This window comes from Carcharhinus amblyrhynchos, chromosome 22 (genome assembly GCF_965287045.1).
Source record: "Carcharhinus amblyrhynchos chromosome 22, sCarAmb.v2.hapA, whole genome shotgun sequence".
Taxonomy (NCBI): Eukaryota; Metazoa; Chordata; class Chondrichthyes; order Carcharhiniformes; family Carcharhinidae; genus Carcharhinus; species Carcharhinus amblyrhynchos.
Window position 1 is genome coordinate 36732557 of NC_137345.1, and position 144179 is coordinate 36876735.

Here is a 144179-nt window from a genome sequence, read left to right on the forward strand (position 1 = left end):
ATCCCCCTTCTACTGCATATGCAGCAAACAAACAGACTGTCAAAAGACAACAACGACCCTTTTTCAAACACTTAAATGGAGAGGGCACACCAAGGGGGTCCTGACACACCTCAAATCAAACTTCCTAAGATCAAAAGGAGAGGCAGCACAGATAAAGGAAGGGAAATCTGTCATACCTCTAATCATCACATTCATGCAAATACCATGGGAAGGAATTAGGAAACATAACACAACTGGGAAACTGTAATAAAGACAAGTCACATGCCAAGAGGGAATCACAGATGAACGGGTCACTAATTGCCAGGTCCCCTGAAGGCCAGACAAACAACCCCAAACTGACCCAAAGATGATTCAACCGTCCCCAAAAACAAACCTCCCCCCACCCTCATCCCAGAATTTCTCCTGAACAAAAGCCCATGACAGAGCAGGAGAAGGAGGATACAGAGGAACCACAGCAAGGAGAAGGTATGGAACAAGGAGGGGGTGCAGGAGATCAACCCCGAGGACTGAGGACAAGCAAGTAAGGGAGAACTACGATGGACAGCAGGAAATCCAGCATTGTGAGAAGACAGACATGTAAGCCATTCATCTATGGGCAGCATGGTGGCACAGGGGTTAGTACTGTTCCCTCACAGGGCCAGCGACGCAGACTGGGGTCCTGGCTTGAATTTCCACCTGTGTGAGTTTGCACATTCTCCTCATGCTTGCGTGGGTTTCCTCCGGGCGCTCTGGATTCCTCCCACACTCCAGAGATGTGCTAGTTAAGGGAATTGGCCAAATAAATTACCCCTTGGTGTACCGTTCCACAGTAACTTCATTACATTGCTAATGTAAGCCTACTGGGGACACGAATTAATTAATAAAGAAATAACCAGGTAAAATGTCAACGAAGCAATATTTGCACTGCCAATAAAAGACCTATCCTCATACCAAACCCATCAACCATCTGAATAAACAGGAATGTCCCTACACCAACTTGCTCTGCCAACTAGTGCCCCCACATCAATCTGATACATACTATCCGAATCCATATCACGACATCCTGCCCATCACAACATAAAACACCCACAAAGAGTAAATGTCACCCCCTCCCACCAGCTCAGGGAGCCCCCTTACCCCACCCACTTTAACAGGCACACATGGGAGATGAAAGTGCTGAGACAGGGGAGAACAACAATTCTTCAATCAACACCCTAACCAACAACATCACTATCAGGGAACCCCCAGGACCGTTTTTCCCACTGCCTGACCTCTTGCACCCTGCACCACCCCACCCCCCGCCCCAGCCCATCTACTACACCCTCAGTCACCCACCCACTATCAAAACCTCCCCCCCCACACAAAACATCCCCCCCTTGAAAAAACAGAATCTGACTGTGCGACAGACACAGAACCTCCCCAGCCAGGAAATACCCAAACACAACTCTCCAACACACACACACACACACTTGGACATCCATCCCAACCCCCGAAAACACATAAACACCTACCTAGCAGCCCTCTCCTCCTATAACACACCATCTCAACAACCACCTCTCCCCCTGCCAACCATCTAAAACACGACATGTCCTGTCTCTGTCTGACCCCAAAGATCTCTCTATATATATGACACCCCCAATCCCCTGCCAACAACGCACACCCAACAAAAAAGAAAAAAAAGGCCAAAATATGAAAAGGACATGGAGAAAGGATGGCAAAGACTAATGCACACATCCCTTCCCCCCCACTAAAAAAAGGCACCCCCAGACCAAAACGGCCCCCTTCATTTTCTTTCTTACCCTTCCCCCCTTGCTCACACACAATCAACACTGAACACAAAGACAATATTTATCACTCACCGTCAGCAAGGCCCCACAAAAAGAGAACAGAAAGAAAAAAAAGGGAAAGGAAAGAATCCAAAACATTACAGAAAATACCCCACCACCTGGGGAATAAACAGCCTCGTGGACAGAGACAAACCTCTCCATAGCCCATACAAACAAGGAGGAACCCCACCAAACCTGCCCAGGTGCCCCCTCCCCACAACCAACTCCTAATCTCCATAACCACTACAAAGCAAGAAGCCAATACATGCCCCAGAACCCAACACAATCAATCCAAATGGTACCAAATAAAATCCCCCCCACCTCAAGGGCCCTCCATAACACCACAGGAACTAAGCCTACCAAAAAGAGCCCCCGCCCCAAGAATGACACTCTCTACCCAAGACCCACTCCATCACCAAGCACCCCCCCTCACTCCAGCCTCTAATCCGACCCACCCTCAACACTCCCACTGAAACCAACCCCCCCCGCCTGAATCTATAAGAAATACCAGGAAATCCACACCCCTTTCCACAACATACACAAGAACATAAGGCACTCAGACCTGGAGACCTATCCACTATCAACACGCCCACTCCCCAAAAAGAAACCGAGAGCCCACCACAGCACAAAAGAACATAAGGGTAAAAAGAAGCATATCACACGGTAGCACAGTGGTTAGCACTGCTGCTTCACAGCTTCAGGGACCAGGGTTCAATTCCTGGTTTGGGTCACTGTCTGCGTGGAGTTTGCGCATTCTCCTCGTGTCTACATGGGTTTCCTCCAGGTGCTCCGGTTTCCTTCCACAGTCCAAAGATGTGCTGGTTATGTTGATTGGCCATGCTAAAAATTGCCCCTTGGTGCCCTGGGATGAGTAAGTTAGAGGGATTAGTAGGTAAATATGTAGTAATATGGGGGTAGGGCCTGGGTGGGATTGTGGCCTGTGCAGACTCGATGGGCCGAATGGCCTCTTTCTGCACTGTAGGGTTTCTATGATTCTATGATTTTCTATGAAGTATTCCTCCCACACAAACACCAGGTATGGAACACACAGAATTGACCCAATGCACAACATTGCCTCCCGGTCACTCAGGGATGGGAGGAGGTGAATCCCAAACTCACAGGGAACCAATGAGCTGTAACAGCTTCCTGCCACTCGAGGATAGGAACAGGCAGGATTTAAGCCTATATACAGGACAGGTATACAGCAGGAACTTCCTTTATCCATAGAGGTAGGCCCTCTTTCTCCCTCCTCCTGGACCATTCTCTCCCCCTCTCCCCTCCCCGGACCATTCTCTCCCTCTCTCCCCTCCCCGGACCATTCTCTCCCTCTCTCTCCATCCCCGGACCATTCTCTCCCTCTCTCCCTTCCCCGGACCATTCTCTCCCTCTCTCCCTCCCCGGACCATTCTCTCCCTCTCTCTCCCCTCCCCGGACCATTCTCTCCCCCTCTCTCCCTCCCCGGACCATTCTCTCCCTCTCTCCCCTCCCCAGACCATTCTCTCGCTCTCTCCATCCCCGGACCATTCTCTCCCTCTCTCCCTTCCCCGGACCATTCTCTCTCTCTCTCCCCTCCCCGGACCATTCTCTCCCCCTCTCTCCCTCCCCGGACCATTCTCTCCCCCTCTCTCCCTCCCCGGACCATTCTCTCCCTCTCTCTCCCCTCCCCGGACCATTCTCTCCCCCTCTCTCCCTCCCCGGACCATTCTCTCCCTCTCTCCCCTCCCCAGACCATTCTCTCGCTCTCTCCATCCCCGGACCATTCTCTCCCTCTCTCCCTTCCCCGGACCATTCTCTCTCTCTCTCCCCTCCCCGGACCATTCTCTCCCCCTCTCTCCCTCCCCGGACCATTCTCTCCCCCTCTCTCCCTCCCCGGACCATTCTCTCCCTCTCTCTCCCCTCCCCGGACCATTCTCTCCCCCTCTCTCCCTCCCCGGACCATTCTCTCCCTCTCTCCCCTCCCCAGACCATTCTCTCGCTCTCTCCATCCCCGGACCATTCTCTCCCTCTCTCCCTTCCCCGGACCATTCTCTCTCTCTCTCCCCTCCCCGGACCATTCTCTCCCCCTCTCTCCCTCCCCGGACCATTCTCTCCCCCTCTCTCCCTCCCCGGACCATTCTCTCCCTCTCTCTCCATCCCCGGACCATTCTCTCCCTCTCTCCCTTCCCCGGACCATTCTCTCCCTCTCTCCCCTCCCCGGACCATTCTCTCCCTCTCTCTCCCTCCCCGGACCATTCTCTCCCTCTCTCTCCCTCCCCGGACCATTCTCTCCCTCTCTCTCCCCTCCCCGGACCATTCTCTCCCCCTCTCTCCCTCCCCGGACCATTCTCTCCCCCTCTCTCCCTCCCCGGACCATTCTCTCCCTCTCTCCCCTCCCCGGACCATTCTCTCCCTCTCTCCCCTCCCCGGACCATTCTCTCCCTCTCTCCCCTCCCCAGCCCATTCTCTCCCTCTCTCTCCCTCCCCGGACCATTCTCTCCCTCTCTCTCCCTTCCCCGGACCATTCTCTCCCTCTCTCTCCCCTCCCCGGACCATTCTCTCCCTCTCTCTCCCCTCCCCGGACCATTCTCTCCCTCTCTCTCCCTTCCTCGGACCATTCTCTCCCTCTCTCCCCTCCCTGGACCATTCTGTCCCTCTCTCTCCCTCCTCCTGGACCACTCTCTCCCTCTCTCCCTCCTCGGACCAGGAGTAGAACAGACAACACTCACTCATCCTGAGGAGAGAGGATCCAAAAGGGGTAGAGAAAAGGATACAAAAAGCACAGACTGGCAAAATCAACTCTCTGTCCTTGATAAAGTGTGAGGAAGCACCGAAACCAGTTGGGGTGCCAGGCAAGAGGGCAAGACTAAGCCTCAGTTACGGTTCCACTGGAGAGAGATGGCGAGAATGGCCAAACACTGTCTGTACCCAGCCCCGGATGTGGAACAAACAGGAGCTAAATGAACCCCAGCCAGACCTGGACTCGACTTCAGAAACTTCAGAGTGCAAAAAATGTTTTTAAAATAAAACACACTCAAAAGATCCTCAGACATTGTCTTAGACATGGCCCCGGCATCGCTTTAGTTTCACTTTAATTAAAAGGGAGAATTGGACATGTATGGGAACATATTAGAATCTATTCTCCACACGGAGAAGTATAAACCCCATAAAAACAAAAATATAAATGTGTAACTCTGCATAGATCATAATCCGACCACATGGTGACTGGGAAGAATCCACAGGGAAATGCAAATTTTTAAGTATTTGACCATCAGGAACAGTGGGAGAAATGCAATGAGTTACAGATTGAGTCACTACAACTAACAAAAGGTGCTGCCTAGAAAATGCTAATTTCCAGACTCCCTGAACCACTTTAAACAATAGAAAGAACCCTGGACACAAGGTTATTAGTTTTTACAAAAAAGGAACAATCCCAAGAAAGGTGACTAATTTAAAGAATATAAGAGCCCCTCATCATAACTAGCACTCCAGGGTAACATACTATAACATGTGACCATTCTTTCTTTTCTCTTCCTTCAAAATGAAATCCAAAACATTCAACATTGAATTTAAACACCCCCCATAAACAAACTTAATTTTTCCACCTCCCCTCTGCTCAACACCACCCCCCTCACAACATGAAATACAAATATGTATGGCACATAACAAATACGGTACCCACCACATCGAACCATCGTCGAAAATAGACCTGGGGCAGCAATATGCACTAATGTTAGTCCAGGTCGCTCACACTGTCACTCAGTACCCCTCTCCCCCAGTACCCTATGTTACTGACTATATCTGTACTGATGTTAATCCAGCTCCCTCACATTGTCACCCAATAGCCCCTTTCCCTGTAGCACCCTGTGTTACTGACTGTATCTCTACTGATGTTAATCCAGCTCCCTCACACTGTCACTCAGTAACCTCTCTCCCCCAGCATCCTGTGTCACTGACTGTATCTGCACTAATGTTAATCCAGCTCCCTCATGCTGTCACTCTCTAATCCCTCTCTGCTCCAATAAGCTGTGTTACTTATCGTGTCTCTACTGGTGTTAATCGAGTTCACTCATACTGTCACTCAGTAACCCCTCTCCTCTCCAGCACCCTGTGTTACTGACTGTATCTGTACTGATGTTAAACCAGCTCCCCCACACTGTCACTCAGTAACCCCTCTCCCCCAGCCCCTATGTTGCTGACTCTATCTGTACTGATGTTAATCCATCCCCTCACACTGTCACTCAGTAACCCCTATCCTCCCACACCTAGTTCACTGAAGCTATCTGCACTGATGTTAATCCATTCCCTCACACTGTCACTCAGTAACCCCTCACTCCCAGCATCCTGTGTTACTGACTGTACCTCCACTGTTACCAGTGGGGAAAGACAGTCATAAACCTGAGCACTATCTTCCAGCTGACAGAAACACAGAAACCTCTCTCTGGATTCCAGAGAGAGGGTTTGGATTCTGGAGAGAGAGAGAGCGAGAGAGAGAGGGTTTGGGTTCTGGAGAGAGAGACAGCGAGACAGAGAGGGTTTGGATTCTGGGGAGAGAGAGAGCAAGAGAGAGAAGGTTTGGATTCTGGAGAGAGAAAGAGCGAGAGAGAGAGGGTTTGGGCTCTGGAGAGACAGAGAGCGAGAGAGAGAGGGTTTGGATTCTGGGGAGAGAGAGAGCGAGAGAGAGAGCGTTTGGATTCTGGAGAGAGAGAGAGCGAGAGAGAGAGGGTTTGGATTCTGGAGAGAGAGAGAGCGAGAGAGAGAGGGTTTGGGCTCTGGAGAGAGAGAGAGCGAGAGAGAGAGGGTTTGGATTCTGGGGAGAGAGGGAGCGAGAGAGAGAGGGTTTGGATTCTGGAGAGAGAGAGAGCGAGAGAGAGAGGGTTTGGATTCTGGAGAGAGAGAGAGCGAGAGAGAGAGGGTTTGGATTCTGGAGAGAGAGAGAGCGAGAGAGAGAGGGTTTGGATTCTGGAGAGAGAGAGAGCGAGAGAGAGAGGGTTTGGATTCTGGAGAGAGAGAGAGCGAGAGAGAGAGGGTTTGGATTCTGGAGAGAGAGAGAGCGAGAGAGAGAGGGTTTGGATTCTGGAGAGAGAGAGAGCGAGAGAGAGAGGGTTTGGATTCTGGGGAGAGAGAGAGCGAGAGAGAGAGGGTTTGGATTCTGGAGAGAGAGAGAGCGAGAGAGAGAGGGTTTGGATTCTGGAGAGAGAGAGGGTTTGGATTCTGGAGAGAGAGAGAGGGGGTTTGGATTCTGGAGAGAGAGAGAGAGAGAGAGGGTTTGGATTCTGGGGAGAGAGAGAGCGAGAGAGAGAGCGTTTGGATTCTGGAGAGAGAGAGAGCGAGAGAGAGAGGGTTTGGATTCTGGAGAGAGAGAGAGCGAGAGAGAGAGGGTTTGGGCTCTGGAGAGAGAGAGAGCGAGAGAGAGAGGGTTTGGATTCTGGGGAGAGAGGGAGCGAGAGAGAGAGCGTTTGGATTCTGGAGAGAGAGAGAGCGAGAGAGAGAGGGTTTGGATTCTGGAGAGAGAGAGAGCGAGAGAGAGAGGGTTTGGATTCTGGAGAGAGAGAGAGCGAGAGAGAGAGGGTTTGGATTCTGGAGAGAGAGAGAGCGAGAGAGAGAGGGTTTGGATTCTGGAGAGAGAGAGAGCGAGAGAGAGAGGGTTTGGATTCTGGGGAGAGAGAGAGCGAGAGAGAGAGGGTTTGGATTCTGGAGAGAGAGAGAGCGAGAGAGAGAGGGTTTGGATTCTGGAGAGAGAGAGGGTTTGGATTCTGGAGAGAGAGAGAGGGGGTTTGGATTCTGGAGAGAGAGAGAGAGAGAGAGAGGGTTTGGATTCTGGAGAGAGAGAGAGCGAGAGAGAGAGGGGGTTTGGATTCTGGAGAGAGAAAGGTTTGGATTCCAGATCTTGGGGCTGTGGAAATGGTCCCTAATGATGGAATGGTTAGTGTTGGGCATGCATAGCACCTAGCTTGACTAGTGCTAAGAAGACCCCTCCCTTTACTTGCCCGCAATCCCAGCCATTCCACACATTGCTCTCGAGATGATGATGGCGGGGCAGAGACCATTGCAAACCTTTCTCTGGAATGCATTTTGCAAAGGAACTGTGGAATGTGACGCAGTGGTTTGTGTTGAGATTCACCCTGAGCTGCTCTGTAACATGGGGCTTTGTGCTCTGTGGGCTGTTTGCAGGAATTCACACCAAGATAAACACTCAAGCTTGTGGTAGCCACCATGGACGCCCATTGGAGAATGGTTAATGTCTAAGGTTATAGTGCACTGAGGGCTAGTATCTGGGTAAGACCACCTCCCACCCCCACCCCGCCCCCACCTCTCTGGGCTGTATGTCTGATATGAATGTACATTCTAAATTGCAAGAGGCAACATTGTATTGAGGGAACTCAAAGAGGAACATGCAGAATAGAGGAAAGGGTGAACTCTATTGCACTTCCTGTAATATTCCATTTAATATTAATTAAACCATTATCGGAATCTGACCTCGGTGTCAAACATGAGACTGAAGCTGAAAAGTGTTTGATGCAGTCGCAGACAATTATCAGGGAGACGAGGGAGGTGATGTCCAGTGAATGGAGTTCAGAGCTCGGACTGGAGAGAATTACTGGCTGGAATTTTACCGCCTCACCTGTCCAGGGTGGGCAAGGCTTGCAGAACAGCATTCTCCGCTCGCCACGGGCAGGATCGTACAAGGCTCAGGTGGGTGAGGTGGTAAAATTCTGGCAAATAACTTCAGTCTTTCCAATGCTCAATTAGAGAGGGAATCTCTGCTTGTCCAGCTCTGGGTTTCGGACAGTCCAATACTGTGATTGGATGTTGAAAGCCAACATGTAGATGAGGAATAGACAGGAATAGGGTTAGGTCCTGTGAAATTCCAGAGTATTGGTTCAGGGCGGAAAAGAAGATTGTGTAGATAATGGAATGGAAGGAGGTGAGTGTAGTCCCATTAAATGGGCAATAGAAAAGGATATTGCAGTCAAATGTAGGGAGTGCTTGAGAGAGTATTACTCTGTAATATTTCCCAAGCTCTATCCTCCCCACCTGGAATCTCCTGTGTCTCAAGCACAAAGTGTTCTGTTCCCTGTCAGTCGCTTGGCTTCTTGAATGAACACCAAATTCACTGTCGTAGAGTGCAGGAGAGATAAGGAAACAACAGCATTGCAGTTAACTCAATCATACAAGAAAGAATAGGTGGAAGCATCTTACTGGAAAAAGAAGCAGATCAGGCTGGAATCTTCAGGAACGGTGTGGTAGATGCTGCTTGAAAACTGCCAAGGAGTAGGTTTCAAAGAGCTAACACAATGATGTGTGGGATGTTGCTGTGGCCTCATTGTGATTCACTTCACACATGGGCAGCATTGTGAGGTCAGCAGCTGGCACGGATGCCCTGCAATGTTTTCTGGGAGTTGTGCCTGTCAGCTGACCTCGGCAGCAGGAGGAGAGCACGTGTAGAAGGCTCTGCCCTCTCGAGCTCACAAAGGGATCAGGCCCTCGCCGTGTCCCCCAGCTCCCTGTACCTGCCATCCTCCTGCATCGCAGTGACTACCCTCACATACCATCATCCCTCCCCCAACAATAACATCACTCTCTGGATTCTTTCAGATGGTTTAAAAGGTTGATCCATTTATATTTTTTAGCACTTTCCAAAGTGCCAGAGTAAGGGAACTCTTAACATTGTCTACGTACAGAGAACAGCTCCGGAGGCATTTAGGTTAGGGATAGATATTTGTCGGGAATACTTGCAGTGTTCTAAACCAAATCTGTAACATAGAGACTGAGAAACTGGGTAAATACTAAAAAATGTGGCCCTGCCCAAATGGGCAGGGTTGTAGGACAGGATGATATTAGAAGCAGTTCCCCTTTAACTTCAGCCCATTGTCAAGGAGCAGAATAAATGGAGCTCCAAGGAAGTCCTTGTGGGAGCCTGAGGGGGCAGAAGATGGTAACCCCAGGACTGGCCCACTTTCTCTCATATTAGAATCTTCCAGAAGGCAGCTGGAGCAGCAGGTTATATTATTTACATGTTGTTTAAGATACAGGGAAAACTAATTCAGCCAGTGTCACGGTGCCTGTTATCAGGAATAATCACACCTGTATGGGAACCAGAAACAGCATAGCTTACTGGTCAGGGAAGAAGCAGGTAGCTCTTACCTCTGACCTCGGACAAAGCCCTTCCTCCCCTAAGGCAGCAGCTTAAACCGGGAGCCAGTGGGATATCCTGGTTACAGCAGCAGTGACACCACAAGCTGGAGGACAGCCAATCACCCACCTCAAACCAGGGGCTTAAAATCGTCTGGTCCTCCATTTTTAATTTCTATTCTCAGATCCTCTTTTGGGTTGCATGCTCTAACAGGGCATTGGAAACCATGGACACCCAATGAGTTGCTCCATGATTACACTTGGCCAAGTACTGGTATTACTGACCAGGAAACTCTGCTACTCTTCCTGCCTTCCACTGAGTGCATTGGAAGCATTTACAGGCCACCCATCTACCTCTTTGGCCACATTATGAACATATCTCCTGTGACCATCAAGTCCTGAAGTGGACTTAGAATAGAATCCCCTACAGTACAGGAAGGAGGCCAACTGGCCCATCAAGCTTGTGCCGACTCTCTGACAGACCCAAGCCCTATCCCTGCAATCCCATGTATTTAACCTGAAAACCCACCTAACCTACACCTTGAGACACTAAGGGTCAATTTAGCATGGCCAATGCACCTAACCCACACATCTTTGGACTGTGGGAAGAAACCGGAGCACCTGGAGGAAACCCATGAAGATACGGGGAGAATGTGCAAATTCCAACAGACAGTGAACCAAGCCAGGAATCGAACCTGAGTCACTGGCGATGTGAGTGCTAGCCACTGTGTCATGGTACTGTTCTGAGCGAGGTGTAGACCTTCCACAAATACTCAGCTTTCAAAATAACTGATAATTAATAAATTAATTAAAGATAAAGGTAAGCAAACTTTTTAAAGTCCACATTTTTAGAAGGATATGGATTATTCTCACTCTAGGGAAATTTAACATTCAGTAAATATAAAATGAGTGGCCTGGGCTGAGTGTAGGTATTTGGCGATAACTCTGAAGTTAGTGCCAACGAGGTGTAACCTTGTCAAAAGTTTTGATAAGTGCCTTGAAATATTTTACTTTGTTAAATGTGCTATATGAATGTAAGTTGTTGTGCTTGAGGCTAATGGTGTAAGTGTACATGTTCTTCTCAATTCAATGGATTTCCCATGTGCTGTAATCTGGGATTGGGGGAAATGGCAACCCTCCTGGAGAAGTCTGGAATCACTGACTGCACCTTTCACGGGTGGAATTCTCCCAAGAAAGTTCCAAGGGCAAAATTTTACTGGCACGTCCACCCGAGGTTGGTACGATCCTGTCCGAGGCCAATGGAGAACACCATTCCCCGAGCCTCACCCGCCCCCGGAATTGGAGCAGGCGTATTGTGAATCACTCTGTTTTTCTCAGTGGGAATTCACACTAGAATCGCCCACACTTTGTGCACTAAAGAGGCCACCAGTGCGAATGTCATTAAAGTTCAGGGGCAGGGCCTATTCCCGCTCTGGAGGCTGAAACCAGCCGTCCTCTGTGCACGCGCAGTGGCCCCAAACTGTCAACTTCCTATTTGTGGTCATCTCGATTGCTGGCCAGTCCAGGACCCCTGCAGTGCTGCCCACCCCCAAACCTTCCCATGGCCCGATTACGGCTCCCTCCCTGCCCCCCCCCCCCGACCATTCCTGGGCCAGCCTTGACCCCACCCCCCCTAATGGTCCGATAGTGGCACTCCCTGACCATCCCTGGGCCACCCTCAACCCCCCAATTGGCCCAATCACCGCCCCCTCCGACCATCCCCAGGCCAGGCTCGATCTCCCCCTCCCATGGCCCGATCACCGGCACCCCCCCCCCCACCACCACCCCGACCATTCCTGGGCCAACCTTGACCCCCTCCCTCCAATTGGCCCAATAACTCCCCCCCCGACCTTTCCCGGGGCCAGCCCTGGACCCCCCCTCCTCCATGGCCCTATCGTGGCCCCTCCCCAACCATTCTGGGCCAGCACCGACCTCCCCCCCACCCCCCGCCCCCCCCCCCACACACAGCCCAACCAAGGGCTGCCTCACACCCCGACCATTCCCAGCCCAGCCTCAACCATCCCTCACGGCCTGATTATAGCCCCCCCAACCATTCCCGGGCCAGCCTCGGCACCCCCTGTCCTGGACAGCCCTGAACTCCAGCATCCACCCCCCCCCCCAGCAGTGACAATTGCCCCCACCCTTCCCAGCAGATCCCACCCCACCCCCCTCCATCTCCAGCACCCGCAAAACAGATTCAAAGTAAAGATGTAAAGTACTTTCCTGGTATTTCCGCTGGCATGCCCGGATGCAAGGTTCTCCCACCACACTGAGCTAGCAAATTACCATAGCAGGGTGGCAGAATCACCCCCCCTATGTTTCAGCATGACCCTGCACATGGGCAGCCTCCCGGCAGCGCTGCCAACTTCAGCGATGGCCCGATTGCGCCCCCCACCCCCCCCCCAAAATCATTCCTGAGATTGCTGACAATTTTACCAATGTGACTACAGCAAAGTATAAACTATTGGCACCGGGGTAACCACCCCTTGTTGTGATGCTAACCATGCCGAGATGTGGTGACATCGGCTAATGCTTTCATTGAGGGGCTGGAGATGTTGGTTTGGACAATGATTTTGTACCCTTTGTGACACACACGCGTAGATATTGGAGATCGACACTTAGAATGCAAAATATAAGTCGCAAGAAAGCAGCTTAAGTATAATTTTATCCATCTTGCCCCTGAACCCATACCTCCCTTGGATGCCATTTGGCCTATGTACTTTCCAAGTTTAATTTTAGGGAGTAGTTTCAATCCTGGTTCTGTGTTCTAGATGTACAAACTCCAAACAGAGCAATAAACGTTGGCACAGTGACTCAATTCTATCTCATCTCCTGCAATTTCCCGATTTCATCTGAATAATTTGATGGATTCAGTTTCCAGCAGGCAGGCAGATCAGATTCCGAGACACTCCTGGATATCCATTACTAATCTGGATATAGCCCTGGAATCTCCTATTTCTGGGAGGGCCTGACACATCAAGGATCCCCTACCAATACCCTCCTGGCGTCCCCTTCTTCCTCAAGGTCCCTTCCCCAAAGCTCTGGGACAATAACATTGGAAGAAGACAGGCCAGTGTGTAAGGGTGATGGTGAGCCAGAATGTGGACAGACACCTTTAACCTGATCCATTCCAAATTCCAATTACTGAGCGCTCTCTCCTTTACTATTAGAAAGTAAAACACATTGAAAACACGGCCCTTTGCATTTCCTTTTTATTTTCCAATCTCATTTTTCTTTGTATGTGGGAGAGCCATGAAAGCATTGGTTTATTGACCCCCTCCTCACGTTCAAGGCCAGCAAGCCTTCTTCAGAGGATAATTCTTGAAGCAAACTTGTCGCTTGGTGCCATAGATCCAGAAGCGGCCGCTCAGTTCCTCCCAGGTGAAGAGGACCTTGTTGACGGGGAGAGCCTTGAGGGTGTGCTTCTGTTGGATGATCCGCGAATCGGGCCAGGCAAAGTGGGACTCCTCCACCAGGTGCTGAGATGCCAGGTTGACCTCTTCTTCACTACAGGTACTGATGGGCATGAGTAAGTCAGCGGTATGATCATGTACGATCAGCCCTTGGGCCTTGGGCACTGCCGAGACAGGGAAGTCCTGGTCAGCGATCAGCTTGTGACTGTTGTGGGTCAGGAATTCCACCTTCAGGTTGGTGAAGTACCAGACCTTACCTTTGCCGTGGCACCGGATACACGGAATGTGGCCAATGGCTGCACATTTCTCACAGTCGGCTGTGTTGTTGCCTGTGCATTCTGGGCACAGGTTCACCCTCCCACCTCTCTGAGGGGAAGAAACCTTCCGGTTGACAATTTCACCCAAACCCCAGCACCTTGCACAAAGGATGAGACCACGTCCGTAGCAGCTGATACACATCCCATTCTTGTCACTGTTGGGCATGCGAAAATACTTGGTTTCATCTTGAAAGTACTTGCCAGGTAAACACTGCACGTCCCAGGCTTTCAGCTTCCTGTTGGGTGGGAGCACAGCGCCAGTAACTGGGTTTGCCTGGTAGGAGAACTTCAAAGCCCTTTGCTCAATGAAGGTGTCCAGAACATAGTAAAATATTATTGATGGTACGATTTCTGTAATCTCCATCTTTCGAACCAAATCATTTTTATAGTTTAGCTTTCGTCTGACCCAGGCCGCCAAGGTTTTCCTCACCTCCTCCTCTGTCAGGATGTCTGGAGTTATAGTCTGCACAGGGTTCTGTAACTCGTAGTCATCAGGCTTCTTAACCGCTCTTGGTGCAGGAATATAGGTCCAATCATGAGGGTCTGCACACAGCAAATCATTGGACCCCTTCTGGAGATGGGAGTCCTCTGACCACCTGAATATCCTTTAGAAGAAAGTAGATTGCATTACACTGAGTCTACACAGCACAGAAACAAGCCAGTTAGCCTGACAACTCATTGCTAACATCCCTAATCTCCACAAGACATATCCCACTCCTTTTCATCACACCCTATCAGCATTTTCCTTCCACCTCCCTCGTAAGTTTAGTTAACTTCCCATTCAATGCCTCAATGCTAATTTGTCTCCTTGTGATACGTTCTTACCACATTTTCCCCAGTCATCAAGCACGTGCGAACATCTTGGAATGTTCTCTGGCATATCTTGGCCTGAAAAGAACTCAGAGCATCTCAGTATTGAGAGAGAAGATTGTGGGCCCCAGGTTGTGCAGGCTCAGCAGATTATGATGTCACACAGTTCTTCATCTACGACACACAAGGTGACATTATGTTGGCACTGTGATGATGCCCTCCACTCTGTTACTCTACATGTTAGCTTGCATCGGCAGCACATGTACTAAAATTGGAACGATGCAGAGAAGATTAGCCAGTAGCTGCCATTCCATATACCCAATCTGCCCGGCGATGGGTACCAGAGTCTGCCATCACGGCCTTCTCTCTCCTTGGACTCAGCAAGTCCATGAGTCAAGAGGCCATTGGGGACAAAGAGTGGGTGAGGCAGTCACAGCCATTCCCAGGAAGCCAGACATTCAATGAAATATTACAATGAACAATCACTGGCAGAATTCCAAATGGGAAATGGAGATGTCAGGGGTAAGTTTTTCACTCAGAGGGTGGTGAGTGAGTGGAATCGGCTGCCATCGGTGGTGGTAGAGGCGAACTCGCTGGGGTCTTTCAAAGGACTTCTGGATGAGTACATGGGATTTAATAGGATTGAGAGTTATAGATAGTTCTACGGCCTGGTAGGTATGGATATGATCGGCGCAACTTGTGGGCTGAAGGGTCTGTTTGTGCTGTAGTGTTCTATGTTCTAAATCCTGATGGTAAACACAGCAGGGCTGAAGATTAGGATCTAAACACACCAGACCTCATGGTCAGCAAGGGGTTGGGAGCGGGTGGGAAAGAAAAGTGAGGTGGGAGGGGTGAGAGGTTAATATACCTCACTGAAGATTATGGGAATATATGCACCAGTTCTGATCATTTGGTGGCAAATACACCAGTCCTGGGGATCTGTGGATAATCCAAGTCATTTGTCACCCTTGACCTCCCTGACCTCTGCCCCGGCAAAATTTTTCCCAACATTAACGCCCGGGGCTTTTCTCCCCCAACAATCTTTCTATCCCATGATTAGTCCCAGTATCTTCTCCCCATTGCCTCTCTCCACACAACCTATAACCTCTCTCCCCACTACCTCTCCTCTACGTGACCTCTCTTTCCTGATGTTTTGGTACTAAATACTATATCCCTCATGGATTAGGGATAATTACACCACCCTTTATAGTTTGAGGGTAAATGATGATTTTGGGGTAAATACACCATCTCTGATAGTTTGGGATAAATATATGGGAATATAACAAATTGACGGAATGAGTTCACTGGCCCCTTGAGGCCTCTGCTCCAAGAAATAGCAAAGGATGGGTGTCACTGATGGGATCCACTTATAGACCCCTTAACGGTAGCCTGTTTCCCGTGCTGTGTTGTTCTTTGTTCTTTGTTCAATGGAAGAAGCCAGAGAGTGGTAGTGGAGGATTGCTCCTCTGAGTGGAGGCCTGTGACCAGTGGTGTGCCACAGGGATCAGTGCTGGGTCCATTGTTGTTTGTCATCTATATCAATGATCTGGATGATAACGTGGTAAATTGGATCAGCAAATTTGTTTACGATACAAAGATCGGAGGTATAGTGGACCGTGAGGAAGGTTTTCAAAGCTTGCAGAGAGATTTGGACTAGCTAGAAAAATGGGCTAAAAAATGGCAGATGGAGTTTAATGCAGATAAGTGTGAGGTATTGCACTTTGGAAAGACAAACCAAGGTAGAACATGCAAGGTAATTGTAGGTCACTGAAGAGTGCAGTAGAACAGAGGGACCTGGGAATACAGATACATAATTCCCTAAAAGCGGCATCACAAGTAGATAGGGTCGTGAAGAGTGCTTTTAGTACATTGGCCTTTATAAATCCAAGTATTGAGTATAAGAGTGGGAATGTTATGGTGAGGTTCTATAAGACATTGGTGAGGCCGAATTTAGAGTATTGTGTGCAGTTATTGTGTGCAGTTTTGGTCACCTAATTAGAGGCAGGATATTAATAAGGTTGAAAGAGTGCAGAGAAGGTTTACAAGGATGTTGCCGGGACTTGAGAAACTGAGTTACGGAGAGAGATTGAATAGGTTAGGACTTTATTCCCTGAAGCATAGAAGAATGAGGGGAGATTTGATAGAGGTGTATAAAATTATGATGAGTATAGATAGAGTGAATGCAAGCAGGCTTTTTCAGCTGAGGCTAGGGGAGAAAAAACTAGAGGACATGGGTTAAGGGTGAAGGGGGAAAAGTTTAAAGGGAATATTAAGGGAGAATTTCTTCACACAGAGAGTAGTGGGAGTGTGGAATGAGCTGCCAGACAAAGTGGTAAATGCGAGCTCACTTTTAACATTTAAGAAAAACTTGAACAGGTACATGGATGAGAGGGGTGCAGAGGGATATGGTCCAGGTGCAGGTCAGTGGGACTGGGCAGAAAAATGGTTCAGCACAGCCAAGAAGGGACAAAAGGCCTGTTTCTGTGCTGTAATGTTCTATGGTTCTAATTTGCTGTCTTTACTTAGGGAGGGATTAGAAGTTGTTCAGAGTAGATTCACTCAGTTGATTCCTAGATTGAAGGGGGTGTCTTATGAGGAAAGGTTGTACAGAATAAGTAGTATCTAGGCATTTTAGAAAATCATAATGCTATGATGCAGAGTCAACATAGAGTTCTTTGAGAAATTGACCCAACAATATTCTCCCCTGAATCTGGTTACAATAGGGGTACCATTCGCATACACATGGGACAAGGTAGGGGTAGGAAGATGCTTTGTTGGGATGGCGACGCAAGCTCGTTGGGCCGAAGGGCCTGTTTCCCCGTGCTGGGTTGTTCTTTGTTCTTTGTATATAACAGCCAGGTAAGTAAAGGGGACACAATAGTGTGTTTGGATTTCCAAAAAGCCTATACTCATTTATTTCCCCTATGGGAGAATCTAGAATTAGGGGGAATAGCTTAAAAAATAAGGGGCCTTTTATTTAAGGCAGAGATGAGGACTAATTTCTTCACCCAGGTGATTCTTAGTCATTGGAATTCCAGAGAGCAGGGAGACTAGTCATTGAATATATTCTTGGCTGAGTTGGAGAAATTTTGGATCAATAAGTAAGTCAAGGGGAATGGGATCTGGCAGGAAAATGGAATTAAGGTTAAATCAGATCAAACGGGGTCTTACTGCTGAGCGAAGAAGGCCCCAGGATTGAGTTATCTATTCCTGGTCCTATTTCTTATGATCATATTATCTTGCGAACCTATTCAGCAAGATTGTGGCTGAATTTTACCCGAGCTACACCTTAGCACAATAATGCCATATTCCTAAGTACCCAAAATTTTCTTGGGTTTTATATATTTCAATAGGTTCGCCTCTCATTCTTCTAAACTCTTCCTTGAATATTCTCAACAACTGAGCATCCATAGTTCTCTGGGGTAGAGAATTCCAATAATTGACAATTCTTTGCATCATTAAAGAAAGGATGTAACAGCACTGATATCTCCTCTCACCAACCTTCTGTAAACAGGTAACTATTTGATGTGTTCCCTTTTTATAAGCAGTGGCATATTTCCAAACTCCACAATTTCAGTGTGATCCAATCTTCTATTAATAACCTCACAGACATAAGATGAACTCAATGGGATTAATTCACTTGTACTCACTGAAGCATAGAAAGAATGTAGTGATGTTGCCTCCTTTTCACTTGTACAATAGAAGAGGGAGGGATAGAGAAAGAAGGATTTCCAGGCAAAGATCACGGAATAAAGAATTATTGTTTCATGTAACTCCAGAGACCAGAATCAAAGCCGGCTGGTGTATTCTTTCTCAGAGATTGGCAGGATGAAGACTGATGCTGGATAATTCATATTTCCATGATGAGATAGACATACAAAGGTGAATCAATGTTGCAGGCAATGGTATGGATGTTCTATTAGAATTAGTCTTCATACGTGGACACAGCCCCTCTATCTATCTTGCTGCTTCGTAGATGGATGATAGCAGCCTGATTTACAGTACGATAAGACAGTATAGCAAGTTCTCTGCAGAACTCTTGGTCCAAGCAGACTTGTCGACTCCAGTAGCCTGATCTGGCTTATAAAATGAAGATGGTCTTTGTATAGTTCCCATTGAACTTGATCTCTGCAGGACACAAGCTTCATTATGGTTTATAAAGAGATAACTAGGTGCACATTTCTTTGATACCGCCAGATTTGCTCCTATCGTTCAAAAGTCATAGCCAGGCATGGCTTCAGTCATGTTATATATGCATAATTTATAAAAATTTACTCTGAGGTCTTAGATTCTTAGAGAGAAGACATTTTCCCTCATTACTGTCCTGTTAACTGACCCCTTACCCTGAGACTGTGACCCCCCATGATTCTGATACATTACATCCTTTTTTTTGAACTCTTGAGAATTTAGACCTAGTCTATTCACTGGTGGGAATTTTGTGTGATGTGCCTGCGTGGTGGACAGAGTGGAAACGGGGCACATTTCCTAATTCTGCTGTAGATCCATGAAATAATGTGATAATACCCTCACTTAGGTACTGACCAGTGTGAAACACCTTCGGATAGGGACAACCAGGCCAGCGGGGGACAGCAGTGTGCAGGCCAGCAGGGCGGGGGGGGGTTAGTTTGGGGGGGCAGTATGCTGGGCACCAGGCCGGCGGGGGCAGCAATGTACTGGGCACCAGGCCAGCGGGTGCAGGGGGGGGCAGCAGTGTGCTGGGCACCAGGCTGGTGGGGGCCAGCAGTGTGCTGGGCATGGGGCCAGTGGGGGGTAGCAGCGCGTTAGGTGCAAGGCTGGTGGGGGGGGCAAGCAGTGTGCTGGGCACTGGGCCAGTGGGGGCAGCAGTGTGCTGGGCACTGGGCCAGTGGGGGCAGCAGTGTGCTGGGCACTGGGCCAGTGGGGGCAGCACTGTGCTGGGCACTGGGCCAGTGGGGGCAGCACTGTGCTGGGCACTGGGCAGTGGGGACAGCAGTGTGCTGGGCACTGGGCAGTGGGGACAGCAGTGTGCTGGGCACTGGGCCAGTGGGGGCAGCAGTGTGCTGGGCACTGGGCCAGTGGGGGCAGCACTGTGCTGGGCACTGGGCCAGTGGGGACAGCAGTGTGCTGGGCACTGGGCAGTGGGGACAGCAGTGTGCTGGGCACTGGGCAGTGGGGGCAGCAGTGTGCTGGGCACTGGGCAGTGGGGACAGCAGTGTGCTGGGCACTGGGCCAGTGGGGGCAGCAGTGTGCTGGGCACTGGGCCAGCAGGGGCAGCAGTGTGCTGGGCACTGGACCAGCAGGGGGACAGAGGGTAGTGGGCGGTGTGTCCGATGGTAACCTGATGAAATGAGGTGACAGACATCAAGGTAGGCAGTGAGAGGTGTGCCTCATGGCTGCAGCACCCACCAGACAGTACAGGCAGAAGAGTATTTCAGGTGGGTAACAAGCCCTCGGCTTGGCGGATGACTGGCTACGGGCTCTTGCGGAGGCGGTAACTGCTAAGAGGGACATCCTGATGCCACGGGATGGAGGAAGGAGGCCACTCTGTGCCTTTGGGCAGCCTTGTGGTTGATCTGTTTTATTAAAAATAATAGAACTCAATTGCTGACAGTTGTTGTGAGCAGGAATGTTATTTGGTTGTATCTTACATGCATCAATTCTTTAGCAGGTTCCTAGAATGTTCACTCTCGATTCTTATCAATGTGTCACAATTCTGGTAAAAGCAGCGCATTCACTGCCGCTTGGTTATCCCTGCAGAAAAGTCTTTATTGAAATTGTGCAGGGTTTCGGGGGCCACTTAGCAATAACTTCAATTCCACGACCTATCTGTCCAATAGAATCCACCAGGGAGTTACAGGTGGGGTTGGGTTTACAACAGGATTCACATTATCTACTTTTACAGTAAACAGAGCCGATTTCCTCAGCATTGTTTAAAGTGCGTACCACAGCAAACAGACTACAGAGTTTAATTGGGAAAAGACTTTAATAAAATACAAATCAACTTGATACTGAAAATGCAGCAAATTCTCTTGATCAAAGCAGAACGATATCTCAACAAATTGCAGTGATGTTAATTATAGAAAGGTAACTGTGCAAAAAATAATCAAGGTCATTTTCAGCAGTATCTGTATGACTGAATAGTAAATTATCCAGTCATTTCCATTCCAGTTGGGAATTGCATTGTGCCTAAAGGTCTTTTCCTGAAGGGGGAACCATTGAATGGGAACAAAGAAACTACAAACTGACATTTCAAGTTGTGATTGCCTTTCTTAAGGCTTGGATAATATCTTTTGCACTTGTATCCTGTAACTATGGCTGGAATTCTCCTGCCATTCCACTGCCGGTGCGAGTGAGGATGGAGAAATTCGGCACTCAGCCAAATCTCTGTTCACTGCAGCAGGACCAGGGAATTCCGCTGCTGTGAAAGACTGGAATTCTCTGGCCAATGTGTCACTAATTGGATCTGGATCATTAAACTGAATGGCAATTAAACTGACTCTATTCACAAACTGATCTACACTCGAGAATGAAGTGGTTCCAACACGTTATTCTGAAACCGTATTTAAATCTTAAATGGCCATTGGGTCAATTGAAGGTGTACAATGAAGCAACATGTGTTAAGGCTGATTGTAACGGGATTATGTAACTGGTTCCAGTGTGTGTGCACTAGATTAACAGTCATTGAACTCAGGATAATTTGGAAAACGCACAACTCAATTCTTCCCTACAACTCATTCTATTGTGATGTTTAAATTCTTAAACTTAAGCATCCTGATAATAGTAGCAAATTAATACAGTTGCTTAGTAGGAATAGTCCAAGTTGTGTATAGGCCACCCAGTTCATTAAAACTAATCTTCAATCATACAATTCCCACAGTGTTGGCCCATCGAGCCTGCGCCAACAACAATTCCACCCAGACCTGATCCCCATAACTCCACATATTTATCCTGCTGGTCTCCCTGACACTAAGGGGCAATTTAACATGGCCAATCCACTAACCTGCACACCTTGGGACTGTGGGAGGAAACCGGAGCACCCGGATGGAACCCATGCAGACATGGGGAGAACGTGCAAGTTCCACACAGTCACCCAACCTGGGGATCGAACCTGGGTCCCTGGCGCTGTGAGGCAGCAGTGCTAACCACTGTGCCACCATCCTGCCCCATTTCTGTCACTATCAGAGTCTGGATGGTTGGGGAAATCCCCTTTGATGCTGCTTTGTGGGCCTTTCCACGGGGATTTTCCAGCCCTGGGAAAACTCGGTGGCCCAGTTAAACACACATTGGCTTCCATTGGGATCAGGTGATCCCAGCAGTGGGCAGGGCTGGGCTGCATTGTCCTTTGACTCTCAGTTATTTATCGTGCATGCAATGGGAGAAATCATGATGTGGAGATGCCGGCGTTGGACTGGGGTAAACACAGTAAAAAGTCTGACAACACCAGGTTTAAGTCCAACCGATTTATTTGATAGTAAACTCATTAGCTTTCGAGGTTTCCCTCTTCTTCAGGTGAATGCCATTTAAACCTGGTGTTGTCAGACTTTTTAATGGGAGAAACCAGCATTGCAGGTGCATGCTGTGGATAGTATGTGGCTGGTGTTCCTTCACCCCTCACTATGTTATTGGGAGAGCACCCTTCATTTCATCTGAACATACAATGCTTAGCCAATGAGAGCTTTTTATCAAGATGTTGAGGTGAGTCTGAAGGATTGGTAAACATGCCAATGATCTCCTTCACACACTGTTGGAATTGTTGGCAAATGGGGCAGCCAGTAAACGATACCGGTACAGTGTCTCTGAGCTGTATCTGTCCTGCCTGAAAAGATCATCTCCATTTTGGAGCTGGCCACGTGGAGAATTTGTGTGGAAACTTCCAGCAGATATAACTTTCCTCACTGACTGTGCCTGGCTGTGCTGTCAGCTAAACCCAAACGGCAGTGAGGAGTCCCTTCCAGTCTCTGGGAGTTACAACTCCAATTATAATTCATTAGCATAATCTGGCCCATTCTGATAAGAAGAATAAACTTACTCGCTAAGGAAAATGGAAGTCTAAGTGGTTCAGAGAAGCAAAGTAATGGCTACAAAAATCATTACAACTCACAATGTTAAAAAAGCCAAAAATATGCAACCCAAATACTGAAGTCAATTTCTACTGAGGTAGAATTGGAAAGCAGAGAAACAATGTTGACCTCATATAAAAGTGTGATTAGATCACATTGAAATACTATGTACACTTCTGGTCTCCGTATGATCAAGTGGATATGGTGACGCTGGAGAAGGTAGAAAAAAGATTTACAAGGGTGACGTCAGAGCTGAGCGATTGTAAACCCCAGGGAGGATTGAATGGGCTGTGATTTCTCTCTCTGGGATAGAGAAGGCTGAGGAAAGACTTGGTTGAGATGATGGGGGATTTGGTAACAGGGAAGGTGCATCCTCTTGGGGTGAAGACCAGAACAGGAGACAAAATTCAAAGACATCAATACAACCCAAAGGAAAACTGTTTTTCTAGTGAGAGTAGTTCAAATTTGGAGCTTGCTACTAGAAAAGTGGTTAGCATGGGAGCATTTAAAAGGAATCTGGATTGTGTGTGAGGGAGACGAATAGGGGGAATCTACTATGAGAATGGGATAGAGAGGACTGCGAGGAGGTTCATGTGGAACATAAATATTGGCCTGAATTTAAGCTGAAAGGCCTGATTTTGCACTGTACATCCCGTCTAGTCCATGTACCATTGTTGAACTTCCCGTTGATACTTGCCAAGATAGTGGGCCTGCCCATTATCCTGGCAGACAGTCAAATGCAGAATTATTAAGCTCCGAACTTCCTCAACAAAATAAACAGTAGAAGACTAAGTAGCCAGTTTGATTTTGATTCCTTGCAGAGCTGCTATCAAAGTCCGAAGGGATGATTGAAAGGTGCTGTAGGTGTGCCAGAGATGTGGCACCGACACATTGTCACTAAGGGGGATCCAATTCACACAGCTGAAACTGGTACCATCTGGTTGGTAATGGACAGCAGCAGGAAACAAGCAAAGTCATAGTCTTCAGAAGAGCAGAAATGATGATCGCAGATATATCTATAATCCCCCAGGATGACTTCTGTTCTCTGGGGGGACAGCATCAGCTCAGTTGTCATAGGACTTGTAGTTATTACAGATGTGGCAGTACATGGTCATAGCAAATGACATGCCGAGTACCTGAAGGCAGTAAAAGCTAAATGTTAACATTTTCCATTCTATGGTCACATTATAAATGACCTATCACTCTCTGCTTACTGTTAGCTAACCAATCCATTGTCCACGCTAATATGTTACTTCCTACCCAATGAGTAGCAACCCAATCAAATATCTTTTGGAAATCCAAGTATGCCACAAGGTTCCCCTTATCAATATTGCTTGTTACTTCTTCAAATAAGTCTAATAAATTAGTCAAACATGATTTTCTTTTTATAAAACCACCCTGGTTGCATTAAGGTTTCCCACTACAAACTCCTTAACAATAAATTCCAGAATTTTTCCAATGATAGATGATAGGCTAACTGGCCTGTATTTCTTTGCTTTCTCCCCCCCTCCTTTCTTGAGTTAGATGTTCTATTTTCCATCTGATGGTTCTTTCCAGATTCGAGGGAATTTTGGAAAATTAAAACCAGGCATTCACTATTTCAGCATCGATTTCTTTAAGATCCATTAGAACCTGGAATTTGCTAGATTTCAGTTCTAGTAATTTTCTCAATAACCTTTCCCTGGTGATAGGAATTGTTTGAAGTTCCTCTCGTTCACCTGACTCACAATCAGTTCTGGGATGTTATTTGTATCCTCGCCAGTGAAAACAGACACAACATGTCTGATCAATTCATCCACCATTTCCTTCCTGTCCATTATTCATTGCCCAGACTCACTCTCTAGAAGACCAACGCACACTTGCGATCCTCTTTTCCTTTTAAGGACTATAGAATCTCTTACTGCCTGTTTGTATATTTCTAACTAGTTTTCTCTCATTCTCTAATTTTATCCTCCTTTTGCTGGCTTCAACATTCTGTCCATCCTACTGATTTCTCGCTAATCATCACAGTATTGTGTACTTTTTCTTTCAATTTGATACCATCTTTAACTTCCTGAATTAATCATAGATCTACATTAGCCTTCCCCCTGGAGTCTTTCATACTGAAATATATCTTTGCTGAGTGTTATGAAATATCAACAGTCGAATTTTACCGCATGCCCATCCTGGAATCGGGCCGGGCGAGGCTCGGAGAACAGCATTATCTATTGAACTCGACCGAGGTGGTAAAATTCTGGCACAATTGTCTCTACTGTCCCTTTAACTTATTTTCCAAGCTCACTTCAGTCATCTCTGTCTTCACATTCGTAACTACTTTTACTTAAATTAAAATGATAGTATTGAACCCGCTCTTCCCTCCCTCAAACTAAATGTGAATTTTAATCGTGTTATGATCACTGCTACCTAGAGGCTCCTTTACTGTAAGGTCACCAACTAATCCGGTCTGATTGAGGTCAGACCGAGTGTAGCCGATCATCTGGCTGGCTCTTGAATGTGCTGCTCTAAGAAATTGTTCTGAGTTCACACTATGAACTCATCATCCAGGCTAACATTGCCAATCTGACTTGTCCAATCTATATGTAGATTAAAATCACCCATGATTCTTGCCATGCCTTTCTGACAAGTTTCCATTATTTCTTCCTGTGTAGCTATTGTTAGAGACCAATAAACTACTCCCACAAGTGACTTCTTACATCACTCAAACTTTTACTAATGTCACTTAATTAACAGAGTTACCCCACCACCTTTTCCTCCCTTCCAAGAATAAGGTTTGGGTGGGATTATGGACAGTACAGACTCGATGGGTCTATGATAATTAAAATTTTAATTAATGTCTCTTGTCCTGCCTGTGCTTATATTCTTCTTCTAATTCCTAAATGAGCTACCTCCTACTTAAGATTTTATTACATTGTTTTGGATTCCTGCTCCAAAGGAAACAATATCTCTGTATCTGTCCAATCGCTTTATCATTTAAACACTGCAGTTAGATTGCCTTCCAATTTCCAATCTCATTGGGAGCACAAAACAAATGTCTTCAACCTATCCTCATAGTTTACCAATCTAAGCTCTAATACCACGTTCACTCTGCCCAAAACTGGTTGGATTTTGATAAGGAGAATAGTGTAAGGAGACCAGATACATATTAGGGGTTAGAAGGCATGATTTTGTGTGCACAGAGGGGTATAATATCTCAATTGTAGCTGTGATGATTAAGGTGCGACATGGGTGTGAGTTAGTGTTTGGCATTCCTTCAAACAGGGATTGCTGGAAGCCGGGCTTGTCTCTGTCAATGTAATGATGGAGCAATTATTTAGAACATAAGAACGTAAGAAGTAGGAGCAGGAGTAGGCCATCTAGCCCTTCGAGCCCGCCCCGCCATTCAATAAGATCATGGCTGATCTGAAGTGGATCAGTTCCATTTTCCCGCTTTCTCCCCATAACCCTTAATTCCCTTGTCTGTCAAAAACCTATCTACCCGTGACTTAAATATATTTCGCGAGGTAGCCTCCACCACTTCAACGGGCAGAGAATTCCAGAGATTCACCACCCTTCGAGCGAAGAAGTTCCTCCTCAACTCTGTTCTAAACTGCCCCCCCCCCCTTATTTTGAGGCTGTGCCCTCTAGTTCTGTTTTCCTTTCTAAGTGGAAAGAATTTCTCTACCTCTACCCTATCTAGCCTCTTCATTATCTTGTAAGTCTCTATAAGATCCCCCCTCAGCCTTCTAAACCCCAACGAGTACAGACCTAGTCTATTTAATCTCTCCTCATAAGCTAATCCCCTCATCTCCGGTATCAGCCTGGTGAACTCCCTGTTCACCAGGCTGATACTGGACTGTACTGTAGTCCCTCCAAGGCTAATACATCCTTACACAAATAAGGGGACCAAAACTGCACACAGTACTCCAGCTGCAGCCTCACCAGTGCCCTGTACAGTTGCAGCAAGACCTCCCTGCTTTTATATTCTAACCCCCTCGCTATAAAGGCCAACATTCCATTCGCCTTCTTGATCACCTGCTGCACCTGCAGACTGGGTTTTTGCGATTCATGCACGAGGACCCCCAGGTCCCTCTGCACCGTAGCATGCTGCAGCTTTTCACCCTTTAAATAATGATCCCTCCTACTATTATTTCTACCAAAGTGGATAACCTCACATTTGCTAACGTTATACTCCATCTGCTAGGTCAAGGGAGGTGGATTTTGAGGCCAAGGGAGATGGATTTCAGTGCAGCACTCACCTGGATCACTGACACACAGATCACACCGATTCCAATAAGTAAAAAGTTGGACTCAAACCAGGCTCGAACCTGAACATAGCAACCCTGCAACAGACACAGAGAGAAAGGTCAGAAATCGCTTCGTAGTTGAGAAATGTGGAGAGATACTGCAGTGCGGACCACCCAGAGCACACAGATACTGCAGTGCGGACCACCCAGAGCACACAGATACTGCAGTGCGGACCACCCAGAGCACACAGATACTGCAGTGCGGACCACCCAGAGCACACAGATACTGCAGTGCGGACCACCCAGAGCACACAGATACTGCAGTGCGGACCACCCAGAGCACACAGATACCGCAGTGCGGACCACCCAGAGCACACAGATACCGCAGTGCGGACCACCCAGAGCACACAGATACCGCAGTGCGGACCACCCAGAGCACACAGATACTGCAGTGCGGACCACCCAGAGCACACAGATACCGCAGTGCGGACCACCCAGAGCACACAGATACCGCAGTGCGGACCACCCAGAGCACACAGATACTGCAGTGCGGACCACCCAGAGCACACAGATACTGCAGTGCGGACCACCCAGAGCACAAAAAACAGGAACACACACACACACACACACACACGTGTACACATATACACACTCACATGCAGACAATCCCACACAAATTCATTCACATGCAATTTTGGGCATTTGTCCACTTTACCTTTTGGAAGTAGTTTTGAGGTGGGCAGGTCTCATTGTGTGGACAGCAGGATTTGGGCACGATATCTCCCCAGTCAGTGTAGTTAGTGACACCACAACAATGCAGCTAAGAGGAGACAAGGAAGGAATAAAATCATCCTCTGTTTGAGGATTAAGTTAATCAAAATAAGAGAGTAACAATGTTAAGGTTCATGTCAATAGCTGTTTCTCTCGCCACAGATGCTGCCTAACATGCTGAGAATTTCCAGTCTTTTTAACTTTTATTCTGGATTTCCAGAATCTGCAGGTTTTTTTTGTTTTTGTGTCATTACTGCATGGTTACAGACAATTACTATTCATTTATTAAATATTAATTCTTGTGATGTGGTCATTCTCACCACATTGTTATTAATTTCTGAGGTTGTGAACTCTGATTGGATGTAACATGAAGCCTGGTCAATACAGAGTCTTGCATGGATCAACATTGGAATTCCTGCTCTTTATTAATGATCCACAATCTACAAGGCACCAGTCAGGAGTGTGATGGAATATTCTTCACAAGCAGCTCCAACAACACTCAAGGAGCTCCATATCATCCAGGACAAAGCAGTCCGCTTGATTACTACCTTTTCCATTCACTCCCTCCACCACCAACACTCAGTAGCAACAATGTGTACCATCTACAAGATGCACTGCATCCACTCACCAAAGACCCTTAGGCAGCACCTTCCAAACCCATGACCACTTCCATCTAGAAGGACAAGGGCAGCGGATACATGGGAACACCACCACCTGCAAGTTCCCCTCCAAACCATTCACTATCCTGAATTGGAAATATATCATCGTTCCTTCACTGTCAGTGTGTCAAAATCCTGGAACTGCCAGGGCACTGGGCAGCATGGTAGCACAGTGGTTAGCACTGCTGCTTCACAGCTCCAGGGACCTAGGTTCGATTCCTGGCTCAGGTCACTGCCTGTGTGGAGTTTACACATTCTCCCTGTGTCTGTGTGGGTTTCCTCCAGGTACTCCGGTTTCCTCCCACAGTCCAAAGATGTGCAGGTTAGGTTGATTGGCCATGCTAAAATTGCCCCTTAGTGTCCTGGGATGTGTGAGTTAGAGGGATTAGCAGGTAAAATGTGTAGGGATGTGGTGATAGGGCCTGGGTGGGATTGTGGTCAGTGCAGACTCGATGTGCTGAAGGGCCTGTTTCTGCACTGTAAGGTTCTATGTTCCCTCCCTAACAGCACTGTGGGTGTACCTACACCTCATGGACTGCAGCGGTTCAAGACAGCAGCTCACTGTCACCTCATCAAGGACAATTTGGGATGTGCAACAAATGTTGGCCCAGCCAGCGGTGCCCACATCCTGTAAATGAATTTTTAAATATCTGGATGAAAGCTTCAAAAGGACAACTCTAAGTTTGCTGATGCACACTGCAATTTGGAAAAATAAACTCCAGGCTGATTTTTCAACGATGGGGCAATAGGCCTCAGTGTGGGCGGATGGTGTTTGGCATGGTAACTGCACTCCAGTGGCACGTTCCTGTGAATGCTACAGGATCGCTTCTTTGAAAGAAACACACACTGGGGTCAGAGTGCAAGAAATGCTGACCCTGTCTTGGTGAGGTCATAGGGAAAGCAGACACGTTTAGCCAGGGTAGTTAAATAGAAAACTAGCAACATGGTTCCTTTTATTATTAATGATCCCCATCTCATCCAAAGTTCAAGTTCTGGTTTCCAAGTATGCGGGAAGTACAAAGGCCCCGGTCAAAGAGGAAGGTGGATAGTAAGTCTAATTCACCTCAGAAAGGCTGAGAGAATAGAACATAGAACATAGAATAGTGGCTTTTTGACCACAGAAATATAAAGGATGTTAATGAAGAGAACAAATCCTATTCAAGTTAATATTTATGGAGATAGACAGAGAGCCTGTGGGGCTTCACCAGAATTAGGGTAGATGGCAGGAAATTCAACTGCTGAGAACTACTGACCTCAAGAACAAACTTCCCAAATGCGCAGCAAGAATTACAAATAAAATTACAAAAAAAAGTTTGACAACTTCCTGAAAGCTTTCTGTGATTAGTGATATCACTTCCTGCTGGAGTTCCCTCATCATTTTTTAAGAAATTTCCAGGATGGTTTTCCCTGAACTGTTCAATGGGTCCAGCTTTCTGAGATCCAGCACACCGGATACATCTCAGACCCTGCGGAGATTCTTTCTCAGACACGGGGGCTGTAATTACCTGGCAATCATCCAATCCCTACAGTGCAGAAGGAGGCCATTTGGCCCATTGCCTGTGTACCGACTCTCCGACAGAACATCTCAGCCAGGTTTACCCCCACCCTAACCCCTATCCTAATACTGACTGCTTCACTCTGCTCCTGAGCCTCTGTGAGTGTCTCTAACACTGATCTCAGCGTGAGAGATTTGTGTCAGGAGATTGAGTCTCAGATTGTTACACAATTTAATCTCTGGTAACTCAGTGATTAACAGCCCAATGGAATGGACCACCATAACGAACCTCTTCACAATAGTTCCCCGACTCAAGTCTCTCTCTCTCACCACCAACTTTTAACCCTGTTAACCCCTGACCCTGTTGACCCCCCCAATCCCATTGACCATCACACCACTCACTCACTCACTCAGAGACACGAGACTTTTCATAGTTGAACCACGCAGTCAATGTTGTAATAAGAGGTATGCACAGTGTACTCTAGTCACCCAGTGTCTCCTGCGCTGGGCACCTTTCCCCAGGGGTGTGTCTGTGCTGACCCAGTGATGTTGCAGCCAGGGGCTGGAGGCCTGGCTCACAGCACAAACAATCCTACAGGGCACAGCCACAGGTGCAGCTTCCACTCTAACTGCACAACCTGGACCAGCGTTCGTTATCATTGTGGGAAAGGTTTGATATCAGTGTTGTGCGGAGACGATACCTCCACCAACTGCAAGCTTGATTCTGGAGTGGAGACATCTGCTCTCATCAGCCCAACCTCAGCTAGCTGAGTTTCAATTCATTTTACTCATTATCAAAAAGTGATAGAAATCTCAAATAAAATCCTTTGTGTCCTGACAGAAAAATGTACAGAGCTGTCACCAACAGAGCAGCAGGTCCAAAGGCATGGTTGTTGGAGAATAATGCCTGGATTCCTGGAATTTACCTGTTTCTGGATTCCATCCCAAGCTTCCAAAACTCCAGTATCGTTCTGGCGTTTCAAAGCCCGTTTCATGTCATTTTCGATGTACTTGGTGATCTGTAGGTCAGAAACGGTGAGACAGTCAGGCTCCAGAAGACGTGTGGGCTCCGTGGATTAGCCATGCTAAATTGCCCCTTGGTGTCATGGAGATTAGGGCCTGGGTGGGAATGTTGTTGGTGCAGGCTCGATGGGCCAAATGGCCTCTTTCTGCACTGTAGGGATTCTATGATATGGGTTAGCTTAAGAGGAGAGATTGAGTAGATTGGGCCTGTACTCGTTAGATTTTAGAAGGATGAGGGGGGATCTCATAGCAACATATAAGATAATGAAGGGGATGGATAGGGTAGAGGTAGAGAGATTCTTCCCGCTTAGAAAGGAAACCAGGACTAGAGGGCACAGCCTCAAAATAAGGGGGAGTCAGTTTAGATCAGAGTTGAGGAGGAACTTCTTCACTCAAAGGGTGGTGAATCTCTGGAATTCTCTGCCTGTTGAAGCGGTGGAGGCTACCTCGCTAAATATATTAAAGTCACGGGTAGATAGGTTTCTGACAGACAAGGGAATTAAGGGTTATGGGGAGAAAGCGGGAAAATGGAACTGAGCCACGACAGATCAGCCATGATCTTATTGAATGGCGGGGCAGGCTCGAAGGGCTAGATGGCCTACTCCTGCTCCTATTTCTTATGTTCTTATGATTGGGTCTTCTTACCTTATCATAGCGTTCATCTTATCAAAGCAGCTATTTGTTTAGTGATTCTGTCACAGACCCTAAAACCAGCAATAATCACCTGGATCTGAAGTGCCAGACCCTTCATCAGAGAAATAAATGTCTATTATTCTCTGGTGTTTTATCCTTCAAGTAACCAGAGATATAACTCAGCTGCCACACCGGTCTCTGTACGACAGAACTCCACACAGACTCTGTCTGCTTAGCTCTACTTTACCCAGATTGTGGACTCCTCCTATTGGCTGCTTTCTATCTATTTATTGATTAGTTTGATATTACCAGCCAGTGTAATTTAGGTTTACCCCCCAGTGCCCCCAGCTTGCTGCTCCTTCTCCAAGCACTTCACTTCCATTGCTCCCTCTTTTCCTTCTCTTTCTCCCTTTCCTACATCCCTCTCTCCCATCATTATGAGCCTTTTCTCCCTTCCATCCCAGGATTTAATTTGATTGGATTTATTATTGTCACGTATTATTATACAGTGAAAAGTATTGTTTCTTTCGCGCTATAGTCAGTGCATAGTGTTCATAGAGAAGGAAAGGAGACGGTGCAGAGTGTAATGTTAATACTCCTCCCCACCTCCCTACACCTCCCTACACCTCCCTCCACATCCTCTGCCTCCCTCCACCTACCTCAGTCCCCCTCCACCTCCCTCCATCTCCCTCCACCTCCCTCCATCTCCCTCTGCCTCCCTCCATCTCCCTCTCCCTCCCTCCATCTTCCTCTGCCTCCCTCAGCACCCTGCACTTCCCTCTGTCTTCCTCCATCTCCCTCTGCCTCCCTCCTCCTCTCTCAGCATCTTCTGCCTCCCTCCGCCTCCCTCTGCCTCCCTCCATCTCCCTCTGCCTCCCTCATCATCTTCCACTTCCCTCTGCCTCCGTCTGGCTCCTTCAGCACACTCCACTTCCCTCTGCCTCACTCTGCCTCCCTCCTCCCTCAGCCTCCCTCTGCCTCCCTCCACCTCCCTCTGCCTCGCTCAGCCTCCCCTGCCTCGCCCTGCCTCTTTTGCCCCCCTCTGTCTCCCTCAGCATCTTCCACCTCCCTCTGCCTCTTCCGTCAGGCTCAATGAGCCACTCAATGCTGTCTGGGCACTGGCCCTATTGCCCGTTCCTGCAGTCTCTCACCCCCTCTCTGCCCAGTGTGGGGGTGGGGGGGGGGGGGGTGGTTATGGCTGATAGGACAGAGGTTGATGAGTTTTTTTGGACATTGAAGGGGAATCTGGGAATAGGGTGAAAAGATGAACGGAGTGTAGGAGTTCAGCTCGTATTTTATTGACTGGTGGATCAGGGGTCAATGGCACACTCTGTTTGTATTGCTTATGCTTTAATGTAGGAAACAAAATGAAATGAACAGATTCTTTATTCAGTTTCCCTGTATAAGGCCCAGTTGCAAAGTCCCGGTACCTTCAACAACAGCTGGAAAGCCCAGATCTCCTCAACAAACTGAACTGGGTCAGACCCTAACTGCCCATTGCCCCAGAGCAAGACGGAGATTCAATTCAGTGTAACAGTGAGTGAAATAAGGCTGATTGTATAAACTGTACAATCCTGCCCACTTCTAATCCCTGCCCATCCTGGAGCCAGTCCGATCCTTCTCCCGGGATCTGTATGGGGAAGCGATTGTCCTGATCACAGCACAATGCTGAAGTGAAACATCCCTCCACGTGGATTTAAACTCCACAATATTCCCAGGTTACAAACTTACCTGGGTTTCATAGAAGAAGAGTATGATGGCGGCTGTGACCTCCATCAGGAGAATCAGGAGCAGCAGAATGAAAAACTAGAGACATAGAGAGAGAGAAATCGTCAGTGATGGGAAATACCCTTCCTCAGCAACTCACACACTCATACTCTCACACACTCACACACTCATACTCTCACACTCACACACACTCACACTCTCACACTCACACACACTCATACTCTCACAGTCACACGCACTCATACTCTCACACTCACACACTCATACTCTCACACTCACACACACTCATACCCTCACACTCACACTAACAAATAACAAAACACACTCACACAAACAAATAGTTTGCCAGATATTAAAGATAGAAGGATGGTAGGAGTTGAGGGCCTGAATGCGATTACTGTCACTAGAGAGGTAGTGCTTGATTGACTAGCGGGACTGATGGTGGACAAGTCCCCAGGACCGGATGGAATGCATCCCAGGGTTCTGAAGGAAATGGCAGAGGTGATAGTAGACGCCTTAGTGATTATTTACCAAAATTCGCTGGATTCCAGGGAAGTGCCGGAAAACGGCTAATGTTACGCCGCTGTTTAATAAAGGTAGCAGGCAAAAGGCAGGGAATTATAGGCCTGTTAGTTTAACGTCTGTTGTTGGAAAAATGCTTGAATCTGTCATCAAAGAAGAAATAGCAAGGCACCTAGAGAAGAATTGTTTGATCGAGCAGACGTAGCACGGATTCATTAAGGGGAAGTCGTGTTTGAAGAATTTATTGGAATTCTATGAGGATGTGACTAGTGTGGTAGACAGAGGGGAACCGGTGGACATGGTGTTTCTCGATTTTCAGAAGGCATTTGATAAGGTGCCTCACAAAAGGTTGCTTCAGAAGGTTAGGGTGCATAGAGTTGGGGGTAAGGTGTTAGCGTGGATAGAGGATTGGTTGTCTAATAGGAGGCAGAGAGTTGGTGTCAATGGGTGCTATTCTGATTAGCATTTGGTAACTAGTGGAGTGCCCCAGGGATTGGTGCTGGGGCCTCAGCTATTTACCATTTATATAGATGATCTGGAGGAGGGGGCTGAGTGTAGGGTGACGAAATTTGCTGATGACACAAAGATGAGTGGAAAAGCAAATTGTGCGGAGGGTGTGGAAAGTCTGCAGAGGGATCTAGATAGGCTAAGCGAGTGGGCGAGGACCTGGCAGATGGAGTATAATGTTAGCAAGTATGAGGTTATCCACTTTGGCAGGAATAATAGTAGGAGGGATTACTATTTAAAGGGCGAAAAGCTGCAGCATGTTACGGTGCAGAGGGACCTGGGGGTCCTTGTGCATGAGTTGCAAAAACCCAGTCTGCAGGTGCAGCAGGTGATCAAGAAGGCGAATGGAATGTTGGCCTTTATAGTGAGGGGGATAGAATATAAAAGCAGGGAGGTCTTGCTGCAACTGTATAGGGCACTGGTGAGGCTGCAGCTGGAGTACTGTGTGCAGTTTTGGTCGCCGCACTTGTGGAAGGATATTTTGGCCTTGGAGGGAGTGCAGAGGAGGTTCACTAGGCTGATACCGGAGATGAGGGGGTTGGACTATGAAGAGAGACTAAATAGACTGGGTCTGTACTCGTTGGAGTTTAGAAGGATGAGGGGGGATCTTATAGAGACGTATAAGATGATGAAAGGGATGCATAGGGTAGAGGTAGAGAGATTCTTCCCACTCAGAAAGGACAGCAGGACCAGAGGGCACAGCCTCAAGATAAGGTGAGGGGGGGGGAGCAGTTTAGAACAGAGTTGAGGAGGAACTTCTTCACTCAAAGAGTGGTGAATGTCTGGAATTCTCTGCCTGTTGAAGTGGTGGAGGCTGCCTCGCTAAATATATTTAAGACACGGGTAGATAGGTTTTTGGTAGACAAGGGAATTACGGATTATGGGGAGAAAGCGGGAAAGTGGAACTGAGCCACTTCAGATCAGCCATGATCTTATTGAATGGCGGGGCAGGCTCGAAGGGCTAGATGGCCTACTCCTGCTCCTATTTCTTATGATCTTATGTTCTTATTACACTCACACACACTCACACACACTCACACACTGTCACACTTACACTCTCACACTCACACCCACACACACACTCATACTCTCACACTCACTCACACTCTCGCACTCACTCACACACTCGCACTCACTCACACACTCGCACTCTCTCACACACTCGCACTCTCACACTCTCACTCTCACACTCGCACTCTCACACTCGCACTCACACTCGCACTCTCACTCTCACACTCGCACACTCACACTTGCACACTCACACACACACTCGCACACTCACACACTCACACTCTCACACTCATACTCTCACACACACACTGTCACACTCACACACTGTCACACTCGCACACTGTCACACTCACACACTGTCACACTCGCACACTGTCACACTCGCACACTGTCACACTCACACAAACACACTCACACTCTCATACCCACACTTTCACACCCACACTCACATTCTCACATACACTCACACATCCACACTCTCACACCCACACACACACACACGCTCTCACACACACTCACACACACTCTCACACACACACACACACACACTCTCAGGTTGGGAATGTTGAGTGGTTTATCGTGACTGCAGATACAGGCAGAACTTACCGACAATAACAGACACTTGTTTTCCTTGATAGCTCCCATGCAGCCCAGAAAAGCCACCACCATGGTGATCGTTCCCACAACAATCAGCACATTGGCTATGGAGAGAGACGGCAGACTGGACAGCAAAGCTCCAAAATTATTCAGGGTCAGCAGGTAGATTCCCAGTCCCATGATAACACAGCCACAGATCTGAAAGAGATGGACATGTTGGCATAGCTTGGCCTACTGTAAGTGATATCAAGACCCCACAAATCATCTTCTCAAACAGGCACATAGCTTAAAAGTTTAAACTTTAAACTTTATTTGTGTCACAAGTAGGCTTACATTAACACTGCAATGAAGCTACTGCAAAAATCCCCTAGTCACCATACTCCTGCACCTGTTTGGGTACACTGAGGGAGAATTTAGAATGGCCAATCCACATAACCAGCACGTCTTTCAGATTGTGGGAGGAAACCCACACGGACACGGGGAGAATGTGCAGACTCCACACAGACAGTGACCCAAGTTGGGACGTGAACTCGTATCCCTGACGCTGTGATACAACAGTGCTAACCACCATGCCACTGTGGCACAGCCAGTAACAGTAAATAAACTGGATCCACGGGGCTGAGATGCAGTATCCTTCCATCCCTATCCCTGCTCCTGGCAGTGTTCCTGTGTCCGGGCTGATGGAATATTCTGTACCTCTGTGAATGAGGCGCTGACCTCGATATACTCTCTCACTGATTTACGGTGAGTTTGCTGTTGGATTCGCAGTATTCTGGAAGAATCAGGGTTAATCTAACGGGGACTGTTAGCAATGGGTTAATAAACCTTCCAATTAAGTCCTACTTTGATGTCAATTATTCAATGGAAGTCATTGATATATAAAGGGACCACAGGGTGTTGGTGGAGAATTATATGGGAAGTTGGATCAAAGAAATAAAGGTAATTTATAAAGAAGCAGAACTCATGTCTCCTTTACAGCAACCGAGAGGCCCAATGACCTACCGATAAAGGCATAAGACTGTTGTTTGTTGAGCCCGTGTAGAATCCCCCTTCTCTCGCTCTATCTCTGTCACCCTGCAAGCTTATTGCCCTCAAGAGTCTATCCAACTTCCTTTTTGAAATCATTGTCTCCACTTTCACCAGCTTACGATTCACGGATGGACGTGGCAGGACTGCAGAGCTGAGATCTGTTGGTGGTGGGATCGCTTAGCTCTGTCTACCACTTGCATTTTATGCACCTCGTCCTGTGTTGTAGTTTCACCAGGCTGACACCTCATTGTTAGCCATGCCTGATGCTGCTCCTGACATGCCCTCCTGCACTCTCCATTCAACCAGGGTTGATCCCCTGGCTTGATGGTAATGGGTTGAGTGGGGGATGTACCAGGCCATGAGGTTGCAGATTGTGTTGGAGTACAATCCCGCTGGGGTTAACGGCCCACAGCGCCTGATGGGTGCCCAGTCTTGAGTTGCCAAAACTGAGAAATCTGAATCGCTTGAAAAAGAGATGGTGAGCAAACGCGCACAGCCATGTGCTGTTCCTCTGGCACTCCACACGACTTAATAAAAAACTGCCAGAGGCTGAAGCAGCATCAGCCAAGACTTATACAATAGTTCACAGCCCCCTGTACAGCACACTCGGAGTGACACAGCGAGTGCTCTTAGGGTTACATTTGTCAGCACAAAGGGACAAGGTGTCTTTACAGCCTCACCAGTTCAGAGTCACAACTGCGGTCAACCTGATGGGGAAAGTTCAGGCAACAATGATCCTCATAGAGTGGAGCATGCAGCATACAGTACTGTCCATACACTGCCTCACTCTACATGTAGAGTATCAGTGACGTAGAGGATGGGTTCACATTGTGACACAGAGCAAAATACAACAACATAGGAGATAAAAGTCAAAAGACCAGGTTCTGAAGGGCAGTGTGGGCACTGAGAGGGAGTTTCTTCCTGGTCGGAGAATCTCTAACATGGGAACACAGTCTCAGGATAAGAGGGATAATCATTTAGAACGGAGATGAGGAGGGACTTCTTCACTTAGAGGATGGGGAATCTTTGGAATTCTTATCCAGAGAAGCAAGTATACTCAAGTGGGAAAATGTAGGTTTGTGGATTCCCTGGGAATTAAGATGATAATGGGAGCAAGCGGGAATGGGAATGGGAGAGAGTGGGAATGGGGGCAAGCTGGAATGGGAGTGAATGGGAATGGGAGTGAACAGAATGGGAGTGAATTGGAATGGGAGCGAATGGGAATGAGAGCGGGAATGGGATTAAGTGGCAAATGGGAGTGAGTGGGAATAGAATTGAGGGGGAATGGGATTGAGTGTCAATGGGAATGAGTGGGAATGGGAGTGACTGGGAATGGTAGTGACTGGGAATGGGAGCGAGTGAGAATGGGAGTGAGTGAGATTGGGAGCGAATAGGAATGGGAGCAACTGGGAATGGGAGTGATTGGGAATGGGAACGAGTAGGAATGGAAGTGAGTGGGAATGGGAGTGAGTGGGAATGGGAGTGAGCGGGAATGGGAGTGCGTGGGAATGTGAGCTAGAATGGGAGTGGGCAGGAATGGGAGTGGGAATGTGAATGGATGGGAATGGGAGCAGGAATGGGAGCGAGTGGTAATGGGAATGAGTGGGAATGGGAGTGGTTGTGAGTGGGTGGGAATGGGAGCAGGGATGGGAGCAAGTGGGAATGGGAGTGAGTGAGAATGGGAGTGAGTGGGAATGGGAGTGAGTGGGAATGGGGGTGAGTGGGAATGGGAGTGAGTGGGAATGGGAGTGAGTGGAAATGGGAGTGAGTGAGAATGGGGGTGAGTGGGAATGGGTGTGAGTGGGAATGGGAGTGAGTGGAAATGGGAGTGAGTGAGAATGGGGGTGAGTGGGAATGGGAGTGAGTGGAAATGGGAGTGAGTGAGAATGGGGGTGAGTGGGAATGGGAATGAGTGGGAATGGGAGTGGTTGTGAGTGAGTGGGAATGGGAGTGAGTGGGAATGGGAGTGAGTGGGAATGGGAGTGAGTGGGAATGGGAGCAAGTGGGAGTGGGAGTGGGTGAGAATGGGAGTGAGTGAGAATGGGAGTGAGTGGTAATGGGAATGAGTGGGAATGGGAGTGGTTGTGAGTGAGTGGGAATGGGAGTGAGTGGGAATGGGAGTGAGTGGGAATGGGAGTGAGTGGGAATGGGGGTGAGTGGGAATGGGAGTGAGTGGGAATGGGAGTGAGTGGAAATGGGAGTGAGTGAGAATGGGGGTGAGTGGGAATGGGTGTGAGTGGGAATGGGAGTGAGTGGGAATGGGGGTGAGTGGGAATGGGAGTGAGTGGGAATGGGGAGGATGAGGGTTCGCTCGGATCAGGTGGAATGGCAGTGCGGCTCCAGCAGATGTTGTGCGTCACTCGTGTTCCTGTTTCTGATGCTTTTCACACTGACATTGATACATTTGTACTTTGTTCAGGACTCCTCACTCCCAAAAATTCAAACTTACCCAAAATATTAAGTTGAACACAAACAGCAAATATTTCAGAGATTTCAAACATCCTTGCGCCATTTTGAGAATTCCACACCTGCAATAGAAAGGACAGCGTTACTGCACAGACTCATACACAGCTCCACCCTGTAAACACAGCCCTGTCCCATAAACACAACCCCGACCCAAAAACACAGCCCCGCGCTGTAAACACAGCCCAGACCCAAAAACACAACACGGATCCAAAAACACAGCCCTGTCCCATAAACACAGTAAAAAGTCTGACAACACCAGGTTTTAGTCCAACCGATTTATTTGATAGTAAACACACAAGCTTTCGAGGTTTCCCTCTTCGTCAGGTGAATGGAGAGTTCTGGCCTCAGACAGAGCATATAAAGCACAGACAGTTTAGAGATTACTGATTAGAATGCAAATCTTTACACCTAACCTGCTGTTCAAGTCCTAAAGTGGCCGACAATGTGAGTGGAAGGAGCACTGATCACAGGTTACAGAGATGTGTATTGTCTCCAGACAGCACAGTAAGTGAGGTTTTGCAAACCCAGGCAAGTCACGGGGGTTACAGATAGTGCGACATGAACCCAAGATCCCTGTTGAGACCGTCCTCACGTGTGCGGAACTTGGCTATCAGTCTCTGCTCAGCGACTCTGCGCTGTCGTGTGTCGTGAAGGCCGCCTTGGAGAACGCTTGGAGTAAGTGTTCTCCAAGGCGGCCTTCACGACACACGACAGCGCAGAGTCGCTGAGCAGAGACTGATAGCCAAGTTCCGCACACATGAGGACGGTCTCAACAGGGATCTTGGGTTCATGTCGCACTATCTGTAACCCCCGTGACTTGCCTGGGTTTGTAAAACCTCACTCACTGTGCTGTCTGGAGACAATACACATCTCTTTAACCTGTGATCAGTGCTCCTTCCACTCACATTGTCGGCCACTTTAGGACTTGAACAGCAGGTTAGGTGTAAGGATTCGCATTCTAATCAGTAATCTCTAAACTGTCTGTGCTTTATATGCTCTGTCTGAGGCCAGAACTCTCCATTCACCTGACGAAGAGGGAAACCTCGAAAGCTTGTGCGTTTACTATCAAATAAATCGGTTGGACTAAAACCTGGTGTTGTCAGACTTTTTACTGTATTTACCCCAGTCCAACGCCGGCACATCCACATCATAAACACAGCCCCGACCCAAAAACACAGCTCCGCGCTGTAAACACAGCCCTGTCCCGTAAACACAACCCCGACCCAAAAACACAGCTCCGCGCTGTAAACACAGCCCAAACCCAAAAACACAACACGGACCCAAAAACACAGCCCTATCGCATAAACACAGCCCAGACCCAAAAACACAACACAGACCCAAAAACACAGCCTTGTCCCATAAACACAGCTCTGCCCTGTAAACACAGCCCAGACCCAAAAACACAACCTGGACCCAAAAACACAGCCTTGTCCCATAAACACAGCTCTGTCCTGTAAACACAGCCCGGACCCAAAAACACAGCCCGGACCCAAAAACACAGCTCAGTCCCGTAAACACAGCCCTGTCCTGTAAACACAGCCCGGACCCAAAAACACAGCTCGGTCGTATAAACACAGCCCGGTCTAGTAAATACAGCCTGGTCCTGTAAACACAGCCCAATCCTGTAAACACAGCCCAGTCCCAAAAACACAGGCCGATCCTGTAAACACAACCCAGTCACAAAAATACAACAAAGTCACAAAAACACAGTTCAACCTGTAAACGCAGCCCAGTCCCAAACACGCAGGCCCAGTCCTGTACACACAGCAAGATCCTGTAAATACACTCAATCCAATCAACACAGCCCAATAAATACAAACACAACTCTGGATTATGAACACAATCTAATCCTATAAATAGTTTGGTCCTTTAAACGTGAAGGCGGGCTGTTAACACGCAAATAAGTGCGGCGTGCAGGAATGGGACGGCAGTAGTTATGGGAGATTTCAATCTGCATATTGATTGGTCGACCCATGTTGGACGAGGTGGGCTCGAGGAGGAGTTCTTGGAATGCTGCCGGGATAATTTCCTTGAACAGTGTGTGTTGGAGCCAACGAGGGAGCGAGCTATCTTGGATCTGGTGCTATGTAATGAGGCGGGTAGAATTAGGGACCTTGCGGTGAAGGATCCTCTTGGAGAGAGTGATCATTGTATGGTGGAGTTTCTGGTGCAGATGGAGGAGGAGAAAGTGGGTTCCCGGACACGCGTCCTTTGTTTGAATAGAAGGGAGTATGGTAGGATGAGAGAAGAATTGGCGAATGTGGACTGGGGGAGCGCGTTGGAGGGAGGGTCTGCTGAGGAGCAGTGGAGGATCTTTAAGGAGATCTTTCTTGGTGCTCAGCAGAAATTTATTCTGATGGTTAAAAAGGACAGTAGGAAGAGAGGTAATAAGCCGTGGATAACGAAGGAGGTGAAGGAAAGTGTTAAATTAAAAGCGGAGGAATTTAGAGTAGCTAAGAGCAGTGGGCGAGAAGAGGATTGGGAAAGGTTTAAATGTCAACAAAGATTGACAAAGAAGTTGATAAAGGAGGGTAGGAGAAGCTATGAGGCTGGGCTAGCACTTAATATAAAAAAGGATAGCAAGAGTTTTTATAAATATATAAAAAGGAAGAGGCTGGCTAGGGTGAATGTTGGTCCTTTAGAGGATGAGAAAGGGGACCTAGTGGTAGGGGATGGGGATATGGCTAAGGTCTTGAATAACTTTTTTGTTTCGGTCTTCGCGGAGGAGGACGTGAATAATTTGCCGGGTGTTAGCGATGGAAAGGTGGTAGGAATGGAGGGTCTTAATGACATTACTGTTACTAGAGAGGTGGTGCTCGACAGACTGGAGGGGCTGATTGTGGACAAGTCCCCAGGACCGGATGGAATGCATCCGAGGGTTCTGAAAGAAATGGCGGAGGTTATAGTGGATGCCTTGGTGGTTATTTTCCAGACGTCGCTGGATTCCGGGGAAGTGCCGGAAGATTGGAAAACGGCTAATGTTACGCCGTTGTTTAAGAAGGGGGCCAGGCAAAAGGCGGGGAATTATAGGCCGGTTAGTTTAACGTCTGTGGTAGGTAAAATGTTAGAATCCGTCATTAAGGAGGAAATTGCGAGGCATCTTGAAGGGAATTGCTTGATAGGGCAGACGCAACACGGTTTCATTAAAGGGAAGTCGTGTCTGACAAATTTACTGGAGTTCTATGAGGATGTGTCTAGGGCGGTGGATAGAGGAGAGCCGGTGGATGTGGTCTTTCTGGATTTTCAGAAGGCGTTTGACAAGGTACCTCACAAGAGGTTATTGCAGAAGGTCAGGGGACATGGAGTTGGGGGTAGGGTGTTAGCGTGGATAGAGGATTGGTTGTCAAATAGGAGGCAGAGAGTGGGGGTCAATGGGTGCTATTCGGATTGGCGGTTGGTGACTAGTGGGGTGCCCCAGGGGTCGGTGCTGGGGCCTCAGCTTTTTACCATTTATATAGATGATCTGGAGGAGGGAACCGAGTGCAGGGTGTCGAAATTTGCTGATGACACCAAGATTGGGGGAAAGGCAAATTGTGCGGAGGGTGTGGAGAGTCTGCAGAAGGATCTAGATAGGCTGGGCGAATGGGCCAGGAAATGGCAAATGGAATTTAATGTTGGCAAGTGTGAGGTGGTCCACTTTGGTAGGAAGAATGGTAGGAAGGACTATTACTTACGTGGCGAAAAACTGCAGCAGGCGACGGTGCAGAGGGACCTCGGGGTCCTTGTGCATGAGTCGCAAAAACCCAGCTTGCAGGTGCAGCAGGTGGTCAGGAAGGCAAATGGGATGCTGGCCTTCATAGCGAGGGGGATTGAATATAAAAGTAGGGAGGTCTTGCTGCAGCTGTATAGGGCATTGGTGAGGCCGCAGCTGGAGTACTGTGTGCAGTTTTGGGCGCCGCACCTGCGCAAGGATATTTTGGCCCTGGAGGGAGTGCAGAGGAGGTTTACTAGGCTGATACCGGAGTTGAGGGGATTGAGCTATGAGGAGAGGCTGAATAAACTAGGCTTGTACTCGTTAGAGTTTAGAAGAATGAGGGGAGATCTCATTGAGACGTATAAGATGATGAATGGGATGGATAGGATAGAGGTGGAGAGACTCTTCCCGCTCAAAAAAGACAGTAGGACTAGGGGGCACAGCCTCAAGATAAAGGGGAGGCGGTTTAGAACGGAGTTGAGGAGGAACTTCTTCACTCAAAGGGTGGTGAATCTCTGGAATTCTCTGCCCGTTGAAGTGGTGGAGGCTGCCTCGCTAAATATTTTTAAGAAGCGGGTTGATGGGTCCTTGATAAGAGAGGGGATTAAGGGTTATGGGGAGAGGGCGGGAAAGTGGAACTGAGCCACGACAGATCAGCCATGATCTTATTGAATGGCGGGGCAGGCTCGAAGGGCTAGATGGCCTACTCCTGCTCCTATTTCTTATGTTCTTATGTTCTTATGAACATATTCTGCTCCGATGAACACAGTTCAGTCCTATAACAACAGCCTAGTCTGTCAAATAGAGACAACTCTATCAAACATAGTCCAATCTGTCAAACAGCCAGTCTGTCAAACACAGCCCAGAGTGTCAGCCACAGCCTAGTAGTGAAACACAGTCCAGACCATCAGACACAGCCCAATCTGTCAAACACAGCCCAGTCCACAAAACATGGCCTAGTCCACCAAACACAGCACAGCCCGCCAAACACAGCCCAGTCCATGAAACACGGCCTAGTTTGCAAAACACAGTCAAGTCAGCAAAACATGGCCTAGTTTGCAAAACACAGTCCAGAGTTCCAAACACAGCCCAGTCCCTGAAACATGGCCCAGTCTGCCAAACACAGTCCATTCTGTCAAACACAGACCATTCTGTCAAACACAGTCCATTCTGTCAAACACATCCCAGTCCATGAAACAGCCCAGTCCACCAAACACAGCCCAGTCCCCGAAACATGGCCTAGTCTGCCAAACACAGCCCCATTTTGTCAAACACAGCCCAGTCCCCGAAACATGGCCTAGTCTGCCAGACACAGCCCCATTTTGTCAAACAGAGCCTCGTCTGTGAAACACACAAGGCAAACTGGAGAAGTCACACTTCATCTTCCGATTAGGCCTTTCAGACTCAACATTGAGTTCAACAAGTTCACCCCCTTCACCCCCTTTTCTATTTATTTTATTTGATTTCGTTTAATTTCATCTTATTTATTTATTTTTATTATTTCTTCCTTCATTTTATCAAAAATCTCATTTCCATCTCGGTTTCCCCCACACTCCCTCTGGAGCCATCTGTTAGCTGTTCCAGCGTGTCCTTTGCTACACTGCTTCCCTTTGTTCTACCGTTACCGTGCTCTGATCTCTCAATGTGCCACGATTAATATCCTTCTCAGCCTTGATCACCACCATTTACATTCCTTTTGTCTTTTTGGCCATGACATCTTTGTCAATGACCAGCCTTCACCCTTACTGTATAAATCTCATCCCATTTCCTTTGTCTTCGGCTCTGAGGAAGGTTCATCCAGACTGGAACCATTGGCTCGATTCTCTCTCCACAGATGCTGTCAGATCCGCTGAGATTTTCCAGAATTTTCTGTTCTTAAACACACACCAAATATTGGCCTTTCCGACAATTTCCCTATCCTGAGAATAATTAAAATAAAGTTACTGTTTCTTTCTCTCACCACCAGCCGTTATTCCACAACTCTTCCTGTGTAATTTGATGGCCTGTCCAATACCAAGCTGTAGATCAGCCGGAACTTTCTACAGCTGCTTTCTTCAGTCCATATTAGAATCTCCAATCTCATCCCACAAGAGTTAATAAATTCCAGTGACTGTTTGACATTGATCTGAGTTTCTAACCCCACACTGAACTATCACCATCTGACTAACCCCTGTAACATTTCCTATCACCGCTGTCACTGAAAGACTTACTCATGGCCTTCTCACTTCGAGTCTCATCACATCCAGAGCGATGTCCGCTACAAACCTCACACAGCCGCTCACCAGATCCCACAGTCCCTTCACATGACCTTTGCTGTCACCATTTGTTAAGACACAGGGTTTAGAATCCACAGCCTTGGGCACTAATTCATCCAAATTCCTTCCTTTATCGCTGGTCAATGCAGCCCCACAACCAGCCATCATTAATGACGGGTCCCTCTCCTACCCTGTCCCTGATCCCTCTCCTACCCTGTCCCTGGTCCCTCTCCTACCCTGTCCCTGATCCCTCTCCTACCCTGTCCCTGATCCCTCTCCTACCCTGTCCCTGGTCCCTCTCCTACCCTGTCCCTGGTCCCTCTCCTACCCTGTCCCTGATCCCTCTCCTACCCTGTCCCTGGTCCCTCTCCTACCCTGTCCCTGGTCCCTCTCCTACCCTGTCCCTGGTCCCTCTCCTACCCTGTCCCTGATCCCTCTCCTACCCTGTCCCTGGTCCCTCTCCTACCCTGTCCCTGGTCCCTCTCCTACCCTGTCCCTGGTCCCTCTCCTACCCTGTCCCTGGTCCCTCTCCTACCCTGTCTCTGATCCCTCTCCTACCCTGTCCCTGATCCCTCTCCTACCCTGTCCCTGATCCCTCTCCTACCCTGTCCCTGGTCCCTCTCCTAACCTGTCCCTGGTCCCTCTCCTACCCTGTCCCTGGTCCCTCTCCTACCCTGTCCCTGATCCCTCTCCTACCCTGTCCCTGATCCCTCTCCTACCCTGTCCCTGATCCCTCTCCTACCCTGTCCCTGATCCCTCTCCTACCCTGTCCCTGATCCCTCTCCTACCCTGTCCCTGGTCCCTCTCCTACCCTGTCCCTGGTCCCTCTCCTACCCTGTCCCTGGTCCCTCTCCTACCCTGTCCCTGATCCCTCTCCTACCCTGTCCCTGGTCCCTCTCCTACCCTGTCCCTGGTCCCTCTCCTACCCTGTCCCTGATCCCTCTCCTACCCTGTACCTGATCCCTCTCCCACCCTGTCCCTGGTCCCTCTCCCACCCTGTCCCTGGTCCCTCTCCTACCCTGTCCCTGATCCCTCTCCCACCCTGTCCCTGGTCCCTCTCCTACCCTGTCCCTGGTCCCTCTCCTACCCTGTCCCTGGTCCCTCTCCTACCCTGTCCCTCATCCCTCTCCTACCCTGTCCCTGATCCCTCTCCTACCCTGTCCCTGGTCCCTCTCCTACCCTGTCCCTGATCCCTCTCCTACCCTGTCCCTGTTCTTCTCCTACCCTGTCCCTGGTCCCTCTCCTACCCTGTCCCTGGTCCCTCTCCTACCCTGTCCCTGATCCCTCTCCTACCCTGTCCCTGATCCCTCTCCTACCCTGTCCCTGGTCCCTCTCCTACCCTGTCCCTCATTCCTCTCCTACCCTGTCCCTGGTCCCTCTCCTACCCTGTCCCTGATCCCTCTCCTACCCTGTCCCTGATCCCTCTCCTACCCTGTCCCTGATCCCTCTCCTACCCTGTCCCTGATCCCTCTCCGACCCTGTCCCTGTGTCACTGAACTACATTCCATATATAACTACATCTCAGAATAAGAACTTTGACAGTAAAACAAATGATCTACTTGATCCTGTCAATAAATAGCCAATGATATTCCTGTGAGGTAAGGAATAAACAACTCCTAAGAGGAATCTGGGAATGTTCCTTTGATAAACATGAAGGCAACAAGAGAGAATGAGGCAGCGCGGTGGCACAGTGGTTAGCATTGCTGCCTCACAGCACCAGGGTCCTGGGTTCGATTCTTGGCTTGAGTCACTGTCAGTGTGGAGTTTGCACGTTCTCCCCGTGTCAGCGAGAATTTCGACCCAAAGTCCAAAGATGTGCAGGTTAGATCTATTGGCCATGCTAAATTGCTCCTTGGTGTCCCGGGGAACTAGCTATGGTATAGGGTTATGGGGATGAGGCCTGGATGGGATTGTTGTTGGTGCAGACTCGATGGGCTGAATGGCTCCCTTCTACATTGTAGGGATTCTATGATTCTATAAATAAACTTCAGCAACATGTCCAACAGCCTGGAGAACCGTCTGACTTATCTTTAGACAAATTATCTAGGTTAGTTAATGGATGTGACTGTGGTGGCCTTAAGTCAGAACTCATGGGGGATAGAACTATTGTCAGAACTGCTGGTAATGTCCTTTCACACATACCACAGACCAAGGAAGACCTGACTCTAGAAAAGGTCATTCAAATAGTCTAATGTTCTGAGATCTCCAGCAGCACTGATCCATTTTACAGACTATGGTACAGAGCAATCTTTCAACTACAATCGCCAGGGACATTTAGCTAAGCAGAGCTAAGATACCCAGCCGGGCGGACGATCCCAAGACAATCCCTGAGGTTGAGGTGCTACAACTGATAGTGACCTAATTGGGCTCCTTGGGTGAGGCCAAGAGTTCTGGATTCTCTTTTCTGAATGTGGACATCCGTGAAACTGGTCACCTCACTGACCTCAAACTGGACACCAGTGCTGCAGTCCCCCTGGGTAAGGAACCATGGCTGAGAGACCTCTGGCTCTGAGTGATAGGTACACCACTCTACAGACCCAGAGGAAGCCAACTTCCGGCCATACACACATTGCTTGAACCAGGAAGGTGTGGTGACGTGTAGATACTCAAAGAGTCAGGACTAATGTTGTAAATCATCCGAAACCAATCTTTTCCTCCCTTGAGCAGAGATGCCCATATTACCCTGAACCTTCTTAAGATCTCAAGGCAAACTCGATCATCAACAACATGGAACTGCAAATTCCTGAAAGCCTCAACGGTTCTCGACAGTTCTTCATTGTCTTCACTCTTTCTGAAGCTGCTGTTCAACTTCTTCACATGCAGCAGAATCTCCTCCTTGGCAAGCCCAGGCAAACCTTCAGATAATCACCATGGAAGACACTCAAAAAACTGACCAGCTCACTGTCGAGGAAGATCCAAACAACAGGGAGAGGATCCCTTCACTCCCAGAGACCCCCTTCACTCCCAGAGACTCCCTTCATTCCCAGAGGCTCCCTTCACTCCCAGAGACTCCCTTCAGTCCCAGAGACTCCCTTCATTCCCAGAGACTCCCTTCATTCCCAGAGGCTCCCTTCACTCCCAGAGGCTCCCTTCACTCCCAGAGACTCCCTTCATTCCCAGAGGCTCCCTTCACTCCCAGAGACTCCCTTCATTCCCAGAGACTCCCTTCATTCCCAGAGGCTCCCTTCACTCCCAGAGGCTCCCTTCACTCCCAGAGACTCCCTTCATTCCCAGAGGCTCCCTTCACTCCCAGAGGCCCCCTTCACTCCCAGAGACTTCCTTCACTCCCAGAGACTCCCTTCACTCCCAGAGGCTCCCTTCACTCCCAGAGACTCCCTTCACTCCCAGAGGTTCCCTTCACTCCCAGAGACTCCCTTCACTCCCAGAGGCTCCCTTCACTCCCAGAGACTCCCTTCACTCCCAGAGGCTCCCCTCACTCCTAGAGACCCCCTTCACTTCCAGAGGCTCCCTTCACTCCCAGAGACTCCCTTCACTCCCAGAGGCTCCCCTCACTCCCAGAGACCCCCTTCACTCCCAGAGGCTCCCTTCACTCCCAGAGACTCCCTTCACTCCCAGAGGCTCCCCTCACTCCCAGAGACCCCCTTCACTCCCAGAGATTCCCTTTACTCCCAGAGGCTCCCTTCATTCCCAGAGGCCCCTTCACTCCCAGAGACTCCCTTCACTCCCAGAGGATCATATGGGAAAAGAAAACTAGACTCTACTGTGAATGGACAGCGCGAACACTCTCTCCAAAAAGAAGTGATCAAACCTGAGTGGAAGGAATTGAAGAAGAGACGCTCAAACTAAAGAGTGGAAACGGCCTATCAGAAGAAGATATCTAAGCACCAGAAACACAGGCTACAACTGAAACTCCGAATTAACAAAGTTCGCTCAAGTCAACATGGCTGACTACTGCTCCGGGCATGACCACAGCGAGATCCAGAAGAATCATCAAGCATCCTGAATGTGTGAATTGATAAGGTCAGAGACTTGAGAGGGGAAGCTGCATGATTAAAATGCAAATACATTGAGTAAAGCCTTGGGGGGAGGTGTAGAATCAGTATATCTGGCATTGAAAAGATTAATGTGAGACTGAGAGTCAGTAATATGCACAACATGACATAAAGAAACACATGACCTGAGATAGGGTCAGTTGTGGATTGGAAAGAGACCTGTGCTCGTAAGGACATAAGAACTAGGAGCAGGAATAGGCCCTCGAGCCTGCTCCGCCATTCAATAAGATCATGGCTGATCTTTTCATGGACTCAGCTCCACTTAACAGCTTGCTCACCATAACCCTTAATTCCTTAACTGTTCAAAATTTATCTATCCTCGTCTTAAAAACATTCAATGAGGTAGCCGCAACTACTTCACTGGGCAGGGAATTCCACAGATTCATAACCTTTTGTGTGGAGAAGTTCCTCAACTCAGTCCTAATCTGCTCCCCCTTATTTTGAGGCCATGCCTCTGGTTTCACCTGCCAGTGGAAACATCTTCCCTGCTTCTATCTTGTCTATTCCCTTCATAATCTTACATGTTTCTATAAGAACTCCCCTCATTCTTCTGAATTCCAATGAGTATAGCCCCAGTCTACTCAGACTCTCCTCATTAGCCAACCCTTCAACTCCAGAATCAACCTAGTGAATCCCCTCTGTACCCCCTCCAGTGCCAGTATATCCTTTCTCAAGTAAGGAGACCAAAACTGTACACAGTACTCTAGGTGTGGCCTCACCAGCACCGTATACAGCTGAAACAGAATCTCGCTGTTTTTAAACTCCACCCCTCCAGCAATGAAGGACAAAATTTCATTTGCCGCCTTAATTCCTGTTGCACCTGCAAACCAACTTTTTGTGACTTCTGCACAAGGACACCCAGATCCCTCTGCACAGCAGCATGCTGCAATTTTTTACCATTTAAATGATAGTCCATTTTGCTGTTATCCCTACCAAATTTGATAACCTCACATTTACAAACATTGTACTCCCATCTGCCAGACCCTTGCCCACACAGACTATCTATTTCCCTTTGCAGACTTTCAGCGTCCTCTGCACACTTTGCCCTACCACTGATCTTAGTGTCATCTGCGAGTTTTGACACACTACACTTGGTTCCCAACTCCAAGTCATCTATGTAAATTGTAAACTATTTTAAAACATAGCTTGTACAATGTGCACTATGTATGTACATACTCATGTGTTGTCAATAAACACTCCAACCAACCTCAGAAGCTCATTGTAAGACCAACTCGATATAAAGTGTTAACCAAGAAAGATGTAATGGAAACTGGACATATAAATACTGGTGGATGAACAAATGGCGACCACACTCTCCATAATCCTCTCCTCCTTTATATTTTGCACTATCACACCCAAACAGCAGCAGAATAAAGCACGCTTGCAAGCAGTCACCTCTGTCCCACATCCTGCTTCTACTTCCTGTCTGAAAATAACATGAGAAAACAACATGTCTGAGTTCAACACAGGCAAAAGTTATGAGCCAGCGCGAACAATGAGTACAAAGGAAGGCTGCGCCTCCTTTCTGATCTCCAGCAGCACGCCCGTCCCGATTTTGAGAGCGATGAGGCTCGGAGAGCGGCATTCTCCATTAGCTTCGGGTGGGATTGCATAGAACCTTACAGTGCAGAAAGAGGCCCTTCAGCCCATCGAGTCTGCACCCACCACTATCCCATCCAGGCCCTACCCCCATATCTGTATACATTCACCCACTAATCCCTTTAACCTATGCATCTCGGGACACAAAGGGGCAATTTTATTAACATGTCCAATCAACCTAACCCACACATCTTTGGACTGTGGGAGGAAACCGGAGCACCTGGAGGAAACCCACGCAGACACGAGGAGAATGTGCAAACACCACTCAGACAGTGACCCAAGCCAGGAATTGAACCCAGGTCCCTGGAGCTGTGAAGCAGCAGTGCTAACCACTGTGCTACCGTGCCGCCCACTAGGTATGAACCTCGGGCAGACGTGCTGGTAAAATTCCACCCAATAGTTCCTAGAGGGTGGAGGACTGGAACTCTGTGTCCCTGAATACAGAGGAGAGATTACAGGTTCCTGTAATACTTGTTAGGTTTGAAGTTCATTTTTGAGCTCAGGACTGCGGTTGTGATGTGTGGATAGTGAGTTAATGAGTCAGTTCACTCACAGTGGGGTGATCTCTGGAGAATACTTGTGAGCAGGCTCTGGGGTGAGGAAGGAGGGGCTGCCTTGTATCATTGGCTGTGATCCTGTGAATGTATTTACACCAATTGTATTCATCACATTGAATTTTTATTTCTAGTCACTGTATTATCCTCAGGATCACATCTGCCAAACTGACCACTGACACTGTTTATTGTTAATGTTGGGTTTGTGGTTCGAGTTTGAAAGCAGCCTTTTATCACCAGGATCACAACTAGAGCAATATATTACTAAGGACAATGCTGCCTGGGTTTGTCCTGGTGCTGTGTGAGTGAGAGTGTGAAAGAGTGAGAGTGCATGTGTACAAGTGTGTGTGTGTCTGTGTGTGTGTGTGTGTGTGTGTGTGTGTGTGTGTGTGTGTGTGTGTGTGTGTGTGTGTGTGTGTGTGTGTGTGTGATTGTGAGTGTATGGGTGGTTTGTAGGGAACTTATCATTGAGTATTGTGTCTGCAGTGACTGTGACGGTTTAAACAGTTGGATGATGCAAAAGGGACTTTTTTCTGATGAACGGTTAACTTAGAATCCGTTACCAACAACTCAACACATTATCAGTTCTTGGAAGTGAAGGAAACAGTTGAAGGTGGAGGGAGGAGTTTCTGGGGGGGGCGGGGTGATATTGCACCAATTTGAACAGAATGACTCAAGGGTGGATCCCGTGTGTCTCGGACCTTGTGATGCAGCTTTTAACTCTGATAGTGTCATTGTGCCCATTCTCAGCATCATCAACCCCTCACTGACCAAATGACCAGGGAAGTACAACAGCAAAGACATGGCAATCTACAAATAAATATTCACAAATGCTCTTGTGCAAGAACTCAGGGTATTAGAGAAGCTGCCATTAGTATCTCACATATTGAATGCATTTTTACAATTGTCAAAGTTTATTAAAGGCCTCAAAATGTCAGCTCCTTGTGTCATAGAGGTTTACACCATGGAAACAGGCCCTTCGGCCCAACTTGTCCATGCCACTTTTTTTTAAAACCCGTAAACTAATCCCAATTGTCTGCATTTGGCCCATATCCGTCTATACCCATCGTACCCATGTAACTATCTAAGTGCGTTTTAAATGACAAAATTGTACCTGCCTCTACTACTACTTCTGGCAGCTTGTTACAGATACTCATCACCCTTTGTGTGAAAGAATTGCCCCTCTGGACACTTTTGATTCTCTCCCCTCTCACCTTAAACCTATGCCCTCTAGTTTTAGACTCCCCTACCTTTGGGAAAGAATATTGACTATCTAGCTGGTCTGTACCCGACATTATTTTATAGGCCTCTATAAGATCACCCCTCAGCCTCCTACGCTCCAGAGAAAAAAGTCCCAGTCTATCCAGCCTCTCCTTATAACTCAATCCATCAAGTCCCGGGAGCATCCTAGTCAATCTCTTCTGCACTCTTTCTAGTTTAATAATATCCTTTCTATAACAGGGTGACCACAACTGTACACAGTATGCCAAGTGTGGCCTTACCAATGTCATGTAGAACTTCAACAAGACATTCCAACTCCTGTATTCAATGTCCTGACCGATGAAACCAAGCACACTGAATGCCTTCTTCACCACTCTGTCCACCTGTGACTCCACTTTCAAGGAAATATGAACATGTACCCCTAGATCTCTTTGTTCTGTAACTCTCCCCAGTGTCCTACCATTAACTGAGTAAGTCCTGCCCTGGTTCAACCTACCAAAATGCATCACCTCGCATTTTTCTAAATTAAACTCCATCTACCATTCTGAGTGATACGTTGTGAGAGAATGAAAGCAAGGAAGGTGCGATGGGGTGTTTGAGAGGAAGATAGTGTAGACTGATGGTTTGTTTAAACCTCGAACCCCAAATCCTAAAAATTAATGAACTTTGATCCCTCTGAAACTTAAAACATATTCACTGCTCCGAATTCTAACATCATCAAATTATTATTTTAACCCTGCACAAAGTCTAATCTTGATCATGAGCCTAACCCTAAAGCTGACCCTGAGCTCAGTATCAATGTTCAGAGCTCTGAGTCTGATCCTGATTAACAACGGGGTTAGACCATTGACAATTGGGTCCAATAATCTGCACTTGGGGCGAATGGGATTAAAGGACGTAAGGGGAAATCAAACACAGGGTACTAAATTGGATGATCAACCATGACCATAATGAATGATGGAGCAGGCTCGAAGGGCCAAATGGCCTCCTCCTGCTCCTTTTTTTCTATGTCTCTATGTCTATGTAGACAAAGTCAACATGGATTTATGAAAGGGAAATCACGTTTGACAAACCTGCTGGAGTTTTCGAGGATGGAACTACTGGAATAGATAAGGGGGAACCAGTGGGTGTGGTGTATTTGGATTTTCAGAATGTTTTTTATAAATTCCCACATAAGAGGTTAGTGTGTAAAATTAAAGCACGTGGGATTGGGGGTAATATATTGGCATGGATTGAGAACTGGGACGTGGGGAGGGGGGCTATACCCCACTTGAGTGGCCAGCGTCAGACTGCTGAGAGGGCCATTGGCTTTGCGCTGATATCCCAGTAGATTGGGAGATTGGCTGCCTACCCCCAGCCCTCCCCATTGCTGGTGTGTCCTCATCACCGGCATCCTGATCGCCAACCCAACCCACCCGCGCCCCCCCAGACATCTCTGGACTTGACCTCCCCTCCACCCCCCTCCCCAGACATCACTGCCACTGACACCCGCACCCCGCCCCCCGGCCCCTTTGCTGGCCCCAACCCCTTCCACCCCCAACCCCTTCGATCACCAGCTTCGAATGAAGTTTCTTTATTAAACCTTTACTTTGTGAAGTTAGTTCTTTTATGGCTTGCTCCTGGAGTGTTCTTACTGCTGGATGAAGATTGATAGCAAAGGAAGACTTTATTTGCTGTTTGCTGTTTGTTTTTTAAGGCCTGAAGAAGTGCTACAGACTCAGGACACAACCACGGCAGAAGATAAAAACAAACTTATATCGTCTGATTGTCTATTTGAATTCTGAACCATACTGGCATTGGAAGATAGAAGTGGAAACGTGGACCATTGTTACTACAATACCGAGGAAAAAGTAGGGCATGATCTTGGCTTTGTCACTGCCGGCTAGGAGTCAGGTAAGGAGCAGGGTGTTTCTGACTGGACTGCAGATGCCCTGGATAAAGAAGTAGGGTTTCAGCTCCTGCTGCAAGGAAAGTTATATCAAAAAGATGAGCTTTTGGAGAATTGTGAAGGCTGGGTGGTTTTTGACAGGATTTGGCAGGGCAGCATGGTAGCACAGTGGTTAGCACTGCTGCTTCACAGCTCCAGGGTCCTGGGTTCGATTCCCGACTTGGGTCACTGTATGTGTGGAGTTTGCACGTTCTCCTCGTGTCTGCGTGGGTTTCCTCCGGGTGCTCCGGTTTCCTCCCACAGTCCAAAGATGTGCGGGTTAGGTTGATTGGCCATGCTAAAATTGCCCCTTAGTGTCCTGAGATTAGAGGGATTAGCAGGTAGTAATGTGTAGGGATATGGGGGTAGGGCCTAGGTGGGATAGTGGTTAGTGCAGACTCGATGGGCTGAAGGGCCTCTTTCTGCACTGTAGGATTCTATGATCAAGAAGACCAGCTCATGGATGAATATATCATAGAAATCAATAAAGGCCATAACGGGCTAAGGAAATTTAAATTGGAGATTCCAGATGTGATATTGGCCTTTTAGTTGTTGGACTGTGTGCGTCTGTCTCAGATGGACAGTCTTCAGGTAAAGACTGAAGTACAATTTAAGGGAACAGAGCCCCTCTTTGATCAAATGGTAACATCATTGATAAAGTTTTTTGGGATGCAGTCGCTCTCTGCCACTATTTTCAACACAGACCGGAATGTCATAGCACCCAGGGTAGAGGATTCAATAGTAGATCAGCTGCATGCTTGACCAAATGGTACATAGAGGCCCCTAAACAGAGTCAGTTACACTCATAATACACCTAATGTTGAAACTGGGTAACACTGATTTGATAATGGGGAAAGAAGATGCACATGGAAGGGTGATAAAGGGATGGTAAAGGGATTGTGAATCACTGTTTTCAAAGCAATTTCCCATATCTCTACATAGTTAATTATCCAAAAAGAAGAAACTGTATCTCTGAAGTTACACATGAAACAGAATATGTAGAAACTGACACTGATGAATATAAGGACCATGAAGGCATTGTTTTGGTCACAGAAACTTTGAGCCCAATAATGGTGTACTGACAACAAACTCTTTTAACTGTACAGTGTTAGATAGTGGATGTACATCAACTATATGTGGCAAGGATTGGCTATTTAGGGTCCCTTGGTCATAAAAGCCTCAAGGAAGTTAAAGAATGTGACAGTTCCATCTGTTTTTGATTGGAGATGGTAATACTTTAATTTCTTACAAAAGGATGGTACTCCCCTGTGGAATTGCAGGAATCAGCTTGTCATAAGTATGGATGTTGCCTCAAGAGCCATACCTTTGTTATTAAGCTGGTCTGCCAGAAAAAAAAGCTCAGATGACTAAAGATTTGAAGCATGATTAAGGTCAGGCCATTATTGCCTTCTCTTAAGTGAACTGAAAATGTCTAACCAAAGGATGCATTAGTGCTGCTTACAGACACTGTCTTGATGGACAAAAAGAAGATTACTTTGAAACTTCCAGAGGAGTTTGCTCATCCAGCATCACAGAGGCTGAGAGCACTGCTGCAGGATGGAGGGGGGCTGGATAATGGCTATAATGATCTCATAGAGCAAGTATCAGCTTAATGTGAGATTTGTACAGCTCTGAGTCTAACCCTGGACTCGGGATTTCAATGAAGTACTGGCTATGGGTTTGAGATAAAGACAGACATCTATTTACTACGCTTTGTGGACATGGCCACATGGTTCCACATATCTACTCTGACTTATTGCAAAGACAAAAAGACCACTGTGGACAAAATGTTGACTTCTTGGATTGGAGCAGTGTTGGAGGCACTGTCTAAATTTTTGACGGTCAATGGGGGTGAAGTTGTGAATGAGAAGCTCTAAGATATGTGTGAAAATGTAAATGTTGTGGTGATGCACACTGCAGCTGAAAGCCCATTCAGCAATGGTCCCTGTGAATGGAATCATGCACTGGTGGATGATATGCTGCATAAGGATTTGGCTGATTAACCGGGCTGTAGAATGAAGATAACATTAGCCAGGGCGGTACATGAGAAAAATTCATTAGTCTGTACCAACTGGTATATGGGAGGAACCCAAGATTATCATCAGTACTGATGGACACTCCTCCAGCATTTCAAGGGGCAAACATTAGCTCCATTTTTTCCACACACCCGAATGCCATGCATGTAGGAAGAAAGGCCTTCATTAAGATTGAGGTTTCAGAGCGGATACAGTGAGCCCTAAGACATCAGTTTAGGTACACTTTGATAAGTAGATATGGTCTACTATAAAAGAGAGGGTCTAAAAGAGTAGAAAGGGCCTGGTAAAGTGATAGGGATGGTGGCAAGGTGGTTATACTACTACACGGTAACCAGATAGAGTGAGCCCAGTCTTCGAGAGTAATGGGAATCGATTATGAATTTGGAGCATTTGAACGAGATGTAGGAATAAGAGAAGCATCTTTTCCCTCCCATACACATACCTTCAGCAACTATGATGATCAAACAGGTAAAGGAGAGTGGGAATCTGATGATCAGCTGAGTAAGGCTGAGGCACAGAATGAAGCTGTTACTTTAAAGGTTCAGCTACCTAAAGTAGGCGCAGTGGTATCATACACACCCAAAGGGTCAAGAGAGTGGAGGGAGGCCACTATAATCGGGAAAGCAGGAAAAACCTTAGGAAAGTACAAACACTGGCTCAATGTTCGAGGGCAAGAAGCCAAAACGAGAGATTGGGAAAATGGGGTGGACAGTTGGAAGTCCAAAAAGCAAGATTTAAGTTTTGAGGATGAGACAGTAAGCATTCGTGAACCCAGGAAGAAGTCACAAATCTGTGACCAAAGTTGTGCCAACAGAGAACAGCAGTGTGAGAGTAGCAGTCCTGACAGGGACAGACACGGCAGCAGAGGCTGGAGCTTAATGAGGAAATGTAGGAATTAGACCAGTAACAGGAATAGATGCCCCCAGGATAGGGAAGTGTTGGTGGCTGCCAATAAAATGAAGCTTGTGGAAATAAGTGAGGCCAAACAAAGAGAGCTGGGCAGCTAGAAAGAGTTTGAAGTGTACACCAAGGTACCCGATGAAGGGCAGCCTGCTCTATCCCATAGGTGTGTTTGCATAGAGAAAGTTTTGCTGGATAGGACACATTAATAGCCTATGGTACGAGGAACACTTGGAGGGAGAGACATTAGGGCTGATTCTCCCACAGCAGGGAAAATGACACTGCAAATGTTTTTGTCGTCTTCACCTCTAATAATTGGGTGTGTAAATCAATAGCCTCAGGCAAGCCAAGGGAAGGTGGGGACTGCTTCCTAATCAACATCTCGTGGTGTCTAGATGGAGCAACTTTCTGCTCCCCAGAGCTAGAATACCTGATGCTAAAATGCCGCCCCTACCATGAGTGTTCACCTCTGCTATCCTGACGGCAGTTTATATCTCACCCTGTGCCAACGTGAAGATCACGCTGGACAAAATATACACCACTACGAATAGCCTTGAGACAAAACATCCTGAGGCCTTGTTCATCGTGGCTGGGACTTCAATCAGCTCAAGATCAAGAGCGTACTACCGAGATACCACCAACACATCTCCTGCTCCCCCAGACACCCAAACATCCTAGAGCACACCTACACAAATATCAAACATGTCTACTGCTCTATCGCCTGCCCACACTTTGACAAATCAGTCCACAAGGCAGTGCTCCTGTTCCCAGCTCACAAGCAAAAACTGAAGTGGGAGAATCCATCACAGAAAGTCGTGCAATGTTGGTCTGAGGAATCGTTGATCTCCTACAGATCTGCTTGGAGTAGGTGGGCTGGTCAATATTTAAAAACTCTGCGACCAACCTGAACGAGTGCACCACTACACTAACTGATTTCATTGTAAGTGTGTAAGAGACTGTGTGCCAAAGAAGCAAATCTGTACGTTCCCCAGCCGGAAACCATGGATGTACAGGGATATCTACTGCTTGCTGGAGTCCAGCTCTGAGGCGATCAGGTCAAGTGACACTGACCTATACAAGAAAGCCAGATACAATCTAAGGAGATCCATCAAAGATGCCAAAAGACAATACTGGACCAAGCTGAAGTCCCAGGCCAGCCACACCGACCCCTGCCAACTATGGCAAGGTCTGCAAGACATAACAGGCTACAAGATGGAGGCATGTAAAATCACCAGCTCCAACGCACCCCTCCCTTATAAGCTCAATGCCCGTTTTGAGTCAGAGGCAGCGAGAACATGCCCTCCACCCTGGAAGCCCTGGATGAACCTGTATCTGGGGTCACCATTGCAGATGCCAGAGCAACTTTCTTAAAGGTCAACCCATGGAAAGTGACAGGCCCGGATGGGATACCTGGACAAGCACCCAGATCCTGTGTGGATCAGCTGGTGGGAGTATTCGCAGACATCTTCAACCTCTCTTTACAACAATCTGAGGTCCCTGTCTGCTTTAGGAAGGTGACCATTACCCCGGTACCTAAGTAAAACCAAGCAGTGTGCCTTAATGACTATCAGCCAGTGGCTCTGATATCCATCATTATGAAATGCTTCAAAAGGTTAGTCATGGCATGAATCAATTCCAGTCTCCCAGACTGCCTGGATCCATTACAGTTTGCCTACTGCCACAACAGGCCCACAGCAGACACCATCTCCCTGGCCTTGCACTCAGCCCTGGAAACACAGATAACAAAGGCACCTATGTCAACCCCTATTTATTGACTACAGCTCAGCCTTCAACACCACCATTCCCACGAAACTCATCACCAAACTCTGTGGCCTGGGCCTCGGCACCTCCCTCTGTGACTGGATCCTGAACTACCTACTCACAGACTACAATGTTTAAGGATAGGCAACAACACCTCCTCCACGATCGTTCTCAATATCAGTGCTCCACAAGACTGTGTTCTCAGCCCACTACTATACTCTTTTTATACCTATGACTGTGCGGCCAAATTCCCCTCCATTTGATTTTCAAGTTTGCTGATGGCTTCACCATAGTGGGTTGGATCTCAAACAATCACGAGACAGAGTACAGGAATGAGATAGAGAATTTGGCAAACTGGTGCAGCAACAATAATCTCTCCCTCAATATCAACAAAATGAAGGAGATTGTCATCGACTTTAGGAAGCGTAGAGGAGAATTTGCCCTGTCTATATCAATGGGGATGAAGTCAAAATGGTCCAGACCTTCAAGTTTTTAGGTGTCCAGATCACCAACAACCTGTCCTGGTACCCCCCATGCTGACACTAGAGTTGAGAAAGCGGACCAATGCCTCTACTTTCTCAGAAGACTGAGGAAATTTGGCATGTCAGCTATGACTTTCACCAATTCCTAGATGTACCATAGAAAGCATTCTTTCTCATCGTATCACAGCTTGGTATGGCTCCTGCTCTGTTCAAGGCAGCAAGAAATTACAAAAGGTCATGAATGCAGCCCAATCCATCATGCAAACTAGCCTCCCACCCACTGACTCTGTCCACACCTCCCGCTGCCTCAGCAAAGCCTAATTAAGGATCCCACACACCCAGACATACTCTCTTCCACCTTCTTCGGTCGGGAAAAAGATACAAAATTCTGAGGTCACGGAACAACTGACTCAGGAACAGCTTCTTCCCTGCTGCCATCAGACTTTTGAATGGACCTACCTTACACTAAGTTGATCTTTCCTTCCACCCTAGTTGTGACACTGCATTCTGCACTCTCCAGTTTCCTTCTCTATGAATGGTCTGCTTTGTCTGTATCGCGTGCAAGAAACAATACTTTTCACCTTGTGCTAATACATGTAACAATACTAAATCAAATCAAATCTAAGATATTGGAGCAATATTTTTCTGCAGGGGAAACATTTCAGAGAAAAGTTTTTTTGAAGCTGCCCAAAGAAGTAGATAATACACAGGGACACTTGTGGAAGTTGAGCAAATGCATTTACAGATGGAGTGATGCAGCAAGGGTTTGGTATTTCTCTGTATGATTTGTATTGCTAAAGACTGGCCGTGTCCAATTCAAAGCTTGTAATGTTCTATTGGAAGTCTGAAGGAAAATTGGCTGGAGCTTTTGTGATGCATATTGTGATTTCCTACGGGGTGGCACTGCAGAGTTTGAAAAGAGGGAAATTAATAGGTTAAAGACAGAATTTAAAGTAGAGAATCATCAGCCGGTTCTTCTCGATATCTCAGTCTTGATATAAGACAAAACAAATCGGGGATAATGGTGAATCAACAGAGATATCTAGACAGCATTCATCCCATTCCCATAACCATAAGAACATAAGAAATAGGAGCAGGCGTAGGCCATCTAGCCCTTCGAGCCTGCCCCGCCATTCAATAAGATCATGGCTGATCTGAAGTGGCTCAGTTCCATTTTCCCGCTTTCTCCCCATAACCCTTAATTCCCTTGTCTGTGAAAAGCCTATCTACCCATGACTTAAATATATTTAGCGAGGTAGCCTCCACCGCTTCAACGGGCAGAGAATTCCAGAGAGTCACCACTCTTTGAGTGAGGAGGTTCCTCCTCAACTCCGATCTAAACTGCCCCCCCCCCCCCCGCCTTATCTTGAGGCTGTGCCCTCTAGTCCTGCTGTCCTTTCTAAGCGGGAAGAATCTCTCTACCTCTACCCTATCCATCCCCTTCATTATCTTATACATCTCTAGAAGATCCCCCCTCATCCTTCTAAACTCCAACGAGTACAGACCCAGTCTATTTAGTCTCTCTTCATAGTCCAACCCCCTCATCTCTGGTATCAGCCTAGTGAACCTCCTCTGCACTCCCTCCAAGGCCAATATATCCTTCCGCAAGTGCGGCGACCAAAACTACACGCAGTACTCCAGCTGCAGCATCACCAGTACCCTGTACAGTTGCAGAAAGACCTCCCTACTTTTATGTTCTATCCGCCTCGCGATAAAGGCCAACATCCCATTCGCCTTCTTGATCACCTGCTGCACCTGCAGACTGGGTTTTTGCGATTCGTGCACAAGGACCCCCAGGTCCCTCTGCACCATAACATGCTGCAACTTTTCACCCTTTAAATAGTAATCCCTCCTACTATTATTTCTGCCAAAGTGGATAACCTCACACTTGCTAACATCATACTCCATCTGCCAGGTCCTCGCCCACTCGTTTAGCCTATCCAGATCCCTCTGCAGACTTTCCACACCCTCCACGCAATTTGCTTTTCCACTCATCTTCGTGTCATCAGCAAATTTCGTCACCCTACACTCAGCCCCCTCCTCCAGATCATCTATATAAATGGTAAATAGTTGAGGCCCCAGCACTGATCCCTGCGGCACTCCACTAGTCACCAACCGCCAATCAGAATAGCACCCATTGATACCAACTCTCTGCTTCCTGTTAGACAACCAATCCTCTATCCACGCTAACACCTTACCCCCAACTCCGTGCACCCTAACCTTCTGCAGCAACCTTTTATGAGACACCTTATCAAATGCCTTTTGAAAATCGAGAAACACCACATCCACCGGTTCCCCTCTATCTACCGCACTAGTCACATCCTCATAGAATTCCAATAAATTCGTCAAACATGACTTCCCCTTAACGAATCCGTGCTGCGTCTGCTCGATCAAACCATCCTTTTCTAGGTGCCTCGCTATTTCTTCTTTGATGACGGATTCTAGCATTTTTCCAACTACAGACGTTAAACTAACCGGCCTATAATTCCCTGCCTTTTGTCTGCTGCCCTTTTTTAAACAGCAGCGCAACATTAGCCGTTTTCCAATCTTCCGGCACTTCCCCGGAGTCCAGCGAATTTTGGTAAATAATTACTAAGGCACCCGCTATCACCTCTGCCAGAGAAGAGAGGTGATGAAAAGCTGACCAATGATAAAGAAACAGAATTGTTGAGGAGAATGAGAGGACAGTTAAATTGGCTTTGCAAGCAGACCCAGGCTGGATGGGAGTTATAATGTCTTAGAGCTGAGTAATAGGTTGAGACGTGCCATAGTCAGAGAGATCTTGCAGGCAAATAAAACTTTAAAGAAGTTAAAATTAGAAGAACGTGTAATTAAATTCCCAGCAGTGGGAGAACTGGAAGATATGAAGTTGTGTTTAGTGATGCTTCACATGCCAATCTACCAGATGGGTGTTCGAACGGTGCCGGATTCATAATATTCCTGGTAGGTAAGGAAAGAAAATGTTGCCCCTTGGCCTGGGAAGTAAAGAAAGTAAAAAAAGTAGTCAAAAGTACATTCGTGGCTGAAACCCTCACATTAGTGAAAGTGGCAGATGTGGAGATATCTCTGTCTGACACATTACAGAGATATTTTTCGAGGCAATTTTGAGAAAGAAGGTGCCAACTGAGTGTGATGTGGACAATGTTCACTCAACAAAGGTGTAACTGAAAAGTGACAAAGAATTGATTTGGCCAACATTAAAAAAATGCTGGAAAACTAGGAGTTTTCAAAGCTCGACTGGGTTGGTGCAAATCTACAATCATCAAGTTGTTTTATTGAAAGTGGTGCAGGTTTTGGAAAGTTGTTGGGAATGTTGGAGGATGGTCCTAAAATTAATTTGAAGAAAGAGGGGAATCTGTTCTAACGTAACCAATGGTAGCATTCTGTGAGAGTCAGCTGACCAAGTTACCCAATAACTGAGAAGGAACCAATGGCAAAATGGTATGATGGTCAGCTGACCTGGTATAAATCGAGGGCAGATAAGGATTGTGGGGAACGGTTGTGGCCCAGGGCGTGGCCCAAATGGTGGTGTAATGAAGTTTCTTTATTAAACCTTTTACTTTGAAGTTAGTTCTTTTATTGCTTGCCAATGGAGTCTCCTTATTTCTGGATTAACATAGTTAAGTGTCATACTGCATTGGTGTATAGTGCGGCACCACATTGCATTGGAGTTTAGTGCAGTGTTGTACTGCATTGGAGTGTAGTGTTGCTGCTCCAGCTTGGATTTTGTGTGAAGCTGTGAGGTTAAGACATCCTATTCCACATTGGCAGTAGAGTTTTGAACTTGAATTGAAAGCATAATTGCACTCAAACATTGCACACTTTATTTAACCTGGACAGGGATTTATAAAATACTCAGTAGCAGATTGGGCAATGCCTTCCAAACATTCATTTTCTGTTAAAACAGAAGGTGGAACAGGGAGGGAATGCAGAAAACCTCCCGCTAATATTCAACATGGCCTTGTTGCCTTTTCTCCCTCTGGTTAAGTGGCCCTCAGCTCACTCTCTATCACAATATTGTTAACGTATTTATAAAAGATTTCCGTTTCAAAGTTGTCAACTGAAGAGTAAACATGTCCACAAAGATTGATTTCATCAGAATATCACAAAGATTTTCATCAACACACAGTGTAACACTCCTGTGTAACAAAACCTCCCTCTGTCACCCTCATAATTCAATCTTCAGGCTGAGAGAGAAAGACTTTCCTTTCACAATCCGAGGATTTCCTGAAATGCTTCCTAATCAATGGAAACCTGTCATCCTTGTTGGAATGAAAGATACACAGCAGCAAATGAAACCGGCAAAACCTATTTAGCAGCAATAATGATCAGATAAACTGCCATTAAACATCTTGGTCAGATGACAAGAATCATAGAAATCCTACAGTACAGACGGAGGCCATTCGGCCCATCGAGGCTGTATCGGCCCCAATCCCACATGGGCCCTATCCCTGTGTAAATAATGGGCACGGTTTACCTGTCCACGTGCTGTGATCCCTACAGCAGGAAAGCTGCTGTGTTCCCTGTTGGCATTGCAGCACTTGGTATTCACCCACCTTAACCATTTCAGATGATACACCCAGGGACTGACGCCAGCCAGCCCGGATTTACGTCTATTGGCGCTTCCTTCTGTGCTGAGAGGCCCTCCCCCCACTGTCCCCAGAACGGGCGTGTTCAACCCCGTCCCCACTGGCAAAGGGAGTGACCCAAACCCTCCTGACGTACCAAGCGGGCATGTGGATGACCCAGCTCCACATCCCCCTCAGCAGAAGGGGTATCCTCACCACCAAAGCAGAGCACCATTTCCACCCCGCCCCCCAACCCTCACTGCATACCATGTGGGCATGAGGGTCTCGCACTTCCCAGCTCCCAAACCAGAGGCCTCTTCCCCTCGTTCACTCAGGCCGCACCTACCCCTATCCCTGATTTGCCACAATGTTTATCAGCATTCAGCCTTTGATTGGCAGGTTGGATATTTTACCAGGTTTAAGTTCCTCTTTTCCAATCACAATCTTTACAAAGCACACAAGATGCTTCCAAGCATGCAGGGAAGCTCTTTGTGAATGGATAAGTAATCCATCCCTGTCAGTCAAAACATTTAAGGGTGTGGACACCAGGTGCTCATGGTTCCAATGTTAAAACGGTGCATCTTAGTGAAACTGGCCCGCTTCAGTTTCACTTCAAAGGAGTTTCAAAGCAACAATGAGCTGTGAGAGAAAGCAAGAGGTTCCACAGGCAAATACTGACGGCTCATTACACTCAGAGCAGATTAAAGAAGGCTTTCAACATGAGGGCCAATCTCAAATGGGGAATAGAATGCTGAAAGGTTCCAACTATCCAAGGGACATGGAAAATAAAGTCACCACTTCAAAGTTCCAAAGGCAGTAATGAATATTACTTGTATTTTGGAGACAGGAATGAGATTTGTGCAGTTTGTATTTTGGATTTGATTCTTTTCTTGTCATATGTATTGGGATACAGTGAAAAGTATTGTTTCTTGCACACTGTACCGTATCAGAGTGTTCACAGGGGAGAGGGAAAGGAGAGGATGCAAAACAGAGGGTGGAATTCTCCCCAAAAAATTCAAACTGTTAAATTTGTGCAAAAACCAGAGTAAATCAGGTGGTTTTTTTTCAGCAGGATTTTCAAAATGAATCTCCCTGCGCACTACCGGGAGCCTCAGAGAGATTCACACTGAAAATCTGACAGGGTGAGAGGCCTATGTGTGCTGGAGAGGCCGGTAACACAACACTGTGCGGGTCACTGCACATGCACCAACCTGTCAGCACCGAGATCAGCACACTGTAACCACACACTGCCAGCACCCCCCCCGGTAAACCGATCCCACCCAGAGTTATAGCCAACGTGCCAAATTTCCTTAGTCTCCTGAGAAAGTCGAGGCATTGGTGGGCTTTCTTAACTATAGTGTCGGCACGGGGGGACCAGGACAGGTTCTTGGTGATTTGGACAACTAATAACTTGAAGCTCTCGACCATTTCCACTTCGTCCCCATTGATACACTCAGGACACATCCTCCACCACGCTCCCTGATGTCAATGATAATCTCTTTCGTTTTGCTGACATTGAGTGAGACATTACTGTCATCACACCAGTTCACCAGGTTTCTCTCCAATACTCCATTTCATCATTGTCTGAGATCTAACCCATTACAGTGGGTCATCAGCAACGGGAGCAGAATTTGGCCACACAGTTATAGATGTTTAAGGGGCTGAGAACACAGCCTTGTGGGGCCCTGGCATTGAACATAGAACATTACAGCGCAGTACAGGCCCTTCGGCCCTCGATGTTGCGCCGGCCAGTGGAACCAATCTAATGACCCTCTAACCTAAACTATTCCAATGTTATCCATATGCCTATCCACTGACCATTTGAACGCCCTTAAAGTTGGCGAGTCCACAATTGCTGCAGGCAGGGCATTCCACACCCTTACTACCCTCTGAGTAAAGAACCTACCTCTGACATCCGTCCTACAATTACCACCCCTTAATTTAAAGCTATGTCCCCTCGTGTTAGCCATCACCATCCGAGGAGAAAGGCTCTCACTATCCACCCTATCTTAACCCTCTGATCATCTTGTATGCCGCAATTAGGTCACCTCTCAAACTTCTTCCTTCTTACGAAAACAACCTCAAGTCCCTCAGCCTTTCCTCAGAAGACCTTCCCACCATACCAGGCAACATCCTGGTAAAGGATGATCATGGTCTATCTCTACTGGGATGAGATTTGTTACTGTTTGTAATGAGATTTGTTCTGGTTTACATTGCCGAGTGATTCACATGTTGTTAATATAACAATTGTTTCTGCTTGCCGTTTTACATAGATAGCTCCAGTCATTAAACCACTTTAACACCTCCACCTTTACACCCTCAGTGCTAGGCCACACTCATTGTTCTATTTTTGACTATCCCTGTATCATGTGAAATGAAGATTCTCAATGATACAAAGCACCACACTTCCCAGTTACAGTACTCAGTATTCTGTTGGCAATATCTGATCATTTCTCAGTAATTGACAGTTTTACCCAGACTTAGACTTCCAGTCGATAATGAGGAACTGTAATATTTATTGAATATTACATGACTTAATGAGGCCATTTGCTCCCTGCTGTTGGTTCTAGATCTTGGCAGCCACTAAGAAGATAGCCAGAATACCCTGACCTCTGTCCACAGACCCACTATCTTCCTCTTTCCAGTATATACTATTTCAATGGCCTCGGTTCCTTGTCTCATTTCTGTCCTGTATTCAAAAAATCTGTAAATTCCCCCCCGTATTCCTGAAAGATATATAGATTGGAATTACCCTGACTACAAATCCTCCTTCACAGGCTTGTTTCCGACACATTAAACACGAGCTGTCAGGCCCAGCAACTTCCCAAACCCACCCTGTTCCGGAAGTCTCTCTGAGACTATTAGAAAGATCCCATCGGACACATGTTTATTCAGGTCACAAGCTGGAAGAGAATCAACAGAAGGTGCTGGAAATACATTGGCACAATGACTGGCACTGCTGCCTCACAGCGCCAGGGACCCGGGTTCAATTTCCAGCTTGGGTCACTGTCTGTGTGGAGTTTGCACATTCCCCCCATGTCTGTGTGGGTTTCCTCAGAATGCTCTGGTTTTCTCCCACAGTCCAAAGATGTGTCATGCTAAATGCACAGGGGCTGGGCAGGGCGATGGACCTGTGTAAGATACTCTTTTGAAGTACGAGAGCAGACCTGATGGGCTGAATGGCCTCCTGTTGTACTACAGGGATTCCACGGTAGACACAGGGCGTGTCACCCTGCGGGTGAATGACAGAAAAGCAAGAGTGTCCGGGGCAGGAGTGACCAGGGCCGGAGTGACCGGGGGCAGGAGTGGCCGGGGGCAGGAGTGGCCGGGGGCAGGAGTGACCGGGGGCAGGAGTGGCCGGGGGCAGGAGTGGCCGGGGGCAGGAGTGGCCGGGGGCAGGAGTGACCGGGGGCAGGAGTGACCGGGGGCAGGAGTGGCCGGGGGCAGGAGTGGCCGGGGCCGGAGTGGCCGGGGCCGGAGTGGCTGGGGGGCAGGAGTGGCCGGGGGACTGGAGTGACCAGGGCCGGAGTGTCCGGGGCAGGAGTGGCCGGGGCCGGAGTGGCCGGGGGCAGGAGTGGCCGGGGCCGGAGTGGCCGGGGCCGGAGTGGCTGGGGGGCAGGAGTGGCCGGGGGACTGGAGTGACCAGGGCCGGAGTGTCCGGGGCAGGAGTGGCCGGGGCCGGAGTGGCCGGGGGCAGGAGTGACCGGGGGACTGGAGTGACCAGGGCCGGAGTGTCCGGGGCAGGAGAGGCCGGGGCCGGAGTGGCCGGGGGCAGGAGTGACCGGGGGCCGGAGTGTCCGGGGCAGGAGAGGCCGGGGCCGGAGTGGCCGGGGGCAGGAGTGACCGGGGGCAGGAGTGGCCAGGGGCAGGAGTGACCAGGGCCGGAGTGGCCAGGGGCAGGAGTGACCGGGGGGCAGGAGAGGCCGGGGTCAGGAGTGAACGGGGCAGGAGTGGCCGGGGGCAGGAGTGACCGGGGGCAGGAGTGGCCAGGGGCAGGAGTGACCGGGGGGCAGGAGTGGCCGGGGGCAGGAGTGACCGGGGGGCAGGAGTGGCCGGGGGCAGGAGTGACCGGGGGCAGGAGTGACCAGGGCCGGAGTGGCCAGGGGCAGGAGTGACCGGGGGGCAGGAGAGGCCGGGGTCAGGAGTGAACGGGGCAGGAGTGGCCGGGGGCAGGAGTGACCGGGGGCAGGAGTGGCCAGGGGCAGGAGTGACCAGGGCCGGAGTGGCCAGGGGCAGGAGTGACCGGGGGCAGGAGTGGCCAGGGGCAGGAGTGACCGGGGGGCAGGAGTGGCCGGGGGCAGGAGTGGCCTGGGGCAGGAGTGGCCGGGGGCAGGAGTGACCGGGGGCAGGAGTGGCCAGGGGCAGGAGTGACCGGGGGGCAGGAGTGGCCGGGGTCAGGAGTGACCAGGGCCGGAGTGGCCAGGGGCAGGAGTGACCGGGGGGCAGGAGTGGCCGGGGGCAGGAGTGGCCTGGGGCAGGAGTGGCCGGGGGCTGGAGTGGCCGGGGGCAGGAGTGGCCGGGGGACTGGAGTGACCAGGGGCAGGAGTGGTAGGGGGCAGGAGAGGCCGGGGGCAGGAGTGGCCGGGGGCAGGAGTGATCAGGGCCGGAGTGGCCAGGGGCAGGAGTGGCCGGGGGACTGGAGTGACCAGGGGCAGGAGTGGCCGGAGGCAGGAGAGGCCGGGGGCAGGAGTGGCCGGGGGCAGGAGTGGCCGGGGGCAGGAGTGATCAGGGCCGGAGTGGCCGGGGGCAGGAGTGCTGGGGGCAGGAGTGACCGGGGGCAGGAGTGGCCGGGGGCAGGAGTGATCAGGGCTGGAGTGGCTGGGGGCAGGAGTGACCGGGGGCAGGAGTGGCCGGGGGCAGGAGTGACCGGGGGACTGGAGTGGCCGGGGGCAGGAGTGGCCGGGGGACTGGAGTGACCGGGGGCAGGAGTGGTGGGGGGCAGGAGTGACCGGGGGCAGGAGTGGCCGGGGGCAGGAGTGACCGGGGGCAGAAGAGGCCGGGGGCAGGAGTGGCAGGAGGCAGGAGTGGCCGGGGGACTGGAGTGGCCGGGGGCAGAAGAGGCCGGGGGCAGGAGTGACCGGGGGACTGGAGTGACCGGGGGCAGGAGTGGTGGGGGGCAGGAGTGACCGGGGGCAGGAGTGGCCGGGGGCAGGAGTGACCGGGGGCAGAAGAGGCCGGGGGCAGGAGTGGCAGGAGGCAGGAGTGGCCGGGGGACTGGAGTGGCCGGGGGCAGAAGAGGCCGGGGGCAGGAGTGGCAGGAGGCAGGAGTGGCCGGGGGACTGGAGTGACCGGGGTCAGGAGAGGCCGGGGGCAGGAGTGGCAGGAGGCAGGAGTGGCCGGGGGACTGGAGTGGCCGGGGGCAGAAGAGGCCGGGGGCAGGAGTGGCAGGAGGCAGGAGTGACCGGGGGACTGGAGTGACCGGGGGCAGGAGTGGTGGGGGGCAGGAGTGACCGGGGGCAGAAGAGGCCGGGGGCAGGAGTGGCAGGAGGCAGGAGTGGCCGGGGGACTGGAGTGGCCGGGGGCAGAAGAGGCCGGGGGCAGGAGTGGCAGGAGGCAGGAGTGACCGGGGGACTGGAGTGACCGGGGGCAGGAGTGGTGGGGGGCAGGAGTGTCCGGGGGCAGGAGTGTCCGGGGGCAGGAGTGGCTGGGGGCAGGAGAGGCCGGGGGCAGGAGTGGCCGGGGGCAGGAGTGACCGGGGGACTGGAGTGACCGGGGGACTGGAGTGACCGGGGGCAGGAGTGGTGGGGGGCAGGAGTGGCCGGGGGCAGGAGAGACCGGGGGCAGGAGTGTCCGGGGGTCAGGAGTGGCCGGGGCAGGAGAGGCCGGGGGCAGGAGTGGCCGGGGGCAGGAGAGGCTGGGGGGGTAATTTTCATGGGGTTTTAAAGACCCCTTTTGCCTCTTCTGTTTTAATTTACAAATGTCAATATTTCTTCATAGAATCAGAGAATCTTTGACAAGGAGACAGGCCCTGTGGCCCAAACTGGTCCATGCTGACAAAATTGCCCATTTAAGCTAACCCCATTTCTCTGTATTTGGCCCATATCCATCTAAACCTTTCCTATCCATGTATCTGCTCAAATGTCTTTTAAATGTTGGCAATGTCCCTGCCTCAACCACTTCCTCCAGTAACTCATTCCACATACATACCACCCTCTGTGTAAAAAAGTTTCCCCTCAGGTTCCCATTCATTCTTTCCACTCTTAACTTAAACCTATGCCCTCGAGTTTTTGATTTCCCAACCCAGGGAAAAAGACTGAGTGCATTCACCTTGTCCATGCCTCTCATGATCTTATACACTTCTATAAGATCATCCCTCAGTCTCCTACACTCCAAAGAAAAAGGTCCTAGCCTGTCCAATCTCTCCCTATAACTCAGTCCCCTGAGTCCTGGCAACATCCTTGTAAATCTCTTCTGCGCTCTCTCCAGTTTAATGAAATCTTTCTTGTAGCAAGGCGACCAAACGGAACACAATACTCCAGGCACGGCCTCACCAACGTCCTGTAAAACTGCAACATAACTTCCCAACTTCTAAACTCAATGCCCTGACTGATGAAAGCCAGCATGCCAAAAGCCTTCTTCACTGCCCTATCTACTTGTGACTCCACCTTTACAGAACCATGCACCTGAATTCCAAGGTCCCTCTATTCCATGATACTCCCGAAAGCCTGACCATTCATTGTGAAAGTACTACTTTGATTCGACTTTCCAAAATGCAATACCTCACATTTAAGTGTTCGAACTCCATTTGCCATTTCTTGGCCCATTTCCCCAGCTGATCAAGATCCTGCTGCAATCTTTAATAACCTCCCTCACTATCTACAATACAACCTATTTTAGTATCATCTGCAAACTTGCTGATCATGCCATGTATGTTCTCATCCAATTCATTGATATAGATAACAATGGGCCCAGCACTGACCCCTGAGGCACACTACTAGTCACAGACCTCAAGTCTGACAACCATTTTTCCACTATTACCCTCTGCTTCCTACCATCAAGCCAATTTATATCCAATTTGTCAACTATCCTTAGATTCCATGTGATCTAACCTTCCAGAGCAGCCTACTATGTGGAACTGTCCAACGAGGGGCATACAGGCGATGGGTCGTACTTGGGCTGCTCTTGGTTGTTCGAGATTGGCCTAGTGCTTCATGTCGTTAGGGTGTGCTTAAACTGGACCAGATACTGGGCAAGACGACAGCTCAGTGACTATCACTGATTGCTGTGCAGACACATGGATTTGGGCCGGTGTCTGTGGGAGTTTGCACATTCTCCCCGTGCTTGCGTGGGTTTTCTCCGGGTGCTCCGGTTTCCTCCCACACCCCAAAGATGTGCTGTTAGGCTGATTGGCAGGAATAAATTGTCCCTAAATTAGTTTCCCTCAATGTGGAATGCCATAAACAATAGATAAGGGTCATGGGTGGAGGGGGGGACTGGTGTTAAGATGGCGGCGCGGGCTCGTTGGGCCAAAGGGCCTGTTTCCCGGGCTGTTTTTGTTCTTTGTTCTTTGTTTGTTGTTAACTTTCTCAAAAGCCTTACTGAAGTCCAAATAGACTATGTCTACTGCTCTGCCCTCATCAACCTTCCTTGCCACTTCATCAAAGAACTCTAACAAATTTCCCATGCACAAAGCCATGCTGGCTACTCCTAATCAAACTCGATCTTTCCAAATGCCTGTACAATTTATCTTTCAGAATCCTCTCTAGTAACTTACCCACCACAGATGTTAGGCTTACTGATCTACAATTCCCAAGTCTTTCTTTGTGCCCCTTCTTAAATAAGGGCACAACATTTGCTACCCTCCAGTTCTCTGGTACTTCGTCCCGTGGCTAACAATGATGCAAATATCTCAGCCAGAGCTCCCGCAATTTGTTCTCAAGCCCCACACAGTGTTCTTACATATACCTAGTTAGGGTCAGGAGATTTATCCACCTTCATACATTTTAATACATCCATCATCTCCTTTACTGTAATGTGAATTGCCTCCAATATATCATCATTAACTTTCCCAGGTTTTCGAGTCTTCATGTCTTTCTCCACAGTAACCAGAGGAGAAATATTCATTGAGAACTTCGACTGTTTCCTGTGGTTTCACACATACGTGTCCACTTTGGTCCTTGAGAGGTCCTATTGTTTTTCCTTGAATATACCTAAATAATTCCTTTGGATTCACCTCAGCCAAAGCTACCTCATTTGCCCTCTGAATTTCCTTCTTGAGGATACTCCTGTATCTCCTGTACACCTCCAAGCAATCCCTTGATCCCAGTTGCTTGTACCTGAACCATGTCCCCTTTCTCCTGGCCAAAATCTCGCCATGTTCTGTCATCCAGGGTTCCCTCCCTCTACCAGCCTTGTCCTTCAGCCTAACAGAATCATATGGAGCTGACGCTCTACCACCTTTCCAGCCCCGGAATCGGAAATCTCCCTTGGCTTCAGGTGGGATTTTATGATCTCACCCATAGACCCTCCCCCTTTGCCGTTAAATAACCAATCTAACGAACTCTTGCAAGATCCTATCTAATTCAAACAAACTTCATCTTGCCCCAATTTAGAACTTGCACTTCTGGACCAGTTTTGTTCTTTTTCCATAAATATTTTAAAAATAATAGTACTATGGTCACAGTCCCAAAGTGATCCCTGGCCGTCACCTCACTCACTTGTCCTATTTCCTAAGAGTAGGTGAAGTTTGCCCTTTCCCGAATAGGACTCTCCCTGAACACATGTAAAAAACACCACCCCATATAAGCCCTTAACACCACGGCAGTCCCAGTCTATGTTAGGAAAATTAAAATCTCCAACTATGACAACCCTATTACTCCTGTAAGTTTCCCCAGTCTCCTTGCATATTTGTTTTTCTAGTTCCATTGACTATCTGGGAGTCTATAGTACAACCCCAAAACGGTCACCATCCCTTTCTTTCTTAGTTCCACGCACAAAGCCTCACTGGATGATCCCTCGGTTGTTTCATCTCTGCCTACTGTTGTAATGCTCTCCTTAATCAAAAATGCAGCTCGCCCTCTTCTCTTTCTTCAGCTCTGGCCTGCCTAAAGCAGCTGTAGCCTGAACATTAAGCTGCCAGTCCTGTCCGTCCCTTAATCAGGTTTCAGTTATGGCTATAATATCCCAGTCCCATGTCCATGCCCTGAGTTCATCAGCTTTAGCTGTTAGCCCTCTTGCATTGAAATAGATGCAATTTAATCTGACAGATATTCCATTCCTTGCCATGCTCCTGTCTATCATGTCTATTCAGCTTGCCATTGCTGAGTACTGCCTCTCCTTTCAGCCCCTCATTTGCCTCCCTGCTGCTGAGGATCACACTCCCCTGCCTTGTAGCACTGGCAAATCTGCCTCCCAGGATATTGGTTCCCCTCCAGTTCAGATACAACTCGTCCAACCTGTCTTCAAAAAGAAAAACTTATAATGATAGGCCTCCTTCCAAAACTTCAGAAAATTCCAAAGCATCTTCCTGCTTTCCAGCACACACGGTGGGTGGGTGGGAGGAGAGGAGAGGAGAGGGATCTGGCAGTGATATTGTGATTGGACTGATTGGACTGAGAATCCAGATGTTACATTCTTAATCATGGTGTGAGGGTCAATGGTGAAGCTTTCATTATGTCCTTTAGAGAAAGAGGTTTGCTGTCCTTACCCAATCTGGCCTACATGAGACTCCAGATCCACAGCAATATGGTTGACTTTTAACTGTCCTCTGAAATGGCCTCTCAGTCGAAGGGCAATTAAGGATGGACAATAAATGCTGGCCCAGGGAGATGTTCAGATCGGGTAAATGAATAAAAAAGAATGGGTATTTTTGAAGTTGCTGTAGTAATGTAGGCCAGTCGGCTTACACATAGCAGGCAGGGAAGGAGCACGTTGTCTGTTTGAGTCAGGGTTAAGTATTAGCCTGACAGGATGAAATATTGGCTGGGTAAGATGAGGAGTATTCCCCGCTCTTCTTCCAAAACGTGCCGTGGCTTTTTTTCTTTTCACACAGATTGCAGAGAGGAGCCTGATTTTAACCCCCGTACACGAGACAGCTCTCCCTCAGCATCGCACAGGACCAGCAGCCTCAACCTTGTTCTCAAGGGTCTCCAGAGCGAGGACTTTAACCCAGAATCTGTGACTCGCAAGGTGGAGAGCTAGCCCTGAGCCACGGCTGTACCTGCCTTTGAACACTGTCAGTGGTCTGAACTTCCCCAGGAGAGAAAACCAATATAACTTGGGAAATGGCTGGCACTGGTCCTGCATAAAGTCAAACTGAACCACAGTTCAAAGCAATACCAAGTTTTACTGGCTATGTCTTTGTCTCCCAGTCTGAGCTGGGCTGATAGACAATCTGATCCCTACCTTGTCAGTGACTGCTCTCCTTGTATGTCTCCCTCTGAGCTCTCGAAACGCAGGCTGTTGAACCGTTCGCTGTTTCACTCTGAAGGAACCTTTTTTTTTCTAACAACTGCTTCTCACTTTTGGTCCCTTGTAGTTTCGTTTCCTTTCCGGTCTGCCTGAGCAAGGCGAGGGCTGGGAGGAAGTTACAAATGCGCCCATGTCACGTCAATGCTTTTGCAACATAGTGACAATGGATTTCTGTTTGATGAATAGCATTAACCATCTGTCAGTTAGAAGGTGTTGGGAGGGCAGAGGGAAGTGAGTAAGATTTTCCATGTCGCCGCTATTGACATAACTCACTGCACGCGCCAACTTGGTCGCATTTTGTGTACATTGGTTAAATGCAACTTCACTTAATCACATCAAACAATGGAAGGGCAGAGTCAGAAAACTGTTGGGGTTTTCCACTGGGAGGTTTTTAATGGAGCAGTGAGCAAGACATCCCTGTGACCTTTCTAATATTGTCCAGCGATGACAAAGTTATCGTTGACATTTCAACTTCAGGCAATGGCAACTCAGGTCTAATAGATTCACTGTGAGCTGAAGGGGGTGATGGTGAGCCCCGCTCTGGCAGTCTGCCCGAGCGGCGGTGGGGATCGAGTTTGGTGAAACCTGGAAGTCACAAATCTCACCAATCTCTGATCCGTCATCCCGCATCATCAACATAATCACATTCATATCCACATCGAGCACTCATGTGATTTAAATATATTTCAATACAATTAAAGGCCCTCTCATCATATAAAGCTGCAACCCCCCCTCCCCAAAGCATATTTTCAGATATGAACTTATCGTGGGATTCCCCCCGTCTCCCCCACAAAGATGTAAAAGTGAGTATAACCCCACAGGAGAGGGACATGCCTAGACAGTGGCCTGGCAATGCCCCCAGTACCGTACATAAGAACATAAGAAATAGGAGCAGGAGTCGGCCATCTAGCCCTTCGAGCCTGCCCCGCCATTCAATAAGATCATGGCTGATCTGAAGTGGATCAGTTCCACTTTCCCGCCTTCTCCCCATAACCCTTAATTCCCTTGCCTGCCAAAAACCTATCTATCTGTGACTTAAATATATTTAGCGAGGTAGCCTCCACCACTTCAACGGGCAGAGAATTCCAGAGATTCACCACCCTTTGAATGAAGAAGTTCCTCCTCAACTCCATTCTAAACTGCATCCCCCTTATCTTGAGGCTGTGCCCTCTCGTCCTGCTGTCCTTTTTGAGCGGGAAGAGTCTCTCCACCTCTACCCTATGCATCCCCTTCATTATCTTATACGTCTCTATAAGATCCCCCCTCATCCTTCTAAACTCCAACGAGTACAGACCCAGTCTATTTAGTCTCTCTTCATAGTCCAATCCCCTCATCTCCAGTATCAGCCTAGTGAACCTCCTCTGCACTCCCTCCAAGGCCAAAATATCCTTGCGTAATTGCGGCGACCAAAACTGCACACAGTACTCCAGCTGCGGCCTCACCAGTACCCTGTACAGTTGCAGCAAGACCTCCCTGCTTTTATATTCTATCCCCCTCGCTATAAAGGCCAACATTCCATTTGCCTTCTTGATCACCTGCTGCACCTGCAGACTGGGTTTTTGTGATTCATGCACAAGGACCCCCAGGTCCCTCTGCACCGTAGCATGCTGCAGCTTTTTGCCCTTTAAATAGTAATCCCTCCTACTATTAATCCTGCCAAAGTGGATAACCTTGTACTTGCTAACATTGTACTCCATCTGCCAGGTCCTCGCCCACTCTCTTAGCCTATCTAGATCCCTCTGCAGACTTTCTACACCCTCCGCACAATTTGCTTTTCCACTCATCTTCATGTCATCAGCAAATTTCGACACCCTACACTCAGCCCCCTCCTCCAGATCATCTATATAAATGGTAAATAGCTGAGGCCCCAGCACCAATCCCTGGGGCACTCCACTAGTCACCAACCGCCAATCAGAATAGCACCCATTGATACCAACTCTCTGCCTCCTATTAGACAGTAAAAAGTCTGACAACACCAGGTTTTAGTCCAACCTATTTATTTGATAATATTCTCACTAGCTTTCGAGGGGACAGCCTCTTCGTCAGGTGAATGGAGAGTTCTGGCCTCAGTCTGAGGCCAGAACTCTCCATTCACCTGACGAAGAGGCTGTCCCCTCGAAAGCTAGTGAGAATATTATCAAATAAATAGGTTGGACTAAAACCTGGTGTTGTCAGACTTTTTACTGTGTTTACGCCAGTCCAACGCTCCTATTAGACAACCAATCCTCTATCCACGCTAACACCTTACCCCCAACTCCATGCACCCTAACCTTCTGAAGGAACTTTTTGTGCAGCACCTTATCAAACGCCTTCTGAAAATCGAGAAACGCCACATCCACCGGTTCCCCTCTGTCTACCGCATTAGTCACATCCTCATAGAATTCCAATAAATTTGTCAGACACGACTTCCCCTTAAACGAATCCGTGCTGCGTCTGCTCTATCAAACAATTCTTCTCAAGGTGCCTCGCTATTTCTTCTTTGATGACGGATTCAAGCATTTTTCCCACATCGAGTCTGCACCGAACACAATCCTACCCAGGTCCTACCCCCATATCCCTACATATTAAACCCACTAATCCCCTCTAACTACACATCCCTGGACCCTAAGGGGCAATTTCTTAGCATGGCCAATCAACCTAACCTGCACATCTTTGGACTGTGGGAGGAAACCGGAGCACCCGGAGGAAACCCACACAGATACGAGGAGAATGTGCAAACTTCACACAGACAGTGACCCGAGCCGGGAATCAAACACAGAATCCTGGAGCTCTGAAGCAGTAGTACTAACCACTGTGCTACCGTGCTGCCCACAGTGGTGGAGATCCATTAATTTATGGTGGTGGGTAGGGGAGAGTGCGTGCAGAGCTGGGGGTGTTGGTAATGGCTGTTTGGGTAGGGTTTGGGTAGAAAGAATCTGATGCTGGTGACATTCAGGGGAAGGACAGGAGAATGCCAGCATTGACATTGTGCATGGGCAAGGGGAAATCTTGTTATTGATTGAGGGAGGGGGAGTGTTGTCTCTGACTGGGGGAGGGGGAGTTTGTCTGACTGGACAAGGGGGAAATGCTGTCTCTGATCGGGCGAGGGTAAATGTTGTCTCTAATCGGGCAAGGGGGAGTGATGTCTCTGATTGGATGAGGGGGAAACTGATTGGGGGAAGGGAGGAAAATGCTGTCTCTGATTGGGTGAGGAGGAATGTTGTCTCTGATTGGGTGACAGGGAATGTTGGCTTTGATTGGGTGAGGGGGAGTGTTGTCTCTGATTGGACAAGGGAGAATGTTGTTATTGATTGGGGGGGGGGGAGAGGGGGAATGTTGTCTCTGATTGGGCAAGGATGAGTGTTGTCATTGATTGGGGGAGGGTGAAATATTGTCTATGATTGGGGGAAGGGGAATATTGTCTCTGATTAGGGGAAGGGGAGGAGGAATGTTGTCTTTGATTGGACGAGGGGGAATGTTGTCTCTGATTGGTAGGGTGAATATTGGGTCTGATAGGTGGGGCGAATGTTGGCTCTGATTGGTTGAGGGGGAATGTTGTCTATGATTGGTGGGGCACATGTTGGCTCTGAGTGTGAAAATCCAATGTGAAAATTAGCTTTCCAGCATCAATCCTCCCATTAAAAATGACAAAAGATGAGACTTTTTAAATAAGAGAACTTTAGTTATCAGATTAGCACTCCTGAAGTGGATGCCACTTCCACTTCATTATCATTAGCCCATGAATCCAAAAACAGAGCTAATGTTCTGGGGTCCCAGGTTCGAATCCTGTCACAGCAGATGGGGCAATTTGAATTCAACAGAAAACATCTTGACGTGAGAATCTACTGATAACCATGAAACCGTTGTTGGAAAAACCTATCCGGTTCACTAATGTGTTTTAGGGAAGGAAATCTGCCATCCTTACCCTGTCTGGCCTAAACGTGACTCCAGAACCACAGCAATGTGGTTGAATCTCAACTGCCTTTGGACAACGAGGGATGGGCAATAAATACTGGCCAGCAATGCCCTGCGAATCAATTTTTAAAAATCTTGAAAGGGTTTATTTACATATGATTTCTGTTTTCACCCCTATTTTGCAATAATGAAGAGGCATTGACGTTATAAGGACGATTTAAGCTCCTCGATGTTCCTGAGAGGTCACGAGGGGATCCACAGCTTAGGAACCCTGCTGAGATAGAATGATACTTAACAGCTGAAGAAAATGGAAGGATAAATATAAATATATTACACACATTGTTTGCTTGTTATGTGCTTAGCATTTCTATGTCTCTGACGATGTTATTAAGGCAGCAGAACCTGCAGATGATGGCATTTTCAAACATCTGCTGCCCTTGTCCTTCTAGGTGGTAAAGCTCATGGGTTTGGGAGGTGTTGTTGAAGGAGCTTTGGTGAGTTGATGCAGTGCATCCTGCAGCTTCATTCCGCTCCCACCGTGCACCGGTGGTGGAGGCAGTGAACGTTAAAGGTGGTGCATGGGGTGCCAATCAAGTGGGCTGCTTTGCCTGGGTGGTGTTGGACTTCTTGGAGCTGCACTCATCCAGTCAAGTGGGGAGTATCCCATCACACTCCTGACCTGTGCCTTTGTAGATGGTGGAAAGGCCTTGGGGAGTCAGGAGGAGAGTTCCTCACGGCAGAATTCCCGGCCTCTGACCTGCATTTTGTAGTGATATGACTGGTCTGGTTCGGTTTTTGGTTAATGGTAACCCCCATGTTGTTGATAGTGAGGGATTCAGCAATGGTAATGTTATTGAATAATTTGATTTGTTATTGTCACATGTATTAGTATACAATGGCAGGGATTCTCCCAAAAAAACTTCCAGGTTTCGAATTTGCGAGAAAACTGGAGTAAATCACGTTTTTTTTCGGCCTGAGTGATTGAGTTACTTTCGATTCAGCCTAACTGCTGATGGTATTTCTGCGCACACAGATAGTGGGGAAAATAGAACAATGTGATGGCAGCTTCAGCTGTGTGTGAGGAAGTGCCGACAAATTCAGAAATTAAACATCATTAATTGCTATTTCAGTGCCACCACAATCACTTCTCCCTACAGCTTCCTCTTTCACTCCCACATTCCAGTTTCAGATAAAACAGCCATCCCTCCCACGGTGAATCACAGAATACCGAGAGCAGGTTATGGCCACAGGTGGCAATGGTTTTGATGGAAACCTGTGCCTTGCAATGTTAAGGAGCTGAATGGATAGCTGGAGAGGGTGTCAGTGGCCGAGACCCCCCCCTGAGCTGGAGAGAGTGTCAGTGGCTGAGACGTCCCCCTGAGCTGGAGAGAGTGTCAGTGGCCGAGACCCCCCTCCCCTGAGCTGGAGAGAGTGTCAGTGGCCGAGACCCCCCTCCCCTGAGCTGGAGAGAGTGTCAGTGGCCGAGACCCCCCTCCCCTGAGCTGGAGAGAGTGTCAGTGGCCGAGACCCCCCCTCCCCTGAGCTGGGGAGAGTGTCAGTGACCAGGGGCAGACCTCCCCCTGAGCTGGAGAGAGTGTCAGTGGCCGAGGCCCCCCTCCCCTGAGCTGGGGAGAGTGCTGAGACCCCCCTCCCCCTGAGCTGGGGAGAGTGTCAGTGGCCGAGACCCCCCTCCCCTGAGCTGGAGAGAGTGTCAGTGGCCGAGACCCCCCTCCCCTGAGCTGGAGAGAGTGTCAGTGGCCGAGACCCCCCTCCCCTGAGCTGGGGAGAGTGTCAGTGGCCGAGACCCCCCTCCCCTGAGCTGGGGAGAGTGCTGAGACCCCCCTCCCCCTGAGCTGGGGAGAGTGTCAGTGGCCGAGACCCCCCTCCCCTGAGCTGGGGAGAGTGCTGAGACCCCCCTCCCCCTGAGCTGGGGAGAGTGTCAGTGGCCGAGACCCCCCTCCCCTGAGCTGGGGAGAGTGCTGAGACCCCCCTCCCCCTGAGCTGGGGAGAGTGTCAGTGGCCGAGACCCCCCTCCCCTGAGCTGGGGAGAGTGCTGAGACCCCCCTCCCCCTGAGCTGGGGAGAGTGTCAGTGGCCGAGACCCCCCTCCCCTGAGCTGGGGAGAGTGCTGAGACCCCCCTCCCCCTGAGCTGGGGAGAGTGTCAGTGGCCGAGACCCCCCTCCCCTGAGCTGGGGAGAGTGTCAGTGACCAGAGGCAGACTTCACCCTGAGCTGGGGAGAGTGTCAGTGACCAGGGGCAGACCTCCCCCTGAGCTGGGGAGAGTGTCAGTGACCAGGGGCAGACCTCCCCCTGAGCTGGAGAGAGTGTCAGTAGCCGAGACCCCCCTCCCCTGAGCTGGGGAGAGTGCTGAGACCCCCCTCCCCCTGAGCTGGAGAGAGTGTCAGTGGCCGAGACCCCCCTCCCCTGAGCTGGAGAGAGTGTCAGTGGCCAGAGGCAGACTTCACCCTGAGCTGGGGAGAGTGTCAGTGACCAGGGGCAGACCTCCCCCTGAGCTGGGGAGAGTGTCAGTGACCAGGGGCAGACCTCCCCCTGAGCTGGAGAGAGTGTCAGTGGCCGAGACCCCCCTCCCCTGAGCTGGGGAGAGTGCTGAGACCCCCCTCCCACTGAGCTGGGGAGAGTGTCAGTGGCCGAGACCCCCCTCCCCTGAGCTGGGGAGAGTGTCAGTGACCAGGGGCAGACTTCACCCTGAGCTGGGGAGAGTGTCAGTGACCAGGGGCAGACTTCACCCTGAGCTGGGGAGAGTGTCAGTGACCAGAGGCAGACTTCACCCTGAGCTGGGGAGAGTGTCCCTGGCCAGGGGCAGACTTCACCCTGAGCTGGGGAGAGTGTCCCTGGCCAGGGGCAGACTTCACCCTGAGCTGGGGAGAGTGTCCCTGGCCAGGGGCAGACTTCACCCTGAGCTGGAGAAGGGACAGGGTGCTGAAGCAGGTCCACGCTGAAGCGTGGGACTGAGAATGTGCTAACTGGGGCTAGGAGGTGAGCTAACAGATCTCCAAAAGCATGCAGCATCTGGTCATGCAGATTCCCACTCTAATCTTAGCTTCAGAAACTGCTTTGCGTTAACTCCACCACACCCTGTTCATTTCTCCTTCTCCAGGAACTGAAAGGAGATTTCTCTTGGCGAAACGGGTATTTTTTCTCTCTCTATTTTGAGAATTTCCTCATCAGCTTCTGCTTTGTTTGTTTATAGATTTGTCATTCTCACCCTGGTCTCAATGTCACAGAATCAACTTCCAGAGCTGAAAGAGGCCATTCAGCCCACTGTGTTGCTATACAGATGTAGCCCTTGATACCCATTGGGTCGCAGTATTCCTAGTCTCTGACCTGCACTTGTAGACACTGTGTTTATGTGGTGAGTCCAGCTGAGTTTCTGGATGTTGACAGTGGGGGATTCAGTGATGGTTACACCATTGAATGTCAAGGGGCAATGATTAGAGTATCTCTGATTGGTGATGGTCATTGCCCGGCATTTGTGTGGCACAAATGTTACTTGCCACTTATCAGCCCAAGCCTAGGTAATGTCCAGATCTTGTTGCATTTGAACATGGACTGCTTCAGTACCTGAGGAGTCGCGAGTGGTGCTGAACATTGTACAATCACCGGCGAACATCCCTGGCCTCATGACTGAGGGAAGGCCATTGATGAAGCAGCTGATGATGGTTGGGTCTAGGACACTAACCTGAGGAACTCCTGCAGAGATGTCCTGGAGCTGAACCTCCACAACCACAACCATTTTCCTATGTACCAGGTGTGACTCCAGTCAGTGGAGAGATTTCCCCCCGATATCCATTGATTCCAGTTTGGTTAGGGCTCCTTGATGTCACACTCGGGTCGAATGAGACATTGATGTGAAGGGCTCTCACTCTCACCTCACCTCTGGAATCTAAGTCTTTTGTCCATGTTTGAACCAAGGCTGTAATGAGATCAGGAGCTGAGTGACCCTGGCAAAACTCAAACTGGGCATCACTGAGTAGGTTATTGTTGAGCAGACGCTGCTTGATAGCACTCTCAATGACCCCTTCCATCACTTTACTGATGATCGAGAGTAGACTGATGGGGTGGTAATTGGCTAGGTTGGATTTGTCCTGCTTTTTGTGTACAGGACATACCTGGGCAATTTTCCACATTGCTGGGTAGATGCCAGTGTTGTATTAGACCCCTCTCTGACGCGATCCCTCTCCAACGCGACCCCCCTCCAACTCCCTCCTCTCCAATGCCTCCCCTCCTCTCCAATGCCTCCCCTCCTCTCCAATGCCTCCCTGCCTCTCCAACACCACCCTCTCCTCTCCAACACCCCCTCTCCAATGCTCACCGTCCCCCACCCCCTGCCCCTCCCCAATTCTGGGTCTCTGCCTCCACCATTCATTCACACAGTGAGTTCCAGACTCCCACTCTCTGGGTGAAAATACTTTTCCTCACATCCCCTCTAATCCTCCTGCCCCTTACCCTAAATCTATGCCTCTGGTCATTGATCCCTCCACAAGGAGAAAAGTTTCTTTCTGTCTACTCAATGCCCCTCATAATTTTATACATCTCCATCATGTCCCCCCTCAGTCTCCTCTGCTCCAAGGAAAACAACCCCAGTCTATCCAATCTCTCTTCACAACTAAAACTGTCCAGCCCAGGCAACATCCTGTATATCTCCTTTGCATCCTTTCCAGTGCTATCATATCCTCCTATAATGTGGATTCCAGAACTGCACGCAATATTCTAGCTGCGGCCGAACCAAGGTTTCACATAGTTCCAATATAACCTCCCTGCACTGAAACTCTATACCTCTGTTAATAAAGACAAGTAGACTATACGCCTTCTGGTTTGGAGGGAATTAGCCATGAGGAGAAATTTGGTTTGTTTTCACTTGAACTTCAGAGTCTGAGAGGCAGCCTGATAGAAATTTATAAAGTCATGAGACATGGATAGTTGGGGTCTTTTTCCTGAAGGTAGAAGTGTCAGTTACTAGGGGACATAAGTGTAAGGTGATGCGAAAGGCAATTTTTTTCACACAGAGGGTGGTAAGTGCCTGGAATGCGCTGCCAGATGAGGTGGTAGAAGCAGATACAATAGCAATGTTTAAGAGGCATTTTAACAGATATATAAATAGGCAAGGAGTAGAGGGATATGGACTGCTTAGAAGCAAAAGATCTTTAGTTTAGAAAGGTGTGTGGTGACAGGCCGAAGGGCCTGTTCCTATGCCGTACTGTTCTTTGTCCTTTAATCACTTAATCCATCTGTCCTGCTACCTTAAGGGACCGAGGTACATGCACACCAATGTCCCTCTGATCCTCAGTGATTCCCAGCATCCTGCTGTTCCATATTTGTCCCACCCAAGTTCATTGCCTCACACTTATCTATTCGTTACTAACCAGCCCAACTATATCCTCCTGAAATCGAAGGCCATCCTCCTCACTATTTACCACCCCAATTTCCATGTCATCCATGGATGAGCCCTTCTGATGGAGCAAGGTCCTGGGGCTCATTAGAGTGTGTGTGACTTTGTTCTTGGTTCATTTACAGGTGTGAAAGCCTCGGCCTACTAAAGAGAAAGCACATTTACATAGCACCCAGCCTTGCAGCTCAATATGGAAATATGTGACGTTCATTATCCAGCGTTGGAGGGCGTTATCGGACGACAGATTTTCTGAAATTGGGTACACAATGCGGAAGCAGGCTAAAGTTGCACTCAGAGCCTCCCCACTAAAGGTCACAAGGGAACTGACACAGACTAGCAGGCAAGGACATGCTTTTAGAATGCAAATGAGGGCTAGAACACTAAGGGAACCAGACAGGATGGCACCTACAGGAACTAAATTAAAAAGTACGCCCCCATCCTACCAAATCAGCACCTCTGATCTAGTCAAGCAACCCTCTACGGAGACACCTAAGAATTAGCATAACTAAGGAAGCATCCCTGGCCCCTCAAACTTCATGATGTGGGTATGCCGGCGTTGGACTGGCGTAAACACAGTAAAAAGTCTGACAACACCAGGTTTTAGTCCAACCTATTTATTTGATAATATACTCGCAAGCTTTCGAGGGGTTACCCTCTTCGTCAGGTGAATGGAGAGTTCTGGCCTCAGACAGAGCATATAAAGCACAGACAGTTTAGAGATTACTGATTAAAATGCGAATCCTTACACCTAACCTGCTGTTCAAGACCTGAAGTGGCTGATAATGTGAGTGGTAGGAGCACTGATCACAGTTTAAAGAGATGTGTATTGTCTCCAGACAGTACAGTAAGTGAGGTTTTGCAAACCCAGGCAAGTCACGGGGGTTACAGATAGTGCGACATGAACCCAAGATCCCTGTTGAGACCGTCCTCATGTGTGCGGAACTTGGCTATCAGTCTCTGCTCAGCGACTCTGCGCTGTCGTGTGTTGTGAAGGCCGCCTTGGAGAATGCTTACCCGAAGGTCAGAGGCTGAATGCCCGTGACCACTGAAGTGTTCGCCAACAGGAAGGGAACAGTCTTGCCTGGTGACTGTCGAGCGATGTTCATTCATCCGTTGTCGTAGCGTCTGCATGGTCTCCCCAATGTACCATGCTTCGGGACATCCTTTCTTGCAACGTATCAGGTAGACAATGTTGGCCGAGTTGCAAGAGTATTTACCATGTACCTGGTGGATGGTATTCTCACGTGTGATGATGGTATCCATGTCGATGATCCGGCATGTCTTGCAGAGGTTGCTGTGACAGGGTTGTGTGGTATTGTGGTCACTGTTCTCCTGAAGGCTGGGTAGTTTGCTGCGAACAATGGTCTGTTTGAGGTTGTGTGGTTGTCTGAAAGCAAGAAGTGGGGGTGTGGGGATGGCCCTGGCGAGATGTTCGTCTTCATCAATGATATGTTGAAGACTCCGGAGAAGATGTCGTAGCTTCTCCGCTCCGGGGAAGTACTGGACGACGAAGGGAACTCTGTCCACTGTGTCCCGTGTTTGTCTTCTGAGGAGATCGGTGCGGTTTTTCGCTGTGGCGCATCGAAACTGTCGATCTATGAGTCGAGCACCATATCCTGTTCTTACGAGGGCATCTTTCAGGGTCTGGAGGTGTCTGTCACGATCCTCCTCATCTGAGCAAATCCTGTGTATACGGAGGGCTTGTCCATAGGGAATGGCTTCTTTAACATGTTTAGGGTGGAAACTGGAGAAGTGGAGCATTGTGAGATTGTCTGTGGGCTTGCGGTACAGTGAGGTGCTGAGGTGACCGTCCTTAATGGAGATGCGTGTGTCCAAGAATGCAACTGATTCTGGGGAATAGTCCATGGTGAGTCTGATGGTGGGGTGGAATTTGTTGATATCATCATATAGTTGTTTCAGTGATTGTTCACCATGAGGCCAGAGGAAGAAAATGTCATCGATGTATCTAGTGTACAGCATCGGTTGAAGATTCTGTGCAGTGAAGAAGTCTTGTTCGAACCTGTGCATGAAGATGTTGGCATATTGAGGCGCAAATTTGGTCCCCATGGCTGTTCCATGTGTCTGGATGAAAAACTGGTCGTTGAAGGTGAAGACATTGTGGTCCAGGATAAAGCGGATGAGTTGTAAAATTGCATCTGGAAACTGGCAGTTGTCAGCATTGAGTACTGATGCAGTCGCAGCAATGCCATCGTCGTGGGGGATGTTGGTGTAGAGCGCTGAGACATCCATTGTGACGAGGAGTGTCCCTGGTTCAACTGCTCCATGTGTGCTGAGTTTCAGTAGGAAGTCCGTAGTGTCGCGACAAAAGCTGGGGGTTCTTTGTACAATGGGTTTCAGGATGCCCTCGACGTAGCCGGAGAGGTTCTCACACAGAGTTCCATTGCCCGATACGATGGGACGGCCAGGTGTGTTTGCCTTGTGAATCTTTGGGAGGCAGTAGAGATCTCCAATGCGGGGAGTACGTGGAATGAGAGCACGGAGGGTGCTCTGAAGGTCCGGATCAAAGGTCTTGATCAGATTGTTGAGTTGACGAGCGTGTTCTTTGGTCGGATCTGTGGGTAATTGTCTGTAGTGTTCCTCATTGTTTAGTTGTCGGTACACTTCTTTACAGTAATCCGTTCTGTTCAGTATGACGATGGCCCCTCCTTTGTCTGCTGGTTTGATGACAATGTTGCGGTTTGTCTTGAGAGCGTGGATGGCGTTGCGTTGTGCTTGGGTGATGTTCGGGGCTGTCTTGTGAGTGCGGCTGATGAATCTGGTGTTAACGCACCTCCTGATGGTTTGGGCATACAAGTCCAGTCGAGGGCAGCGGCCTTCCGGAGGAGTCCAATTGGATTCCTTCCTCTTAGGCTGTTGCACTGCGGATCTCTCTGTCGGCTGTTCTGGTTCATCGACTGTCTCATTGTGTTCGTTGCTGGCCTCTTGGGGTTTGTGGAAAAACTCCCGCAGCCTCATTCGTCTGATGAATTCCTCTGTGTCCGCTGCGAGACTGATGGGGTCCATTTTGGTGGTGGGGCAGAAATTGAACAGTGACCACAATACCACACAACCCTGTCACAGCAACCTCTGCAAGACATGCCGGATCATCGACATGGATACCATCATCACACGTGAGAATACCATCCACCAGGTACATGGTAAATACTCTTGCAACTCGGCCAACATTGTCTACCTGATACGTTGCAAGAAAGGATGTCCCGAAGCATGGTACATTGGGGAGACCATGCAGACGCTACGACAACGGATGAATGAACATCGCTCGACAGTCACCAGGCAAGACTGTTCCCTTCCTGTTGGCGAACACTTCAGTGGTCACGGGCATTCAGCCTCTGACCTTCGGGTAAGCATTCTCCAAGGCGGCCTTCACAACACACGACAGCGCAGAGTCGCTGAGCAGAGACTGATAGCCAAGTTCCGCACACATGAGGACGGTCTCAACAGGGATCTTGGGTTCATGTCGCACTATCTGTAACCCCCGTGACTTGCCTGGGTTTGCAAAACCTCACTTACTGTACTGTCTGGAGACAATACACATCTCTTTAAACTGTGATCAGTGCTCCTACCACTCACATTATCAGCCACTTCAGGTCTTGAACAGCAGGTTAGGTGTAAGGATTCGCATTTTAATCAGTAATCTCTAAACTGTCTGTGCTTTATATGCTCTGTCTGAGGCCAGAACTCTCCATTCACCTGACGAAGAGGGTAACCCCTCGAAAGCTTGCGAGTATATTATCAAATAAATAGGTTGGACTAAAACCTGGTGTTGTCAGACTTTTTACCCTCAAACTTCCTGAGATCAGTCAAACACCCATTGTTCAAACCCCGGAGACTCTAGACCATTAATAAACCCATCAGACAGAAACCATTAACACACACTTAAAAACATCGTTACAATACCTAAAGACATCGAAACAGGATGGTCAGAGTCAAATACTGTAAACAAAACATTAGCATTTGAATTGTACAATGTATCAAAGTTCAGGTATAACTGTAGCCCATTGCAGGACAGTTTGGTTTGTATGTCCTAACTGCACCTCCGTCGATGTTAAAATAAAGCTGTACCGCTGTTGAACCTGACCCTGAGTCCGTAGTGGTTGTGTTCGCCCACTCGCGCTAACAGAGGGTGATGTGCCCATCTGTGAGAGAGTCAGCCTCATCACCAGAACTGACAAACAAGCACCAAGATCTGGCTTGGCTGGGGGTGAGAAGGACACGTCCCATCAGATCCTTTATGCACACTCGAGGTCTCAACAGCACCGCACGCTGCCCTCGAAGTGGCTGTGGGGCTGAGACGGTCGCACATCTCCTTGTGGAATGTGCCTTTGCAAAGAAGGTCTGGAGTGAGATGCAGTGGTATTTGTCGAGGTTCATCCCGAGAAGCTTGGTGACGCAGGACTCTGTGCTCTACGGGCTGTTTCCGGGGACGCACACCGAGACAAATATCAACTGCTGCTGGGAGGTCATCAACTCAGTGAAGGACGCACTTTTGTCCCCCTGAAACTTGCTGATCTTCCAGCTGAAAGAACTGCCCTCGACCGAGTGTTGCAGACTGGCACATTCCAAGGTCCAGGACTACGTGCTGAGGGATGGGCTGAAGCTTGGGGCAGCCACCGCAAAGGCACAATGGGGAAAGGCCACACTGTAAGGCCTTTTAACGGAGGCAGACCGAGGGTCCGGAGACTGCAGAATACCCTCGACCTGCGGAGCTGTGTGTCAATCTGAGCACTAACGGCACACAGTAATTTATTCAGGCACGTAAATAGTTATAAGTATTGAAATGTATTGTCTGTAATTTGTATAAATCTGTAAAAATGTTTTGATTCTGCATTGTTTGCAATTCAAAGCCCTGTACTTTCGCAATAGTTTATTTGAGATTTTTATGAGTAAAGTAAATTTTTGGGAAAAAAAAGAGGGTGATGTGCCCATCTGTGAGAGTCAGTGCCTTCAGGAAAGGAAGGGGATTATTCAAAGGACAAAATGAAACAAGGTCAGCAACACTGAGAGAGACGTGAAAATTCCTGATAATTCCTCTTTAATCAAACGTAAGCTGTTGCTCAATTACAGATACGGGTTGGTCTCAAACACACACAAAAATGCCACAGTCACAGCCACAGTCCAATCAGTGTGAGGGGAAGGAACAGCCCCTGGGGGCAAGAGGGGGGTGGAGGGAAAGAAGGATGATTATGGGGAAGATAAGGGAAGGAGCCATGGCAGAGGGAATGCACAGAGGGCGTGGAAATGGGAGGGAGCACCAACGGGAGTCAGGGATCGAGTATTGGGGAGGGAGGGAATGCTGAGGGGGGGGAGGGAATGCTGAGGGGGGGGGGAACGCTGAGGGGGGGAGGGAACGCTGAGGGGGGGAGGGAATGCTGAGGGGGGGAGGGAACGCTGAGGGGGGGAGGGAATGCTGGGGGGGGAGGGAACGCTGAGGGGGGAGGGAATGCTGAGGGGGGGAGGGAACGCTGAGGGGGGAGGGAATGCTAAGGGGGGAGGGAATGCTGAGGGGGGAGGGAATGCTGAGGGGGGAGGGAACGCTGAGGGGGGAGGGAATGCTGAGGGGGGAGGGAATGCTGAGGGGGGGAGGGAATGCTGAGGGGGGAGGGAATGCTGAGGGGGATACTGAGGGGGGAGGATGAACACTGAGGGAAGGGGGATGCCGAGGAGGGAAGGGATATGCTGAGGGGGGAGGGGAGGGGGAGTGGTGAGGGGGAGGGTGGAGGGGAAACACTGTTGGTGGGACAGAATGCTGTGGGAGGGAGGGAATGTCGAAGAGATTCTTGGGTTTGTCACTCTGGGACTGTGAAATGTTTTGGGAGGATCGCAGGGCAGGAGGGACCACACGGGTCGGCCTAACTTCAGCAGAAACTCCAGTTACCGCTCTCCGTTCGGAGAAGACCCTCTCCTAGAGAAATTTCTAGCAGGAGAACTCGGTGCCACAGCGATGGGATCCCCACTCCATCAGCCATTCCCCTCAGTCAGATCCCGAGTTGGCCCTGAGGAATAGGAAGTGTTCCGGTTGGGGTTATACAGGAAGCAGCATGTGACTGAGCCAGGCCTCTCCCTGACACACCACTCACATCACATTCTTATCCCCGGATTCACCCAGCCTTTCTCCATCCAGCTCTAATATCCGGCTGGATCTGTGTGCTGCTCCCATCCTGCTCTGGTGTATATCCCTGAGTTAGTCTTCCTGCCAGTGATAGCTCAGCCTCAATCTGCTTCAATCCCAGGGCCAGGATAAAGGCTCAGCCACTCAGGGCTGAGGTGAGGAAACGTTTCTTCACTATTAGGGTTGTGAATCTTTGGAATTTTTTATCCCGGAGAGGAGTGGATTCCCAGTCGATGGGTAAAGATAGGGCTGGATGGAGGTTTGGATACCGAGGGAATAGTGAAGTAAGGTAGAGTTGAAAGATCAGCCATGATCTTGTTGAACGATAGAATGGGTTTGAAGGGCCAGACGGATGACTCTTGCTCCTATTTCTGCTCTTACGTTCCAGGCTCTCAAAATTTCCTCTGACCTTCTCTCCCTGGTTCTCACCACCTTCATCTATCACCCACTGTAACCAAAATAACCGTGTCAAATTCTGTTTGATTGTGCTTTGTGAAATACCTCAGAACATTTCACACCTTGATGGTGATCTGCAAATACAAGAAGTTGTTGCTACGTGGACATTAAACCTACACCTCCTCACATCCTCCCCTCTAAAGAAACATTCACAAACCTCTTTGGGGGGGGGGGGGGGGGGAGGCGTACTGACCACTAGGGGTATTGGGTACAGTGGTTCTGATACACTAGCTCCAGCGAGTGCCATCTTCAATCCTACACCACCCCCTCTCCCCCCCTTCCCTACCCCATGAGAAACAGAGGAACTAGTATGGAGAGGACGGGCTGAATGTTTCCATACTGCAAATACACCATGATTCTACAATGTAATAGACCATTCGGCCCCTCGAGCCTGTTCTGCTATTCAATATGATCGTGGCTGATCTTCTATCTGAACACTACTTTCCCATCCACTCCAATTTCCCTTCATTCCCAGAGAGACCAAGGCTATCCCAGCTTTAAATATTGTCACCAATGGAGCTTCCACAGCCCTCTGGGTAGAGAATTCCAAAGATTCACATCTTTTTGAGTGAAGACATTTCTCAGTCCTAAGTGATTGGTCCCTTATCCAGAGACCGTGTTCCAGATTTCCCAGGCAGGGGAATTATTATCCGATGGATCTTTTCCACTTCAGTAAAACCCATTAAACTGCAGCTTCTCTTCCTTTCCCAGGGAGATTGGGGATTGGATTTATTCAATCTTTCTCCGCCTCAGAATATTTCAAGCATTTTGCAGCAAATGCAATGTTTTGAGTTGTAACGTGGGGAATGCAGCAGCTAGACCTCAAGAACCCCTTCCTGTTTGCTGCCTGATGTTTGTAGCAGTTTTTGCCAAATCTGTGGCAGAGTTAGAACCATAGAACCGTGCAGTGCAGAAACAGGTCCTTAGACTCATCGAGTCAGCACCAACCACAATCCCACCCAAGCCCTAATCCCCAGATCCCTACACATTATACCCACTAGTCCCTCTAACCTACACATCCCAGGATACTAAAGGGCAATTTTAGCATGGCCAATCAACCTAACCCGCACATCTTTGGACTGTGGGAGAAAACTGGAGTATCCCACTCAGGTAAATGCTCAGATAATCTGTTTGAGCTGAGTTTACTGAGGATAAACATTGGCCAAGACACTACAGAGAGTTCTTCATCAAAATCATCACCAAGGGAGACTTTCACAGTCACTATAGGGAGTAGGATAGCTTGATTTTGGGTTTGGACACAGATCTGCACAACATTGAGGGCCGAAGGGCCTGTACTGCGCTGCATTGTTCTATGTTTCTATGCTTCATTGCAGTGTTAAAGTAAGCTACTTGTGACATTAATAAATAAACTTAAAAAAAACTCTTCATCCTGAGAGAGCAGACAAACCCTCAGATAACATCCAAAAAGACGGTATCTCTGACAGTGCAGCGTTCCCTCAGCACTGCACTCAACATCAGCCACTATCCCATTCTGTCCTCCTGTCAACAACCTCACCAACCCTGCCACAGATTGGCAAAAACTGCTGCAAACGTCAGGCAGCAAACAGCAAGGGGTTCTTGAGCTGGAATCAGCTGACAGGCTCTGCACCTCTCACTGAGAAAAACCCTCAACAATAAGGATATCAGATCAACAATAACAAGAACTATTCAATGAATAAACAGTGAGGCAAGCAGCAGCAAGTGGCAGAGACGTGTTGGAGATGGCATCTCGCTGATGGGTCAGTCAAACTGTCATCTCTGTTTTAACATCCGACCACAATGCTACAGAAAGACCAGCCACCCTTCTCTAAGTTGCACCAATGACCGTAGAGAAAGCCTTCGACACAGTCATTGGAACAGTAACTGCCCATGTAATCCACCTGCGATATGGGGGAGCAGTAATCCCAGAGCGAGAGGTCACCTCCCCGCTTGTAGCACCAGTAAAACTCCAGCTCCTCTTTGATGCAGTTTGTGATACAGACACCTCCCGAGTATGTGAATGTTACAGCATCGCTCATTCTGCTCAAGCCAATGGTTAACCAAACCAGCATCAACTGGGATGTGAGCGCCCATGCAGCCATCGTGGATCAGGTAACACCGTCCGTATGCCAGTACTCACCTGCAGTGAGGGGAGAAGATAAAGGCTATGTGAGATCCAAACGCCAGAGAGTCAAAGAACCTTATAACACAGCTTTGTGAGAGTTTATTAAAGAGTCCCATTCCCCTGTTAGTGCTGACTTGTAGCATTTCAGAAATGTTTACCTGAGCTCTATTGCTTCTGTACCTCAAGCCTCTATTTCTAAAGTTAAGGATCTAAACAGAATAGAATAGAACCCCGAAAGTCTATTCATTACAGGAAGGATGTGGAAGCCATTGAACGGGTGCAGAGGAGGTTTACAAGGATGTTGCCTGGATTGGGTGGCATGCCTTATGAGGATAGTTGAGACAGTTCGGTCTTTTCTCCTTGGAGAGACGAAGGATGAGAGGGGACCTGATAGAGGTGTATAAGATGTTGAGAGGTAATGGTCGGGTGGATTCTCAGAGGCTTTACCCCAGGGCTGAAATGGCTGTCACAAGAGGACACAGGTTTGAGGTGCTGGGGAGTAGGTACAGAGGAGATGTCAGGGGTAAGTTTTTCACTCAGAGGGTGGAGGGTGAGTGGAATCGGCTGCCATCAGTGTGGTGGAGGCAAATTTGAAAGGGTCTTTTAAGAGACTTCTGGATGAGTACATGGGGCTTAATAGGATTGAGGGTTATAGGTAAGCCCAGTAGGTAGAGATATGATCGGCGCAACTTGTGGGCCGAAGGGCCTGTTTGTGCTGTAGTTTTTCTATGTTCTAAGTCCAGAAGGAGGCCATTCTGTCCATCAAACCAACTCTCTGACAGAGCGTCTTACCCAAGCAGATGCCAGAGTGTGGCAATTCGGGGATGTTCACAGTAACTTCATTTCAATGTGAATGGAAGCCTACTTGTGACACTAATAAATAAACTAAACTTTAAACTCTGCCGCCTGTTCAGACACACTGAGCTAGGATTTACCACGCACCTAACTAGCTCGACTTTCGGATGAAAGCGAAGCACCCAGAGGAAATCCACGCAGACATCGGAAGAAAGTGCAAACTCCACACAGAGTGACCCAAGGCTGGAATTGAACCCTGGCGCTGTGAGGCAGCAGTGCTAACCACTGTGCCACCCCTGTAGCCCTCATAGAATGTAGAAGGAGGCCATTTGGTCCAATAAGTCTGCACTGACTTCAATCCCACCTACATCCCATCCCCAGAACCCTGCATATTTACCCTTATAATCCCCCTGACACTAAGGGACAATTTAACGTGGCCACTCAACCTAACCTGCACATCTTTGGACTGTGGGAGGAAACTGGAGCACCCGGAGGAAACCCACGCAGACATGGGGAAAATGTGCAAACTTCACACAGTGACCCGAGGCTGGAATTGAACCCAGATCCTTGGTGCTGTGAGGCAGCAGTGCTAACCATTGTGCCACTGTGCTGCCCATGATCTAGATTTCTGGGCAAGGAGATCACCGAGCACGTCAACTGCTGAAGAATTTAATAAGTTGCACGGTCTCGTTCTGCTAAACACCAGGGAACATGGGCCTCGGTTACTCATCTCTCCTCATTGGACAATCCTCGGAATCAGCCTAGTCAATGATTCCCAGATCCCTTCCCTCAGCACCAATTATGTCCACCTGGAGGTAGGGAGACCAAACTGTCCACATTAACCCAACTGTGTTTATATCAAGGTTCAGACATTAAACTCCAATCCCTTTATAAGAAAACCTAACATACCATTGGCCATCCTGGTGGCTTGTTATGGGCAGCACCCAATGTGAACCTCACCGTTCACACAATGAATCTGGAGTCACTCTCTTCCTTGATCCAGGTTTACAGCACAAAGGCACAGATTCCTCTTGGTTCCCCCAACACCCAGCGACGTTTGTGTAAATCCCGAATCATTCCCCAGCTATTCTGAATTGCAATGTTAAAGCGTGCAGTCTATCACAGTGTGATTGCAGCATTCACACCCAGATCCCATTGAATGCAATCATCCCCCTATCTCTCACCATTGAAAGAAAGATTTGGCTTTTCAGAATATTGGGAATACTAAGCTGGTCTGGCAGCATCTGCAGGGAGAGTGGGATAGAGAGTTGATGGACTAGCTTTTCAAGCGATCAGGATCCAAAGTGGGTGGATAATAGCACCGTTAACCTCCGTGTTGATTCCCTGCACCCTCCCAAGGGGCAGCATGATGGTACAGTGGTTAGCACTGCTGCCTCACAGTGCCAGAGACATAGGTTCAATTCCCGGCTTGGGTCACTGTCTGTGTGGAGTCCGCACATTCTCCTCATGTCTGCGTGGGTTTCCTCCAGGTACTCCGGTTTCCTCCACAGTCCAAGGATGTGCAGGTTAGGTTGAGTGGCCATGTTAACTTGTCCCTTGGTGTCCTGGGATGTGCAGGTTAGAGGGATTAGTGGGGTAAATGTGTGGGGTTGTGGGGAAAGGACTTGGGGTTGGATTGTTGATGGTGCAGACTCAGTGGGCAGAATGGCCTCCTTCTGTACTGTAAGGATTCTATGTTTCAACCTCCAGCCATTTTGAAAGATGGCGGTTGGGGATGGATCAGCTGCCCGTTGGACCAGTTATTGGTGATTAGTGAACCTGTCCCACGCCTGAAATGTCAGTAGTTTAGGTTGGCCTAGGCCGCATGATTTGGGAGAGGTGAGGGGGGAGAGAGGGATTTTCGATCATATGAGTGAGTAACGCTCCCCCTTCCCCCCCCACTCCTCACTCCCCCCCACACACCCCCAACCCATAACGGTTACTGGGCCACACAGCACCCTCTGGAAGATTTCTCTCCTCCAGAATCATGTTCATAAAATAAACTTGTCCTTCCAATTGGCAACAGAGGAGATGTGAGGGGTAAGTTTTTCACTCTCAGGGTGGTGAGTGAGTGGAATCGGCTGCCGTCGGTGGTGGTAGAGGCAAACTCGCTGGGGTCTTTTAAAAGACTTCTGGATGAGTACATGGGATTTAATGGGATTGAGAGTTATAGATAGTTCTGTGGCCTGTTAGGTATAGATGTGATCGGCCCAACTGTTTGTGCTGTAGTGTTCTATGTTCTAACTCCCACCGTGCCCTGTGGGGCTGTCACTCTGAATTCTAGAGCCTTTCCTATTGGTCCTCCAACCCACCCAGCATCCTTGGTAGGATGGTAAGCTGCTCCCTGGTCTATGATTGGAGCATTGAGTTGGACGTGTCTATAATGCATAGTGGAGTCGTGACCCTGAAATGGGTCAGATTTCCAATTCCTGACCCCTGACTGAAAACCTAGCCCCATGTTTCAGATCAGTCACCTTTCAGGCAAACAGTCTTTGAGCTGAAACATTTCTCTACAGATGCTGTCAGACTTGCCGAGTGTTTTTATTCAGCCTCAGTCTTCTGTCCAGGAACAATCACAACTCCAGGGGCCTGGGTATGGGTGGCACGGTAGCACAGTGGGTTAGCACTGCTGCTTCACAGCTCCAGGGACCTGGGTATGGGCGGCACGGCAGCACAGTGGGTTAGCACTGCTGCTTCACAGCTCCAGAGACCTGGGTATGGGCGGCACGGTAGCACAGTGGGTTAGCACTGCTGCTTCACAGCTCCAGAGACCTGGGTATGGGCGGCACGGTAGCACAGTGGGTTAGCACTGCTGCTTCACAGCTCCAGGGACCTGGGTATGGGCGGCACAGCAGCACAGTGGGTTAGCACTGCTGCTTCACAGCTCCAGAGACCTGGGTATGGGCGGCACGGCAGCACAGTGGGTTAGCACTGCTGCTTCACAGCTCCAGAGACCTGGGTATGGGCGGCACGGTAGCACAGTGGGTTAGCACTGCTGCTTCACAACTCCAGAGACCTGGGTATGGGCGGCACAGCAGCACAGTGGGTTAGCACTGCTGCTTCACAGCTCCAGGGACCTGGGTATGGGCGGCACAGCAGCACAGTGGGTTAGCACTGCTGCTTCACAGCTCCAGGGACCTGGGTATGGGCGGCACAGCAGCACAGTGGGTTAGCACTGCTGCTTCACAGCTCCAGAGACCTGGGTATGGGCGGCACGGCAGCACAGTGGGTTAGCACTGCTGCTTCACAGCTCCAGGGACCTGGGTATGGGCGGCACAGCAGCACAGTGGGTTAGCACTGCTGCTTCACAGCTCCAGGGACCTGGGTATGGGCGGCACGGTAGCACAGTGGGTTAGCACTGCTGCTTCACAGCTCCAGGGGCCTGGGTATGGGCGGCACGGTAGCACAGTGGGTTAGCACTGCTGCTTCACAGCTCCAGAGACCTGGGTATGGGCGGCACGGTAGCACAGTGGGTTAGCACTGCTGCTTCACAGCTCCAGGGACCTGGGTATGGGCGGCACAGCAGCACAGTGGGTTAGCACTGCTGCTTCACAGCTCCAGGGACCTGGGTATGGGCGGCACAGCAGCACAGTGGGTTAGCACTGCTGCTTCACAGCTCCAGGGACCTGGGTATGGGCGGCACAGCAGCACAGTGGGTTAGCACTGCTGCTTCACAGCTCCAGAGACCTGGGTATGGGCGGCACGGTAGCACAGTGGGTTAGCACTGCTGCTTCACAGCTCCAGAGACCTGGGTTGGATTCCCAGCTTGGGTCAATGCCTGTGTGGAGTTTGCACATTCTTCTCGTGTTTGCGTGGGTTTCCTCCGGGTGCTCCGGTTTCCTCCCAAAGATGTGCGGGTTAGGTTGATTGGCTATGCTAAAATTGCCCTTAGTGTCCTGAGATGCGTAGCTTGGAGGGATTAGTGGGTAAATATGTCGAGATAGGGGGGTAGGGCCTAGGTGGGATTGTGGTCGATGCAGACTCGATGGGCCGAAGGGTCTCTTTCTGCACTGTAGGGATTCTAAGTTCTAAGTCAATCCCCAATCCCTGCTGATCGATCACTCCCACTCCTGCACCCTAATTTTGTGGAATAATTTCCAGTGGCACCTTAATCGATGCTTTTTACAATCCAAATAACGCACATCCGCTGGTTCCCGATCATCCATCCGACCAGTAACATCTTCAAAAACCTCTAACGGATCAGTCTAATGTAGAATCATAGAACCCCTACAGTGCAGAAGGAGGCTAATCAGCCCATCAAGTATGCACCAACTACAATCCTACCCAGGCCCTATCCCAAAAACCCCACACATTTACTAATAATCTTCAGGAAAGGAAATCTGGCCTATATGTGACTCCAGTCCCACACCAACACTGTTAGTATTTAACTGCCTTCTGAATTGGTCAAGTCAGGCCCCCATACCTAGCAGTGAGCAGCAGCTCCGGAGGAAAGCGATCTCTCAGCCTGGACAAGGAATACTGACCTTGCCACACACCTCCCCAGCCTGAAAAGGAAAATGTATTGCGTGGGATCTTACTGTGCATCAACTGGCTGCTGCTTTTCCTACATTCCGGAAAGGACCACTCTCCGCATGTATTTCATTGGCTGTACTACTCTTTGGAATGTCCTGAGATGGTGAAAGGAGCTACACAAATGCAATTTCTTCCTCTGGACAATGTTTCTGGATAATAAACGCTGGAGTGGACAGTCTGGGGTGTCTGCTGGAACTGCCTCCTATCAGCGACAGGCAGGGGGGAGATGTCAGGCAGGGTTGGGGGAACATGGGGAGGGAGTTAGCCGGCAGAGGGAGGGAGGCTGGGGGAACATTGAGAGAGATTGAATAGACTGGGTCTGTACTCGTTGGAATTTAGGAGGCTGAGCGGGGATCTTATAGAGACTTACAAGATAATGAAGGGGATGGATAGGGTAGAGATTCTTCCCGCTCAGAAAGGACAGCAGGACTAGAGGGCACAGCCTCAAGATAAGTGGGGGGGGGGGCGGTTTAGAACGGAGTTGAGGAGGAACTTCTTCACTCAGAGGGTGGTGAATCTCTGGAATTCTCTGCCCATTGAAGTGGTGGAGGCTGCCTCGCTAAATATATTTAAGTCACGGGTAGATAGGTTTCTGACAGGCAGGGGAATTAAGGTTTATGGGGAGAAAGCGGGAAAGTGGAACTGATCCACTTCAGATCAGCCATGATCTTACTGAATGGCGGGGCAGGCTCGAGGGGCTAGATGGCCGACTCCTGCTCCTATTTCTTATGTTCTTATGTTCTAACATGGGAAGGGGGTTAACCAGGAGGGGTTGGGGGAACATGGGGAGGGAGTTAGCCGCTGGGGGGAGGGGGGCCTGGGGGGACGTGGGGAGGGGGAGATGTTGCGTGAACAGGGGAAGGTGTGTTACCTGGGTGCGAAGAGGGTTAGCGGGTGGTGGGGGGGGTGGGGTGGGGACAGTGGAACATGGGAAGGGGGGGGGGGTTAGCCAGGTGGGGAGGGGATTAGCCGGGGGGGTGGGGGTGGAATGGGGGACATGGGGAGGGGGAGAATGCAGGGTGGGGGATTGGGGGAACATGGGGACGGGGTTAACCAGCGGGGGTTAGGGGAACATGGGGAAGGGGTTAACTGGGGGGGTTAGGGGAACATGGGGAAGGGGTTAACTGGGGGGGTTAGGGGAACATGGGGAAGGGGTTAACTGGGGGCGTTGGGGGAAACATGGGGGAGGGGCGAGAATGCCAGAGGGGACGGTTAGGGGAACATGGGGAGAGGATTAGCCAGGGGGTGGGGGTAACATGGGGAAGGGATTAGCCGGGGGACACGGGCTGGAGGACAGACTGAAAGAGCCCAGGGCAAAATGTTCCATAAATGGTCTGTTACCGAGTTAGGACGAGTTAGGGGAAATCAGCCCCTCTTCTCCAGTAAATGAGGGCTGGGCAGTGGGAAGGAGACACTGAAACTTTACACAGGATTTGATTTCAGGGAGAACCAGCGTCCAGGGAGCCCAATGCCTGGGGAGCCCAGTGCCTGGGGAGCCCAGTGCCCGGGGAGCCCAGTGCCTGGGGAGCCCAGTGCCCGGGGAGCCCAGTGCCCGGGGAGCCCAGTGCCCAGGGAGCCCAGTGCCCAGGGAGCCCAGTGTCCAGGGAGCCCAGTGCCCAGGGAGCCCAGTGCCCGGGGAGCCCAGTGCCCAGGGAGCCCAGTGCCCGGGGAGCCCAGTGCCTGGGGAGGCAGTGGTCTCCCGGCTCCATTGCTCCAGGTCCCTCGGCTGGGGCGGAAGTGCCTGTACTGCACTGTAAAGTAATGTTCTAAAGGTGGAAACGGTTTTAATGGCAATCGGAATATCTTCCAGTTTATGGTGATTGTTGCTTTCTCCTTTAACACTGCCTGGAATCCTGCCCCTCCCCTCCCCTCCCCTCCCCTCACCTCCCCTCACCTCCCCTCACCTCCCCTCCCCTCCCCTCACCTCCCCTCCCTTCACCTCCCTCACCTCTCATAAGAACATAAGAAATAGGAGCAGGATTAGGCCATCTAGCCCTTCGAGCCTGCCCCGCCATTCAATAAGATCATGGCTGATCTGTCGTGGCTCAGTTCCACATTCCCGCCCTCTCCCCATAACCCTTAATCCCCTCGCTTATCAAAAACCCATCAACCCGCATCTTAAAAATATTTAGCGAGGCAGCCTCCACCACTTCAACGGGCAGAGAATTCCAGAGATTCACCATCCTTTGAGTGAAGAAGTTCCTCCTCAACTCCGTTCTAAACCGCCCCCCCTTTATCTTGAGGCTGTGCCCCCTAGTCCTACTGTTGTATCTGAGCGGGAAGAGTCTCTCCACCTCTATCCTATCCATCCCATTCATCATCTTATACGTCTCAATGAGATCTCCCCTCATTCTTCTAAACTCTAACGAGTACAAGCCTAGTTTATTCAGCCTCTCCTCATAGCTCAACCCCCTCAACTCCAGTATCAGCCTAGTAAACCTCCCTCTGCACTCCCTCCAAGGCCAAAATATCCTTGCGCAGGTGCGGCGCCCAAAACTGCACACAGTACTCCAGCTGCGGCCTCACCAATGCCCTATACAGCTGCAGCAAGACCTCCCTACTTTTATATTCAATCCCCCTCGCTATGAAGGCCAGCATCCCATTCGCCTTCCTGACCACCTGCTGCACCTGCAGGCTGGGTTTTTGCGACTCATGCACAAGGACCCCGAGGTCCCTCTGCACCGTCGCCTGCTGCAGTTTTTCGCCCCGTAAGTAATAGTCCTTCCTACCATTATCCTACCAAAGTGGACCACCTCACACTTGCCAACATTAAATTCCACCTCCCCTCTCATCCCCTCACCTCGCCTCCCCTCCCCTCTCCTCCCCTCACCTCGCCTCCCCTCACCTGCCTCCCCTCCCCTCCCTTCCCCTTCCCTCACCTCTCCCCTCATCGGCTCCCGTCTCCTACCCTCCTCTCCCCTCCCATCCCTTCTCCTTCCCTCACCCCTCCTCCCCTTGGCTCCCTCTTCCCTTCTCCTCCCCTTGGCTCCCCACCTCCCCTCGCCTCCTCTCCCTCTCCTCCCCTCGCCTAACCTCCCCTCCCCTCACCTCCTCTCCCCTCCCTTCCCCTTCCCTCACCTCTCATCCCCTTGCCTCCCCTCCCCTCCCCTCTCCTCACCACCTCTCGCCTCTCCTCACCTCCCCTCACCACCCCTTGCGTCCTCTTGCCTCAGCTTGCCTTGCCTCACCTCACCTTCCCCTCCTCTCCCCACTCCCTTCCCCACTCCCCTCCTCTCACTTTTCCTCACCTTGCCTCTCCTCCATTTTCCACTCTTCCCCTCACCTCTCCTCATCTCACCACCCACCTCACCTCCCCTCCCCCTCCCCCTCCCCTCCCCCTCCCTCCCCACTCCCCATTCCTCTCCCCCCCCAAAGCCTTCCCTCACATTTTCTCATCTCTCCCCCTCCCCTCTCCTCCCCTCTCCTCCCCTTCCCTCGCCTCCCTCCCCTCGCAGTCCCTCCCCTCCCCTGGTGCTGTCAGGTAGACACTAACCAGCCGGGGTTGTCAGGACCTCCTGACCTCTGACGGCAGCCCCAGGGTGACTGGGGGGAACGGTGATGCCCTTTGCCCCCTGCTGCACGGGAGGCCTCACTGCAGCTGCCCTCCAGCGGGCGGCGTAAAGAACAGAATCACTCTGGAACATCCCGTAACCTCAGGGCCGCTCCGAACAATCCTACAGTCAAATAGCTCAGTACTGCAGGCAGTTAGAATGTAGAAAATACAGCTCTGTGCCCGCCACCTCATCTCCCCCCAACTCCCCCCACCATCCAATCTCCCCCCAACTCCCCCACCATCCAATCTCCCCCCAACTCCCCCCAACCATCCAATCTCCCCCCAACTCCCCCCACCATCCAATCTCCCCCCAACTCCCCCCACCATCCAATCTCCCCCAATTCCCCCCACCATCCAATCTCCCCCCCAACTCCCCCCACCATCCAATCTCCCCCCCCAACTCCCCCCGCCATCCAATCTCCCCCCAACTCCCCCCACCATCCAATCTCCCCCCAACTCCCCCCACCATCCAATCTCCCCCCCCAACTCCCCCCGCCATCCAATCTCCCCCCACCTCCCCCCTCCATCCAATCTCCCCCCAACTCCCCCCACCATCCAATCTCCCCCCCAACTCCCCCCACCATCCAATCTCCCCCCAACTCCCCCCACCATCCAATCTCCCCCCCCAACTCCCCCACCATCCAATCTCCCCCCCAACTCCCCCCACCATCCAATCTCCCCCCAACTCCCCCCACCATCCAATTCCCCCCAACTCCCCCCACCATCCAATCTCCCCCCCAACTCCCCCCACCATCCAATCTCCCCCCCCAACTCCCCCCACCATCCAATCTCCCCCCCAACTCCCCCCACCATCCAATCTCCCCCCAACTCCCCCCACCATCCAATCTCCCCCAACTCCCCCCACCATCCAATCTCCCCCCCAACTCCCCCACCATCCAATCTCCCCCCAACTCCCCCCACCATCCAATCTCCCCCCAACTCCCCCCACCATCCAATCTCCCCCCAACTCCCCCCACCATCCAATCTCCCCCCCAACTCCCCCCACCATCCAATCTCCCCCCAACTCCCCCCACCATCCAATCTCCCCCCAACTCCCCCCACCATCCAATCTCCCCCCAACTCCCCCCACCATCCAATCTCCCCCCAACTCCCCCCACCATCCAATCTCCCCCCAACTCCCCCCACCATCCAATCTCCCCCCAACTCCCCCCACCATCCAATCTTCCCCATGCCCCTCACCATCCAATTTCCTCAGCTGTTCCCTATCCAATCTCCCCAACTATCCTGGTCATCCAATCACCCCCATGTCCCTCACCATCCAATCACCCCCATGTCCCTCACCATCCAATCACCCCCATGTCCCTCGCCATCCAATCACCCCCATGTCCCTCGCCATCCAATCACCCCCATGTCCCTCACCATCCAATCACCCCCATGTCCCTCGCCATCCAATCTCCCCCATGTCCCTCGCCATCCAATCTCCCCCATGCCCTTCCCACACCAACTTGGGTTGCAATCTCTGCTTGACCACATTCCTGGAGGTTTCACCACACGACTGTGCCGCCCTCTGCCCCACCCCACTCGCCTATCATTGGTGCCCTGGCTTGTCCATCCACACTTCCACCAATCAAAATGCGGAGATGCCGGTGTTGAACAAAGAACAAAGAACAAAGAACAACACAGCACGGGAAACAGGCCCTTCGGCCCAACGAGCCCGTGCCGCCGTCCCATTGTCTCAGTGACCTATTCATGATTTTAGTCTAGGCCTAATGTGCAAGGATCAGGGAGGTCCAATATAGGGACAATTTGTTACCCAATCAATCAGCCTAAAAGCACATCTTTGGGATGTGGGAGGAAACCGGAGCACCCGGAGGAAACCCACGCAACCACGGGGAGTTGGACGGGGGTGGGCACAGTAAGAAGCCTCACAACAGCAGAGTAAAGTCCAACAGGTTTATTTGGATTCATGAGCGTTTGGAGTGCTGCTCCGATCTCTCCACTCACCTGATGAACGAGCAGCGCTCCAACAGCTGCTGCTTCACAGCTCCAGGGTCCTGGGTTCGATTCCTGGCTCGGGTCACTGTCTGTGTGGAGTTTGCACATTCTCCTCGTGTCTGTGTGGGTTTCCTCCGGGTGCTCCGGTTTCCTCCCACACTCCAAAGATGTGCGGGTTAGGTTGATTGGCCATGCTAAGAAATTGCCCCTTAGTGTCCAGGGATGTGTAGGTTAGAGGGATTAGTGGGTATAATATGTAGGGATATGGGGGGTAGGGCCTGGGTGGGATTGTGTTCGGTGCAGACTCGATGGGCCGAAGGGCCTCTTTTTGTACTGTAGGGTTCTATGATTCTATGACTTTAATCTGGTGTTGTGAAAGTTCTTACGGTGCCCACCAATCAAAAGCAGATGGATTCTCTGATAGCCAAAAATAATGATTCTTGATTTTTTCCAATCTATCCAAATCTTCATTTTGTTTGTAAAAAAATGAGTTTTTTTTATTAAAACAGTCAAATTATGTCCGTCACTGATAGAAAAACTTCCTCCTGGCTGGGCTAAGGAGACACAATGTTCGAATTCACTTCGCTGAATCATATTCAATATTTATATAACAAATATGCAGAAGTTTAAAGAAAATTAAAATAGCTTTCTTTTACTGTCTATTATTTTTCTCTCAAGTCACTGGAAATGGACGGGAGCGAGGAACTCAGGAAAATGGCAGTAACCAGGGAACTGGCACTGGGTGAACAGTTGGAGCTGAGGGCTGACCAGGCCCTGAGTACAAACGGACTTCACCCCAGCGTCTTATAAGAAGTGACGAGTGAGACAATTGATGCATTGATTTTAATTTTCCAAAACTTCTGGATTCAGGGAAGGTTCCATTCGATTGAAAGAAGGGAAATGTAACTCCTTTATTCAAAAAAAGCAAGGAGACAGACAGCACAATCTTACCAGCCCACTGCACTGATTGGCCAGTGTAACGAACTGGGAAACAACCAGAAAGCTCGTTCGTACTAGGCATGAATGGGTCTCACGCTGAAAACCATCTCCCCAGCCCTGTAGCCACAATGGGTTTCTAATCTTGAGTGGGCTTGAAACCAATTTAAGTATTCATGTCATGCATTGCATCAACCCTAATCCAAAGATTAATGATCAGATTTTAGTGATCTCTCTGGTGTATAATGTTACCTGGATGACACCTCTGTGGACAGAGAAAGAACGCTTACAATAATAATTTAACAACAATAATGTCAATAGTGGCTTTAGAATGGCTATCCTGGCTGAGAGTGAAGCATGCTGGGAATTTTGGTCAATTTATAGATTAAAACCAGATGCATGTTGTAAAGAGACTCTGGCCTAGGAGCTGTGATGCTTCTTGTGTTGGTCAGATCAGGGAAGTTGTTTACATTAACTGAGACATTGTGGCTCTGATTTTTAATGCTGCTATGCATGGGATATGTAAAATGAACTAAGCATCATGGGTGATTCAAAAGTAATTTCACTGGATGTTTGGGCCATGTGATCAGTTTCTGGTTACACAATTGGCTGGATGATAGAGAATGTTCCGGAAGCAAGTGGAGAATTGTAAATAAAAGACATATGAATTCTTTGTTTGGCAGCGATAACTCGAAGAGAAAAACCATCTCAAGAAGGATTGTACCCTGAAGGATACTTCAGAGACAAGAAGATAGATTCCACATTGAGGATATTTCTTGGCCAATGTTTTCCTAAACTCGGTCGTATCTATTTTCAGTGAATTGGTTAAAGTTGATGTTTAGTTAAAGTTGATGTTTAGTTAAAGTGCAGTTTAAGAGTTAAAGTTCAGTAAAGAGTTAATGAGTTGCAACTGTTTATGTTTGAGTTGATACTAGAAGTGTTAACTAAAGAAATAATTGAATTACCGTCCTTGTTTGTCTCATTAAACTGGAACGCTTGGAAGGTGTTTAAATTAAAACTGTATAATGAAATTGCACCCCAGAGGGAGATCAATAAGAGGTAGCTAATTACCCCAAGATCAAACAGTTATTTGTTAAGTGATTAAAAACGATCCAGGGATTTTCTCTGGTGTGATGAAACAACTAGTTTAAACAGGGGAGGTGGTGACCCTATAGCTGGCCATGAGGAGGATTAAAGATTTACCTTTCGGTAGTATTACGGGGGTGGATTGATTCACGTTCCTGGTATGTCAGGCATAGGGGGGAGTAGGAATTTTTTTTATTTAGCATGAACATTGTTCCTGAGCTAAGCATCTGTCTTCCTTTCTTAATTAATCTAGAGGTGAGATTTTGAAGTAAGATTAGGCAAGGGGAAGGGTGAACTATAGGAAAGGCTAAAACCTAATAAAACAAATTACTGTGGATGCTGGAATCTGAAACCAAAAGAGGAAATGCTGGAAAACCTCAGCAGGTCTGGAGAGAAAAGAGCTCATGTTTCGAGTCCAGATGACCTTTGTCAAAGCTAAAAGGCACAGAGAGTGGGAGATATTTATACTGCAGGGTGAGGGAATGAAAGATGAGTCACAGCCACAGAAACCAGGGGAAAGGCTGCAAATGGCAGCCCACAGGCAGAATAAAGGATGTGAATGGTAAAAGGCAGAGGAACTGAAATCAGAGGGTAAACTGTGACAGATGAAGATATTTGAGGGAGGAGGAGGTCGGGGGAGAGGAAGTGTGGGGGAGGAGGTGGAGGGGAATGTTGGGGGGAGTTGGGGGGATTGGGGGACTGGATGGGACAGAGATAAAATTTAGAAAAGGGGAAGCAAAGGAGGAGAAAGGGTAAAGAAAGGGGGACCAAGTGGGGGGAAGGATAGTTAGGCTTATATCTAACTCTGGGGTAGAGAGGGGGTGTTCATCGCACTCTCAAAACCAACTGACTTAGAGGGACTGATTGGTAAATTAGCAGGCGCTGTATTCTTTAAATCACTTCTCGTGCCTCTGGAACTGAGCCAAGTGAAATGAGGAGAATGCTACAGTAAGTTAATTAGGTCTGGGATCCGTGAGTTAGAGATGTTTTAATGAGAAAAACAGAGGAAATGTAGTTAAAAGATGAGGTAGAAACTATGAGAGTTAGTTGAGGAGTTAAGAGAAGAAAGTAGCTATGTGGGAAAGTGGGAAAAGCAGGAACAAAAGAATGAGCTAAATGTATTGTCTATGATTCTGTTTGAAGTATTTCAAATTAGTGAAGTGAATTGCAGTTCTGATTGTTCTAAATTCCAACAGGAGATGAATAAATTAAAACCTCAGTTGGCAATGTAGATAGGGCTGGTATCTGTAATTGGGAAATGCTGTTTTTGGAGTGGGTTGTGGATCTTATCTGGAAGACAATGCCAGTTTTGTATGTGGCATTGACGGGGGACCCCCCACCTCCTTTTCTGGAGCCATCTAATTCCACAGTAAATTTAGAATTTGCCCCGGTCTGATGAATCCTGTGACTGCTAGTTGAGCGGAGGGCACAGAATTATCAGGAGATGTTGATTGGAAAGGCGTGCATGTTTTAAAAAAATCCCATCACTGTGCAGTTGGCAAGATGAAAAAAATTGATTACAGAAAATCTGAGATTGAGCTGATAATTTCAGAAGTTTTTGTGTTTTTAGTTTGTGTGGTCTGGTTGCTTATTGAATGTAGGTGGTTGTTGGTGCATGAGATTGAGAGCAGGAGTTGTTAAAACCATTGCTTTGTTCTCGTGGAGTATTTATTGCAGGCAATAAATGCAATGCTTTACATTTTGATTTAGCTTCAAAGGGGCTGAGAAAGTATTAAAACTGTTAAAATTTAAGGTTAAGATTTCTCAAATTGTCTTTTGGTTTTGAGTTTGATTATAGTTTGGAAGAAAGAAGAATAAAGGTGACTGTCTTTTGTTCTTAGTTTTATTTTCATCCCAGTTTAAAATGTTGAATTTGAATGAAAGAGAAAATGCTGTCTGTGTGTGTGTAATAAAATGGTTCTGTCCATGTTTTTGTTGTTGTTTGCTTTAATGTTCTTCCTCTAATTGTAATTTTACGATAATGGGTTTAATACAGAGTTTAAAATCAAATGGGATTGGATTGAATTAAATTGAACAAGATTTTTTTAGATTCTTTGATCTTAAGTGTAATCAATGGCCATGGTAGTGCTTAAGAGATATAGGATATAAATACATATATAAAATATATACGTGGGAAGATACACTAAGAACAATTCTTTAAGTAAATTGAAATTTTAAAATCAAAGTATATAAATTAGAGTCTGAAGTAACCAATTTGAATTTTGAATAATCTTGGGTTCAAACTGCGCTGAGAAAGGATTTAAAGCTTGGAGGGAACTGTGTGCTCTTTCCTTTGTCTTTGTCATGGAGATTTGATGTTTTACTTCTTGTATTTTTTTTAACTGGGAGAGATTTCACCATCTTCTGTTCCTAATTTTGCAATTAAAATTTTACATACCTTGGAGATGATGAATTTTACAGTTGTTTTGTTTTTACTTTGACAGAGGTTTTGAGATCAAATTAATTCATTTGGCTCCAAGCCAAATGCATTTTTTGTGTTTTAGTTTAAATAACAATAGGCACTTTATTTTAAAGCAGCCAAACCACACAAACTTAAATAGGGTGGCACGGTAGCACAATGGTTAGCACTGCTGCTTCACAGCTTGGGTCACTGTCTGTGTGGAGTTTGCACATTCTCCTTGTGTCTGTGAGAGTTTCCTACAGGTACTCTGATTTCCTCCCACAGTGGAAAGGTGTGTGGGTTAGGTTGATTGGCCATGCTAAATTTGCCCTTTACTGTCCTGAGATGTGTAGGTTAGAGGGATTAGAGGGTAAGTGTGTAGGGATATGGGGGTAGGGCTTGGGTGGGATTGTGGTCGGTGCAGGCTTGATGGGCCAGATGGCCTCTTTCTGCACTGTAAGGATTCTGTTCTAGATGGCTGGTCAGTAACAAGTCCAGCAGCTTCAAGATTGAACAATGAACAAAGAACAACATAACAGGGGAAACAGGCCCTTCGGCCCAACGAGCCCACGCCGCCATTTCAACATTGTGAGTCCCCTCTCCACCCATGACCCATGTCTACACTTATGGCTCTCCACATTGGAAACCAGATTGAGGGGAGACTAATTTAGGGACAATTTGTTACACCAATCAGCCTAAGAGCACATCTTTGGGGTGTGGGAGGAAACCGGAGCACCCGGAGAAAACCCATGCAGGCACGGGGAGAATACGCAAACTCCCACAGACACCGGCCCAAATCCATGTGTCTGCACAGCAATCAGCGATAGTCACTGAGCTGTCGTCTTGCCCAGTATCTGGTCCAGTTTAGGCACACACTAACGACATGAAGCACTAGGCCAATCTCGAACAACCAAGAGCAGCCCCAGTATGCCCCTTGTTGGACAACAAGGCGGACCGAATCACCTGTGGGTTAAAAGAGAAAAACATAACCTCGTGATAACTGAGACCTGAAGAGTTTGGGTCATTCAGATTGTCTCATAGTTGCCTTTTGAATTAAAGCGATTGGTTAGACTTAATTGTTAGTTTCTGACAATTAACTGACTGGATAAATTGAGTGCATAAAATAGCCAACTCAAATCAATGGGAAGTTACTGAAATTCTAAAAGGATAAATAAATTTTAATTTTTGACAGATGAAGGGTAATGGAAAGAGGATGAATTGAAACATATTCACAGATCATGATGTTACAATTTGAATATGAGCACCGTTTGTTTTGTGAGTTTCCTATATTGAATGAGGGTTATCTAAGGTAATGCACATACTCACATGTGAAGCATTTGATTAATTTTATCTAAATGCTAATTAACTGGGAGTTAATTTCCTGCGAAAAGTTAAGGGCTATGCAGAGTGACAAGGGCGTTACAACAGACGGCAGGATTTTTCCTAGTATTTAGTTATCTGGGGTTACAGGAGTTAAAATGCTTAGAGGAACAAATAAACCATTTGTGCAAATCATGTTATTCATAAACAAAATTTTGCTAAAAATGGGTAAAATGATGGAGGAGTTTTGCTCCACAATTTGTTAAACTGCTATAAAATCATTTCAATTACTTCTTTCTTGTACAAAGAACAAAGAACAAAAACAGCCCAGGAAACAGGCCCTTCGGCCCAACAAGCCCGCGCCGCCATTTTAACATTACCAGTCCGCCCTCCACCCATGACCCTTATCTATGCTTAAGGCATTCCACATTGAGGGCATTGTATTTGGTTACATTGGGCCAGATTTTACCAGTTGGAGGCTAAGTGCTGGATCTGGACATAAAACAGATCTGAGCCTGGAATCCCCGTTCCCATACGCTTTTTGCCAGCTCTGGTCTGGTCTGCACTGTGGGGCAGGGTTTAGCGCTGCTGGAATGAACTGCACATGCGCAGCTTGAAAAAAAACTGAAACAGCACGCCCGGGCGCGAAAGAACAGCAGAGAGAGCCGGGGTGGGGATGAATGGGGGGGAGGATGAGCTGCGATCGGACCCCTCCTGGGAGGGAGCCCACCGCCGCCCCCCCTCCCCACGACCAGACCTCCCCTCGATCAGGCCCCCTGGGAGGCAGGCCCCCCACCCCTGTGATCAGACTGCCCCTCTCCCCTGATCAGACCCCCCCCCCCCAGGGACGCAGGCCCCTCCTCGGCAGAGCACACCCCCAACCTACCTTGACTGCTGCTGTCCCTCCACCATCCTTCTGACCTGCACTCATTGATGTGGAGATGCCGGCATTGGACTGGGGTGAACACAATAAAAAATCTCACAACAGCAGGTTAAAGTCCTGTTGGAGTCCTGTTGGAGTTTAACCTGGTGTTGTGAAACTTCTTACTGCACTCGTTGGACAGCCTGCAGCACCTTCCTGGCCTTCCGCTGGCGTCTGCCGGAGAGGGGGGAGCGGGCTCAGATGGATCTCTGGTCGGGGGGGCTGGGGGTGGTGGAGGATGGGAGGAGGATGGACTTGGGAGAATCTCCACCCCCTCCCCACCAACCAGAGATCCATCTGAGCCACCCCCGCCTCCAGCAGTGGGGGACCATCATCTCCCTCTTTGCACCATGGTGGTCTCTCCCTCTCTCTGCACTGGGGGTGGTCTCTCCCTCTCTCTCTGCACTGGGGGTGGTCTCTCCCTCTCTCTCTGCACTGGGGGTGGTCTCTCCCTCTCTCTGCACTGGGGGTGGTCTCTCCCTCTCTCTGCACTGGGGGTGGTCTCTCCCTCTCTCTCTGCACTGGGGGTGGTCTCTCTCCCTCTCTCTGCACTGGGGGTGGTCTCTCCCTCTCTCTGCACTGGGGGTGGTCTCTCCCTCTCTCTCTGCACTGGGGGTGGTCTCTCCCTCTCTCTGCACTGGGGGTGGTCTCTCCCTCTCTCTGCACTGGGGGTGGTCTCTCCCTCTCTCTCTGCACTGGGGGTGGTCTCTCCCTCTCTCTGCACTGGGGGTGGTCTCTCCCTCTCTCTGCACTGGGGGTGGTCTCTCCCTCTCTCTGCACTGGGGGTGGTCTCTCCCTCTCTCTGCACTGGGGGTGGTCTCTCCCTCTCTCTGCACTGGGGGTGGTCTCTCCCTCTCTCTGCACTGGGGGTGGTCTCTCTCCCTCTCTCTGCACTGGGGGTGGTCTCTCCCTCTCTCTGCACTGGGGGTGGTCTCTCCCTCTCTCTGCACTGGGGGTGGTCTCTCCCTCTCTCTGCGCTGGGGGTGGTCTCTCTCCCTCTCTCTGCACTGGGGGTGGTCTCTCCCTCTCTCTGCACTGGGGGTGGTCTCTCTCCCTCTCTCTGCACTGGGGGTGGTCTCTCCCTCTCTCTGCACTGGGAGTGGTCTCTCTCACTCTCTCTGCACTGGGGGTGGTCTCTCACTCTCTCTGCACTGGGGGTGGTCTCTCCCTCTCTCTCTGCACTGGGGGTGGTCTCTCCCTCTCTCTCTGCACTGGGGGTGGTCTCTCACTCTCTCTGCACTGGGGGTGGTCTCCCCCTCTCTCTCTGCACTGGGGGTGGTCTCTCACTCTCTCTGCACTGGGGGTGGTCTCCCTCTCTCTCTCTGCACTGGGGGTGGTCTCTCACTCTCTCTGCACTGGGGGTGGTCTCTCACTCTCTCTGCACTGGGGGTGGTCTCTCACTCTCTCTGCACTGGGGGTGGTCTCTCACTCTCTCTGCACTGGGGGTGGTCTCTCCCTCTCTCTCTGCACTGGGGGTGGTCTCTCCCTCTCTCTCTGCACTGGGGGTGGTCTCTCCCTCTCTCTCTGCACTGGGGGTGGTCTCTCCCTCTCTCTCTGCACTGGGGGTGGTCTCTCCCTCTCTCTCTGCACTGGGGGTGGTCTCTCCCTCTCTCTGCACTGGGGGTGGCCTCTCCCAGAGCTGAGAGCCCATGTCTCCCAGGCTCCTCAGCAATGCAGCATGAATCTGGAGGTGGGTCACAGAGAGGATAGAAAGCCAGCCCCAGGGGAAGGTGCAGCTGGAATGTTTTTAGCCTGGACCATGGTTAATGTCAACATGTATCTGAAATATCCCTGGTATTTGGTACCAGCTCCAACTGGGCTACTGAAAGATGATCTTCTACCCTCAGTCTGTCGGGATGGTCTCGTGGTCCTGATGATCCCTGGGCCAATATGTCTGCGTCCATGTGTTCAAATAATAACATCTCTGAGCAGCTTTCCCAAGCTCAGGCATTATGTCTCTGAGTGAAATATCCTGAGTGGAGAAGGAGCAGTCGGCAGAATTGTTTAAAGATTATTTTTTATTGCTGTAAAGTTTTTTCAAATGAACAAACATCCAGATTTACCAAAGAAACTGAACTGGAAAGAGTACAATTTGTAAAAAGATGCGGTCTGTGCACAGAGGGCTCAGAACTGAATCTCACCAGACCACAATCACATCTTTACATCGCCCAAATAACAACCTGGTTATAGCTCCAGATTTTAAAAAAACACATCCTATTAAAATGTTGCTGGTGAGATTTGAACTCGATTTCTCTACACCAGGTCCCTGGAGGCCTGTGAGCCACAGGGTAGCTGAAGTGGCCAACTGAAAAGGTCCATGTTAGCTGAGGGGCAAATACTGGCCAGGACACGGGGGAGAAATCCCCTGTTGTTGCCCTGAGGTTTACACAACCAGAGAGGGTCTGGGGCAGAGAGAATGTCCCATTGTAAAAACAGCCAGGGAGGGGCAGTCAGTACTGTGCCTCAGGACCTTCCCCCAGCTCCAGCCTGTACACTACTGGCTAAACAAGGAAACAGGCAAACTGCAGTTAAGTACAATCCTGTGAGTGACACACACCATCAGCACAAACGGGTTTACTTTGAAAACCATCCTGATGTTGAGGCCATTTTAATTCCAGAGGTTGAAATTCCTGGACTCCCTCTGGAAGAAGTTTCTAGTGAATGGTGACCCTTTGAATGTCTCCACGCAAAGAGGGATGATTCTCCGACCTTCCCGCACCTGGCACGGATCGCACTGATCCCGCAGAATAGCATGAGCTTAAAAACCATTCTGCCCCCAGATGAGAATCACTACTGATCTCCACCAGTGGAGACCTGGCACGATGGCCACACCAAGGGGCTCGGAGACCAGTCAAGCCCCCAGGTAGCCAGGACATGGCCTGGTGGTGCTCACTGGGCAATGCCTACTTGGCAGTGCTCACTGGATGCCCTAGCAGTGCCAGTCTGGTACCGACAGTGTGCTGAGGCAGTGCTAAGGAGGTGGGGCCTGAGTGGGGTGATGGTGTAGGGGGGAGGGGCAGGGTCATGCAGGGATGGATCATGTCAGATATCAGGGGTCATGATGGGGACATGTTGGGGATCAGGCAGGGGAATCCATTGGGAAGGCCCCAGTGCCGGTGACCCGCACTGAGCACAGGGGGAGCATGTTATCCATGAGGTGGGGGTCCCAATGTCCCGCTGGGGAGGGAGGAATTCTGACAGTGAGGGATTGCAGCACCCTTCCAAAATAGCCCCTGAATGCTCGAAAATGGTTTCATCAGCGTGTTTACCCCCACCCCTCCCCAACCCCTCCACCCCTCCCCAACCCCTCCACCCCCACCCAGCCCCTCCACCCCCACCCCACACCAACACAAAACTCCCAGCTTTCCAAAAAAAAGTGTGTTTTGTTGGGGGAAGGATTGCAATGCCCAAGGTACCAGTACAGTAACCTCACCATAGTAACACTTGGTTATTTTTGGGAAAATTCCACAATTATATTTTTTTGATGTGTTAACATCCATGTCCCATATGAGGCAAAAGCTGTAAACAGGCTGGATACACACAGGAGGTTACTATTTACACTGTGCTTACTCTCAGTGAATTCTCTGTAATACTGAACTGCAAATAACTCTCCATTTTTAAATTTATTCCTGGGACCTGGGTTTCGCTGGTTGGGCCGGCATTTGTTGCCCATCCCAAGCTGCCGTTGGACTGCATGTCTCGCTCGGCCATTTCACAGGGCAGTTGAGAGAGAACCACATTGCTGTGGCTCTGGAGTCACATGTAGGCCAGACCAGGTAAGGGCGGCAGATTTCCTTCCCTAAAGGACATTAGTGAGCCCGATGGGTTTTTCCAACAATCAACAATGGTTTCATCATCATCAGTAGATTCTTAATTTTTTATTGAATTCCAATTCCACCATTTGTTGTAGCTGGATTCAAACCCAGAACATTAGCTGAGTTTCTGGATTAAGAGTTTAGCGATAATAGCACTAGGCCATCGCCTAGTTTGATGATCGCATAGATGATGTTTGGATTCAAAATAAACTCCGTTTTGGCAGGATATTCTGGATTGATGGGGTAAGAGTCTGAGGGGGTGGTATGACAAGATGGTACGCACTGAAAGGCAGGGTGGTACAGGGTGCTACGTGCAGCAATTCCCCTTCTTTGTAGGCTGTTTCGCTATCTCCACCGTCTTTTTAATCTTCTCCTCCTGCTGTCTGAGTGACCTGTAAAGGGACGTGGAGAGATGGCAGTAAATAGAGCAGACAGCCCTGGGCAAGCACTCAGATAAAAGACCAACAAAAAAACAGAAAAAATAACGCCAAGCAACAATAATATTTCCCACAATTCCTCACTCACCTTGCCAGGTGCACCATGGGAGTGTTAATGTTGTGACCAGTACAGGCGCTGCATTCATAGAACAAGATGTTGTTCTCCTGGAGAGAGAGAGGGACAGGGTGGGGGGTGAGAATAGGTTCTGGTTTATTGTCACGACGTGTAGTCATTAGCAAAAGACATGACTTGACAAACTATTGCAAAGGTTGCTCAGAGACCTCCTCCTCCAGCCTTTGTACAACATACCGAGTCACTTCATGTCAATGAAGCCAGTGTAACGAGACTCCCAGCAGCAAATTTTATTTTTAATTTAATTTTTCACGGGATGGGGGCTGTGTGACTCCTAATTTCCCTTGGCGAGGTGGTGATGAGTTGCGGTGGAAAGCACAGCGCTGTTAGGATTTGGACCCAGTCAGGTGGCAGTGAGTGGTCTTGGGGTGGGGGGGTGATGGTGTTCCCATATACCTTCTCCTTCGCAGTGGTAAGGATCACTGGTTTGGACGGTGGTGTTTTTAAAAAAATCTTTCACAGGATATGAGCATCGCTGGCAGGGTCATCCCTAATTGCCCTTAAACCGAGTAGCTTGAACCATACTGCTGTGTCGCATGTAGGCCAGACAAAGTAAGGATGGCAGATTTCATTCCCTTACTGAGTCAAGCTTTCAATTCCAGATTTTATTAATTGAATTTAAATTCCACCAGCTGCCGTGGTGGGATTTGAACCAGGGTCCCTCAGAAATTTGCCTGAGCCTCTGGATTACTAGTCTAATGACATTACCATTCCATTACCACTTCCCCTGGAAGATGAATGCTCTCTCTCATAATGGTAATCACAGCCAGTCCACAAAGGTCACCGTGTGACCTCTGTTGACAACACTGCATGTGGATAACTCCAAACAAGAGCCTCCCAGCACACACCAGCTCAGCTTGCTCTTGGAGAATATTGATGTCAGCCCCTTTAACAGGGCAATGCTGGTGCAGGGAACATTGCTTCAGTGACCACAGGGACTGGAGGCCACACTGGTGCTGTGGACAATAGGCACTGACCTGGGCAAGTTGCTCGCCCTCTGCCGTGGAGACCTGGCGTTGAGAATTGTCATCCGTCTTATTACCCAGGAGAAGAACGCTGATATTGTCAGCTGCTATCTCCTAAAGGAGAGAGAAATGGAAGGAGAGAGATTAATGGAGAAAGATCTGGAAAGAGAGAGGGAGAGAGAGAGAGGAAAATAAGAGTGCAAAGTGGAGAAATGAAGACATGGAGGGAGAGATGGAGGGAGAGAGAGAAAGGGAGATGAAGGCAGAGAGATAGAAAGGAAGGAAGAAATGGAAGGAGAGAGTGTTGGAGGGAGAGAGAGAGATGTGGGCGGTGAATGGGTGAGAGAGAGAGAAACAGAGATGGGGAAGTGAAAAATAGAAGAGGAGAGGGAGGGAAAGAGAGAGAGTGAGAGTGCAAGATTTGACTTGTTATTTATAAATGAGCTTTGCAATAACAAATCATAGAATCCTTACCGTACATTCGGCCCATTGAGTGATGATAAATGATAATTACAATCCTGCAATCCCCCCTCTGCCAGCACCCAGTCTTTGATAACCCTTTGATAATCATTTTCTTCAGCTCAGCACTGGGAAGAGTAAAGTTAATGTGCCCTCTTGTTACAAACACTGTCTCACACAATCAGAATTGTTAGGGTGTAGAAGGATACCATTCAGTGTGTCATGCCTGCACCAGTTCCTCAAATGAGCATCATGATTTAGTGTCATTTCTCTGCCTTTTCCCCCATATCCCGGCACATTGTTTCTATTTAAATAACCATCCAATGCCTCGATTGAATCTGCCTGCACCATACTCCCAGGCAGCGCATTTCAGACCCAAAAAAGTTTTTTCACCTATCACATTAAATCTGTGCTCTCTCCTTCTCCATCCTTGTCTGAGTGGCAGTGATTTCTCCTGATCTACTCCAGTCCCTCATGATTTTGAATTGGTCCCTGCACACCAGGATCTAGATCATTAATATATCAGGATAAGTGACGGTCCCAACACCAACTCCCTGGGTAACACTGACAGTGAAACCTTGCAAATCCAAACTCTCACGGAATAGACAGATTGATGTCAGTAAGTAGTGGATGGGATGTCTTCAGGACCATCAGTCACTCGATCACAATCTTTCCTGAGGCTCAGAGAGTTCTGATCCAAAGCATGCTGGGTACTAAAGGCCCAGAATTCCACAGCTTCTTACCTTGACACAGGTCAACCAGTAACGCACTTGAGTGAAAGAGCTTGGGGATGTAATGTCGTACATCACGATCACCCCATCGGCCTTCCTGAAGAACTGCTTGGTCACACTGCGGAATCTGTGAGGAGATGGTAAATGACCAATCAGAGGCATGGACTACACACCAGATAGGCCTGTGGCAGCCAATCACTGAAAGGGTGGGAGGGTCACATGACCCTCATTAATTTGTTTCTTTATCCTGTGTGGGCGCTTTCTGGAGACAGGAAGCAGGAGGGGAACAAGCAGAGAGTTAATGCAAAGCCCAGCGAACTTGCCATGAGTGTGGGAACTTCAACCCACACGGTACCAGGGTTCATAGTGTCACTGAGTGATTTTCAACACTCAGAGAGAGGGAGGTTGAACATCTAGAGACTGTGGCCTGTATTGGGTTCCAATATAGAGGCAAAAAGAGGGATGAGGTCCTGCAGGAAAAGTTTAGAGAGCTAAGAAAGAAACTAACAAGTAGGACGTCAGTAATCTCTGTCTTACTCTTGCTGCAGGAGTGAGGCTCGAAATAGGCAAGCAGAGCAAACCTGTGTGTGTCTGGAGAGATGATGAGGGGAGGTAGGGTGTTAAAGATTCCTGAGACATCGAGGCCTGGCTCCGAGGGAGGTGTGTAGACAAGCCTGTCACATCTCAATAAAGCCGGACCTACCCAAACAGGGTGGTTTGCTACTGCTGTTAGGGAGTGCTTAAAGCAACTTAGAAGCGTGGCAGGGACGAGGCAGGAATATTAGGAAGAAGAAACAAGATTGAACAAAGGATTGAGAAAAGTAGATAGCCTTCGAATGAGAAAAGGTAAAGAATTTAAGTAGGTCTAAATTAGTTTTACAATGCAGGTAAACACACAAATCGTGGTAATTCAGGCTGGTGAGCTGCAAGTGGAAATAACCAGAATGGGAGATTATGTTGTGGTGTGTGGCAGTGTGGCCCTCTCAGAGAGTGCTGTCTGAGAGCCATGTGATCGGGCCAGACCCTATGGATTGTCAAGGTGGGAAGCTAAGCCAATCAGGAGTGAGGATGCACCCCTCAAGTTTTTTTTAATCATGTTCTCTGCAGTTATCAGCAGTTTTGGTTTCCTTGCTGCTGGGCTGTCTGCCAGAAGTCCTTTTATTGCTGCTTCAAGGCTTAAATGGGGTTTTGTTTATTTTGACTCTGGGCCTCAGGTACTTTCTGGGATCTTTGATGACCTTGCATTGTGAGGGGGAAGATTGTTAAAGTTAAAGTTTACTTATTAGTCACAAGTAGGCTTACATTAACATTGCAATTAAGTTACTGTGAAATTCCCCTAGTCACCACATTCTGGCACTTGTTCGGTACACGGAGAGAATTTAGTGTGGCCAATGCACCTAACTAGCACGTCTCTGGGCTGTGGGAGGAAACCGGAGCGCCCAGTTGAAAGCCACACAGACATGGGGAGATGGTGCAAACTCCACACAGATAGTGACCCAAGCCAGGAATCAAACCCAGGTCACACCTAGTGCTGTGAGGCAGCAGTGCTAACCACTGTGCCACCGTGCCATCCAAGTCACAGTCAGACGGTTCCTTCCCAGAAGAATTCAAGGACTTTCTTTCAGTTTTGGTTTTAGAATCAGAAGCTGCCCTGATTGTTGAGTGGCAGTCACTTTTTCTCCCCCTCTCTCTCCCTGGTATTATAGATTCTGCTGGCAAACTGGAAGGTTTCCTGGGGTGAAAGTCTGCTGTGGGCTTGTCTAGAATCTCTCTCTCCCTGGTGTTTTGGGAAGCTGTTCTGACTTCAAACTAGTCTGTGTGTATATTAGGAGGGCTGCTGGAAATTACAAGGCTGGGAAGTCAGAGTTTCAATTCTCCAACCAAAGAACTAAGTTCCAGCATCATGTGAGCATTTGTATTTTCTGTGCTAAACTTGTGGCAAGAGTTTTGTATAGAGAAGTTTGTTTGATTGAAACATTTCCTATATTCATTAAGGGTTATACAATATCATGGTGGGGTTTTTTTGTTTGTATTCCTTATTGCTAATTTTCTTTCTACGCATATTAGCTGTATTCTTAAATAAACTTTGTTTGATAAAAGCTCCCTAGTGGGTCATTTGAATTACACTTGAAGTGAAACATACCATTCTTATCCTAGCCAAATTCAAATTGTAAAACTTATGATCCAGGCAGACTTCATAAAACACTTTGGAGTTTCTGACCTGAATTATAACACGGTGAGGAAAAATTTTCAAAGTCATTGGGGAATGCAGTTCACAGCCAGAGAGGAAGGAGACTTGAGCATCAAGAATACGATGAGATAAGGTACATACACACATTACAAAGCCTTTGATTGGAAAAACTGAATCATTTGACCCAGAAGTGGGTAAGTCAATGTGTTAATAGGGACAGTAACTATTAACACTCTGACCCCATGAGTCACCTTTCACTGGTTACATTTTCTCTTGCCTCTTAGACATTGCCTGTTGAATGAACTGCAGTCTCCTCAGATCCCACTCACCGTTCCTGTCCGGCAGTGTCCCACAGCTGGAGAGCAATGTGTCTGTTGTCCACAGTCAGTGTCTTCACTTGGTAGTCGATCCCTGCAGTGATGGAGGAAGAGGTCAGCTGTGTGCAGTGAGGGAAGGTCAGAGGGTTCACCCGATCATCTCTGAGGGACATCTCCTCCATCGCAGGCTGTGACCCATAGAGTGATTGCTACAGCAGCTCCAAAGTTGCTATCATCAGTAAACTTCTATATTTTATTTTGTATAACTGTGGTAATGTGACCCCTTTAAGAGGGTGATCCCTGAGGGTCATGTGATCAGACTGGACCCTATGGAGAGGCAGCGCAGGACGCAGAGCCAATTGGGATAAAGGGCATGCATTCCGGATCAGGGAGGAATCTCTGTTGGAGCCAGGGAGGAGGAGAGAGTGGATGGTCATCACAGTTCTGTTATAGCCTGGATTGTACATATATAAATGTTAATAAATCAGTTATAACTTGAAGCCAAGATTCACATTTGACTACACTGGTGATGAGGAAAATCTTTGTTAATCTTTGGGAGATCACAATGCACTATTAGAGGGGAAGGAGAGTGATCGTCAAAGCTACGGAGATACAGGTACACACACCATATAAAAATGCCTTTAACTGAGCTGTTTGACCCAGAAGTTGAGAAGTTGGGGACAGTATATCGAGGGGCTGTGCTATTTCTTTGTATCCAAGGAGTTCACAGCAGAGAAAGAATGAAAGATCATACTACTCAATTATACACTCTAGTGAGAAGTTTAACCTCGCCTGACACTCCATGCACAAAGGGGGCGATCGTATCAGAAGAATTCTAAGAGCTGAATAAGCGTGAAAATGGGAGATAATTGCACCCATTTTTTGGATAAGCTTCCAGATGCAATCATACAGCACTTTGAGAAACAAATTAGACAAAACGTGATTCTCGCCAGTAGGCGGAATCCATTCATGTCGGGAAGCCAGTGTTGAGCCTGAGGGGTGCCACTGTGCAAGTGCCCCAATCTCCCAGTGCACTGTGTACAAGTTTACATAGTGCAGCGGGAGATCTGCCACTGCTGGACATTGCCCCACCCACCCTGTGATCCCCTCCCCGATTGCTCCCCCAGCTAATCCCCCTCCCCGGCTGATTGCTGGCCCCGATTCTCTCCCCCGGCTCAGTGGGCAGTAAAAAGTCTCACAACACCAGGTTAAAGTCCAACCAAATTATTTGCTAGTAAACTCACAAGCTTTCAGGGTTTGCCCCTTCATCAGGTGAATGGAGAGTTCTGGCCTCAGACAGAGCATATAACTTCTGTCTGAGGCCAGAACTCTCCATTCACCTGACGAAGGGCCTAACCCTGAAAGCTTGTGAGTTTACTATCAAATAATTTGGTTGGACTTGAACATGGTGTTGTGAGACATCTTACTGTGTTTACCCCAGTCCAACGCCGGCATCTCCACATCAGTGGGCAGTGTCAGAGTCCCAGGCTGGCTGTGCCCAAGAGGTACTGCTCAGCCCTGTCCCCGACAGCCCAGGGGGTTTCAATTGCCTCTGGTCCCACCGGTGAGGCTATCGCGTTAGGTTCCCATTGGTAGAGAACATCAGTAATTCTCACCAGTGAAGATCTCCCCAGTGGGACTGTTAAGGCAAGTGAGCATGGACACTCAGGTCCAGTACTCAGTAATGATATTATAATCATCTCATAAATATTTAAATAAACCGCACGCTCAGGAATTGTGCTGACAGAATGAGGTTGGTGACATCGTGAGAGGTCAGAAAATAGATGTGGACCCAGCTTTTCATCTCTCGCCCTATCTTACCAGCTCACCACACTGATCAATGGATATGGTGGACCTGTAAGATCACCCCCAAAGCCTATTGACAGCAGAGTCAAAATGGTCAAAGATCATTTTAACCCTTGACCTTGAGTCATCACGTTAAGGTGTAAGTTTCATTGCGCAGCCCGGGAGCCGGGGGGGGGGGGGGGGGCGGGGTCGGGGGACGGGGATGGGAGGGGTCCTGATATCACACTCACCCTCCCATTCCGTGAACCTCCATTCTGTTAGCGATAGGGAGGGGCGAGGAGGTGGATAGACTTGGAAATAAGGAAGAGGATTTTAAAATCTGGACATTGGCCAAGTGGAGGTGAATTGAGGTGAATGAGCAGCAGTGATAGGTGAACAGGTGTGGGAAAGGTTACACACAGCAGTGTTCTCCATGACCTTTCATTTCCAAATGTGGGAATCCATCCAGGAATATTCGGGTATATAGATAAGGGTTTCAGCAGCAGGTCAGCGGAAGCAGGAAGGAGTTGGGAGCTAGAGGGGCAGTCTCTGTGATAGTGCAGATACAATAAGAAGTCTCACAACACCAGGTTAAAGTCCAACAGGTTTACTTGGTAGCAAAAACCATTAACTTTCGAAGCGCTGCTCCTTCAGTTCACAAACGGGGTATATAAAGACACAAACTCAATTTACAGAATAATAGTTGGAATGTGAGTCTTTACGCGTAATCAAATCTTTAAAAGGTACAGACAATGTGAGTGAAGAGAGGGTTAAGCACATGTTAAAGAGATGTGTATTGTCTCTTCACCGCACAGGATCTTCAACCGATGCTATACACTAGATAGATCGATGACATTTTCTTCCTTTGGACTCATGGTGAACAATCACTGAAACAATTCTATGATGACATCAAGTTCCATCCCACCATCAGGCTCACCATGGACTACTCTCCGGAATCAGTTACATTCTTGGACACACAAATCTCCACCAAGGATGGTTACCTCAGCACCTCACTGTTCCGCAAGCCCATGGATAACCACATGTTGCTCCACTTCTCCGGCTTCCATTCTAAACACATTAAAGAAGCCATTCCCTACGGACAAGCCCTCCGTATACACAGGATCTGCTCAGATGAGGAGGATTGCAACAGATACCTCCAGACGCTGAAAGATGCCCTCATGAGGGCAGATATGACACTCGACTCATCGATCGATAGTTCCGACGCGCCACAGCAAAAACTGCACTGACCTCCTCAGAAGACAAACACGGGACATGGAGAACAGAGTATCCTTCGTCGTCCAGTACTTCCCCAGAGTGGAGAAGCTACGACATCTTCTCTGGAGTCTTCAACTTGTCATTGATGAAGACGAACATCTCGCCAAGGCCATCCCCACACCCCCACTTCTTGCCTTCAAACAACCGCACAACCTCAAACAGGCCATTGTTCGCAACAAACTACCCAGCCTTCAGGAGAACAGTGACCACAGCACCACACAACCCTGCCAGGGCAACCTCTGCAAGACATGCTGGATCATCGACATGGATGTCATCATCACACGTGAGAACTCCATCCACCAGGTACACAGTACATACACTTGCAACTCGGCCAATGTTATCTACCTGATACGCTGCAGGAAAGGATGCCCCAAAGCACGGTACATTGGGGAGACCATGCAGACGCTACGACAACGGATGAATGAACATCGCTCGACAATCACCAGGCAAGACTGTTCTCTTCCTGTTGGGGAACATTTCAGCGGTCACGGGCATTCGGCCTCTGGTCTTCGGATAAGCGTTCTCCAAGGCAGCCTTCAGGACATAAGACAGCGCAGAGTCGCTGAGCAGAGACTGATAACCACGTTCCGTACGCATGAGGACGGCCTCAACAGGGATCTTGGGTTCATGTCACACTATCTGTAACCCCCGTGACTTGCCTGGGCTTGCAAAATCTCACTAACTGTCCTGTCTGGAGACAATACACGTCTCTTTAACCTGTTCTTAACCCTCTCTCCAATCACATTGTTTGTACCTTTAAGACTCGATTACCTGTAAAGACTCGCATTCTAACCATTATTTTGTAAATTGAGTTTGTGTCTTTGTATGCCCTGTTTGTGAACTGAAATCCAACTCACCTGATGAAGGAGCAGCACTTCAAAAGCTAGTGGCTTTTGCTACCAAATAAACCTGTTGGACTTTAACCTGGTGTTATGAGACTTCTCACTGTGTTTACCCCAGTCCAACACCGGCATCTCCACACCATAGTGCCGATAACCAGCTGTAAACTCAGCTCAGGAGCAGAGATTGTGACAGGAACTAAAGGCAATGGCTTCACTCTACCCCATGTTTAATTGGGCAACGTTTGCTTTTCCAGTACTGGATGTTGAACAAGCAGTCTGATCATTTTAACAGAGGAATCTATGACTCGGGGGTATCTGTACCACACACTCAGACCCGGGCTGTACAGCGCAAGATTTCTCCTTTAACACATTAGTGCTTGTGTAAGTGATGCAGTGGTTGCCATACCTACTGTGGATGATAAGCCAGGCTCAAACTTATTGTCACAGAAACGCTGGATGAAGGATGTTTTTCCGGCATAGGCATCCCCAACAAACATGATGTTGTAGAGATGGTCGGGATCCTTGCTGCTTCCTGCCTGTCGAAGGGGAGGAGAGAGTTCTAGTGAATGGGAATCTCATGTTCAATTCACTGTCTTACTCAGAGGAACAGCCACAATTGGCTGCAGCCCGAGGTCATTCCATACAGGGTGATGCCTGGGGAAACACAGATCACAGCAAGCTCAACAGTTCCAGCAACCTGCTGTCAGTCAGAGGCCAAACACCTACAACTATGCCTGATTTCCACAGCGAGATAAGACTGTATAGTTTATATCTCAGCTCACCCTCCCTTCAACCCTCGTCACCAGGAATTCCCAATTTAACATCAAACAAGGTGCAATCCCAGTCATTGGCCAAGTCAACTGAACTGAACATACTCCAACTCACATCCAGTCCAGAAGGCAGAGAGAGCTCAGGGATGACAGCCAGATCCCAGAGGAGAAAGGGCTGTGATAAACTCAGATTGTGTGATATTTAACAGTGCAATAATCTCAGACAGTGTATGAGCATCCCAGACAGACAATGCAATAACTCCAGACAGTGTGAAACCCCAGACAGACAATGTGATAATCCCAGACAACGTGAACATCCCAGACAATGTGAACATCCCAGACAATGTGAACATCCCAGACAATGTGATAATCCCAGACAATGTGATAATCCCAGACAATGTGAACATCCCAGACAATGTGATAATCCCAGACAATGTGAACATCCCAGACAGACAATGCAATAACTCCAGACAGTGTGAACTCCCAGACAGACGTGATAATCCCAGACAATATGAACATCCCAGACAGACAATGCAATAATCCCAGACAGTGCCTGAACTCCCAGAAAGTGTGAACATTCCAGGCAGTGTGAGAGTATCCCAGGCAGTGTGAACACCTAGACAAACAATGTGATAATCCCAGACAGTGTGAACATCCCAGACAGACAATGAGATAATCCCAGACAGTGTGTGAACATCCCAGACAGACAATGTGATAATCCCAGACAGTGTGTGAAGATCCCGAGCAGTGTGAGTATCCTGACAGCAGGATAACTCCTCTTCTCCTGAGGGCAGCTAGAAATACAGAGAGTTGCTGCTGCTGCTCTGACAGTAGCGAAGCCTCGATCCTAGGCCCAGCCGCCTCTTTGATTAGCTCTGCTGCTCCGTCTCTTGCTGAAGTTGCTGTTACCTCATAATCGCCTGTCGCCATAGTCACATCCTGTCCTTCGACCCTCAGGTGAAGGGGCCCAGGATCCTCTCCTTGGGAGGCCGCTTGGCTGGAGGTGTTGTGAGTCACACGGCGTCGGATGGAGCGAGTTCGCTGAAGTCTGTGGAGCAGGAATGACAGAAGGAGAATGGCGTTACTTTGCAAGCCACACAGTTCAATCGAGTCACTACAAAAACAAGATGATCCATTCATCTTCCACCTTGATATCAAATATGGACACAACAAAGGAGGTCCAGCCCTGTCGACCCTCCTAAGTCCTCCTGACTAACATCTGGGGGCTTGTGCCAAAATTGGGAAAGCTGTCTCACAGACGAGCCTGACATAGTCATTCTCACAGAATCAGACCTTCCAGACAATGGCCCAGAAACCACATTATCACCCTTGGATATGTCCTGTCCAGCAGGACAGACCCAGCAGAGGTGGTGGCACAGTGGTATACAGTCAGGAGGGAGGTTCCCTGGGAGTCCTTAACACTGACTCCAGACCCCATGAAGTCTCATGGCACCAGGTTAAACATGAGCAAGGGAACCTTAGAGTGATTACCATTGGCACCCCCTCTGCTGCCTCAGTTGATGTATCAGTGCTGTTCCATGTTGGACACCACTTGGAGGAAGAACTGTAGCTGGCCAGGGCACACAACGTACTCTGGATGGGGGACCTCACTGTCCATCAACAAGCCCAGATCAGTAATAAAAACAATGCAGCTTAGGAGCAGGAGCAGGCCATTTAGCCCTTTGAACCTGTTCGCCCATTCAATAAGATACTGGTTGATCTGATAGTGGTCTTAACTCCACTTTCCCCACAGCCATTGGCCCCCTTGTCGATCAGGAGTCAGTGTAACTCAGCCTTGAATAAATTCAATGACCCAGCTCCCACTGCTCTCTGAGGGAGAGAATCCCACAGACTCACAACCCTCTGAAAGAAACAAATCCTCCTCATCTCCATCGTATTTTCAAACCCAGTTCCCCTGGTTCTAGTCTCTCCCACTGGAGGAAACATCCTCTCTGTTAAATCCCCTCAGGATATTTTATATTTTAATAAAACCGCCTCTCATTCTTCTAAACTCCAATGGGGACCGACCTGCTCAACTTTTCCTCATAAGGTAAGCCCCTCACCCCAGGAATGAGTCGAGTGAAGCTTCTGTGAACTGCTTCCAACACAAAGCTTCAAACAAGGAGGTTAAAAACTCTCTCAAATGGTAACAGTACTATTGCCCAGGCTGTGTCCTGAAGGAGGTATCTACCAGAGGGATCTAACAGGGGAGGGTCACCTATCTGCTCTCATTTCAATCAATCAACTGTCACAGATGCATCGATCCATTTCAGCATTGATAGGGTGAACTGGGACAGGTTATTAAAATTCATTTACAGGATGTGGGTATCACTGGCTGGGTCAGCATTTATTGCCCATCCCTCATTGCCATTGAACACCAGTGTATATAATACGCCTGGAGATCAAATTCCATATTCACATTGAGGATTTCATCCAGCTCAGATAAACCATACCTCGAGTCAAGGCGTAACGAACTGTAATCCGCAGACCCAGCCCAAAGCTCTGGGGACACGGGTTCAAATCCCATCACTGCAGCCAGAGCAATTTAAATCCAATGAATAAATCTGAATTGAAAGCTAGTCTCAGTAACGGCAACCATGAAACCATCACTAACTCCTGCAAAAACTCAACTGCTTCACTACACTAACGTCCTTTCGGGAAGGAAATCTGCCATCCTTACCTGGTCTGGCCTACACGGGACTCCAGAGACACAGCAATGTGATCGATTCTTAACTGCCCTGTGAAACAGTCGAGCAAGACACTCAGTTCAAGGGCAGTTAGGGATGGGCAATAAATGCTGGCCCAGCCAGTGACACCCACTTCCCTAAAGGAATTTTAAAAACTTTTATCCACACAAAATAAACCCACCCTGCCAATGGCCGTTCTGTCTTCACAATCATCAGTAAAGTCATCAATCAACAACAACTTGGATTTGTACATAGCACCTTTACAGTAGTAAAATGTCACAAGGTGCTTCATAAAGACAACATTAAACAAAGTGTTTCTGCAAACTTCAAGTTTCTAGGCATCCAAATCACCAACAACCTGTCCTGGTTCCCCCCCACAATGCTGACATTATAGTTAAGAAAGCCCACCAATGCCTCTACTTTCTCAGGGGACTAAGGAAATTTGGCATGGCAGCTACGACTCTCATCAACGTTTACAGATGTAGCATAGAAAACATTCTTTCTGATTGTATCACAGCTTGGTATGGGCTCCTGCTCTGTCCAAGGCTGCAAGAAACTACAAAAGGCCGTGAATGTAGCCCAGTCCATCACTCAAACCAGCCTCCCATCCATTGACCCTGTCTACACTTCCCACTGCCTCGGAAACGCAGCCAGCACAATCAAGGACGCCACACACCCCAGACATTCTCTCTTCCACCTTCTTCCGTCGGGAAAAAGATACAAAATCTGCGGTCAGGTACCAACTGACTCAAGAACAGCTTCTTCCCTGCTACCATCAGACTTTGATATGGATCTACCTAATATTAAGTTGATCTTTCTCTACACCCCAGCTTTGACAGAAACACTACATTCTGCACTCTCTTCTTTCCTTCTCTATGTACAGTATGCTTTGTCTGTATAGCGTGCAAGAAACAATACTTTTCACTGTGTACTAATATATGTGACAATAATAAATCAAATCAAATCAAATCAAATGATAGAGGTATAAGGACAGATGGACAAATGTGCATCGCAGAGGTAGAGTTTAAGAAGAATCTTAAAGGGAAGGAAAGAGGTAGGGAACATAAGAACATAAGAAATAGGAGCAGGAGTCGGCCATCTAGCCCTTCGAGCCTGCCCCGCCATTCAATAAGATCATGGCTGATCTGTAGTGGCTCAGTTCCACTTTCCTGCTTTCTCCCCATAACCCTTAATTCCCTTGTCTATCAGAAACCTATCTACAGGGAAGGAATTCCAGAGTTGAAAGTCCTGAAACAGAAGGTATGGCTGCCAATGTGGAAATGTTAAAAGCAGGGCTGCTCCAGAGGCTGGAATCAGAGGAGATACCACAGGAGATCTAAGGCTGGAGGAGATTACAGTAATCTCTAAACTGTCTATGCTTTATATGCTCCGTCTGAGGCCAGAACTCTCCATTCACCTGACGAAGGGACTAACCCCGAAAGCTTGTGAGTCTATTATCAAATAAATCGGTTGGACTAAAACCTGGTGTTGTCAGACTTTTTACGGAGATTACAGAGACAGGGAGAGGTGAGGCCACAGAGTGACAAGTAATATTATCCCAACTCAAGTGCCAGGTAATGACCATCTGCAACAAGAGAGGATCTACCCATTGCTCCTTGACAGTCAATGGCACTATCATCGCTGAATCCCCCCACTATCATCATCCTGGGGGTTACCACTGACCAGAAACTGAACTGGATCAACCACACTGGACTGGTCAGTTAGACAAGTGACTGAGTATGGAGTGAGGGTGGACAGGAAGTTAATCAAATACACAGAGTTGATGATGGCATTTCACTTTTTGTGCTGATCCTGTGTTTGGAACACAGGAGGGGAGGGGAGATGTTAAAGTCAGTGAACTGAGCCCAGGAACCCAGGTGAATGCTCTGGGAGTCACAGATTCAAATCCCAATGGTGACACGGGCAGCACGGTAGCACAGTGGTTAGCACTGCTGCCTCACAGCTCCAGGGACCTGGGTTCGATTCCCAGCTCGGGTCACTGTCTGTGTGGAGTTTGCACATTCTCCTTGTGTCTGCGTGGGTTTCCTCCGGGTGCTCCGGTTTCCTCCCACAGTCCAAAGACGTGCGGGTTAAGTTGATTGGTCATGTTAAATTGCCCCTTAGTGTCCTGAGAGGTATAGGTCAAAGGGATTAGGGGGTAAATGTGTAGGGATGAAAGGAGGGTAGGGCCTGGGTAGGATTGTGGTTGGTGCAGACTCGATGGGCCGAGTGGCCTACTTCTGCACTGTAGGGTTCTATGATTCTATGATTTAAACTCAGTTAATACATCTGGAATCTAAAGCCAGTCTCAGTAGCGGTGACAATCACAGATTATTATAAAAACCCAGCTGGTTCACCCCAGCCTAGCCTACACGTGACCTCAGACCCAGAGTCATGTGGCTGACTCTTAACTGCCCCCCAAAATGGTCAGCAAGGGGTAATAAGGAATGGGCAACAAACGTTGGCTTTCATCCCATGAAAGAATAAGTTGAAAAGAAACGTCATGACTGACCTCTCCCTCCGTGCAAGTATGACTTCACACAGCCTGGGGTAACCCAGAACCCTCCATTTAAAAGGTCACACTTGTACGGAGGCTCACACTCATACTCGCGCAGTGGGTCACACTCGCACAGAGGCTCACACTCGTACTCGCGCAGTGGGTCACACTCGCACAGAGGCTCACACTCATACTCGCGCAGTGGGTCACACTCGCACAGAGGCTCACACTCGTACTCGCGCAGTGGGTCACACTCGCACGGAGGCTCACACTCGTACTCGCGCAGTGGGTCACACTCGCACGGAGGCTCACACTCGTACTCGCGCAGTGGGTCACACTCGCACAGAGGCTCACACTCGTACTCGCGCAGTGGGTCACACTGACACGGAGGCTCACACTCGTACTCGCGCAGTGGGTCACACTGACACGGAGGCTCACACTCGTACTCGCGCAGTGGGTCACACTGACACGGAGGCTCACACTCGTACTCGCGCAGTGGGTCACACTGACACAGAGGCTCACACTCGTACTCGCGCAGTGGGTCACACTGACACAGAGGCTCACACTCGTACTCGCACAGTGGATCACACTCGCACAGAGGCTCACACTCGTACTCGCGCAGTGGGTCACACTGACACAGAGGCTCACACTCGTACTCGCGCAGTGGGTCACACTGACACGGAGGCTCACACTCGTACTCGCGCAGTGGGTCACACTGACACAGAGGCTCACACTCGTACTCGCGCAGTGGGTCACACTGACACGGAGGCTCACACTCGTATTCGCGCAGTGGGTCACACTCGCACGGAGGCTCACACTCGTACTCGCGCAGTGGGTCACACTGACACAGAGGCTCACACTCGTACTCGCGCAGTGGGTCACACTGACACGGAGGCTCACACTCGTACTCGCGCAGTGGGTCACACTGACACAGAGGCTCACACTCGTACTCGCGCAGTGGGTCACACTGACACGGAGGCTCACACTCGTATTCGCGCAGTGGGTCACACTCGCACGGAGGCTCACACTCGTACTCGCGCAGTGGGTCACACTGACACGGAGGCTCACACTCGTACTCGCGCAGTGGCTCACACTCGCACGGAGGCTCACACTCGTACTCGCGCAGTGGCTCACACTCGCACGGAGGCTCACACTCGTACTCGCGCAGTGGGTCACACTCGCACGGAGGCTCACACTCGTACTCGCGCAGTGGGTCACACTGACACAGAGGCTCACACTCGTACTCGCGCAGTGGGTCACACTGACACGGAGGCTCACACTCGTACTCGCGCAGTGGGTCACACTCGCACGGAGGCTCACACTCGTACTCGCGCAGTGGGTCACACTCACACAGAGGCTCACACTCGTACTCGCGCAGTGGGTCACACTGACACGGAGGCTCACACTCGTACTCGCGCAGTGGGTCACACTCGTACGGAGGCTCACACTCGTACTCGCGCAGTGGGTCACACTCGCACAGAGGCTCACACTCGTACTCGCGCAGTGGGACACACTGACACGGAGGCTCACACTCGTACTCGCGCAGTGGGTCACACTCGTACGGAGGCTCACACTCGTACTCGCGCAGTGGGTCACACTCGCACGGAGGCTCACACTCGTACTCGCGCAGTGGGTCACACTCGCACAGAGGCTCACACTCGTACTCGCGCAGTGGGTCACACTGACACGGAGGCTCACACTCGTACTCGCGCAGTGGGTCACACTGACACAGAGGCTCACACTCGCACTCGCGCAGAGGCTCACACTCGTACTCACGCAGTGGGTCACACTGACACAGAGGCTCACACTCGTACTCGCGCAGTGGGTCACACTCGTACGGAGGCTCACACTCGTACTCGCGCAGTGGGTCACACTGACACGGAGGCTCACACTCGTACTCGCGCAGTGGGTCACACTCGCACGGAGGCTCACACTCATACTCGCGCAGTGGGTCACACTCGCACGGAGGCTCACACTCGTACTCGCGCAGTGGGTCACACTCGCACAGAGGCTCACACTCGTACTCGCGCAGTGGGTCACACTGACACGGAGGCTCACACTCGTACTCGCGCAGTGGGTCACACTGACACGGAGGCTCACACTCGTACTCGCGCAGTGGGTCACACTCGCACAGAGGCTCACACACGTACTCGCGCAGTGGGTCACACTCGCACAGAGGCTCACACTCGTACTCGCGCAGTGGGTCACACTGACACAGAGGCTCACACTCGTACTCGCGCAGTGGGTCACACTCGCACAGAGGCTCACACTCGTACTCGCACAGTGGGTCACACTGACACAGAGGCTCACACTCGTACTCGCGCAGTGGGTCACACTCACACAGAGGCTCACACTCGTACTCGCGCAGTGGGTCACACTGACACGGAGGCTCACACTCGTACTCGCGCAGTGGGTCACACTCGCACTCGCGCAGTGGGTCACACTCGCACAGAGGCTCACACTCGTACTCACGCAGTGGGTCACACTCGCACAGAGGCTCACACTCGTACTCGCGCAGTGGGTCACACTGACACGGAGGCTCACACTCGTACTCGCGCAGTGGGTCACACTGACACGGAGGCTCACACTCGTACTCGCGCAGTGGGTCACACTGACACGGAGGCTCAGACTCGTACTCGCGCAGTGGGTCACACTCGCACAGAGGCTCACACTCGTACTCGCGCAGTGGGTCACACTGACACGGAGGCTCACACTCGTACTCGCGCAGTGGGTCACACTCGCACAGAGGCTCACACTCGTACTCGCGCAGTGGGTCACAATGACACGGAGGCTCACACTCGTACTCACGCAGTGGGTCACACTCGCACAGAGGCTCACACTCGTACTCGCGCAGTGGGTCACACTGACACAGAGGCTCACACTCGCACTCGCGCAGTGGGTCACACTCGCACGGAGGCTCACACTCGTACTCGCGCAGTGGGTCACACTGACACAGAGGCTCACACTCGTACTCGCGCAGTGGGTCACACTCGCACGGAGGCTCACACTCGTACTCGCGCAGTGGGTCACACTGACACAGAGGCTCACACTCGTACTCGCGCAGTGGGTCACACTGACACGGAGGCTCACACTCGTACTCGCGCAGTGGGTCACACTCGCACGGAGGCTCACACTCGTACTCGCGCAGTGGGTCACACTCGCAAAGAGGCTCACACTCGTACTCGCGCAGTGGGTCACACTGACACGGAGGCTCACCCTCGTACTCGCGCAGTGGGACACACTGACACGGAGGCTCACACTCGTACTCGCGCAGTGGGTCACACTCGTACGGAGGCTCACACTCGTACTCGCGCAGTGGGTCATACTCGCACGGAGGCTCACACTCGTACTCGCGCAGTGGGTCACACTCGCACAGAGGCTCACACTCGTACTCGCGCAGTGGGTCACACTGACACAGAGGCTCACACTCGCACTCGCGCAGAGGCTCACACTCGTACTCACGCAGTGGGTCACACTGACACAGAGGCTCACACTCGTACTCGCGCAGTGGGTCACACTCGCACAGAGGCTCACACTCGTACTCGCGCAGTGGGTCACACTGGCACGGAGGCTCACACTCGTACTCGCGCAGTGGGTCACACTGACACGGAGGCTCACACTCGCACTCGCGCAGTGGGTCACACTGACACAGAGGCTCACACTCGTACTCGCGCAGTGGGTCACACTGACACAGAGGCTCACACTCGCACTCGCGCAGTGGGTCACACTGACACGGAGGCTCACACTCGCACTCGCGCAGTGGGTCACACTGACATGGAGGCTCACACTCGTACTCGCGCAGTGGGTCACACTGACACGGAGGCTCACACTCGCACTCGCGCAGTGGGTCACACTCGCACAGAGGCTCACACTCGCACTCGCGCAGTGGGTCACACTCGCACAGAGGCTCACACTCGTACTCGCGCAGTGGGTCACACTGACACGGAGGGTCACACTCGCACTCGCGCAGTGGGTCACACTCGCACAGAGGCTCACACTCGTACTCGCGCAGTGGGTCACACTGACACAGAGGCTCACACTCGCACTCGCGCAGTGGGTCACACTGACACGGAGGCTCACACTCGCACTCGCGCAGTGGGTCACACTCGCACAGAGGCTCACACTCGTACTCGCGCAGTGGGTCACACTGACACGGAGGGTCACACTCGTACTCGCGCAGTGGGTCACACTGACACAGAGGCTCACACTCGCACTCGCGCAGAGGCTCACACTGACACGGAGGCTCACACTCGTACTCACGCAGTGGGTCACACTGACACAGAGGCTCACACTCGTACTCGCGCAGTGGGTCACACTCGCACAGAGGCTCACACTCGTACTCGCGCAGTGGGTCACACTGGCACGGAGGCTCACACTCGTACTCGCGCAGTGGGTCACACTCGCACGGAGGCTCACACTCATACTCGCGCAGTGGGTCACACTCGCACGGAGGCTCACACTCGTACTCGCGCAGTAGGTCACACTCGCACAGAGGCTCACACTCGTACTCGCGCAGTGGGTCACACTGACACGGAGGCTCACACTCGTACTCGCGCAGTGGGTCACACTCGCACAGAGGCTCACACTCGTACTCGCGCAGTGGGTCACACTGACACGGAGGCTCACACTCGTGCTCGCGCAGTGGGTCACACTGACACGGAGGCTCACACTCGTACTCGCGCAGTGGGTCACACTCGCACAGAGGCTCACACTCGTACTCGCGCAGTGGGTCACACTGACACGGAGGCTCACACTTGTACTCGCGCAGTGGGTCACACTCGCACAGAGGCTCACACTCGTACTCGCGCAGTGGGTCACACTGACACGGAGGCTCACACTCGTACTCGCGCAGTGGGTCACACTCGCACAGAGGCTCACACTCGTACTCGCGCAGTGGGTCACACTGACACGGAGGCTCACACTCGTACTCGCGCAGTGGGTCACACTCGCACAGAGGCTCACACTCGTACTCGCGCAGTGGGTCACACTCGCACAGAGGCTCACACTCGTACTCGCGCAGTGGGTCACACTGACACGGAGGCTCACACTCGTACTCGCGCAGTGGGTCACACTCGCACAGAGGCTCACACTCGTACTCGCACAGTGGGTCACACTGACACGGAGGCTCACACTCGTACTCGCGCAGTGGGTCACACTGACACGGAGGCTCACACTCGTACTCGCGCAGTGGGTCACACTCGCACAGAGGCTCACACTCGTACTCGCGCAGTGGGTCACACTCGCACAGAGGCTCACACTCGTACTCGCGCAGTGGGTCACACTGACACGGAGGCTCACACTCGCACTCGCGCAGTGGGTCACACTGACACAGAGGCTCACACTCGTACTCGCGCAGTGGGTCACACTGACACGGAGGCTCACACTCGCACTCGCGCAGTGGGTCACACTGACACGGAGGCTCACACTCGCACTCGCGCAGTGGGTCACACTCGCACAGAGGCTCACACTCGTACTCGCGCAGTGGGTCACACTCGCACAGAGGCTCACACTCGTACACGCGCAGTGGGTCACACTGACACGGAGGCTCACACTCGCACTCGCGCAGTGGGTCACACTCGCACAGAGGCTCACACTCGCACTCGCGCAGTGGGTCACACTGACACGGAGGCTCACACTCGTACTCGCACAGTGGGTCACACTGACACGGAGGCTCACACTCATACTCGCGCAGTGGGTCACACTCGCACGGAGGCTCACACTCGTACTCGCGCAGTGGGTCACACTCGCACAGAGGCTCACACTCGTACTCGCGCAGTGGGTCACACTGACACGGAGGCTCACACTCGTGCTCGCGCAGTGGGTCACACTCGCACAGAGGCTCACACTCGTACTCGCGCAGTGGGTCACACTGACACGGAGGCTCACACTCGTACTCGCGCAGTGGGTCACACTGACACGGAGGCTCACACTCGTACTCGCGCAGTGGGTCACACTCGCACAGAGGCTCACACTCGCACTCGCGCAGAGGCTCACACTCGTACTCGCGCAGTGGGTCACACTGACACGGAGGCTCACACTCGTACTCACGCAGTGGGTCACACTCGCACAGAGGCTCACACTCGTACTCGCGCAGTGGGTCACACTGACACGGAGGCTCACACTCGTACTCGCGCAGTGGGTCACACTGACACGGAGGCTCACACTCGTACTCGCGCAGTGGGTCACACTGACACGGAGACTCACACTCGTACTCGCGCAGTGGGTCACACTGACACAGAGGCTCACACTCGTACTCGCGCAGTGGGTCACACTGACACAGAGGCTCACACTCGTACTCGCGCAGTGGGTCACACTGACACAGAGGCTCACACTCGTACTCGCGCAGTGGGTCACACTGACACGGAGGCTCACACTCGTACTCGCGCAGTGGGTCACACTGACACAGAGGCTCACACTCGTACTCGCGCAGTGGGTCACACTCGCACGGAGGCTCACACTCGTACTCGCGCAGTGGGTCACACTGACACGGAGGCTCACACTCGTACTCGCGCAGTGGGTCACACTGACACGGAGGCTCACACTCGTACTCGCGCAGTGGGTCACACTGACACAGAGGCTCACACTCGTACTCACGCAGTGGGTCACACTGACACAGAGGCTCACACTCGTACTCGCGCAGTGGGTCACACTGACACGGAGGCTCACACTCGTACTCGCGCAGTGGGTCACACTCGCACAGAGGCTCACACTCGTACTCGCGCAGTGGGTCACACTGACACGGAGGCTCACACTCGTACTCGCACAGTTGGTCACACTGACACGGAGGCTCTCACTCGTACTCGCGCAGTGGGTCACACTCGCACAGAGGCTCACACTCGTACTCACGCAGTGGGTCACACTCGCACAGAGGCTCACACTCGTACTCGCGCAGTGGGTCACACTGACACGGAGGCTCACACTCGTACTCGCGCAGTGGGTCACACTGACACGGAGGCTCTCACTCGTACTCGCGCAGTGGGTCACACTCGCACAGAGGCTCACACTCGTACTCGCGCAGTGGGTCACACTCGCACAGAGGCTCACACTCGTACTCGCGCAGTGGGTCACACTGACACAGAGGCTCACACTCGCACTCGCGCAGAGACTCACACTCGTACTCACGCAGTGGGTCACACTGACACAGAGGCTCACACTCGTACTCGCGCAGTGGGTCACACTGACACAGAGGCTCACACTCGTACTCACGCAGTGGGTCACACTGACACAGAGGCTCACACTCGTACTCGCGCAGTGGGTCACACTGACACAGAGGCTCACACTCGTACTCACGCAGTGGGTCACACTGACACAGAGGCTCACACTCGTACTCGCGCAGTGGGTCACACTGACACGGAGGCTCACACTCGTACTCGCGCAGTGGGTCACACTGACACAGAGGCTCACACTCGTACTCGCACAGTGGGTCACACTCGCACAGAGGCTCACACTCGTACTCGCACAGTGGGTCACACTCGCACAGAGGCTCACACTCGTACTCGCGCAGTGGGTCACACTGACACGGAGGCTCACACTCGTACTCGCGCAGTGGGTCACACTCGCACAGAGGCTCACACTCGTACTCGCGCAGTGGGTCACACTCGCACAGAGGCTCACACTCGTACTCGCGCAGTGGGTCACACTGACACGGAGGCTCACACTCATACTCGCGCAGTGGGTCACACTCGCACAGAGTCTCACACTCGTACTCGTGCAGTGGGTCACACTGACACGGAGGCTCACACTCGTACTCGCGCAGTGGGTCACACTGACACGGAGGCTCACACTTGCACTCGTGCAGTGGGTCACACTCGCACTCGCGCAGTGGGTCACACTCGCACTCGCGCAGTGGGTCACACTCGCACTCGCGCAGTGGGTCACACTGACACGGAGGCTCACACTCGTACTCGCGCAGTGGGTCACACTGACACGGAGGCTCACACTCGCACTCGCGCAGTGGGTCACACTCTCACAGAGGCTCACACTCGTACTCGCGCAGTGGGTCACACTCTCACAGAGGCTCACACTCGTACTCACGCAGTGGGTCACACTGACACGGAGGCTCACACTCGTACTCACGCAGTGGGTCACACTGACACGGAGGCTCACACTCGTACTCGCGCAGTGGGTCACACTCGTACTCACGCAGTGGGTCACACTCGCACAGAGGCTCACACTCGTACTCGCGCAGTGGGTCACACTGACACGGAGGCTCACACTCGTACTCGCGCAGTGGGTCACACTGACACGGAGGCTCACACTCGTACTCGCGCAGTGGGTCACACTGACACGGAGGCTCACACTCGTACTCGCGCAGTGGGTCACACTCGCACGGAGGCTCACACTCATACTCGCGCAGTGGGTCACACTCGCACAGAGGCTCACACTCGTACTCGCGCAGTGGGTCACACTGACACGGAGGCTCACACTCGTACTCGCGCAGTGGGTCACACTGACACGGAGGCTCACACTCGTACTCACGCAGTGGGTCACACTGACACGGAGGGTCACACTCGTATTCGCGCAGTGGGTCACACTGACACGGAGGGTCACACTCGTATTCGCGCAGTGGGTCACACTCGCACAGAGGCTCACACTCGTACTCGCGCAGTGGGTCACACTGACACACAGGCTCACACTCGCACTCGCGCAGAGGCTCACACTCGTACTCGCGCAGTGGGTCACACTGACACGGAGGCTCTCACTCGTACTCGCGCAGTGGGTCACACTGACACAGAGGCTCACACTCGCACTCGCGCAGAGGCTCACACTCATACTCGCGCAGTGGGTCACACTCGCACAGAGGCTCACACTCGTACTCGCGCAGTGGGTCACACTCGCACAGAGGCTCACACTCGTACTCGCGCAGTGGGTCACACTCGCACAGAGGCTCACACTCGTACTCGCGCAGTGGGTCACACTCGTACGGAGGCTCACACTCGTACTCGCGCAGTGGGTCACACTCGCACAGAGGCTCACACTCGTACACGCGCAGTGGGACACACTGACACGGAAGCTCACACTCGTACTCGCGCAGTGGGTCACACTCGTACGGAGGCTCACACTCGTACTCGCGCAGTGGGTCACACTCGCACGGAGGCTCACACTCGTACTCGCGCAGTGGGTCACACTCGCACAGAGGCTCACACTCGTACTCGCGCAGTGGGTCACACTGACACGGAGGCTCACACTCGTACTCGCGCAGTGGGTCACACTGACACAGAGGCTCACACTCGCACTCGCGCAGAGGCTCACACTCGTACTCACGCAGTGGGTCACACTGACACAGAGGCTCACACTCGTACTCGCGCAGTGGGTCACACTCGCACAGAGGCTCACACTCGTACTCGCGCAGTGGGTCACACTGACACGGAGGCTCACACTCGTACTCGCGCAGTGGGTCACACTCGCACGGAGGCTCACACTCGTACTCGCGCAGTGGGTCACACTCGCACAGAGGCTCACACTCGTACTCACGCAGTGGGTCACACTGACACGGAGGCTCACACTCGTACTCGCGCAGTGGGTCACACTGACACGGAGGCTCACACTGGTACTCGCGCAGTGGGTCACACTGACACGGAGGGTCACACTCGTACTCGCGCAGTGGGTCACACTCGCACAGAGGCTCACACTCGTACTCGCGCAGTGGGTCACACTCGCACGGAGGCTCACACTCGTACTCGCGCAGTGGGTCACACTGACACGGAGGCTCACACTCGTACTCGCGCAGTGGGTCACACTGACACGGAGGGTCACACTCGTACTCGCGCAGTGGGTCACACTCGCACAGAGGCTCACACTCGTACTCGCGCAGTGGGTCACACTCGCACGGAGGCTCACACTCGTACTCGCGCAGTGGGTCACACTGACACGGAGGCTCACACTCGTACTCGCGCAGTGGGTCACACTGACACGGAGGCTCACACTCGTACTCGCGCAGTGGGTCACACTGACACGGAGGCTCACACTCGTACTCGCGCAGTGGCTCACACTCGCACGGAGGCTCACACTCGTACTCGCGCAGTGGGTCACACTCGCACAGAGGCTCACACTCGTACTCGCACAGTGGCTCACACTCGCACGGAGGCTCACACTCGTACTCGCGCAGTGGCTCACACTCGCACGGAGGCTCACACTCGTACTCGCGCAGTGGGTCACACTCGCACAGAGGCTCACACTCGTACTCGCACAGAGGCTCACACTCGTACTCGCGCAGTGGGTCACACTGACACGGAGGCTCACACTCGTACTCGCGCAGTGGCTCACACTCGCACGGAGGCTCACACTCGTACTCGCGCAGTGGGTCACACTGACACGGAGGCTCACACTCGTACTCGCGCAGTGGCTCACACTCGCACGGAGGCTCACACTCGTACTCGCGCAGTGGGTCACACTCGCACAGAGGCTCACACTCGTACTCGCACAGTGGCTCACACTCGCACGGAGGCTCACACTCGTACTCGCGCAGTGGGTCACACTCGCACGGAGGCTCACACTCGTACTCGCGCAGTGGCTCACACTCGCACGGAGGCTCACACTCGTACTCGCGCAGTGGGTCACACTCGCACGGAGGCTCACACTCGTACTCGCGCAGTGGGTCACACTGACACAGAGGCTCACACTCGTACTCGCGCAGTGGGTCACACTGACACGGAGGCTCACACTCGTACTCGCGCAGTGGGTCACACTCGCACGGAGGCTCACACTCGTACTCGCGCAGTGGGTCACACTCGCACAGAGGCTCACACTCGTACTCGCGCAGTGGGTCACACTGACACGGAGGCTCACACTCGTACTCGCGCAGTGGGTCACACTCGTACGGAGGCTCACACTCGTACTCGCGCAGTGGGTCACACTGACACGGAGGCTCACACTCGTACTCGCGCAGTGGGTCACACTCGTACGGAGGCTCACACTCGTACTCGCGCAGTGGGTCACACTCTCACAGAGGCTCACACTCGTACTCGCGCAGTGGGTCACACTCGCACAGAGGCTCACACTCGTACTCGCGCAGTGGGACACACTGACACGGAGGCTCACACTCGTACTCGCGCAGTGGGTCACACTCGTACGGAGGCTCACACTCGTACTCGCGCAGTCGGTCACACTCGCACGGAGGCTCACACTCGTACTCGCGCAGTGGGTCACACTCGCACAGAGGCTCACACTCGTACTCGCGCAGTGGGTCACACTCGCACAGAGGCTCACACTCGTACTCGCGCAGTGGGTCACACTCGCACGGAGGCTCACACTCGTACTCGCGCAGTGGGTCACACTGACACGGAGGCTCACACTCGTACTCGCGCAGAGGGTCACACTGACACAGAGGCTCACACTCGCACTCGCGCAGAGGCTCACACTCGTACTCACGCAGTGGGTCACACTGACACAGAGGCTCACACTCGTACTCGCGCAGAGGCTCACACTCGTACTCACGCAGTGGGTCACACTGACACGGAGGCTCACACTCATACTCGCGCAGTGGGTCACACTCGCACAGAGGCTCACACTCGTACTCGCGCAGTGGGTCACACTGACACGGAGGCTCACACTCGTACTCGCGCAGTGGGTCACACTCGCACAGAGGCTCACACTCGTACTCGCGCAGTGGGTCACACTCGCACAGAGGCTCACACTCGTACTCGCGCAGTGGGTCACACTCGCACAGAGGCTCACACTCGTACTCGCGCAGTGGGTCACACTGACACGGAGGCTCACACTCGTACTCACGCAGTGGGTCACACTCGCACAGAGGCTCACACTCGTACTCGCGCAGTGGGTCACACTGACACGGAGGCTCACACTCGCACTCGCGCAGTGGGTCACACTGACACAGAGGCTCACACTCGCACTCGCGCAGAGGCTCACACTCGTACTCACGCAGTGGGTCACACTGACACAGAGGCTCACACTCGTACTCGCGCAGTGGGTCACACTCGCACAGAGGCTCACACTCGTACTCGCGCAGTGGGTCACACTGACACGGAGGCTCACACTCGTACTCGCGCAGTGGGTCACACTCGCACAGAGGCTCACACTCGTACTCGCGCAGTGGGTCACACTCGCACAGAGGCTCACACTCGTACTCGCGCAGTGGGTCACACTCGCACAGAGGCTCACACTCGTACTCGCGCAGTGGGTCACACTCGCACAGAGGCTCACACTCGTACTCACGCAGTGGGTCACACTCGCACTCGCGCAGTGGGTCACACTCGCACTCGCGCAGTGGGTCACACTCGCACTCGCGCAGTGGGTCACACTCGCACTCGCGCAGTGGGTCACACTCGCACTCGCGCAGTGGGTCACACTCGTACTCGCGCAGTGGGTCACACTCTCACAGAGGCTCACACTCGTACTCGCGCAGTGGGTCACACTCGCACTCGCGCAGTGGGTCACACTCGTACTCGCGCAGTGGGTCACACTCGCACTCGCGCAGTGGGTCACAATCGCACTCGCGCAGTGGGTCACACTCGCACTCGCGCAGTGGGTCACAATCGCACTCGCGCAGTGGGTCACACTCGCACTCGCGCAGTGGGTCACACTCGCACTCGCGCAGTGGGTCACAATCGCACTCGCGCAGTGTGTCACACTCGCACTCGCGCAGTGGGTCACACTCGCACTCGCGCAGTGGGTCACAATCGCACTCGCGCAGTGGGTCACACTCGCACTCGCGCAGTGGGTCACACTCGCACTCGCGCAGTGGGTCACACTCGCACTCGCGCAGTGGGTCACACTCGCACTCGCGCAGTGGGTCACAATCGCACTCGCGCAGTGGGTCACACTCGCACTCGCGCAGTGGGTCACACTCGCACTCGCGCAGTGGGTCACACTCGCACTCGCGCAGTGGGTCACACTCGCACTCGCGCAGTGGGTCACACTCGCACTCGCGCAGAGGGTCACACTCGCACTCGCGCAGTGGGTCACACTGACACGGAGGCTCACACTCGTACTCACGCAGTGGGTCACACTGACACGGAGGCTCACACTCGTACTCGCGCAGTGGGTCACACTGACACGGAGGCTCACACTCGTACTCGCGCAGTGGGTCACACTGACACGGAGGCTCACACTCGTACTCACGCAGTGGGTCACACTGACACGGAGGCTCACACTCGTACTCGCGCAGTGGGTCACACTGACACGGAGGCTCACACTCGTACTCACGCCGTGGGTCACACTGACACGGAGGGTCACACTCGTATTCGCGCAGTGGGTCACACTGACACGGAGGCTCACACTCGTACTCGCGCAGTGGGTCACACTGACACGGAGGCTCACACTCGTACTCGCGCAGTGGGTCACACTCGTACAGAGGCTCACACTCGTACTCGCGCAGTGGGTCACACTCGTACAGAGGCTCACACTCGTATTCGCGCAGTGGGTCACACTCGCACAGAGGCTCACACTCGTACTCGCGCAGTGGGTCACACTCGCACGGAGGGTCACACTCGTACTCGCGCAGTGGGTCACACTCGCACAGAGGCTCACACTCGTACTCGCGCAGTGGGTCACACTGACACGGAGGGTCACACTCGTATTCGCGCAGTGGGTCACACTCGCACAGAGGCTCACACTCGTACTCGCGCAGTGGGTCACACTCGTACAGAGGCTCACACTCGTACTCGCGCAGTGGGTCACACTCGCACAGAGGCTCACACTCGTACTCGCGCAGTGGGTCACACTCGCACAGAGGCTCACACTCGTACTCGCGCAGTGGGTCACACTCGTACAGAGGCTCACACTCGTACTCGCGCAGTGGGTCACACTCGTACAGAGGCTCACACTCGTACTCGCGCAGTGGGTCACACTCGCACGGAGGCTCACACTCGTACTCGCGCAGTGGGTCACACTGACACGGAGGGTCACACTCGTACTCGCGCAGTGGGTCACACTGACACAGAGGCTCACACTCGCACTCGCGCAGAGGCTCACACTCGTACTCGCGCAGTGGGTCACACTGACACGGAGGCTCTCACTCGTACTCGCGCAGTGGGTCACACTGACACAGCGGCTCACACTCGCACTCGCACAGAGGCTCACACTCATATTCACGCAGTGGGTCACACTGACACAGAGGCTCACACTCGTACTCGCGCAGTGGGTCACACTCGCACAGAGGCTCACACTCGTACTCGCGCAGTGGGTCACACTGACATGGAGGCTCACACTCGTACTCGCGCAGTGGGTCACACTGACACAGAGGCTCACACTCGTACTCGCGCAGTGGGTCACACTGACACAGAGGCTCACACTCGTACTCGCGCAGTGGGTCACACTCGCACAGAGGCTCACACTCGTACTCGCGCAGTGGGTCACACTGACACAGAGGCTCACACTCGTACTCGCGCAGTGGGTCACACTGACACAGAGGCTCACACTCGTACTCGCGCAGTGGGTCACACTGACACAGAGGCACACACTCGTACTCGCACAGTGGGTCACACTCGCACAGAGGCTCACACTCGTACTCGCGCAGTGGGTCACACTGACACGGAGGCTCACACTCGTACTCGCGCAGTGGGTCACACTGACACAGAGGCACACACTCGTACTCGCACAGTGGGTCACACTCGCACAGAGGCTCACACTCGTACTCGCGCAGTGGGTCACACTCGCACAGAGGCTCACACTCGTACTCGCGCAGTGGGTCACACTGACACGGAGGCTCACACTCGTACTCGCGCAGTGGGTCACACTCGCACAGAGGCTCACACTCGTACTCGCGCAGTGGGTCACACTGACACGGAGGCTCACACTCATACTCGCACAGTGGGTCACACTCGCAAAGAGGCTCACACTCGTACTCGCGCAGTGGGTCACACTGACACGGAGGCTCACACTCGTACTCGCGCAGTGGGTCACACTCGCACAGAGGCTCACACTCGTACTCGCGCAGTGGGTCACACTCGCACGGAGGCTCACACTCATACTCGCACAGTGGGTCACACTCGCAAAGAGGCTCACACTCGTACTCGCGCAGTGGGTCACACTGACACGGAGGCTCACACTCATACTCGCGCAGTGGGTCACACTGACACAGAGGCTCACACTCGTACTCGCGCAGTGGGTCACACTCGCACAGAGGCTCACACTCGTACTCACGCAGTGGGTCACACTCGCAAAGAGGCTCACACTCGTACTCGCGCAGTGGGTCACACTGACACGGAGGCTCACACTCATACTCGCGCAGTGGGTCACA

At 50.2% G+C, this 144179-nt stretch overlaps 3 protein-coding genes across 3 annotated transcripts in view; all 3 read right to left on the reverse strand.

Moving 5' to 3' along the window:
• Positions 1-13204: 13204 nt before the first annotated feature.
• On the reverse strand, positions 13205-19798 carry LOC145356780 (protein SSUH2 homolog). The gene is made up of 2 exons (XM_080209646.1): positions 19107-19798; positions 13205-14252 (listed from the first exon to the last, which is right to left on the reverse strand). Exons 1-2 carry the CDS (start codon positions 19796-19798, stop codon positions 13205-13207), a joined length of 1740 nt encoding a protein of 579 aa, XP_080065772.1.
• Positions 19799-20935: 1137 nt separating this feature from the next.
• On the reverse strand, positions 20936-74633 carry LOC145357059 (leukocyte surface antigen CD53-like). The gene is made up of 8 exons (XM_080210131.1): positions 74515-74633; positions 39144-39222; positions 35675-35863; positions 33032-33106; positions 30571-30663; positions 27435-27539; positions 26732-26815; positions 20936-23632 (listed from the first exon to the last, which is right to left on the reverse strand). Exons 2-8 carry the CDS (start codon positions 39204-39206, stop codon positions 23561-23563), a joined length of 681 nt encoding a protein of 226 aa, XP_080066257.1. The 5' UTR covers positions 39207-39222; positions 74515-74633; the 3' UTR covers positions 20936-23560.
• A 38825-nt stretch (positions 74634-113458) lies between these two features.
• Positions 113459-144179, reverse strand: part of LOC145356781 (uncharacterized) — a 165081-nt gene continuing 134360 nt past the window's right edge. The window contains exons 46-52 of the mRNA XM_080209647.1: positions 124706-124844; positions 123433-123562; positions 119137-119218; positions 116629-116743; positions 115439-115540; positions 114417-114493; positions 113459-114283 (exon numbers count right to left, since the gene is read on the reverse strand). Of these exons, the coding sequence (XP_080065773.1) occupies positions 114199-114283; positions 114417-114493; positions 115439-115540; positions 116629-116743; positions 119137-119218; positions 123433-123562; positions 124706-124844 (730 nt within the window). The 3' untranslated portion in view covers positions 113459-114198. The remainder of the gene's footprint in view (positions 114284-114416; positions 114494-115438; positions 115541-116628; positions 116744-119136; positions 119219-123432; positions 123563-124705; positions 124845-144179) is intronic.

Excerpts from the sequence above, each read along its gene's own strand:
- LOC145356780 (XM_080209646.1), bottom strand. The coding sequence starts at position 19,798 with ATGTCTGTCACCTCATTTCATCAGGTTACCATCGGACACACCGCCCAC. Across the intron at positions 14,253-19,106 it reads TTGCTGCCCCCGCCGGCCTG|GATATTCAGGTGGTCAGAGG; the intron begins GTGCCCAGCATA and ends TTTCTTCTAAAG.
- LOC145357059 (XM_080210131.1), bottom strand. The coding sequence starts at position 39,206 with ATGGCGCAAGGATGTTTGAAATCTCTGAAATATTTGCTGTTTGTGTTC. Across the intron at positions 35,864-39,143 it reads TGTTCAACTTAATATTTTGG|ATCTGTGGCTGTGTTATCAT; the intron begins GTAAGTTTGAAT and ends CATCTCTTTCAG. Across the intron at positions 27,540-30,570 it reads GGGATGGAATCCAGAAACAG|CTGCATTGTTGTGGTGTCAC; the intron begins GTAAATTCCAGG and ends GTCTCCTCTTAG.